This window comes from Pinus tabuliformis, chromosome X (assembly GCF_031772625.1).
Source record: "Pinus tabuliformis cultivar Carrire ecotype Pingquan chromosome X, CPIR1, whole genome shotgun sequence".
Taxonomy (NCBI): Eukaryota; Viridiplantae; Streptophyta; class Pinopsida; order Pinales; family Pinaceae; genus Pinus; species Pinus tabuliformis.
The window spans coordinates 1,260,546,056-1,260,690,234 of NC_142308.1; the positions used below are offsets into that span (position 1 = coordinate 1,260,546,056).

The window sequence follows — 144,179 nt, forward strand, 5'->3', positions numbered from 1 at the left end:
TGACTTTTCATTCTAATGAGTTACATGAAAAAACCTTCATTTATATTAATCTTGATATCTAATTTTACTTATAATTTCTATATCATCATTGAAAACAATTTTTAAAAAATCTTTAAATCTTTGAATATCAAATATTTATTTTATTTTATTTTATTTTTTATTTTTATTTTCTTTTTCAGTACAAAAAAACATGATTTTGTATTAATATTTGATGAGGTGCAAAATTTACGTATATTCTGGTGGAGATATACCAGAAACAAAAACATAGACTTAACAAGTATATAAAAAGCCACCATAAAACATTACCTCCTATAAACAGTACAAGGAGGGAAAACAAAGATATGTGATAAAACATAGGATATATGTATGAAATCAATATACAAACCAAAAAGTTAGGCAAAAGTGAGATAAATCCCTATTAATATAGGAACATCACCTGCAAAAGATGAAAAACTTGCTTTGCAAAGGACATTGTGAGAGACCCAGTGGCCAGAAACAAAAATGAAAAACAAAAAATAGGGAGAGAAAGAAACGAATACAGATTATGTTCCAGGGAGGGAAAAATCCTCTATCTGGTAAGTAATATTACCTAGAAGAATGTCCATTTTCCATTTACCCAGTTGTATTAGTAGCCCTTTCTTTGACAAACTGTCTGCTTGTACATTTTGTGATCTGTCCACATGTTGAATAGAATAATCATTTTTTCCTTTCTAGAAAAAATCGATTATGTTCATCCATCCTGTTAGCATTTGATTTTTTATGGAAAGTTTGCCAATGACATGATCAATTATGATTTTAGAATCTCCATAGATATGAAGAGCCGGGATGTTTAGGAAAGTACTGAGATATAGGAGACCTGAAAGTGCCATTGCTTCAGCTTTGTTATTTGTGCCTTTTCCACCATTCCAGTGAATGGAAAAATTCTGATGTTCATTCATAGAAATGAAAATACCATAGGCACATATCCCGTTTTGCGCTGCCCCATCGAAAAAAGCCCTAGGGAATTTCAATTGAGAAATTTTTTGTTTCCTGATTTTGTTTTTATATTGTATGATCTGAGGTGAAAGAGAGTTATAGAGAGAGATGATCTTGTAGAAAACTAGCTGAAAATCTTCCTGTTTGTTTTGAAACAGATACTTGTTTCTCCACTTCCAGATTGTCCAAAAAACAATTTGTGGAATGGATCTCCAGGATGTTTTCTGTGCACTCCACCATTCAAGTGACTCTTTAAGAGAAGAATGTAATATAAAACTGAAGCCAAAGTAAGACGATAGGTTCCTCCATACCTGAAGGGTGATGCTGCAGTTAAGGAACATATGATAATTATTTTCCCCGTCAGCTTTACAGATTGAGCATAAACCCGGTCCTGTCTAATGTCTCTTTTGTAGATTTTCCCATGTGAGGTTTTTATTATGGTAGACAAGCCAAGAGAAAATAATAATTTTGTTGGGGACACCTGTTTTCCATAACGGATAAGGAAATAGACGATCTGAGAGAGAAAGTTGGCTTTTGGTTAAGAATAAATAGAATTCCTCAACATTTATGTTTTCCTTTCCCCTTTTCCCCTCCGGGTGAGGAAGTCACATGTTTCGGTGCCGCAAAAACCGATATTCTTCATGATCATCATAGTCTTGTTCCATTGGAGAGCCAAATTTCCTTGTAGGCCCAACTCTTTGGCTTCTTTCCATATGGGAGAAGGTCCCTGCCAGCCTGCGATGACCTGACTCCAAACAAAAATCCTCGAACGATGGAAGGAATTTTTAATTTGAGGTGGTATAATGAGATCTTTCCCTGCTCCAGAAATGGGATCAAAGTCAATATACACACTATTTCCATTCTGTAAGCTCCAAGAGAGATTTTGAAAGAAAAAAGACTTGATTTTACGAAAACTCTGCCAAATAGCAGAGCCATGTGAGGATCCTATAGTACCTTTCCTGTACCAGAAAGAGAAATCTTTATTGCCCATGTACTTTCTTCTTATGGATCTACTCCATAAGCCATCTTCGAATATACTCCTCCATAGAGATTTACATAACAAGGCCATCCCAAATTTACGAAGATCCATGATCCCCCAACCTCCTAGATCCTTAGGAAGAGTAATATTTGAAAGTTTTGTCAGATGAAATTTTCTTTTTTCTTTGCATCCACCCCAGATGAAATTTGTTGTCAGTCTATTCAGCAATTTTATAATACTAACCTATAAAACAGGTGGGCCCAATACACAGTCAGTTGTGCTAGCACAGATTGTGCTAAAACCTCTCTTCTTGCCATGGACAAACACTTATTTTCCCAGCCTGATATCCTTTTGAAGTAATGGTTAGAGATCCATTGCCAGTCTGCTCTAGTATAGCAAGAGGGTTTAAGGTGATATCCGAGGTATTTCATGCCGTCCTTTATGACCCTTGCTTTTATGTTATACAAATCTACCAAGTAATCAATGATTTCCTTATCACATTCCCCATGATAGAAGATGGATTTACTTTCATTTATTTGAAGGCCAGTAGCTTTTTCAAAATTCTTCAGGATGTTATAAATACATATCCAAGTGAGACGACAAAGCATTCCGAAAATCAGAATATCATCCACAAATAGGCTGTGAGAAATGTAATTTCTTTTACTGATCATCATAGGATGGCAATGCTCCTCGGAGACAACTCTTTTAATATGCAAACTTAGGGAATCCATTGCCAGGATGAAAAGAAGTGGGGAGAGGGAGCATCCTTGTCTCAAACCTCTAGCAGCAGGGAAGAAAAAAGAAGGATATCCATTGATAAGGATAGCAAAATTAACATTTTCAACACAAGCCATGATCCAATTTGAACAAGAGTGATTAAGGCCGATTTTGGAGAGTAAACATCTTAAAAAACCCCAATCAAGATAGTCATAGGCCTTCTTGAGATCAATTTGTAAAATTGCAGCATCAAGCTTTTTTGTATGTAAAGAGTGCAAACTTTCCTGAGTGTTTGCAACTACATCATGGATGTTCCTGTCTTGAAGGAAACCATGTTGTTCCTGTGAAATGAATTTGGACAGGGTACCTCGGATTCTGCCAGCAATGATCTTTGAGATAATTTTATAAATTGCATTGCACAAAGAAATTGGTCTGAAATCCAAGAAGGAGGTGGCATTTTTCTTTTTTGGAATGAGGGCAATGTAAGTTGATGATATGTACTGGTGAATTTTTCCTGACATTCTTGATTCTTCAACCATACTTAGAATGTCCATCTTAACTAGATCAAAAAAGTGGATGAAAAATTCTATAGTCCATCCATCTGGGCCTGGACATTTATCTTTCTTAAAGGATTTCATTACAGATAAAAGTTCATCCTCTGAGACAGGCTGAAAGAGATAATCATTTTGTTCCTCATCGAACATGGTAGGAAAAGGATCAATACCCCAGAAAATGTCTTCAGCCATGCAGTTCTCATTTCTTTTGTAGGAATTTTGGAAATAACTTACAGCCGCCTTTGAAATATCTTCCTGAGAATGTAAAATGTTACCTTCCTCATCCTTTATCTCCCATATAGTATTAATGTCATGCCTCTTGTTAGCATATCTATGAAAAATTTTAGTATTTTTGTCACCTTCCTTTAACCATATGGCTCGACTTTTTAATCTCCATGAGGCTTCTTCTATGGAAAGTAGACTGTGTTTCTTGAATTCGAGCTTCTTTATACGATAGCATAACTTTAAAGGAAGACAATTGTCAGACATTCTAGAAGCAATCCTGTCCAGTTCCTTCTGAATATCTTCTAGAGCTTTCCTATTAGATTTTAGCTTGTTGATTTGCCAGGATTTAACTATGTTCCTGAGGGAAGCTAGATTATCAAGAAGATTCTGAGAAGGAGATGAGCAATCTAGAGGAGAGCAACGGATCCATGAACTCTGAACGAGGTCATTAAACTCAGGGTCATCCAACCAGATTCTATTGAATTTGAAAGGAAGGCCCTTCCGGATACCATGATTTTTCCACTGCAGAGTGATTGGCCTATGATCAGAGATAAAACAATTGACAATATCCGAAGCTGAAGAGCCCAGACGTTCCAGTAACTTGTCATGAAGCAAAAAATGATCAAGTCTTTTGGCTAGATAAGAGGGGCCAGATCTTCCATTATCCCATGTTGGGGCTATTTTAGGAGGACAAACATCAACAAAATTATGATGGAGAATGACATCTTGAATAAGTCCAGCCAATGGGTCGGCCTTCCTACCCCTTCCCCAAACTTCATCACCACTCAGGGTACAATTTAAATCTCCAGCTATCAGCAATGAGTCTATCTCCATAATTTCAGATGAAAGAAAACAATTCTAGAAAGAGAAACGGTCCTTATAAGGTGCATAAACATTTAGAATATGGATGGGACCGGGAATGCCATGAAAATTTGCTAGTAGCAAGATACCAGCAAAACATCTGAAAGCTTTAGCCGATACCCATGTAGGATCCCATAAAACAACAAGCTCTCCTGATAGGCCATTAGACTATATGGCTACAATGTGCCAAGATGGGAACATTCTCCTGAAATAAGAAACAGTTTCAGATCGTCCATGCATTGTCTCCTGGATGAGAAATATATTGGAGTGAGATGTAAGGAACAAGTCCTTAAGGGCTAAAAATTTTGGGTCCGCCCCCAAACCCCTGATATTCATGGACATTATTCGGGTCATGAAGAAAGGTCAATAGGCTATCTTGCTCTAAGAGGCCCATGGGAAGAGAGATCAGTTATGGGAATGTCTATGAGGAAACGATCCATACTTGAGTTTAGAGGGCAATTCTTTCTTTCTATGGAAGTGTCTGCTTCCCCTATTTTGCTTCCTTCTGACGGTGATGTTTCCAGCCGAGGTTGGGCTAATGTGAGGGGAAACAGGCAAGAAAGGTTTATGAATGGTGAGGGGTTGTAGATCAAGAGACTTTTTTCTGAGGAGAAAATCCAGGTCACTTCCCACAGAGTTTGAAGGTGAGGAGATGGGGGAATTTGGGGGGGTAACAGTGAGGCAAGGTTCTTTTCCTTTTGATAGGTGAGATGCTCTGACTGGGGAGGGTGAGGGGGAGGGAACATAAGTGATGTGAGATGAAGACGGGGCATTGTAGAGAGGGTGTGGAATAGGTAAAGGGGGAGGGACTTCCTGACAAGGAAAAGGTTCAGAAGGGGGAGGAGAGATGGGATGAGCAGGATCCCTCACCGGTGGTGATCCTGATTTTCTGGGAAAATAGGATGTAGAGGGAGCAATAATCGGAGAAATTCCTCTTGAATTTTGAGTAGGAGACGACTGAGGGGAAGAGTATTTTGAAGGAAAGCTGACTTCCGAACAGATTCCTTTCTTAAACTTTCAACCTCCAACTGTTTTTTGCCTGAAAAATTTGTATTAGATTTATCCTAAAACTTCCTTCCATGTAGCCAACCACCCGGACGAAAAGGGAAATGCTCTTTAATATGACCAGTTCTGTGACAGGTCGAACAATGGAAAGGGACCCCCCAAAAATCCAACCTCTGCTGCAAATTGATATCACCCCAGTGAAGGTCTATATGTTCAGGAAAACCACCACGGTATTCCTTTTCAATGAGGATCCAGGCCACTCTTTTATCCTTTGCCCCAAGGCATTTCGGGTCCACATAGACAAATTTCCTGATAGCATTCCCAATATCTATTAATGTCTCCTTTGTCCATAATTCAATTGGGAGGCCAGGTAACTTAATCCATATGATTTTATTGGAAGGGGTGTTATGCAGAGGATTATATCCAATATACCAGTGATGAAGAGCCAGGAAGCTCTTACCATGAACCCATGGTAAAGTTCGAATTGTCTCAAGGTCCTCCATACTCAGAAAGTGGAAGCTATACCAATTTTTCATAAGTCTGACAATCGTAGGAATATATCCTAGTAAATATTTCCATTTGGATCCAAGCCAATTCCTCATCTGGGGGTCGTCCATATTGGGGAAATACCAGCGTCCAACTAGAGCACGTTTCTGAAGGCTGGAAATTCTATCAGTAAGGGTCACACTGTCGAGGTTGATGGCAGGGGGCGGGATGGTCTTTATAGGACGCTGCTTGTGTTTACGTCGTGGTAATTCATATTCGCCACCCTGATAATCACGTGCCAGAATGGTTGATGGGGAAATAATTAATTCAGCTAGCGTAGTCTACTAATCACCCGGGATACATGATCCACTGTGGAGCGTTTCCGCTTCAATGGTTGCACGTACCAGCGTGGATGAGGCAGACACATCATACAATATTTCCATCAGGGCCGAGAAAGGAAACCAAGGCGTCAGCAACCCTGACAGATGATGTAAAAGATCCAAATGTGTGGGATCAAGTGCAGTCAGATGTTGGTTGCAGGGATAAAAAGAGAAAAGGACACATCCCATATTATGAGGGGAATGTTCGAGTGAGGTGAAATATTTCCCGTTAGAAGAATGCTGACAAAATCTAGGAAAACATCATGAAATATCGGCTAGAAAAGGATAAGAACGACTACTAAAGTACTTTCTTGCTGACATAACCTTGGGAAAAAATGTGTGGAGTCAGAAAAAGGAAGGGAATGTGAACCTGCTGACGTTAATGGGAGATATCGGTGGTGGGGAAATAGGCTTCATAACATTCATCCAGCCAGCTGTCCCTTTACGGTCAACATGCATCCACCCACACGCCATAAAACAGGAAAGAAATCACCGAATATTTTTTCCGTTATCGGAAAAACCAGACAGAAAGGCCATGTTCACAATGAGTTTGATCTTAGTATCCAGACAAAAAGATAAGGAAAAAAGCCAGAATGGGAATAGGATTCAAAAAATTTAAACATTTATGACTTCGAGAAACTACAGAGGCCAAAAGGACTTCCCTGTGAGTGCAGACAGCGAAAAAACTCTCTAAAAATGCTAATTAAAATACTAAGCAGCAACAGTAGCAACTTTTACATTTACACCACCATTTCCCAATTCTACAACCAAAACCTAAACAAGGCCGAGAAACAATACAGGCATTTGACATCCAAAACCACACATGCTGGCAGAAAGAGAGCTCATAAAATATGGTTTTTAGACGGAGAAAAATCTTGTTATTAAAACAAATAGACATGCAGTCCCAATTCCAGTGGATAAAGAGATTTACAGAGAAAAAACTTTTTCGATTCTTTGCTATTTTGTTCAGATATCATCAATGGAGGGACTGCATACCTTGTTGAAACGATACTCCTGTTAAAAACCAAAAACGAGCCTCGAATTGTAGTCATTTGTAAGCTAGCATTTTCTTCTCAATTGAGATGAGCAGTGTGGCACTAAATCTGTCTCTATTGTACAATTTCTAAAGCATCCTTTTTTGCACCCAATTTTGTATCTTTTTTTCAACAAATTTTGCATCATATTTTTCACCAAGATTTGCATTTGGCTTTACAACAGATATTGCTTCTAGTTTTGTGCCATATTCTTACATCATTTTTTGCTACCTGTTTTGTGCCATTATTTGCTTCTAGTTTTGTGTCGTAATTTCCATCTAGTTTTACACCATCTTTTGCGTCTGATTTAGTGCCTTTTTTTGCATCCAGTTTGTGTTAGTTTTTGCATCTATTCGTATGCCATTTTTTGCTTCTAATTTTGTACTTATTTTTACATTTATTTTTGTGCCAATTTTTCTATCTTTTTTAACACCATATTTTGCATCATATGTTGAACTTGATTTAGTGCCAAATTTTGCATGCATTTTTGCACCATTAGTTTCATCCACTTTTTCATTTTATTTGTCTCCTTTTTTTGCATCCTATTTTGCATCTAATTCTGCATCATTTGTTTCATCCAATTTAGCATCATTTTTAACACCATTTCTTGCATCCTTTTGAGCATCTAAATTTCATCTTATGTTGAAGCATGTGTTTTGTCCACCTTTTCATCCCATTTTGTGTCTAATGTTACGTTCAATTTTGAGCCATCTTTTTGGTCTACTTTTCCATTTGTTTTTGCACCAAGTTTTGAATCATTTGTTGCACATCATTTTGCATGTCAATTTGCATCCAAATTTGAGCCATTTTTATGCCCATTTTTGCACCAATTTTTTCTATTTTTTTGTCCAATTTTGCATCATTTTTTATGTCCAATTTTGCATCCTTTTTTGTGTCTATTTTTGCATCCTTTTGGGCATCCAAATTTGCATCCTACTTTTACACCATTCTTTGCATCCTCATTTTGGTGTCCATTTTTTGCATCATTGTTTGCGCCCAATTTTGTATCCTTTTGTATGCCCTATTTTGTTCCTTTCTTTGTGTCCAGCATTGCACCTTTTTCTAATTCTACTTTAAAACACTTTTGTGTCATTTTTTGCATCTTGTTTTGATTGCTAGTTTAACATCCAATTCTACTCCCAATTTTTCATCCATGGTTACGTCCACTTTTGGCTTCTTGTTTAGAGTTTTATTTTTATTTCTATTTATGACCCCCTCTATGGGTTCATTTTATTAATTTCAATTACATAGTGAAATATATTACAATTTCTAAATATCATTTTGCTGTAGGATTTAATGCACGGTTAGATGAACATAAAAACCTCTTAGTTTATCCCAGAAACATAGGAGAGGTTGATTAAGAGAAAGGTTGTTTTAAGGCTCAGGATTCTTAGTATATCAAGGTGTAGCGTATAGATTAAGAAAAACATAAGGAATTCTTCTGAGTCCTCGTATGAAGGTCTTTTTGGAGTTTTTAGTGTAGCTAGGAAGCGCTCCTAGCTAGCTCCAAAGCTTGGTCCTACACATAAGAGAGAGAACAAAGAAACCTTGACAACATAATATCTTGATAATCGAAACTATTAGAAACATATAAATATTACTGAATAAATAAATATAAACCAAAATTCCATACATTCATTAGTTAAATAGAATAAGTAAAGAATCAATAGCAGCATATGGAAGGAAGAACAATCGATCTATATTAATAAAGGAGTTGGAGGAAAACTACAACCATCGGATGCAGTTGCAACAACACCTCCCCCAACTCCTAGCTCCAAAACTCTCCCTCTCAAGATAGGTCTCAGCAGCGTGACAATACAAGAATTCCCATCATTTTCTCAATGGCCAAGCCTTCAATATATAGGAAAGTGAAGGATATGAATATTTCCCAAATTTTTCATTATTTCAATTTGGTCAAAATCTTTTGGGTGAATAATGTTTCCTCATATAAAAATGGTCTTTTTAGATGCTTTTGTGCTTAGGAAAAGGCTTCCCCATGCTTTATGGCTCTTTCCCGCTTTTGTATGCTTTTTTTTAGGAAAAAGCTAAAGATGAGGATAAAGAGATCACATTCCACCACATGAGTTTCCGAAAGTGAACAAGAGTGTCAAATTCTAGTTAACTCGAGTTTTTTTCCTCGTGACTGAGTGATAATTTTGGTAACAAAATTTAGATGAAGGGGACAACTTGTTATAGACTAGGATAATGTGGTCCTCATGGTACATAACTTGTATTACAGTCTTATATAGTCTAGGAGAAAAGGGTATTTCAACCAACAACATAGTATTCTCCTCCAAGATGATGAGGTATTTTCATGTATAACACATTTAAGAAGCTATCACAATTCAAATTGATAACTTAATATTTGTAATCAAATTTAAGGGTAATTGAAAACATTCATTAAAAATATAGCAGTATCCTCATATGTAACAATTCTACATCAAAAAGTCATTGACAATTTTCAATATACATATATGACTACTAAATCAACACTTATCACAGATATCATTATTCCAAGGTAAATTCACAAATTACATCCAAAAATAGTAATATCATCATACATAATGATTCTCCATCAAAAAGCATTGACAGTGTTCAACACATTATAAATTAACAAGATAATACTAATAATATCCTCATCATCTTTAATCAAATCAACTAAGATTCAAATGTGTGATTATCATATCAAAATCTTTCGTGAACACCACTATTCTAAGGTAAATAACAATGTAAACTTTGAAACGGGAACTATAAACTCAAAACGGGAACTCTGGCCCAAAAACCCCAAAAAAACATCAAAAATAGTGCTAAAAACGAAAAGTGTGTATACTGGAACGATGTTTTTTATTTTTTAGGCGTAAATTTTGAACATGTTTTAAAAATGGCAGTGAATACGAAATTTACTATGAAATTTATGTGCAAATAATAGCTTCAAAATGAAAGTAATGATACTGGAACAATGATTTTTTTTTTAGGGTCAATTTTCGAAATTTTTAAAAAATGCTAATAAAACCAAATTTTTATGTCTCAAACAAATTTATTTATGAGGAAAAAACACATTAATGTTTTTGGTAGAATATCATTTTTCTTTCCTAAGTATAAATTTAACATGTTTTCAACCATAACATGCTAGATACAAAAGAAATTGAAAATTTTTCAACTATAAAATTAAGAAACCATGACATTATGAAAAAATTACATCACTAAATGAATTCAAAAGTCTTTATTTGTATACTAAATAAAACATACATTATATCTCTAATTTGATATTGCATTGTAGATATTTAAACAATAAAATTTATCATACTTAAGACATATAATCCAACAACATAAAAATGATTCATAACTTCTCATTTAACACCATATGGAAAACATTAATTTTATTTGAAGATACGATGCATACATCAGTTATATAAACTGTCTTAAACAATTATTCAAAATCACTCATATTTTCTTGCACACCATCAGAATTCACATCTTCAGATGAGTGACTGGATGCTGACGAAGATGTTCCATATTCTTCTCTTTCATCAACTAGTGCCCCATCCGAGTCCACATGCATGCCAAACATTCCAGGTTTCAAATTTCTTCTAGATCTACGACTGGTTTCAGCAGACTCCCATGTCAATATTGTTCCTTCTGGTAAAAACCTTTTCAGAATCTCTATCGTCTTGAAGCGAAGAGTTCCTCTCTTTGTTAAATTGAAGTCATAAACAAGTATGTCAACATCCTCCAATTGTAATATGTCTGTGCGGCGACGATTTATATTTGTACCCTTTCTTTTTCTTTTTCCGCCATTTTTTTGTCAGCTACCATCTCTGGCTTATACACACCATTGAATGGGTGTGTATTTGTGGCATACCAATGTACTTCAACACCTGTAACATCCTCATTTTCTGTAAAGACCTTTATAACTTTAGCAACCCAAAATGGATAGCCATTGGGATCTCCATCTGCTAGCACTCCAATCATGCAACCCTCCTTAATATCCTGTACTGAACCCCTGTAAAGGTCATCCATGGCTTCACGTTGTGCACGAGATCTTCTGGAACCAATATACATCTCTCTTTCCATTGCCTGTGAAGAATTAATAATACCTTGACTTTGTTGATGTTCAACAATGTTTACTTCCTCATGTTCATTCGACACATTTTGTGGCCAACTAAATGGATTTTTCAAAGGTATATCTTCATTTGTTGTTGCTGAAATGATATCACTTTGATTATTGAAAAATAATTCCCACCAAACTGAATCAGCAATGTCAAAGTACTCATATCTATATCTAATACATTTTTTAATTTCTTCCAGGCAATCAGAATAATTTATATGTCTATTCTGTCTGCGTGCATTCTGAACTTCACCAACTGATTGTAATAACAATATTTTTGATGCAAATATTGGACGATCTGGAATGAACTTCAAAAATTGCAAACCTGATGACGGTGCCCATTCTGTAGTAGTTGAAAACTTCTTGCCCCATATTAGTGTTTTCCCATCAATTTTTTTGATACGAAATTGATGTTGGAAGCTAATGTCATTAAGTTGTTCAATGCATTTCCCCTCACCATATGATCCCAGAATAAACCTTCGCATGTCAACAGTTTCTTCCAACACATCAAACGTAGGCTCTGGCATGTATGATTTCTTAATACATTCAATTAGTGATGGCAAGCTCCCAACTTCCTTCCTCCTCAATGTGACTGAAAAACGACTGAACATCTGATCAATATGGTCATGAGTGTGCCCAACAAGAAGGAAACCAACCTTTACCTTTTGAAAAATTCTCAATTCAACAAGCATGTTTAGATATCCAAAAACAACCTGATTTTTGTTTTCATGGCAAGTGTTGTCCAATTGTAGATACAAAACTTCAGGAAGATTACCAGACCAATGAGAAATCACATCATGAATTATGGTTATGGTCAGATTTAAATCATTATGAATATTTGGAGCTGTGAAGTACACCCTTGGCAACATTTTCCCATTGAAGACCATACAACCGACCAAGTGAAACTGAATAAAATTTTCCTCTTGTAAATTTTTGGGTGTGCGAACAAAATGTGGTAAAAGTGTTTTCTTCTGGTCCATACCATCAATTATCAAACCCAAATATTTATTCGGATTATCATAACACTTATTTCGATGCTTGTACAACTTCTTCCTTTCATTTGTTTGTTGTTCGCGATGCTCCTGAAGTTCTTTGACAATTAAATCTACACAACATAAAAGAAATTCATTAAGAAATATGTTTTCATAGTTGATGACTATACAATTTTAAAAGTTAAAGTTATGAACGCTTACCTCTTTCTGAGCCTTCACATTTGTCCCTTTTTCATTTAAGAGAAGCACATGTACTGCAAATCCCCATCCTTGTCTTCTTAGGAATATGGACATTATTGAATTCTTTCTTCCATATCTTCACAAAATATTGATATGTAATACATTTGCCATGTCCCTCAGCACCTTCTGCATATTCTTTGTATAAGTTGTAGATTTCTCGTCTTGAAAAATTATCTGGAATATGTATTGTCTCTCTATTTGGCATACACTCTCCATGATTTGAAAAGAAATCTTTCATCCATGACATTGCAGTGTTTGATAATGGCCCAAACTGTCTTTTATGACGTACTTCTGAATAAAATGTGGGATCCTTTTCCAAATTTTCTTGAATTCTCGAGAGACGAAAATTCCCAATCGAATGAAACATTTTGAAAGCTTTTCTACACAATAATAAATTCCTAATATGATAATCATAACCTGACAATGTAGATTGCATGCATCCAACTAAATATGAATTTTGCATGCTTTTATTCATTGACAAATATCTCTTCCTGCTTTCTAATGCAAATGTGAAATCCATATGTTTCAAGCAATTTTTTTGGCAACATTCACTTGAAATGAGAGCACTGATAGAACTTCTTCTCGTCAGATATTCTGCTCTACCCCTTGTATAACTAGAACAGCTTGCATTTATACGAAAAGGTCTGCTCCTACTCCTCGATACAATATTTCTGGGCAACATCTCCATCATTGGATCATCATTTTTATAAGGATTTTCATCATCATTAAGAGGAATGTTATCCACACTATCATCAGCTCTGCTTTTCAGATATTGACTTAGAGGATACTCTTCATCTTCCCCTTCTTCAGTGCCACTGTCATAGTCTTTAGAATTCGGACTGAATGGAAAATTTGACTCAATGTTTAATGGATATTCTTCCTCATGTGCATTGTCAGTGCTACTCTCATAGTCCATAGAATTAGGACTACGTTGAAAATGAGACTGTTTACTTATTGAAGATGCTACATCCTGTCCTTTGTCACAGCTACCTTTATAATCATTAGAATTAGGACTAACTGCATGATCCTGTCCTTCATCACTGTTGCTCTCATAGTTCTTAGAATTAGGACTAAGAGGACACTATGACACTCCAATCTTTTGAAATTCATCATCCCGCGCTTCATCACTGCTGCTCTCATAGTCCTTCGAATTAGGACTAAGTGGACACTTTGACACTCCATACTTTTGAAATTCATCACCACGCTCTTCATCACTGTTGTTCTCATAGTCCTCAGAGTTAGGACTAAGTGGACCCTTTGACACTCCATTCTTTTGAAATTCATCACCACGCTCTTCATCACTGCTGCTCTCATAGTCCTCAGAATTAGGACTAAGTGGACACTTTGACACTCCATTCTTTTGAAATTCATCACCACGATCTTCATCACTGCTGCTCTCATAGTCCTCTGAATTAGGACTAAGTGGACACTTTGACACTCCATTCTTTTGAAATTCATCACCATGCTCTTCATCACTGCTGCTCTCATAGTCCTCTGAATTAGGACTAAGTGGACACTTTGACACTCCATTCTTTTGAAATTCATCACCACGCTCTTCATCACTGCTGCTCTCATAGTCCTCAGAATTAGGACTAAGTGGACACTTTGACACTCCATTCTTTTGAAATTCATCACCACGCTCTTCATCACTGCTGCTCTCATAGTCCTCAGAATTAGGACTAAGTGGACACTTTGACACTCCATTCTTTTGAAATTCATCACCACGCTCTTCATTAGTGCTGCTCTCATAGTCCTCAGAATTAGGACTAAGTGGACACCATGACACTCCATTATTTTGAAATTCGCCATCATGCACTTCAAAACTGCTGCTCTCATAGTCCTCAGAATTAGGACTAAGTGGACACCGTGACACTCCATCCTTTTGAAATTCACCATCATGCTTTTCAAAACTGCTACTCTCATAGTCCTCAGAATTAGGACTAAGTGGACATCGTGACACTCCATTCATTTGAACTTCACCATCATGCTCTTCATCGCCGCTGCTTTCATAGTCCTTAGAATTAGGACTAAGTGGAATCTGTGACTCTTTATTAATTTGAAATTATCCATCCCCTCTTTCATCAGTGCTGCTCTCATAGTCTTTAGAATGGGGACTAAGTGGAAGAATTGACTTTCTATTCATAGTAGAAGAATGCCCGCTATATTCATCAATATGAATAGAATTGTTACGCAATGAAGATGTTGATGGTGTATAAATCGAAACTTCACTATCAGAACAATCCATCCCTTTGAAATAGGAGATGTTGAATGATACAAATGGAGTCTCCTAAGGATATTATATAGCTTAAAGAATGAAATATTCCCTCCAAAATTATTCCCTCCAAAAAGTTTCGCGAAAATATTTCCCTCCAAAAATTTTTGCGAAATAATTTCCCTCCAAAAGTTTATTAGATTTATTTACCTTCATTAATTTATTCTACAATTTATTGAAAAATGCAAACTAAATTTTTTTATGAAATAAATCACTAAAATTAAAATTGTAAACTATAACTTGTACATTAATTATTGTAATAGTTAAAGTATATAATATTTACTAACAACTGAATTTTTTTTAAATTTTTATAATATATTCTAAAACAAATTAATCCCACATTCAATCCGCTGGAAAACAATTCTACAATATTCGCTTTATAATATTTTAAAACAAATTATCCCACATTAATCGTACGGAAAAACATCTTCGTAATTTCACTTATATATTAAATTTCATTATCACTATTACTCACGTCACATCCAGGTTTTCTGAGGTTCGTTGAAAGACTCGTGAATTTGTGGAGCATCTATATTGTTATCAAAAACATATTGAACAAAGAATTCTCGCAATTGAAAGGTAAGTTCAATTTTTTTCCTTCAAAATTTTCATATTAAATTAATTTAATGAAGAAGATTTTTTTTTTAAATTAATAATTTTTTTGAGCATGGTGGGCCCGATCAAACTCAATCACCCAATAACCGTGGGTAGGCCATCATCGTGCCCCCCATGTCCCACGCCACCCTCCCTCAACCCATGCGCCCCCCCCTCACCTCTCAGCCTCCACCCAACCCATTACCGACCTCGCCCCCTCACCCATGCCCTCTTCACCTACCTACCCAACCCATGCGCCCCCCTCCTCAACTCCCCTCGCCCACCTCCCCCACCCCCTAACTCCCACGCGCCCCGCCCAACCCAATCCCCAGCCCACGCTCCCCTAACACCCCATCCTCCCGCCCCCCGCCACCCCGACACCCCCTAAAACCCCCCTAACCTAACTCCCCTACACACCCCACAGCATCCCACCCCTAACCCCCCCCCTCCCCCTAACCCCTACCTCGTGCCCCCCCTTAACCCCCCTACCCCTACCCGACCCGACCCACCCCCTAACCCCCCTACCCCGTGCCCCCCCTTAACCCCCCTACCCCTACCCGTGCCCCTCACCCCACCCGACCCGACCCCTAACCTCCCTACCTCGTGCCCCCCTAACCCCTCTACGCCTACCCGTGGCCCCTACCCCACCCCACCCCACCTAACCCACCCCCTAACCCCCCTACCCCTACCCGTGCCCCCCCTTAACCCCGTGCCCCCCCCACCCACTCCCCCTAACCCCCCTACCCGTGCCCCCCCCACCCACTCCCCCTAACCCCTACCCGTGCGCCCCCCCCCTCCCCCTTCCCACCCCCTTAACCCCCCCCGCCACCCCCTAACACCCCTACCCCTACCCGTGCCCCCCCTTAACCCCCTCACCCCACCCGACCCACCCCCTAACCCCCCTACCCCGTGCCCCCCGACCCACTCCCCCTAACCCCTACCCGTGCGCGCCCCCCCCCCTCCCCTCTCCCTAACCCCTACCCGTGTGCCCCCACCTCCCCTCCCCTCCCCTCCCTCCCCCCCAGCCCACGGCCCCCCCTCACCCCTCCCCCTCCCCTCCCCTCCCCCCCGGCCCACAGCCCCCCCTCCCCATCCCCCTCGGCGCGGCCCTCCGACCCGCCCGACCGGCGGCGGTCGATTCCGGGAATCGACGGCCGCGGTCGGGCGGGGCGGAGGGCCTTGCGGGTGGCGCGGCCGTAGCCAGCGCCACCGCGCGACCCTCCGGCCCGCCCGACCAGCGGGCGGTCGATTCCGGGAATCGATCGCCGCCGGTCGGGCGGGGCGGAGGGCCGCACCGAGGGAGATGGGGAGCGGCGGGGAGAGGGCGAGGGGACCGTGGGCCGGGGGGGAGGGGAGGGGAGGGGGCGGGGGGAGGGGAGGGGAGGGGGCACGGGTAGGGGTTAGGGGGTGGGTGGGGAGGGAGGTGGGTGGGGGGGTAGGGGGGCACGGGTAGGGGTTAGGGGGTGGGTGAGGGGGCGTAGGGGGTTAGGGGGTGGGGGGGTAGGGGGGGCACGGGTAGGGGTTACGGGGTGGGTGGGGGGGCGTAGGGGGCTAGGGGGTGGGGGAAGGGGGGTCACAGGTAGGGGTTAGGGGGTGAGGGGGTTAAGGGGGTAGCGGGGGGGTTAGGGGGTGGGGGAAGGGGGGGCACGGGGTAGGGGGTTAGGGGGTGGGGGGTTAAGGGGGTAGCGGGGGGGTGGGGTTGCACGGGTTAGGGGGTGCGGGAAGGGGGGGCACGGGGTAGGGTGTTAGGGGGTGGGGGGGTTAAGGGGGTAGCGGGGGGGGTGGGGTTGGGTGGGGTAGTGGGGTAGGGGTTGGGGGGGTGGGGGGAAGGGGGGGCACGGGGTAGGGGGTTAGGGAGTGGGGGGGTTAAGGGGGTAACAGGGGGGGTGGGGTTGGGTTGGGTAGCGGGGTAGGGGTTGGGGGGGGTGGGGGTAGGGGGGGGGGGGGGGGGGGGGTAGGGGGGGCGTGGGTAGGGGTTGCGGGGAGTGGGGGGAGGGGGGGCACGGGTAGGGGTTAGGGGGTGGGGGGGTTAAGGGGGTAGCGGGGGGGCTCGGGGGGGTAGCGGGGGGGGTTGGGGGTGGTGGGGGAGTTAAGGGGGTTGGGGGTGGTGAAGGGGTGGGCACGGGGTAGGGGTTAGGGGGGTGTGTAGAGGAGTTAGGTGGGAGGGCCGGAGGAGGGGGGGAGTTAGGGGGCCGTGGGGGGGAGACTGGGTAGGGGGACAGGTCGGTTGGGTAGGGTGTTGTGGGGGGCACATGGGTAGGGGGTAGGCGGCTCGCCCTCACTTGCCCGGCAGTCCACTTAGCTTCGTCGTCCCTGACCCGAGCTCTCGCCCGCCCATCGACCCGCCCGCCCACCCGTTAGAGGTGGCTGGGCCATTTTGATTATACAAATAACAAATTTATGGTATATTTTTGTTGTTAATTTAAGTTGATATGCTTTTTTTTATTTACTAATTTATGTGTTTTTATTTTTTAGGAAAATGGCATCAAGGAAAATTTCTGTGAATCTTTCTGGACCAAAGACTCTTAGAGGTGCATCTTCGAAAAATATTGGTGAACGAACTCCACCTGAGCTCATGGCTACAAATCATTCAAGTGCCTTAAGTGATAAGAAGATAATTTCAGACTGGAAAACTTCAAAAGAGCTTAAATTTTCATCAAGGGCCTGGTATGTGAAAGAAAGAGAGAGCTCAAATGTGAATATATATCTATATATTGATACACCCCATAATAATGAAAATTTGGAGGTGATGGGAAGAGTCATAGATATGTGTTCGGTACCGAACACTGAAGTTGTTTACGTACTTACAAAAGCTCCCAAGTCACATGAAAGGATTAAATACCGACTATCATATTCATTATATGACACGAGAGAGGTATCTACAAAGTTGTGTAAACAAATCGTAAACGATATGACACAAAACATCGTAAGTATTGTTATTTGTATTTTTATTTTGCGTTCTTGAAAGTGTCTCGCTATATTTTTTTAATTTTGTTTTTATTGACATATGATATTTTGTTTGGCAGAATTTTGTTGAAAGTTGTTCAATTATGTTGGGAGGCATTCATTTCATAGAGCATGATATCATGAAAGTTGTCAGCCATTTTTACTCAGTGTCAGAAGAAGATATGGAAAACATGGAAAATGTAGTAATTGATGATGCTACAAAACTACATCCAAAGAATCAAAAAAAGGTCTATGGTGGATAAATCTAGCAAGGGTAAACAAGTTACTTTTGAGGACAATGAAGTTGAAATTGACAATGAAACATATGTTGCCATTACTGAAGATGACATTGGAACTGAGAAAAGTCGTAAAAGACCAAAAGTAACAATGCCCAAGAATAAATCTGTTGAGAATGTTATGACGAAGAAAAGTAGAGTTGAAGATCTTGAAGTAGTCATTACCAGCAGTCAAGAACCTAGTGAAACTTCAAAAGAAAGTAGAGAAATCATTACACTAGGAGCTGATTTAGATGATGGCATTATCAAAACAAAACAAAATGCCATTCGACAGAACTTGACAAAAAGAAACTTAATTGATGGTGGTCGTACATTTCAGCTAAATGTCAGACAAACCTATAAGGCAAGTGAAGGACAATGCCAATATCAAGTCAAAAAGCCACATCATCTGCATGTTCACAACTTGAAGACATTGATGAGGTACAATCCATATGCTCATGTGGTTAGTTATGTGCTTCTTGTTGATCCACTTCAAGTTCCCAACAAAGAAGCATTTGATAAGTCAAAATGTTTTGAATACAATTATTATGTGCTTGGGGGGAACCATTCTGTAGAAGCTCAAAAATAATTGATGGAGGAATATCATAATAACCCACGTTTTGAAACAATGAAATGTATCATTTATGCTGGTTTAAATGAAACAGAAGCAAAGTTAGTAGCACGGGACCATAATTCAGATAATGAATATAGGATGTCTATGACTTTCATCCAAAGGGTTAGATTTATTCATAGTGAATTTCAAGAAAAATGTGGTGGGGATAGGATACATGTTACTGTAGATTTCCGAAAGGAATGTTGTATGGAAATAGGCTATCAAATTGAAGAGAAAACCAATTCAAAAGGTGGAAAAGACAACAGACATAGTGATTTATTCAGAGGTGTTGATAACATTTTCCAATTGGCATTTAGAACTGGAGATGTTTGGAAGTTGATTGATGAGATTTTTACCATGTGGGAATACATTGGCAATAAAAACCAGAGGGTCAAAAAATCTAAGCCATTGATATGTAGCAACAGTAAATCAGCTCCTGAACTGAAGCAACTTCCAGACGATATGACCATCACGCCTTGGAGGGCAATGCAAGGAGTGAAAGATGAAAAAATTGTCAAAACAATATTATCTCGTGTGAGGTCAGGGGAATTATCATTGGAAGAAATGTCTGGAGAATTTCAAAAGTAAGTTTGCTGAATTATTTTTATTTATTTCTAGGATTATAGTTATCTTTTAAATAAAACATGTTGTTCTTGGTACTATTTGTTATACATATCATTATATTAACTTTTTGTTACTTTATCTATGCAGTCACAAAGTTTACATGAAAATTCAGGAACAAATGATTAGATTGTTGAATGAAGATAGTTGGGATGATGTTGTACGCAACTATCCAGATTCAAGTTCTACATCAACATTAAAACCTTTTTATCTTGCATTTAAAAAGGTATCTTGATTTATACATTCAGTTTTATTCATCTGTGTACTATTTTTAATTTAAAACTTACACATATATTTGTTTATTTGATAAAAGATGAGGAAGGAAGATAATGGAGCACCAGACAGTTTCAAGACTTTTATTGAAAAAATAAAGATTGAAAGACTGAGGAAGCAACGTATTAAGAATGTTGAACTTGATCCAACTCTTAATCATTTCATTTGGAATGGGCTACACACTATTCAATATCAAGTAATCCAAGGCGACTGTGAAGACATTGCTAAACTCATACCAAAAAGGGATTATGCCCTAGTTACTGCAGATATTCCCCATGGTTTCAATATTCCAAACATTTACTATGATAGTGACCCTTATACTTATCAAGCTTTTAATAAAGTGGTTGCGGGATTTGTAGAAGTGACGTCATCACCATTATGGAGATTTGTGACATTTCATTCGGACACACAATTGGCAATGATATTGTCAAGCTTCAAGGGGAAAACAAATTCAAGGATGCAGCTTACATGGTAAGACGTTTAATAGGTATGTTTGATTAATGTTGAAAAATTCATTTATGTACAAGTTAACTGAACTTTTACTATTTCATGTTACAGGCAAAAGTCAAATCTTCTTAACAATGAAGATCAACAATTTATAAATGACTATGAGTTCATTCATATTGATAGTTGGGCAAAAGATGATAGCCATATGTCTATGATTTTTAATCGGGTGGACGGAAATAGTCATAGCCAAATACTGACTTATGATGCTGTTGTGAGAAAACTAACATATGAAGACAAAGAAACGAAAGGAGAGATAGTTAACATTTATCAAAAACCACAATTATTGATTAACTATCTTATAGACATATGTTCAAATGAAGGAGATTGGGTTCTGGATTTATTTTCTGGCTCAGGTAGGTTTTGCTATATGGAATTGAATTTCAATATGTTCTTTTTTTAATTAATATGTCACTGTACTAATTTACTTCATTATTTTTTTTGTGCTTGATAATTAGGTACAACACTAGCATGCTGCCTTCAAAAGGAAGAAATTGCATTGCAATTGAGAAAGATCCATTACAATGCAATTTCATTCAGCAAAGAATTAATGCTCTTCAATTTCTTCCAGATGCAATGCAAGAAATTGGGTTGAAGAAAGGGGACTTTAGTGAATCACGTGTGGCAAAAAAGGCAAAGGAACCCCAACCACTATTACATGGTATGTTTGGAAAGACATACATTGGGAGATTCGCAGACATCAAAGACCCATTAGAAGAGGAAAATGCGCAAAATGAAGCAGAAAATATTATGGAAGAAGACAATGATGAAAATCTAGAGGACGAAGAGTTTGGATTACGTGACATTGTTGATTAAATTTAAGTTATTCTTGGAAATCAAGTTTTGCAATGTTTTGACTCTGACATTTTATGAAAAGAATAATCAATCAATTAAAGTTGTTATGTGTTCAATATTTGTAATTTGTGATTTTCGCATTGATTTTTAAGTTAATTATTATTTTTTGAAAAAAAAGTGATTATTGTTATTCTTTTGACATGAAATTCATTAAAAAAACTATTATTTGACCATTTTTAGTTAAAATTTTTGTATAAAAATTGTGATTTTGACATGTTAATTCTAGCAAAAAATTATCAAAACGTGTATTTTTTTGTTATTTTTATGTTAAAAATAGTTATTTTTATGTCCATTGTTAAAAAATATTGTTTTTTAGAAACAATTATTTCATGTGGATTGAAAAATTAATTAAGGATGTATAAATATGTAGATTATGTAAAATTCAAACTATCGACTTTCTAATTTAAAAATTCAAAACAATAAAAACCCCACTACAAAAAAAACTAAAATTAAAATAGAAAACAAGAAAATATGAAGAAAACAACCACTTCAAAAACTATCAAATTTAGAAAATAATTATTTACATTTCATACACTAGAAAATTTAAAGTCAAAAAATAGGTCTTTTAAAAAAAGGGTGTGATGCAGAATACTCAATTTTTTAAATCAACATGAAAATCACTACCATTCTAAAATGTAATGCACATGAAAAAAATTAAAGTTCCAAAACCTATGCTCTAAAAAAACCATGTGTGTTCTGCATCACCCCTTTTCAAAATCAGGTCATTTTTTTGCTTATCTCTACGAAACGGGTAACAGTATCAGTTCTCGTTTCAAAGTTTACATTGTTAAATTCACAACATCCATCAAAAGATAGTAATATCATCATACCTAATAATTCTCCATCAAAATAATGTTGATAATTTTCAATATATACATAAAATAACAAGATAAAAATGACAATATCATCATCATATTTAAACAAATCAACTAAAAGTCAATATATGATTACCAAATAAAAATGTTTCATAGATATCATTATTCTAAGGTAAATTCACAACATCCATAAAAAAATAGGAATCTCAACATACACAATAATTGTTCATAAAAAAAAAAAAAAAAAAAAAAAAAAAAAAAAAAAAAAATGTAAACAATTTTCAACATATTCATAAGGTAAGAAGATAGTACCGATAGTATCATTATCATTATTCGATTTAACTAAAATTCAAATGTATAATTACCATATTAAGACATCCCAACTAAATATAAAAAATAATGCATGACTAGCTAGAACCACAAAAATCATAGTCAAGATCATCCTCATGATCATCATCCTGACCATCCTAGTAATATCATCTACATAATCATCACCAACGCCATCGGCATCCTCATCATCATCGTCTCTGATATATGATTTAATCTAAACATAGTCTGTATCATCATCTTCATGGTCATTACCTGTAGCGTTCTAGAAAAAAAAATCAATATTACATGTTAGTACTAATTCTATAGCACAATGCATATTTTTATTACAATGCTAACCATAAAATTAGGTAGGACATAATAAAATTTAATAGTACTAAAAAATAAAATGAAAATATGGTTTGAGATATATTGGAGATCCAACTAAGATTACACTTGTAATTCACATTAAGTCATAAAAGCATTTTTTAATGCATATGAAGTAGGTACCCATTTGTTCTTCATATTATATTATGAATGTTTCTTATGATTTCCATGCATGATTGGTAAATTAAGAGTTACTGAAAGCTTTATTTCAAATTACAATTGTAATTCAAATTAGAAATAAAAGAAATTTTAACAAAAAAGGAATGCCACATGAAAAAGTAAATTGTTTTTAATGAAAAATAAGTCCCATACAATATGAATGTCACATGAAATATTGAGTTTTTTTTCTTGCATGTACTTTTCTTTATGATAAAATGGATCCTAATGTTCATTCAAGAATAAATGTTGACAAATAATTACTTCATTTTATCCATTATCACACTTAATCCATTATACCTAGTGACGACAATGATTACATTCAAATTGCCTTGAACTCCCTAAAGATAATGTAAAAGAGAAAACTCCATGATCACGAACATGAGGCAATGAACTTGGAGTTATGACCACGATAGCAACCCCTCCCTATCCTCGTGTCCACCATCATAGGCATTGAACTTGGAATTAAGACTACTCATGTTTTATTTGTTGTAATTAATCTCCAAGGAATCAAAACTTGATCAATATATCAACAAATCTCAATAGGATTTGCCAAAAAAGCGTGAAATAAAACTTATCTCTGTTTTATGAAATAACTCGAGTGAGTGGAACGAATGGTGGAAAACACTTACCAGGGAAAGGAAGATTTTTGGTCCGTCCTTATTTATGTTATTCTTTTTGCTTGTTAGAATGAAGGGAAGTGTTTAAAAAAATTCTAAAAATTATTTTAAATTATATATATAGATATTTGCTTATGTTCTAGTTTTTTTTTAATATATATTTAGTTTTAGTATTTTTTTATTTTCTAAAAAAATATTTTTTTTTTGGTATTTTTTTTATAACAAAAATTATATTTTGTTTTTATAAAAATGGATTTTAAACATTCTATTCATGGTAAATTTGTGATTTTATGATAAAAGTTTAATTAATATATAAAAAGTGACTAACTGCCATGTGTTTGTCTCTGAGACGGGTATTATACATCTCTTCCTTGCTAAGTTATAAAATGTGCTTAGGTTTTCTTAATGCAATAAAATTAATCCTTATCTTCATTATATCTTGAGATGTTCAACTTGCACCTAATAAAACAATAAATTTAAAATAGGTTTTCCTTTATCCTTTGTAGATATTTTTCCCCATTAATCTTGATCTTAATAGATTAATTGTCTTATGGTGGCCTTGAGTGGTCACTCCCATTAGTTGCATGCTTTTTAGTTTTTTGTTAGTGACATTTCTTATGCTTGATAACATGTTATTTAATTTCAGAAAGCGTGTTATTGTCCATATTATCGTTAAATATTAATACTAATTATGTTGGTTTTGAAAATGGTTTAGCAAAAAGTTCCCAAAAGGTTTATAAATTGTATTTTATAATGTAATGATTCATTGCTTGATGAAATTGTTTTGGATTTTTTTTTAACGATTCATTGGTTGATGAAATTTTTGTGGATATATTTTTTAGTATATTAACTTATATGTGATAAAGTCAAAAGTCACTTCTTTTTGAGATTTTCATTGGTCAATTTCCCTTATGGTCATCAAGTTCACCATTCAGTCCCAGGTTAAGGAAATATAGGAGTCATGAAGTGGCATTGTCCAAGCACTTAAATCTTGAAACATGTTTTTTTAAGTCACATTATACCTCCCTTCTGTGTAAATTCTCCATGAAAATAGCCTCATGGAACATGAGGGGCCTCAATAATAAAGGAAAACAAAGATTCCTAAAATAAAAATGGTACGCAAAACACCCATCGATAATGTTGATATAAGAAACAAACATATTAAGTGAGGTTCTACCTCATATAATTAACAATCGGGGGAGGAACTGCAAAGTAGTAGTGATTGATGCTTAAAGATACTTGGGTGGAATGACTATTATTTGGAATGATCGGGACATCAAGGTTAGCAATATGTTTACCTCGTTTTGCATTATGACAATACAATTTTAGTTAATTGACATCAAGGACTACTACCATGTCTCCAATGTCTATGAATCCAATATGCAAATGGAAAACCTCTATTTCTCAATTCTGTTTCCATCACAAGTAATTTATACTCCCCATCTCCATGGATTTTTGGGAGTGACTTCAATATTATCAAGTGTCTCGAGGAAAAAAAAGGATGAATCACAATGTTTACCAAGAGATTTTGTAAGTTATACCATCAAAGACCTAAAGTGGTCTCCCTTAAAGTTCTCAAGAAATGAGTCTCCAACCCACACATGTGGCTCAATGAGATGCAATACGTGTGTTTGGTGACTAACTTAATACACTATTCTAATAACTCCATAAACTTAATTATTTCACTCTGTCACATAAATTGACCATAGTGTGACATAAGTAAACCAAGAGTAGACATGAAACCCTCAAGCAACAAACATTCCCTAGATCCTCAATTAGGTGCTTAAATGATCAAGTGAAAATGCAAGGGGGAAAGATCACTTCATGATTTAACCATCACAAACATGTGATCAAGTGTGACTAGGAGTGTATATATTCATATGTTTTCCAAAGAGGGAGTGAATACATGAATTACCATTCATTGGGCCTTATTTTTCTTTATTTTGCTTTTTCTTATATATAGGACTTAGGGAATAAGGTTTCCATAAGTTTGGCACATCTCATAGATATAACATTTACATGAATTTTCACTTCAACTTTAGAGTTTAGACTTATATAAATCATTATAGTGTATCTTTAATGATTTTGGCTTTCACTTTTTTTATTTTCTTTCATCACAAATGACAAAAGGGGAAGTATTTTGCCACAAATTTATGAATGCTTAATCATAAAGGCGTCATGCTATGAAAACAAATTAATGATGGTATTCTCTATGAAAATGATGGGTATTCTTGAGAAAATCTTATGCTTGTGGATGTCTTCTCCCTGGTTGAGAGGGAGTGAGGATCGACACCATATTATCCATGTGTCATGTACTATGACTAGGACTAATAGTCGCAAGCCTAGTAAAGACACCAATATGGAGAATGGTGGATTGGATAAACATCTAGGACTAGTATTCTTTGAGAATTTTTAATTTCACTAGGACTAACCGTCATAAGTCATGTACATTAATCCAATATAAGAATAGTCATGAGGATCAACATTTACTGGTGTCAAATATTATGACAGCAGATTAGGAAATGATCATGTGATGACATACCTAGTGAACATCTTGGTGGGGTAAGTGCCTAGAGAGGTAGTGGTGTCTAAATTTATGCCTCCCAATATTGTGCTCTGATCTAATGGAGAGATAGAACTTGTTAGTCAAGGCTTTGCTATTTTCAAAATGTTGGTTATGATGATGTAAATCAACATTGATGCATATCAATCCATATCCCTTCTTATATGAATATTTCAACTTGAGAGTACGTTTTTGTCTCATTATGAGTACCTCCTTAGTTTAGAGAGAGTGTCATCATCTTCATTATCTTCATCATTGCCACCATCACCGTCATCATTATTGTCATCATCTCATTATTTTCATAACCACCATTCATGTTGTCATCATCATCATGATTATGGACATTGTCATCAATTTTTCATAATTATAGGTGTCGTAAGAGATATCATCAACCCAAAAAATGTTACGAGTCTTCGAAAAGGGTTGTTAGGACACATGATATATGTAAGAGAAATAGCAACTTTATTTTTGAGAGATGATCATCATCACTACCATTATCATCTTCATTATAATTTTCATCATCCCTTTCATCATAATTAATGTAATTTATATCATCATTGTTGTCATCTTCATCATGAAAACCATAATCATCATTCATGCCATTATTGTTGTTGATGATGAACAAGATGAAAATAATGATAATGATAATTAGATGACGAGGAATTGAAAGACGACGCCAAAGATAATGATTATGATTATGACCATGACAACATTTAAAAATTGGGAAGATTGGCCAGATTCCTTAGCATCATCATCATCATTTTCATTATAACTTCCATCGTCTTTATCATCGTTGTCATTATCATAACAATCACAATTCATATCATCTTCATTATCATCATCATTATAATTATTGACATTGTCATCAGTTGTTCATAATTGTCAATGTCATAAGAAATATCATCAATGCAACAAATATAATGAGTGTTGGAAAAGAGATGCAAAAGTGAACAAAAAAAATGGGGGAAACAATAGACATAAAATTGGATGAAGAGTGGACAAACATAAGTAGATGCAAAACAAGATAGCAAAAATGACATAAAAGTGGATGAAAAATTAGATGCAATAGTTGATACAAACTTGGACACAAAATAGGATGCAAACATGGATGAAAAAGTGGAATAAAACATGGGTAAAATAGTAGGCATAAAACTTAGCATGAATTGTGGTGAAACAAATGTGGATACAACAATGAACGCAAAAAAAAAAAAAAAAAAAACATAAACTTGGATGCAAAAAGGAGGCAAAAGGGATGTAAAAATGGATGAAAAACACAGGTGCAATAATGGACACAAAATTAGATGCAAAATTGGACGCATCATAAGTGGATGTAAAAGTAGATGCAAAATGGGATGCAAAAAACATAACCAATATTTGATGTAAACTTAGACACAAAAAAGGATGCAAATGTAGACAAAAGTGGAAGAAAATATGGGTTGCAATGATAGGCACAATATATGGCACAAAAAAAGTGGATGTAATAACAGACACAAGAAAAGATGCAAACTTAGATGCAATAAGAGATGTAAAAGTGGATGCAAACATGGGTGCAATAGTAGAAACATGATTGGATGGAAAATATGGATGCAATGGAAGTAGACGCAAGACCCAACACAAAAGTGGATGCAAAAATAGATTCAATATTTGATGCGAAAGAAGATGCGAAGTTGGAAGCAAACGTGGGTACAATATTAAGTGAAAAATATGGCTCAAATTGTGTCAAAACAAAAGTGGATGTAATGATAATTGCAAGAAAAGAAGCAAATGAAAATGAAAATGAAAAATAAGATGCAAAAAGGGATGAAAAAGTGGACGTAAAAGTGGGTACAACAATGGATGCAAAATATGACACAAAAGTTGACGCAACAAAATTCAATACAAAAGTAGATACAATATGAGATACAAAACTTGATGCAAATCTTGACGCAAAAGTGGATACAAAAAGAGATGCGAAAATACATGTAAAAGTCGATGAAAACCTAGATGTATATGACGATGCAATCGTGGATGCAAATTTAGAAGGAAAAATGGGCACAAAAGGAGGTGCCAAACTAAGAGCAAATTATGGCACAAGAAAATTGAATGCAATAGTGGACACAATAATAGATGAAAAAGAGAATGTAAATATGGATGAAAAGCAAGAAGTAAAAGTGGATGCAACAAAAGTAGTTGTAAAATTAAATTCAAAACTAGACACAAACCTCGATACAAAACTTGGCGCAAATGGGATGCAAAAAATGATGCAAAAGAGGATGCAAGAGATGAAGCAAAAGTTGATGCAAGTGTAGGCACAAAAATTAGATGCAATAGAGGACGAAAAAGTTGGTGAAACAAAATTAGGTGCCAAACTTGATGCGAAACATGGTGCAAAGGATGACAAAAAACTTGGCATAAAACCTTGTGTAAAATCTGGTGCAAAACCTATTACAATACCTGGTGCTAAACATGGTGCAAACTTTGCATCACATTTTGCACCATATTTTATAAATTGACACAAATAGCACCAAAAATGAGCTCTAGACACAAAAAAGGACGCTAATCACAGGGTTTTGCTGTAGATTCAATGGCTTTTCTCCTAGAAGGGTTCCACTTAAATTTTGTGTGCATTGTTCTTTCTATGTGTTGAAGGTTCTTCATTTTTTAATGCATTAAAAATTAACAAATACTAATTGTAATACTAAATATTGATTAACCTCCCCTCTCAATATTTCCAACAGGTAGTTGATTTGGATGTCAGCGTGACGGAACTATGGTAACTTCTTATATCTGTGTTTTGTAGCTCTTATCAATGAGTTTCTTTAATCTATGTTTCAACTAAGTGATAAATGGTTAACATCTAACTTTGCAATGACTCTTTTTGCAGGTCTTTAACGGAAATATTCCAACCCTTAAGGATTTTTGGGAAATAGCATTTGGCCTCTCCCTGTTATGGCCTTTTGTCTTGTTTGGATCAAATTTCCCATGGTGAGATTGGTTACCTTCTCCGCTGCATAGGGAACGAAATTCCCTATTTTTGGATTATATGGTTAAAGTCTTATGGCTAAACTTCCCAATTACCCTTTTCCTCTAATGTCAATTCTCTGTTCCTTGTACAATTTGAGCGACTAGTGCAATTATTAGCCCTTGGGCAAGGATTTCAACTTCATATGTCTGGTCGAGGGCTTTGGTCTTTCTAATGGTAAGTTTGACTCCCCTACTAGATATCAGTGCTCCGACATGAATATTTGGTTTTTTTATCTCTCTCTTTCTCTTTCTCTATTATTATGTTTACTAATCCCGGAGAACTATCTGGACAAAGGTTTCTCTATGGTCCTCCTATGCTGGTCCTTTGGCTAACATGGCGTTGAGGGTGTTCATTTCAGGTAAAATGTTTCAGGATTTTATGCGTCGTTGATTATGATAACTCTCATATTTTAGTATTTAACATCCATATGGCATCTAACCAAATTTATTTGGTTATGCCCCAAGTAGAGCTTGACCCCTACCTCTTCTAGACCACTAGTGTTATAGGCCATTTTGTCGCATCGGTCAATAGGCCTGCAAACTGGATCAATCCACATCGATGAACATGTCGTCAACATCCCGACACAAAGCCCTAAGCATGACCTTTCCAAATCTATGAGTTTTTGGGTCTAACTACTAAAAATCAATGCTTTTAAGCCCCATTGCACCCTACTCCTTTAGCCACCTACGTTCAGCATTTATTGCTCCTTTATACACCCACACCAATCAACACTAGTTTCTCCTTGTTGTGGGTGCGTTGATTCTAGAATCGAGAAAATTAAAAATATTTTTGAAGCTTCCTCTTCCAAAAGCTTCCAAAGGTTGGTTTAGCCATTTACTATGTATAAGAAACTTAAGTCCTATCTGATCCTACCATGGAGATTTCACCTATTATCCATTGAGCTCATCCAACCATCGTAAGTGTATCTCAAGCTTATTATGGTAAATCCAACAATATTATCCCTCTCCTATAAATTTATTGCCATCCATAAAATTAGGGTTGGATTTTGGAGACTCGTCGTGCCCTCATGTTGCTACCTTGAACCTAAGAGAGCCGTCATCTTCATGCATTAAAATGACATTGAGGTGTGCTTTGTGACAAGGGAAGGAAAATCAGCTTGGAGAGATCTCTACAAGATCAACGACTATTCTTGGTTGTAAACTCTCTCCTTTTTTTCCTATATGTATTGTGTTACATTTACATTCATGTATTTCAATGCCTTGTTGATTCATTGAATAGAGTAATTGAATTATTATGCGTAGATGTTATGGATTCTTGGTTGGTTTTGGTTGTATGTGCTGGTTCTAATTATATCATTTGGATTTACGATTGGAGCTTACAAGAAAAAGAAGAAAGTAAAGCTTGCAATGGATTCCAAGTATGCCTCTTTCCCATTCTTCAATTTATCCAAGGGAAACTCTATATTTTTTTCTTTCTATTGTTCTATACCAATCCACTAGGTCTAGGGAAGAAACTTTTGTCTCCAATCGTAAATTTTGTATAACAACTAGCAAGTATATACTATCTTGCTATTTTTTTTCAACTTGTTCCTATTATATCAATAGAGTAATAACATCCTTTAGTTCTCTAATAAGCTTTCATATATTTATTCTATGTAGGTGCTACCCAAATTCTTTGGCTCCTTTTTCTTGCAACCTTCTCTTCCAATCTCTAGCACAAGACCCTGACTTTGTCTTTGCTCACTTATTACCCTAGGTCAAATACGTTGTGACCCCTCCGAGGTTTAAAAGACAACCCAATTGTTTGCCCTTAGTTTCAAGGACTCAATTATTCATTTTATAGGTAGACAAGAGACAATCATTTGTGGATATTGTTTTAAATACTTCACGTGTAATGTTTACATTGTTTTGAGCGGGAAATTTTTTACCGTCGCATCTAGTTTTTACTGTAATGACATTATATATATATATATATATATATATATATATATATATATATATATATATATATATATATATATATATACATACATATATATATACATATATATATATATATATATAGATATACATATATATATATATATATATATATATATATACATATATACATATATATATATATATATATATATATATATATATATATATATATATATATTTTAGCACATATAGTTCTTTGTCTTTAACGTAATGATTTCATGTGTTTTTCTAAATTTCTTGTTATCTTTTCTTAACTCATAGTGTTAGAATACACATTATTCAATTTATATTTTGGGATCAGCTTTCCCATCTTGGAGTCAAATTCCCAGTACTTTCCCACTATTATATCTGATGTGAATTTGATGTGCATAATGTTTTATGAATTGTGTACATGCTATTTGATTATTTCCAATTTTGAATTGTTTTGAATTCTACTTCGCATAGTTCTTTGTCTTTAACGTAATGATTTCATGTGTTTTTCTAAATTTCTTGTTATCTTTTCTTAACTCATAGTGTTAGAATACACATTATTCAATTTATATTTTGGGATCAGCTTTCCCATCTTGGAGTCAAATTCCCAGTACTTTCCCACTATTATATCTGATGTGAATTTGATGTGCATAATGTTTTATGAATTGTGTACATGCTATTTGATTATTTCCAATTTTGAATTGTTTTGAATTCTACTTCGCATAGTAGTTTTCTTTGTGTACATATAATATGTCACTAATTAGCATTTGTACTTTAAGAAAACGTACCTCTATGACTAGATTAGCACATCATACAATGTAATAATAAAAGTTATTACTTTTAACTTATTTCATTCAAACTTCGCTACATTCTCAATCTATATTAACACAAATTAAAGAACTAAGCAAAGAAATAATAATTATTTAATTTTATATATTTTAAATTTAGTAAACGAAAAATAATAAATAGCATTTATTCTTGATTTACATATAATTATTTTGTTTTCTAATTTTTATTTATCTTTATGCATAGTAATGCTTAAAATATTATTTTTTATAAAAATAAATAAATTTTAATTAAATTATATATATATATCTTATTATGTCAAATATGTGTGTGCGCGATAAATTTAAAGAAAAAGTATACATTTTTCTTATTAAATTTAAAGAAAATGTATACATTTTTCTTATTTAAACAATTACTAAATACAATTGAACTAACAATCACTAAATACAATTTAAATCATAAAAAAAATAATGTTTACCAATGATAATGTCAATGGGGGAAGACATTGTTTTTTTTTTTCAAATTTGTTAAATATCTATATGGCCACGTGGTTTCCCTCTCAACATCTTATCATCAAGTGTTAGTTAACCATAAATCAAAATATATCATCAAGTGTTAGTTAACCATAAATCAAAATATATGTAACTATATAAAAAAAAATCAAGACATTAATTATTAATAGATTTTAGATATAATTAAAAAGAAATCAATATATATATAAAAGAAATCAAAACACATCCACCATTGATGGTTCAGTGTGAAGTTAGAGACATCAGTCATTGATTATTCAAGTACAAACTATGATTGTCTTTTAGTAATACTTAAAATAATATTAATGTCTAGTAAAAAAAAATGAATTTTAACAAGTTATATATATATATATATATATATATATATATATATATAAAATTATAATTTTTTTCCAATAAATTGTATAAATTATATTTATTTTTTATTGTGTGTGAAATCTTAACTTCATTAAAAAAATATATACCTAAACAATCAACAAACAATATTTAAGTCATAAATAAATAATGTGAATCAATGATAAATTAATGTGCAAGGCATAAGTTCTCTCTCCATTTTGTGAAACATTTCTATTTAAGTCATAAATAAATAATGTGAATCAATGGTAAATTAATGTGCAAAACATAAGTTCTCTCTCCATTTTGTGAAACATTTCTACGGTTGAAATGTTTCTCTCAACATCCCATAGTTAGGTATTAATTAACAATATATATATATATATGAGAAAGATATCAAAAGACATTAATCTCGAAGTTGGATGTAATTAACCAGAAATCAGAATATACACAAATATATAAAAGAAATCAAAACACATAAAATCTTATATGCAACAAAACTTTTTCAGCTGACAAAATTTTAATAAAAGTGCAATAGAAATTTTGGTTATGCTAATATTTTGCCCAAATTCTAAACCAACCTATATTGAAATGCCAAGTAAAGAACTAAGGTTTTAGTCATGGACTATTCAACTAGATGTTATGCTAATATTTAAATACAAGTTAATGTAATAGGAAATAAACCATTTAAATACAAATTAATTTAATAGGAAATAAACCTAAGGACCACTAAACAAAATTTAAATCATAAATAAATAATGTGAACCAATGTGCAAGACAAGTTCTCTCCCCATTTTGTGAAACATCTATATGATTGAAATGTTTCTCTCAATATCCCATAATTAGGTGTTAATTAATAATAAATTTTTAATAAATATATATATATAAGAAAGAAATCAAAAGACATTAATCTGGAGGTTGGATGTAATTAACAAGAAATCAAAATATACACAAATATATAAAAAGAAATCAAAACTCATAAACCTTAATAGGCAACAAAACTTTTTCTGGTGACAAATTTTTAATAAGAATGCAATAGAAATTTTGGTTATGCTAATATTTTGCCCAAATTCTAAACCAACTTATATTGAAATGCCAACTAAAGTTTTAGTCATTGATCATTCAACTACATGTTATGCTAACATTTAAATACGCTAACATTTAAATATAAGTTAATCTTACATACAAGTTAATCTTACAGGAAATAAACCTTTTCCTAGTGACAAATTTTTAATAAAAATGCAGTGAATGTCAAGAAATAAACCTTTTCCTAGTGACAAATTTTTAATAAAAATGCAGTGAATGTCAAGTAGACTGCAGGGTGGTTTAATTAAATCTTATTATGTAATAATTTATTTTAGTTCAAGCATTGTTCCCTTAAAAAATAAATGAAAAACACCTGCAAATGGTCAACATTTGTTAAATATTATTTATTTATTTATTAATGAATTAATCTAAAGAATGAAATTAAGAATATATAATATAACAAAAACAAAAACAACAGAAAAACCATTAGCAAAAAAAACAAAAAACAAAAAAATCATTTTTTTTAAATGGTAACACTAGTATTATAACACAATATCCTTTATAATCATACTACACCACAAAATAATACATTAAAACAACCTGAGAAAATAATTATAAAAAACACAATACATTTTAAAAAAAAATGGATTACTAGCAAAATTCTTTATGAAATGAAGAGATTTAATTGAAAAGAACAGCTTTGAATTAAAAAGTATTGTGGAGGAGGTTATATTGCTTTTTTTTAATCAGTAAGGCTTTTCTTCGAGGAGAAACTAACCCAGGAAAACAATAGTGTCAGTCAAAAATCTTACATTATAGTTGATAACACTATGCTATAACCCATATAGTTGATAACACTATGCTATCTGTTTGTAATGGACAAAGATTTTCCAAAAGTCCAGATTGAAGGGGAAAACATCCAGACATTCATACGGTAATGCATCCAACGTTACATCAACCGAACAGAGATTGATCTGCTAATATATATTTTATCTTCAGACGCAACCAAACAGAGATGTGGATTACCTAGATATGTTTTACCGCTATAGACAATTAGTAGGATCCTTAGCGATGGCAACAAGGCGACAGCACTTAAAACATAGATTATAGGATGGCAGACAGCCTTTTGGAGTTTCTGTATGTCACATATTTTCATTCAGATACTAAAATCTCACACATATTCTTGCTTGAGAGGAAGCACTTCCACTCTCCAAAGCTCACACATATTCTTGCTTGAGAGGAAGCACTTCCACTCTCCAAACTCAATAGCAATTTCAAAAAGGCATTTGCAGAAGAAGCTCTCCCCACGGCGGATTGTCGATTGGATAAACATGATGGTAATTCCACTTCCATTATTTCAAGAGCAGAAGCGCTCTTCAGCAACTTATCCAATATACTTATTTCCCCTTTATCAAACTTGTATATACTTACCTTCACTTTACGAAGATTACCTAGTAGAGAGATTACACATGGTAGCGTGGGATCTCTTACTAGCTCCTGCATTTACATACCATGTACAAGTTAAAATTGGTCTTCTCGTTAATACCGAACACATTACTAACACAGATTTGTGCTCAGATATTATATACACATTATACCATAGCAGCACATTAATCCATCACAACACAATAATTCATGGATACATATATTATACGATGGCAACATCGCAATACAATAATTGATATTATATACTTTATACGATAGCAACACATTAATCCATCACCAATACTTTATAAGAGAGGTGTCTTAAGACTTTTATTTAAGACAAAATGTCGATTTGGTCTTAAACACTCAACTTTAAATTTAACTGTCTTAAATTAAGACACAAAGAAAAACAAATTAGTACATTGTCTTAAATTAAGACCAGAAAAAAACAAACTGGTACAAGTCATCTCACACTCCACATGATTCATCCCATTAGCGCAGGCTCAGTTCATCTCTAGCTCCCTTCCTCTACAAGAAACGACTATGGTGGCATCATTCTTTGGTTTTGAAAATTTTAGGTGTTTGCTCTTTACGTTCAACCGAGGAACATGAGACTTGTTCTTGCCAGGCAAATAATCTGTTGATTTTGTGCCCGACACATATGGTCCTTCAAGCATTTCAATGTCCCTCTATGTTTGACCGATGAACAAGAGACTTGTTCTTGCCAGGAAAATAGTTTGTTGATTTTGTGCCTGACACAAATGATCCTTCAAGCATTTCAGTGAATTGAGAAGTGGGGGTGAATTGAGACCATGGCGCGTGGACTTAGTTTTGCTTTTGCATGGGCAGGGGTTTTGCATCTCAATGACTCGTACCAGGTATTAATAGCCTAATTGTTTATCTTCATTCATTCAAATATAAGGTCAAAGCATATTGCTGAAGTAGCAAATTGTGCAATCTACAGAGATGATTGAGAAGATATCGTCGATCCTAGGACGAGAAACAATGAAACAAATAATTTCGAAGTCCATTATTTATACCTCCATAGAAAGCAAAGATTGCATTGCCTTCTACCTGCACAACGTTTATGGTTTTCCCTCATTCCTTACACCATGGGAATTCAACCAATTGCTCAACGATGCCTTCCGCACAAAAGTTGAGTTCACTTATCCTGCAAATCTTCGTGTTCAAGGTTAAGGGTGTGTGGAAGTCAATTATTCTTTTAATTTAGGGGTTTTTTTTACAATATCAATAATAATAAGCTATGTTGCATGAGTTTCGGGTACACAGGTACCTCAGGTAAGGGGAACAAGTATCTGACATAATAATATATTTAAATTTAATATATATTAAAAATAAAAATAAAATAACTTATTTATTTCCATCTAAAACTTGTCAATCAAATTCCATCTTGCAAAGAAATAGGTAAATGATTTAACTTTGAAACCCTGCCAAAAAAATCAAAATATTAATCCATCAACGATTTGCAAATCAATTTCCTTCCGAGCAAAAAAACATGTGGAACTCCCAAAACGGAAAAAACATTGTTATTACTCTATTATTATGCGATTTCATGCAATGCTATATTATATTAAACTTCAACTTCGAAATTCAAGTTTGGAAATTTATAAGATGAGATTAACACACACACTACTCTTTCTATTTCCGACCATCACTGTAATTCATTAAAGCTTCAAGATAGGTTTCAAGAGAGTGACTTATTTGCAATTGTTGAAATTCAAGATTTGCAACAGAAGTTGCCAAAGGAATCACTGGCAAATGTCTATATTTTGCCGAAACCTTTGCTACATCTCCACGTCTTTGTCGCTTTACACAATTCATGCAGTCTAGCCCCTGACCTAGCATGTATCACTTAGAAAATAAAGAAATGGTACCTTTCCTGCTCAAAATAGGTACCCAAAACATCAAAAATAAATACCAAAATAAGTATCATAAACATCAAAATCTGTTGCAGTGAAGCTCCCAAAAAGCTCCAAAGTACCCACTGAAACTCCCGGTAATTTTGGAATGTTTCCTACCATCTCCCCAGCTCCCAAGAATGGAGGAACCATACCCTCACATGACTGGGAGCCATTCCCGTGTAACTATAATGCCCGGAAGCAATACCCGTGTAACTATGATAATAAGTGATTTTAGTCTTGTTTAGTAAAAAAATAGTTTGTGTGTATTTATGATTATGGTTGAATTGAATTGCAATTTGGGATATTTATGATTGTGCTAACATTTACATTAAGTGAACACAAGAAAGTTTGTGCGCGTGGGATTAAGGCCTCTCAGATGTGCACCACATTTCTTTGTTGGAGGTACTACACACCTAGGACCTTCATTACTGGCACATGCGAACACTTAGTTAGAGCATTCACTGACATGCAAGGCTTCAACATTGGAATTTTCACCAAATTGGCACCTTTGACTGTCCATGCATGCATGGCACTACACGCAAGATCCTTTCTGCATGATTTACTCCCTGATTTGCTCCTCCTTTCACTCCGCAACTAGCTAGTTCTCTCCAGAAATTGTTGTAGGTGTCGAGTCCTCTCATTGATCACCACTATGGCGCACTACCTTGGGATCTTCACCCAGTGATGCGTATTAGTTGACTCTCATGTAGTATATCATGAGCATTGTAACCTATTTTCTGTTAATCAATAATTCTTTTTGTTTTTTCAATTTTTTTAGTGTTTTTGCTCTGCAAAGTTGTGTGTTCAACCTTTACTAGCTAGATTCATCTGTGCAAGTTTTCTAACACATTTACATGGTATCAGAGCCCACAGGTTGCTAGATAAAATGCACACCAGTACTTTATTTTGCAGGTATAACAACGTGGAGGTCGAAGATCGACAGAAAAATGGAGTTTCCCAAAGCATCAATCCTAACACCGTACAACTATCACGAAAGGAAGGACCAAATGGCTCGATACCTTCGTTAGAAAGGGTTGTACAGGATTACCATGGCTGCAAAAGTGGAACCCACTTCAGCCATAGAGAAATCCAGGTACCTCAACCGCATGGATGAGGCCCACTGATCCATATGCATGTGCATCTCCCCAGAGTTGCAATTTCATCTATCTGCCTGTAGTACTCCCAATGAGATTTGGAAAAAGGTTGAAGAACTCTACGGGAAACAGGATGAGATGAAAGGACATCTGCTCGAAGTGGAGCTGCTCTCATTGGATCCACGGAACTATGACAGAATTCAAGACTTCTTCACCAAATATAATGATCTATTGCTGCAACTCAAGGGTTGTGGAATTGACAAATCCAAAGAGGAAAGTCGCCAAGTTCTCTCTATTATGTCAAAGCTCGGACCAGAATACTTCGTCTTTGTGTCTACATTTCATTCAGTAAGGCTCGCAACAGGTAAATCCTACACTATGCCTTCTCTCAAAGAGTACATGGAGTCCCTCACTTTTGAGCAAGATAAACTCATTGGCATGGGGAAAATCAAACCTCCAAAAGCGTATGCACTTGTTGTGCATGATGGCAGCCACAATAAAAATCATAGATCTTATTCAAATCAAAAAAATCAACAGCAAAAAGACAAGGGAAAAGCGCATTCCCATCGAAAGAAGGAAGGGTACACCAAGCCCTTCAATGACTCCTCCGGCGCCAGAAATGAGAAAGGGAAGAAAGGAGACAAATGCACCTACTGTCACCGAGAATTCCATCCGGAATCCTATTGCATGAAGAAACAAATTGACCAAATGGCAGAAATCCTTCAGGAGCACAACCTTGGGGACCACATCCCTCAGGGCACCAAGAAGAAAACTGAGGATCCGCCACACGAGAAAGGTAACACTTTTCATGCTTTAGTTGCAATTATCTCTTCCCCTGATGCATGGAATATAGATTCTGGTGCATCACATCATATGGCTGCTACAAAGGAAGTCTATTCCTCTTTGGATGCATGCAAAGGACCTCCCATCTTCACGGGAGATGACTCACCTATTGATGTCACCGAAAAAAGTAGAGTGGAACTTTTACACTGAAGCTTTGAAGATGTGCGTCATGTTCCAAAACTTTCGTAACCCTGCTTTCAGTTTATCAGATCACGCATTCCGACACCGAAAAGAGAGTGGAATTCACTCTAGATGCAGTGAACATATATGACCTACATAGCAGCTCCAAAATTGCAACAGGTGAGGTAAACAATGGAGCTAGATTGTATACATTTTCTGAATTTATTGAATTTGAATCCTCCTTATTACTTACACATGTTGATGATAGTAATAGGGTTTGGCACAAGAGGTTTGGTCACTTAAATTACAAGTATATGCAGCAGCTAAGCAACCATGAGATGGTGGAAAGCTTGCCAAATATCAGTTTCTCCAAAGGAGTTTGTGAAGGGTGTGTCCTTGGCAAACATCCTAGAGAAAAGTTTGACACCAGCAAGACTCACAGAGCATCCTCTCCTCTAGATCTAATCCATAGTGATCTCATGGGGCCTTTTCCTCATCCTTCCATCAACAAAGCAAGGTATGTGCTTACATTTATTGATGATTTCTCACGGTATACTTTGGTGTATCTTCTCAAGGCCAAATCTGAAGTTTTTGCGCACTTTGAAGATTTCAAAGCACTAGTTGAGACACAGTCAGAGAGAAAGATCAAAGCCCTCTATACAGACAATGGGGGGAATATGTTAACACTACACTTCAGAACCTTTGCCTTGAGTCCAGCATACAGTTGCAACACACAATTCCATACACTCGACAGCAGAACGGAGTTGCTGAGAGAAAGAATCGATCTCTCAAAGAGATGGCTTCCTGCATGCTGCATGCTAAGTCACTACCTCATAAGCTATGGGCTGAAGCACTTAATTGTGCTAACTACATCCAGAACAGATCTCCTCATAGATCTGTCAAGGATCAGACCCCCTTTGAGGCTTGGAGTGGCACTAAACCGGAGGTCACCCACTTCTGTGTTTTTGGCTCCCGAGCATGGGCCAAGATCCCCTCTGGAAAGAGGAAAGCTCTTGATCCACAGAGCATTGAGTGCATCTTTTTTGGATACCCTGATGGTGTGAAGGGATACCGACTCCTGATTTCCTCTACGGACAAGCTCATCATTAAGCGAAGTGTCCAATTTGAGGTAAGTCTCTCACATGCACCTCAATTGCCGCATGCAGACACCTTTTATCTACCTCATGACTGAGATGATGACTCAGTACACTCAAATGCAGATACAAAGCATGCAGATGTCGAGGTAGAGCATGCAAATGCAGAGACGGAGTCTTTAGATACAAATCCAGTGCATGCATATGATGATCCACATCCAAGCCCAGTTCGGGCTTCCAGTAGTGAATCAACTTCCCCTGTCGTAAATCAGAGAACAAGGAGCTTAAGTGAGATATATGCACTTGACCACCCAGCTGCTAGAAATGGTCTTGTGAAGGATAATTCTGATCCGTGGAGGACTAGCTTAGGGTTTATTGAGCCTCCTCTTGCCCTCATTGCCACTGAACCAACGCCATCCCGACATTGTCACTTGGTTCAGTCTTCTGATCCGCAGTCTTATGTTGAGGCTGTTGGGCATCCCTCTTGGGAGTCTGCCATGGAGGAGTACAACTCCCTCCTCGAGAACCAGACCTGGGATCTGGTCCCCCTTCCTTCAGGAAGGAAACTTGTCCAATACAAGTGGGTCTACAGGACCAAGAGTGCTGCAGATGGGAAAATCACCAAACAGAAAGCCAGGCTAGTGTTGAGAATGCAACAAGATGATGGAGCTTAGTGGAAAGGAGTCGCCTTCACTAAGTGGGCCCGCAGGCTATTTTTGGCGCAAAGTCTATTTTTAGACTATGTCTATTTTTAGACATATGGATCATGGTCTATGAGTTGCAGGATGCTGTTTATGGATGATTGGTCATGTTGGGAAAAATAGATGGACTTCTATTTTTCGTTCACAGCGGAGTGATCAGAGTCTATTTTTAGACTGCCAGGCTAAAAATAGAAACAGTCAAATATTATTAGCCCTTAGTAATATTTGGACTCTAAACATTATCTTATTCTCTTGGAGCACTTCAGTTCGAGCTACAAATGTGGCACATGCAGCTGACAGAAAGAATCACGCGGTTTCTTATGTGTTAGTTGAGCTATTGCATGGAGGACTTCAGTTAGAACTCATGCATGTGAGTTTTGTGGAGTTGGATGTGGAGTTGATGGAGTTGTGTTCAGTTTGACTTGGTTGAACTAGTTGTATTTAGTCTAACTGCAGAATACACTAGTGATGAGTTGTGTGAATTGATTGTTAATTAATTCACTAATTATTAACTCATAAAGCAACTAAAGAATACATCAGTTAACTCAGTGCATGGACAGTTCAACAGAGACAGGTGTTAGAGGTAAGTGAAAGGGTGAGTTGTGACTATCAGTTGTGCATGAGATTTTGCACATGCATGGATTGAGTTATGCCAATGAGCACTGCGCAGTTTGGAACAATATCAAGGCAATTGTAGCCAGTGCTAACGTGATTTTCACTTGGCATTGTGCAGTGGAGGCAGGCAAGCAGCGGAGAAGATTTGAACCTGTGACTTGTTCGGATCTAAGCTAGTTTTCTGTGTAACAGGTGGAGATAGTACTGAGTACTTGTGAGGAGTATTGTACTATGTATTGTTACATGTTCTCAATCATTATAATATACAGATAGTGTGGGGTTTTCAGCTGTATGCTTTCCCCGGGTTACATATTGTGTTAATGTGCGCATGCGATTGATGTTTCATTGTTTTTAATGCTGCTAAATTGATGATCAACGTAGAGGAGGTTATGTATTATGCATGTATTCCGCAATAGTGTATAATCGAGATAATCTCTGTGAATAAGTACTTAATTATTCAAAATTTCTACATGGTATCGGAGTTGGTTGATTTGTAGAAAAAAGTTCTACAGGATATGAAAGCGAGGATTGATCATCAGATCTATTATTCAGAAAGTGTTTACATTTTATTTCTTCAGGCAGAGTCTGTAATCGTGCCAGGTAGCTTATGGATTCATCCTTCTTTTAGAAGGTGAGATATCCGATGAATGCCCATACAATCGATCTTTGTACAAGAAATACTTTGTTCTCACGAATTTTAGATCAGAAGTGGTTGAGTTTTGAGCGAGTGGAATGGCACTCAAGGATAAACTCAGAAACATCTAAGTGTGAGAATGGAGACAGTATGCCCCAGTATCTCACGAAGTTCACCCAATGCCAGGATGAGCTGGGAAGCGTGTGGGTGACTGTCGATGATGAAAACTTGGTGAGCTTGGCTCTCCTTGGTCTTCCGAAGAGTTGGCATTCCTATCAGGACTCTGTCAATGGTCGGGAGAAATTGCCAGGATGGAAGAGACTTTGGTCAGATCTTGTGCAGGAGGAGATCAGACGGAGCACCAGAGACAGTTCATGCATGCATGATGAGGAGAACTATGCCTTAGCGAGTAAGGTGAAGAAGGGGAAGGAGAAGGTTTCTCTTTCCGAATCCAATTCTTCCAATCATGGGAAGAAGGTTGAAAAGTCGAAGGTGAGATGCTTTCGCTGTCATGAGTTGGGCCATTATGCTACTAATTGCTCGAAGAAGAAATCCAAGAAGGGATCCGGGGAAGGATCTGAAGGTGAGGCACTTGCTTCACAATTTGAGTTGGATTTCACACTCTTCGCATGCATGGTTTCATCCATGGTGGGAAGTGGTTGGTTTCTTAACAGTGGAGCTTCTTTCCACATGACTGGTGACAAGGGTTTGTTCAGTACTTTGGAGGAGAAAGATCTCCAGATACTCATAGCGATGGGTAATGATGAGAAGTATAGTGTCTCAGGTGTAGGCACGGTTATTTTTCAGAGGGAGCATGGAGCTCGCCTTACCTTGACCGATGTCAAGTATGTACCAGGACTGAAGAGAAACTTGGTGTCGATCGCGATGCTAGAAGACAGAAGCTATGATGTAGTCTTCAGTAAGGGAAAGGTTTTCCTTAGACACATCATCACTAGACAGGTGACGCAGATTGGTTCACGGGTCAAGAACCTGTATGCTCTTGAGGTTCAAGATGCATGCAAAGCCTTGAGGAGCAAGGCAACTGATGGAGACTTGGTGGTTGAGAGGGAGCGTATATTACCTCTCAACATGCAGAGCCAGAAGAAGTCTTAGACGATTATGGAGGAGCCACGATTGGTGCAGCAGCTTCAGGAGGTTGTGGAGCAGCCACAAAAAGGGAAGCTGAGAGGAGATCGAGTAGAGACATCTACTCATGCAGAGACCTCCAGTAGGGGGAAACTTCGAGCCAGGTGGGCTGAGGGATCACATGCAGCCATACCTCCAGGTAGGAGGTGTGGTGATGTGGATTGATCGTCCCAAGGAGGAGGGGCAGGATCCTTGAGGTACCCAACCTCTTGGATGAGACCTTGCTACGGAAGCCCTGATGTGGAGTAGCAGGAACTGACTGATTGGGTAGAGACAGATGCGGATGGAACGACAGAGAGAGCGACAGTGTATGGAATCCCAGGACAGCGCATAGCTAGCAGGCTGCAGCAATGCGAGAGGCACAAATGTTTTGCACAGTGCTAGGTGGCACAGAGAGGTGTGCAATGGTGCGAGATGCATGGAGATGTTGCAGTGGCGCAGATGTCAGAGAGGGAGCACTTGTCAACAGCAGGAATAGCTTCAGCATCAGAGTATGTTCCTAGCTCAACAGAGTGGTCAGTTGGGAGTGTTTTTGTTCAAGTGTTGTTGGAGCAAGTGGACCGGGCAAATGTGTTGCATGCAGAACATTCCAGAGTTGCAGGATAGGGGTTGCTGATAATCCATATCTTGTTGAGAATGCAACAAGATGATGGAGCTTAGTGGAAAGGAGTCGCCTTCACTAAATGGGCCCGCAGGCTATTTTTGGCGCAAAGTCTATTTTCAGACATATGGATCATGGTCTATGACTTGCAGGATGTTGTTTATGGATGATTGGTCATGTTGGGAAAAATTGATGGACTTCTATTTTTGGTTCACAGCGGAGTGATCAGAGTCTATTTTTAGACTGCCAGGCTAAAAATAGAAACAGTCAAATATTATTAGCCCTTAGTAATATTTGGACTCTAAACATTATCTTATTCTCTTGGAGCACTTCAGTTCGAGCTACGAATGTGGCACATGCAGTGGACAGAAGGAATCACGCGGTTTCTTATGTGTTAGTTGAGCTATTGCATGGAGGACTTTAGTTAGAACTCATGCATGTGAGTTCTGTGGAGTTGGATGTGGAGTTGATGGAGTTGTGTTCAGTTTGACTTGGTTGAACTAGTTGTATTTAGTCTAACTGCAGAATACACTAGTGATGAGTTGTGTGAATTGATTGTTAATTAATTCACTAATTATTAACTCATAAAGCAACTAAAGAATACATCAGTTAACTCAGTGCATGGACAGTTCAATGGAGACAAGTGTTAGAGGTAAGTGAAAGGGTGAGTTGTGACTATCAGTTGTGCATGAGATTTTGCACATGCATGGATTGAGTTATGCCAATGAGGACTGCGCAGTGTGGGCCAATATCAAGGCAATTGTAGCCTGTGCTCACGTGATTTTCACTTGGCATTGTGCAATGGAGGCAAGCAAGCAATGGAGAAGATTTGAACCTGTGACTTGTTCGGATCTGCGCTAGTTTTGTGTGTAACAGGTGGAGATAGTACTGAGTACTTGTGAGGAGTATTGTACTATGTATTGTTACATGTTCTCAATCATTATAATATACAGATAGTGTGGGGTTTTCAGCTGTATGCTTTCCCCGGGTTATATACTGTGTTAATGTGCGCATGCGATTGATGTTTCATTGTTTTTAATGTTGCTAAATTGATGATCAACGTAGAGGAGGTTACATATTATGCATGTATTCCGCAATAGTGTATAATCGGGATAATCTCTGTGAATAAGTACTTAATTATTCAAAATTTCTACAGCTAGTAGCCAAAGACTTCCAGCAAGTGCATGGCATTGATTATGATGAGACCTTTGCTCCAGTTGCAAAGATGGATTCCATACGCTTTGCACTTGGCATTGCGACTACCCAGGGATGGGAAGTACATCAGATGGATGTGAAGAATGCCTTTCTTCACATAGACCTATCTGAGGAGATCTACATGGAGCAGCCACATGGTTTAATTCAGGATTCATCTTTGGTCTGCAGCCTGAAGAAGTCTCTCTACGGCCTTAAGCAAGCCCCGAGAGCTTGGTATGCGAAGATGGATTCTTTTCTCTTATCACAAAACTTCGAAAGATGTAACTCTGATCCGAATGTTTACATGCTCTGGACACATGACTCTCTTCTTATCTTAGTTTTGTACATGGATGATCTCCTGATCACCAGTAGCTCGGCTTCAGCCATTGTTGCAGTCAAGAGGACCTTGCATGATAGGTTCTTGATGACGGACATGGGTCCATTACACATCTTTCTTGGTCTTGAGATCAGCCACGATGCCGCAAGCATCAAACTCTCTCAGGCTAAGTATGCACAAGATCTCCTCGAGAGATTTCACATCACTGACTGCAAGCCAGCACCAACTCCTTTTCTGTCTGGGGTCCGCCTTGAGGATGGAGGTGACACTCCATTAGTTGACAATACTCTCTACCGACAGCTAGTGGGGAGCTCACTGTACCTCACCCACTCCAGACCAGATCTCTCATATGCAGTAGAGGCAGTTTCCAGATACATGCAAGAGCCGCATGAGCTACACTGGAAAGCTGCCAAGCACATCCTCCCGATATGTGCAGGGCACCATCACCTTCGGGATTCACTATGCAACAGGCACTGCATTGAATCTCCTTGGCTTCACAGATTCTGATTGGGCGGGCGGCAGCATTGATTGCAAGTCCACCTCCAGATATTCCCTTAGTCTAGGGTCTGGCCCTATCTGTTGGTCGAGCAAGAAGCAGGCTGCTCTTGCTCTCTCTTCAGCTGAGACCGAGTACAGAGGAGTAGTCAACATCACCATTCAGGCTCTGTGGCTACAACACTTCCTCACTGAATTGGGCGTCCAGTTCCACCAGCCCACTATCATCTGGTGTGACAACTAGAGCACTCTCAAATTTTGCAGGGATCCAGTACAGGGCAGCAGACGAAGCACATAAAGATCCATATGCACTTCTGTCCTTCAGCAGAACATACCGCAGACATCTTCACCAAGACATTCACTGAGCAAAAGTTTCACTCTCTGCGCGATCGTCTTGGAGCGAAGGACATAGTTGCTTAGCAACTGTCTTTCCTTCCTCTTTTCTTTTGATTACATTATATTTTGAAGGGGGGTTTTCCCACGAGGTTTTCCCTCTTTCCTCAATTTTAGTACAAGTTTCACTATATTTTGGGTGACCTTTGGCCTTAGTTGCCAGGACCCATTTTCTATTCTTCCCCATAGTGGTGTTCAGGGGGGGTGTTGGAGGTACTACACACCTAGGACCTTCATTACTGGCATATGCAGACACTTAGTTAGAGCATTCACTGACATGCAAGGCTTCAATATTGGAATCTTCACCAAATTTGCGCCTTTGACTGTCCATGCATGCATGGGACTACATGCAAGATCCTTTCTGCATGATTTACTCCCTGATTTGCTCCTCCTTTCACTCCGCAACTGGCTAGGTCTCTCCGGAACTTGCTGTAAGTGTTGAGTACTCTCATTGATCACCACTATGGCGCATTACCTTGGGATCTTCACCCAGTGATGCATATTAGTTGACTCTCATATAGTATATCATGAGCATTGTAACCTATTTTCTGTTAATCAATAATTCTTTTTGTTATTTCGATTTGTTTTGTGTTTTTGCTCTGCAAAGCTGTGTGTTCAAACTTTACTAGCTAGATTCATCTGTGCAGGTTTTCTAACACATTTACATTCTTCTGGGAACGTAACAACACCAAAGGGAAATGCATTGAGGAAATAAATAACATAGTAATGTCATATAATTTCGCTCTCAACTACAAGTTGGATCAACTCAACAACATACTTTTAGGCTCCAGTATAATCTTCTGCAATATGTACAATGTAGGCATGGATATATTGCAGAATCCTAGTAGCTATGGTAAGAACACGAAGCCTATACATTCTATTGCATTTCTATTAATACCCTATGATAGTGTGTGTTGAAATTGTGTGATAGTGGTCTTATTCATGGATTATTAAGGTTTGAATTCATGGATTAGTTTTTTTTCTTTTTTCATTTTGCAGGTTTCAAGATTGTGAGTGATGTTTGTTGTGAGCTCAGAGAATATTTTGTACTAAAATTTGAAGGGTTTGGTGACTGTTATTTTGTACCAACCACCAATGTTCCAGTCCTATATAAATAGGGTTGGCTTCATGTAATTGGGGCCAATTACAGGTCATCAGCATATTTGGCCTGAAAATTATGCAACATGCAGAATTGGAATGTTTCAGCCATGTCGTGTGGACTATTCAGAATTCCATCCATGTTTGAACCATGCAAGAGAACCCACGAGAATATTTGAGAGAACAGTGCGGAAAATGGCGAGAAGGAAAAGTTCAAATTACGCTGCTGTGCTCTACATTTATTAGTTACTGTTGCTGTTTTTGAAATCAGTCCACGAAATCTTTTTCGGAGAGTTCTTGTAAAACAACTATATTTGGACAATGAAAGGATCATAAATTTAACGATAACCTAACTAATACACAACAGCCTTTTTCACCGGGTCAATTTATATATACAGAGCTACCCTGAGCCCACCGTTCCTCCAAATTTCCACCTCAACACTTCGGCTAACCAAAAAGATATCGACAATATTCAGCCGGCATTATTTTTAATTACTAACTTTTAATTTAATGATAACGTGCCAGCATTTCTCATGCTTAGCTACAGGGCGTCTCACTGAATTCATGAGCTTTATGCCAAACACTGAGCCTTCTTTGTTATGTATGGATTTAAGAGAGGCCTGTTATAGCCATAACCATAAATATATGACTTGTTTGAGAGAGAGAGACTGGCCGTGATAATGGTGTACAACACAGAATTAAGCTATGCTATGTCAATCGAATGTGCTTTTACCATGATCAAATCATGGACTCTTATGCAGGACCCTTATGGAATTATTACATATAGCTCTTGCTCTCAGAGACAAATAAAATGTATTCATGTTTATTCTTCTCAACAGCTGAAATCAAGTATGCAGAATAAAGAAAATTATTAAGCAAGGAATGGCAAGCAGCATAATCCTTTTGAATCTTTTAATCAATGTTGCTAGAATAATTCTAAGAAATCAAAGCTAGAGCCAGATGCGTTACACAAAAATATTAAATAGCTCCTGTATACATTCAATCAATGGCATTATGGCATTTGAGATGATAAACAGTTTGTACATACATATGTATAAACATTCTCCCTAAACTGTAGCTGAAGGGACAAAATGCAGTATTTCTATCACAAGTATATCAGGATATTATTTAACCAAAAATAAAAAAGCAGAAGCTACTAACAGTAACGATCTCATGTGCTTGGAGACCTAACGCTCCCACAAAATGCTTTTCCAGTCAACTTGGCTTGCAGATTTCTCTGCAAGTCCTCTTTGTTGTTAATACCCACTAGCAGGCCTGTCGATATTTAAACATTCCAAACCAGGACTAATTTATCAGCCCTAAAGACAGACCTTAAATTAAATTATAATATATAACCGGCTCACAGAACTTTAGCCCTGTGAATCACCAAAACCTGAGAAAATTAGGCCATGGGCTAGTTTGAGATTAGACCTTGCCTCCATCCCATTGTTATATGCCATATAATCACAGGCAGCTTTGGCAAGACCTGGAGATTGTGTTGCTGCTGGGATAAGTAGTATAAGTTATTCCTTGCAAACTGCTCTGGAGGCATTAGCATGTTTCCATAAGTCAAGGATTTCGCAGTAGGTGATCCTTCTGAATTTTCACCGAAGATGACTGCACTACGATCACTTGGATTGGTCCCCGTTAGAACATTGATAGCTAAAGCATTGGAGATACTGGTGTAAATTCCTGGAGTGGAGCTGCTAGCATTATTACTATTATTATTGACAGCAGATCCCAAGCTGATGAGGTTGTGTAGCTCATAAGTACTACCATTGGCCTGCAGATATTCTGCTGATTAACATTGGGAAATTGCATTTGGAGATCCTGATTTATAATGGCACCTTTTGCAGCAGATGTTGTACCTGTGATGGTTTGATTTCTGCCAGGGAGGTATAAGACGCAGCCACTCAGCTCTAGCTGCATTGCCAATATAGCTAGTTGCCTCTGTCTGTGAACTCAATGTACACTCCTTGTTGATACTGAGACCATTATTCACTTGTCCATCCACAGCTGACTCGGCTTCAGATTTGAGACTCTTTGCAGCTCCTATGGGCAATGTGTAGTTTTCAATAGTTTTCGAGCCATATTTATTCATGTCAAAGTTCGGGGAGATTTTGATCTTGGACCTCACTCAGATTACTCCAAAATGTCACTGATTCACCATGGTTTAAAAAAACAAAAAAGATTGGTGCACTCCACTGACTTGGTCAGGACAGTGGGTTTCCCATTGCAATTGCTTTATTGGAAGTTTCTTGTGCCTTTCCAGCAGCTCTTGTGGAATCAGACTGGTCTGTTGGCTGCTTGTTAAGCTTTCCATTCATGTCGCCAAGCTTGTGCTCAATCCCATATTAATCCCACATAAATCCTGAATTTTGTGGGTTAGATGTGGGATAAATCTTGGTCTATAAATACAGAGTGCAGGAAACAGCTGATGGAATGTTGGAGCCATGTTTACATTCTCCTATTATGCTTCTAGTCAATGATACAGTTGGTCTAGTTAACGCTCAATATCCTCAGATTTGGGCCAACCTTTGTGCCACCTTAATTATATTTGCACTTGTGTTTCATTTAAAAAGTACCGTGGTACTTTTTCAAGAGGGACAAGATAATATTTCATATGTTATCAAAGCTAGTCAACCCAAACGCAATTATTCCTCAATTCCTTCTTATTTGATATATCATATGGGTTAATTCCTCAATTCCTTCTTATTTGATATGGGTTTTACCCTCATCTGGTTTGATTTAGATTCTTTCGTCAAATTTGTTGGAAAATATGGAGATTTGATGATTATAACTTATTTTCCTTATCTTGATAATTACTTGTGATGTTAGTTGCTCTTTTATTACTGCTTCAAATCTGCTCATCAAGCAATTACCAAATACAATGAAGATCACAAAGAGACAGAGTACACAAGATATAGGCTACAAGCCAGGGCAAAACTCCTCCAAGGGAAAAACCCAGAAAAGTGATTCTCTTCTTCTTTAGAATCTGCTTACAAAAGAGACTTGCAAGACCCAAAGACCCAAGCCAACAAACCCTCCAAGCCCCAAGCCAGCCCACAGCAAAATCTTCCTTGAAACAGCTTCCAAAACTTTGATACTGCATCACTACTACTGCAACTTCGACCCCTGCAACAGCTACAGAATTTCGACCTCCTACAACTGGCAACTTCACAAACCCTAGCGAGACAAGAGAAAAGATTCCTTGGCAAATTTTGACTTTTGCTCCTCTTTTTCATCCTCCCAGCTACTCTTCTTCTCCTTCACTACTGCAGATCGAACTTGCTTGAGATGAGTGACCAAATGAGTCAAATTGCACTCCTTTATATGCCTTTCTTGAGGGTCAAATTCACTCCTTTTAGGCAGACTTGATCTGCTCCTTGGGCCGACTTAGTCTTGGGCTTATCCATGGCTTTTTCTTGATAAAATAAACATTTTTCTTTATTACAATGAGTGCAAATGGGACTATAAGTCTATAACACATGACCAAAATTATTCTTTATTAGAAAAAGACCTAGAAGACCTAAAAACACGAAGAACGTGCTTTTGACTCAAACTTGAGTATGAAACCCATACTCCAAAAATAAAATATAATTTCCTTTTCTTTCATTTTTCTTTCTTTATAAAGAATATACAATGTCATGATTACAATTACATCATAATGAAGACCTAACCTAGTTACAATTTTCAACACTCCCTCTTAACTAGGGAGGTATTCATGGTACAAGGTATCTCAATCTTGAAGCATTCTCATAAGAAGAGTCAGATTGATAAGCCATCTTTGTCAGGCATCTTTTTATACATATCATAACCAACATTGTCCCTAAAGGCCTTAACTGGAGCTCATCTGTATTCATGAGCATTATATTAGGAGGCTTTACGTGAGATGCCACACTACCTGTCAAGGTACATACCCCATCTAGATGTCTACAAGGTATGTCCTTTTAGGACTATTCTTATCTTGGATTCCCAAACCTAGATCCTCAAAGAATATCGTTCATTTTCAACTATTCTTATTTTGGATGCCCTACTTCATCCTCGAAGAGTATCGGTCATCAACTTCTTTCCCTAGATTCTCTAATCCTAGTCTAGTGCTTGACCCATAAAGACAAGAACTATCTGATATCACTCCCTCTCAATTAGGGAGGAGATATCCACCAAACCAAGTTTACCTCTCAAGTAATCAAGCTTCTTGTTTGGTAATGCTTTAGTCATTATGTTTGCTGCCTGTTCATCTGTATGTAGATAGTGCAACTCCACAACCCTATCTCGTATCAAGATTTTGATGTAGCGGTACTTATTGTTTATATGCTTAGTCTTGGTATGAAACACCAGGTCTTTTGTCAATCTTATGCAACTCTCATTATCACAATGTATCCATGTAGGGCTGAGTGGTCCTTCAAACAAATTTGATAGTAGCAACTTTCTAAACCAAACTGCTTCCCGACAAACTTCACTTGCAGTAACATATTCAACCTCGGCACTGCTTAAAGCAACTGTATCTTGCTTTCTACTCATCCACTAAACTATGGACGACCCAAGGCTGACACATCTGCCTGTTGTGCTTTTTCCATCAGTGTCACTGCCACCCCAATCTGAATTTGTATATCCCACAAGTTGGATTTCATTACCAGTATACATGAGGCAGTGATGTATAGTATCTCAGAAATATATTAGGATATGCTTTACTGCAATCCATTGATCATGTTTTGCCTCTATCTGAAACTGACTGAGGACATTTACTGCAAAATAAATGTTTGATCTCTCGTTTACCAGATACATCAAGGACCCAATCAGTGGTTTGTAGCAAGTAGGATCCACCAAACTAGATTATGAACTCCTTTAACGTCTTCAAATTGGAAATCATAAGAGTCATCATAAGCTTGCAATCCGTCATGTCAAACTTCTAAAGAATCTTGATCACATATTTTCCTTGACCAAGATATATTTCTCTCAGCTTTTGCCACACATCTAGTCCCAAGTAATAATGCATAATTCCAAGATCCTTCATATCAAACTCCGCTGCTAACTGCCTCTTGCATTCCTAAATCCGATGTTCTACATCTATGACTAGTAGATCATCCACATACAAGAGTATAATAACCGTCTTTTCCTAGACCACCTTGATGTATAGATTTGGATCTACAAAACTCTTCGTAAAACCAAGTCTTAGGAGGTATGCATCCATTCTAGCATACCAAGCCATATAGAGCTTTCTTCAACCTGCAGACACGAGTCTCCCTTTGATTTATTTCAAATCCTTCAGGCTGCTCAACGTAAACCTCTTCATCAATAGTCCCATTCAGGAAAGTTGTCTTGACGTCCATTTGATGAATGTTCCATCCCGTAGAAGCAACCAACGAAACCAATGATCTTATTTTTGTATACCTAGCTATGGGAGCAAAGGTTTCCTAGTAATCGATCCCTTCCTTTTGTGAGAAGCCCCTTCTACAAACCTTGCTTTGTATTTCCCAATGCCCCCATTTGTAGTGTGCTTTATCTTATAAATCCATTTTGAAGCGACTATAGATTTGTCACTTGGCCTATGGACAATTTCCCATACATCTTTCTTCATTATGGACTAGTATTCTTCCTGCATTGCACTCCTACACTCTTGAAGCATGGCTACATCCTCATAGGAGGAAGGTTTTGCTTCAATCATCTTTGTCATGTATGCAACATATCCAGAATACCTCTTTGGTCTTTTACTTTCTCTTGATGTCCCTGATGTTGTATGTCCTTCTGCTTCTTGAAGAGTAGTTTTCAGCGAAACGAGCCTCTTCGGATTTTCTGGAACAATTACTTGTCAAAGAGGTTCACAAGGACCATAAACATCTTCTTGACCGTCATTATTTCTAGAGATATCTTCAAACATGGATATCTCTTCTTCATCAGAGTCAACCGGAACATCCCTTGATTTCTTGTAAAATATACTTTCATCAAAGATGACATCCCTGCTAACTTCAATTCGACAATCCTCCTTAATATAGATTCTATACGATTTTGATGAAGCACTATATCCCACAAAGATGCCCTTTAAATTGGTAGGATCTAGCTTCTTTCTCTTGTCCTTGGGTATATCAATATACACAGGAAACCCACATATTCAAGATGATCCATGCTTGGCTTCTTTCCTATAAATGCTTCTTGTGGAGTAATGTTGTTGAGGATCCTGTGAGGACTTCGATTCTACAAGTAAACAACTATCATGCATGCCTCTCCCCATAGGAATTGAGGGGGATCTTGATCATGGAGCATAACTCTGACACATTATTCAATAGTACGGTTCTTCCTTTCTGCCACAACATTTTGCTCAGGATTATTAGGAACAATGAGCTCCACCTGACTCAAGCTCCAGTGATGTAGACCCAATGCCTTTCACTAGATAGTTGTTGTTGTCTCCAAGTTCGATGGAACGCGATGAATTTCCTTTACACAAGATCTGGAGTTGACTCATTCTCCCGTCATATGTCTAGAGGCTCCACTATCAATGACCCAAAAATTCTCATCTTTGAAAGTACCGGATAAAGCGGAGAACAAACTTCCTTCTTTTGCTAACCTAGAGATAATATTCAACAAGAAGCCCTTGATAGATGTGGCGAGGTTCCCAAGAAACTTGAAACCCTTCTTCATGACCCTTGTCATTGTACCAACTAAACTGTGATCTTCAGTCTCCTTGAATCTTAGCTATGATACCATGTTGGAAAATATGGAGACTTGATGGTTATGACTTATTTTCCTTATCTTGATAATTATTTGTGATGTTAGTTGGTATTTTATTACTTTAAATATGTTCATCAAGCAATTACCAAATATAATGAAGATCACAAAGAGACAGTACACAAGTTAAAGGCTCCAAGCCAGAGCAAAACCCCTCCAAAGGGAAAACCTAGAAAAATGCTTCTCTTCTTCCTTAGAATCTACTTACAAAATAGACTTCCAAGACCCAAAGACCCAAGCCAACAAATCCTCCCAGCCCCAAGCCAACCCCTAGCAAGATCTTCCTTGAAACAACTTCTAGAAATTTGAAACTGCAACTCTACTACTGCAAGTTTGACCCCTGCAACAAAATTTCGGCCCCCTGCAACAACTACAAAATTTCGACCTCTTGCAACTGTCAACATCACAAACCCTAGTGAAACAAATAAAACGATTCCTTGGCAAATTTTGAATTTTTCTCTTCTTTGTCCTCCCAGCTACTCTTCTTCTCCTTCGCTACTGCAGATTGAGGGATCATGATAGACTAGACGGAGCATCCAACTATGTCATCAAGAAGGCAAGGATGTCATTCCTTCTAGATGAGAATGCCCTCAAGACATATGTCGACAGCGTGGTGGCTATGCCTGCAAATGCAGACCCGTTGAAGAAATACCGAGCTAAAATGGCAAAGACAAAAAGAATGATCCTCGACGGAGTGAAGGATCATGTTTTCAGTCACATCGCTAGCAGAGGGACTCCTAAGGAGAAGTGGGATGCGTTGTCTACGCTATATCAGGGATCTTCCGAGCAACGGAAGATGTACTTGGAGCAGAAGCTGAGATCTACTCAGATGCAGAAGGGGGAGTGTGTGGATCCATTCCTCACGAAGCTTCAGAAGACCTGTGATGAGTTATTTGTTGTGGGGTCTACACATCAAGACTCAAAGTTGGTTAGGTTGGCCCTCAATTCTGTCTCAGATGAGTGGCAAGTCTTTGTCCAGAGTATCCTAGGCAAGGCGACTTTGCCGAATTAGGATAAGATGTGGGCAGCTCTTAAACAAGAGTGATTGAGAAGAGACTTGGTCAAGTGCAAGCTTGACGGAAGCAGCAGCAGTGGGTCAAAGCCCAAGGAGGAGGATAATGCAACCCTCACATCGAAGGGGCAGCAGGAGCAACGTAGACATAACAAGGACATCTCAAAGATAAAGTTCTCCAGGTGTCATGAGATGGATCACTACGCAACTCAGTGTCCTCTGAGAAAGAAGGACAAAGATGAGAAGCATGATCCGAAGGCTGCGCCCGCGAAGATCAAGGAAGAGGAGTTCACCATGACAACCTAGATACCTCCAGGATGGAAGTGGGTTGATTTGGAGCTTAAGTTTGAAAGAGCTACAAATGGGAAAGATCCTTGAGGAGCCCACCTCTCAGATCAATTCCTTGCTACGGGAACCCAAATCAGAAGTAAAAGGATGGACTAGTGTCGAATGGTGCTGAGAAATGTCAAAGAGACAGTTGTAGTGGCTAGGAGCGCCAGAGACTGAGCAGCGCGGAGAAAAGTTGGCAGTAGTGCAAATGGCACAGAGCAGTAGTCAACAACAGTGCATTAGATTCAGAGGGTCAACACAGAGACTAGCAGCAATCAGGTTCCAACATTCACATGGTATCATACTGAACATAGTTCAGTAATTTGGGATGTTTTTTCGTTGCTGATGGAGTTGCAGCAACAATTTTGAGCGCAGTGGCAGTGCCAACAGCAGCACGGATGCAGAATTTCAAAGGGAGTTGTAGTACAGATGTAGTGTTGACAGTGACAAGGTTAGGAACAATACAGATGCAACATTTGCGCCGTGGTTGATGGAAATTAGGTCAAACATCAACAATGCAGAGGACGATGTTATGAAGTCAGAGTGATGTTTCAGTGGGAAGCATTGCTAGAGCACATTCCTCGCTAAGAGGGAGTGATGATTTCTGGTAGCATCGGATGTTCTCTAAGTCTCAATTTTTGCAAGGAGGCTTGGGCACATGTATATTCCAAAGAACCCAGAAAACATTTTGGGAAATTCCACCCAAAAAAAAATTATTAAAATAATTAATTATTTTTAAAGGGACCCTAAGTCTAAACTTAGGAAAATAAAATAATTAAAGGGTATTAATATAAACTGTGGGTGTAACTTCTAGAAGAAGATGAGGATCAAGCAGAAATGATCTTAGCCATTGATTAGCTTCTAATCTGGGTCGTTGAATGTCAACGAGGAGATTATTTAAGGAGGCTTGAGGATCATTTGGAAAAACACACAGAGAGTTCAGAAGTTCGATTTTCTGAAGCAAAGCAGAGGAGCTATCGGGAGAATTTCAATAGTGAGATTTTGCAGTGAGGGGCAGGGATAGTTGGGTTCGAGTATTTTCTCCACAGCCCAAGATATGCAACAGAGAGACACCAGGAGATGGCAGCGCAAACCCAGGAGGGGTTGACACTGGTCAAGAAGGGCCCATGCAGAGCCAGAAGGGCTCACGCAGAAGCAGTGCAGTGTTCTAGCAAAAGTCCGAGATTTGTCAGGGAATTGACGTCTGAGCCAAGAGGGTCGATGTCAGAGCTCCAGGAGACAAGTACACCCAACACAGAGTTGACGCAGATCCTTTGAGGCTGACGCAGGGCCAGCGCAGAGATAGTCGGGGACAGTTCGTTCAGCTGTCAGATCAGTCGGGACTTGCCGAGTAGAGTGAGGTAATCTCACTAAGTTTTTCTGCCATTTTATTTCTTTGTAACTAGATTGCCAGAAGGGCCAAGAGGTCCAAATTTGTGTTTAGAAAACACTGCTTAATAATATAAAACCCTCAAAGTTGTTGCACCAGTTTTCCCGCATTGGGTTTTTCCAGGGACATTTGTCCAAAAAATATTGTGTCACTTGTGTGTATCTTTCTCTATTGTTTTGTTCTTGTTTTGGGCATATAATTTAAATGGTGTAGGCTACAATGTGTTAGCTTCAATATTTGTTGTAGGAAGAAGTAAATAATTTGTTTCAAAAATTAACAAATATGAGAAGTTTAATCAGTTGATTCAGGTGGGATTCTCAGATTTTCACACTTATCAGGTGATCCGAATTGGATCCTAAACACTCTCTAAGTTTTCATAAACTCTTTCAAATTATGCCAAAAAGATTCAGGTCTTGGAAAGATCAAGCTATCAGAAGGAATCCTCATGACAGTTGCAGTTGTGATCAGTGCGGAGCAACGAGGACCCTCGGTCGAGCGCGCAGAGCGTTGGCCCATGGTAACGCGCGCTGGCGCAAATTGGCGAAACCAAAGGCTAATTCAAGAAACGGGGGTAGTTTCTAATATCGCAAGGCGTCCCCCTCAGTGAAGGAAAGCCCTAAAGCGCCCGGACCCAAAATGACTATGAAATGCGGAAAAGTAATTACTTCGGTTCCGTAGAGCGGGATTCCACAAAACCAGCAGGATATCGGAAGGCCTCGAGGCGGTAAGCAATTTCAACTAGGTCCCGCCCGATGCCACACATGAGTGACACGTGTCCGGCAGATGAGAGAGAAAACCGCCCGCATCGGACGGGAAACATTTTGAAACTTGCCCACCCAATATGAACGACGACCGTAGGATCTGGGAGCCCAGATCAACGGCAAAGGCGCGTCCCGATAAATGACCGGATTTGGCAAAGTTATAAAGCAATATTACATGGGATTTGAAGTCCGACGTGGACGATGAGTTGGCAAAAGATTCATGTTTCGCAGGCGATCTTGGAGCAAACAGAAATAACGGCCATTCAAATACGATTCAAGGAATCTGACACACTCAATTCGTTAGGAAACAGGTGGCCACCTCCCTGCGAGGCGTTACCCAGTGATGATGACGCAGAGCAGAGGAATTCGAACGGACAAAGGCGAGAAACCAGAAAGCCGGGAAGCGAAAACGAACAGTCAAAGAACAGACTGGCTTTAAAGCCATGAACTGACAAAAGCAGAGGACAACAAGAGAGAGCAGTAAGAAAGCTAAGAGCAGAGAACAGAGAGTAGAAGCCAAGCTGACCTGAAGGCAGCATCGAGCCAGACAGAGCCAGAGAGAGTCAGAGAGTCTGTGTACTCCAGAGAAGGCTTGAGAGGTTCAAGCGAACTCCTCGACATAGGCCTGTCATACTACTGTGACCAGTAGAGGTTGAGTTTCAGTAAGGAGAGTCTGTGTACTCCAGTCCTACTGATTTATATCTGTTAAGTGAGACTCAAATTGAGCTCACTGTTGTAAAAACTCTGCTTTGAGAACATAATAGAGAGGCCACCACTGAAGGCTGGACCATGAGACGTAGCCCAGGAGCATTGGGTGAACTCCTTATTAAACTTGTTGTGTTTACATGTTTGCCTGTTATGTTTTCTCTAACTGCCTCAGTGTCTATGTATTCTGCAATCTTATCGATCCATTTGCATAAAGTAACTTAGGCACATCCATGCACATGAGTCTGTAATACCTTTAATTCTTTGTCCTGGATAAATTCCAGATCAAGTGGTATCAGAGCTCTAGGTTACTAAAGTTAGACAAGCTTGTGCTGGATTTTATTGTTGAATGCTAACTAGATCAAAGCTTAAATTAGGAGAAGGAGAGTTGGTTGAAGCTAACCCAAAAATTGGAAGCGTCTATCCTAAGAGGAAAATGTCAGAAGAAAGTCCCTTGGAATCAGACCCCCAATTCATGGATAGTTTTATGACCATGAAAGCCATGGTGGAGGAAATGTATAGGGAATTTAAGAAAGGTAGAGATGAAGATTCATCAAACTCCAAACAAGATAAAGGAGTAGAAGAATCTCTCCTCCATGACCACTCTAAAGGCAAAGGGAAAGAAGAAAAATTTCTCACACCTCCTAATAGCCCTGAAAATAAAAAGAAAACATCTTTGATTAAATTAGATGTTAAATTTGATTTGCTGATATATGATGGAGAGTTGAATGCAGAGACGCTGGATAATTGGATCAGACAAATTGATGTTTATTGCAGAGTGCAGATCATTGATTCAGACAAGAGTAAGATTCAGCTGGCCAGCCTACGCCTTGGAGGCACTGCCATGGTATGGTGGGAAGGCAGGACACAAGCTGACATGAAGAAACATGGTAAGATTCTTTGTGTCTGGAGTGAATTTGCTTCTGCAATTAAAAAGCAATTCTATCCACTAGCCTATATGCAGCAAGCCATGATGAGCTGGCAAACTCTTCGACAATTAAAAGGGCAAAGTGTACAAGTTACACCCAAGAATTTAGGAAAAGAGATTTGATTCTAGGAATTTCTTTAGACTCACCTGAAACTCTGCTGAAGTATATAAGTGGTCTACACAGACAACATTAGGCACACTATCCTCATGTTTAATCCCACTAGCATAGATGAGGTATCCGTTCAGGCTACACATCTAGAGGCTAGAGGTAAGAATGTTAACCCAAAAGTTGGGGGATCATCCAAACCCACTGCGAGCAAGAATAAGGAGAAAAGAAAACAGAAATGGAAAGAGAGGAAGACAAATACTATACAAAAGAGAAAGTCTTCATGCACTCACTGCAAGAAGGATGGGCATGATGATGAACACTGCTGGATTCTGCATCCGGAGCTGAAACCCAAGAAAAACGAGGGCAAAAAGAAGAAGATTGCTGCAGCTATTCCAAAGGATTTGGGGTCGAACTCGGGGGATGAAACAACAACCACAGCCACAGGTATAAAAGGTAAAAATTCGAAAACATCTAGTAGTAATTCTGCACAATCTACTGATAATGAAGAAAATGAGAGGAAAAGACATGAGCTTTTTCATATTCGAGTTATTTTCAATTATCAAAATATTGATACTTTGTTTGATAGTGGCTCACAAGTAAATTTAATTTCTGAAGCAAATGTAAAGAAGTTGGGATTACTAACCACACCTCACAAGAAACCATATCCATTAGCTTGGTTATGTGATAAAGCAAAGCTACAAGTGACTAGACAATGTAAACTTAAGTTTTCTTTTGGGTCGGTATTTGTAGATGAGGTTGAGTTAGATATAGTTCCTTTGGATATATGTGGAATTATTTTAGGAAGTCCTTACTTGTATGATAGAAAAGCTATTTTTTATAGAGCTGAGAACAAGTATCTACTTGTTAAAGATGGAATCGAATACATTGTAAGAGCTCATAAGCTCAAGAATAATTATACTATCATAAACTCAGGGCAGATGAAGAGAATTGTAAGTTTATGCAAACGATTTTTACTGATGGTTGTAAAGAAAAAGAAACCTGATAAAACCAATGTATTTGAGGGATGTGATGCTAAACAACAAGCTGATTTAGAAAAAGTTGTTTCAGAATATGATATATTATTTCAAGAACCTAAAGGTCTGCCACCCAAAAAGGAAATAGTACATAATATTAATTTGCAGCAAGATGCTCCATTGCCTAACATCGGAATGTACAGGTTGTCCGCTTTAGAGAATGCAGAAGTCAAGAAGCAGGTACAGGAGCTACTCAAGAAAGGGTTCATAAGACTTAGCACATCGCCATGTGGGTCTCCAATTGTCTTGGTGAGAAAGAAAGATGGCTCATGGAGAATGTGCATCGATTACTGAGCACTGAATAAAATAACGATCAAAAATCGTTATCCCCTTCCTTGCATATATGATCTGTTAGATCAGTTGAAAGAAACTGTTTATTTTTCCAAGTTGGACTTGCATAGTGGATACCATCAGGTCAGAGTTGCAGAGCAAGATGCATAGAACACTGCTTTCAAAACAAAGCAGAGATTGTATGAGTGGTTGGTTATGCCTTTTGGCTTAACTAATGCTTCTGCTACTTTCATGAGAGTAATGAATGATGTACTCGGACCTTTTATTAATGATTTTGTCATTGTATATTTGGATGACATTCTTATATTCAGCAAAACGTGGGAAGAACATTTAAAGCATGTTAAGCAGACTCTAGATGTTTTGAAAAGAGAAAATCTTTATGTTAAACTCTCAAAATGTGAATTTGGAAAAACATCTTTGAATTATTTGGGTTATATAGTAGGGGGTGGTGAACTGAAGATAGATCCCTCTAAGGTTGCAGTCATTGTAAACTGGCCTAAACCCAAATCTACTACAGAAGTTAGATGCTTCCTAGGAGCAGCACAATATTGGAGAAAGTTTATTTCTAACTTTTCCTTAATTGCAGCTCCCTTACATGCATTAACAGGATTGGACAAGGTGTTTCGGTGGGGAGGCAAACAGCAGAAAGCCTTCGACACCTTCAAAGAAAAGATTAGTACAGCACCAGTACTAGCACTGCCCGATCTTCAAAGACCATTTGAGATTGAAACAGATGCCAGTGACTATGGCATGAGAGCAGTGTTGATGCAGCTCGGTAAACCCATATGTTATCATTCTGAGACATTTAATTCTGCAGTAGTTAACTATCCCACATATGATAAAGAATTGTATGCATTAGTACAGAGTGTGAAAAAGTGGAAACATTGCTTAATGGGCAAAGAGACAGTTATACATACTGATCATCAACCACTTCAATATTTACACTCCCAAACTAAGTTGCAGCAATCAAGGCACTATAGGTGGATGGGTTTTTTACAACAGTTTCATCTTGTCATCAGATATAAAAAGGGCATACACAATAAAGTTGCAGACATGTTGTCCAGCCCAATCATAAATGCATCTACTATACTTGAGCATAATTCAGTATTGCATGAAAGCTACATTGAACAATATGCTCAAGATACAGATTTTAAAGATGTATATGCAACTTTAATTCAAGGAAAACAATTAGGAGAATTGAATTATCATGTTAATGACCAGCTCTTGTATCATTTTGGGAAGCTATGCATTCCACAAAATGAAAGAGTAACGATAATTCGAGAGGCACACACTTCTCTAATATCAGGTCACTTTGGTGTAAGTAAAACAGTTGCACAGCTGCAAAGATTTTGTTATTGGCCAAAAATGAATGAGACAGTTTCTAGGTATGTAAGAGGGTGTACCATGTGTGCTAAAAGCAAACCTAGTAATAGAAAGCTAGGCTTGTACACTCCACTACCAGTTCCTTCCCATCCTTGGGAAAGTGTTTCCATGGACTTTGTTGGAGGACTGCCTAAATCTAGGAAAGGTCATGACTATGTATATGTTGTTGTGGATAGGTTCAGCAAAATGTGTATTTTAATACCTTGTAACAAACAGATTACAGCTGAACAAACTGCAAAGTTGTTCTTTCAGCATGTATGGGTTCATTTGGATTACCCACTTCCATTATATCCGATCGAGATACCCGATTTGTGGGGAAATTTTGGTCAAGTTTGTGGGAATTGATGGACACCAGACTAAAAAAGAGCACAACTTTTCATCCGCAAACAGATGGCCAAAAGGAAGTGGTCAACAGGACAATGATCCAATTGCTCAGAGGCTATTACAGCAAGCATCCCAAGCTTTGGAATGAACATTTATGTTATGTGCAGCATGCTTACAACCGAGCTAAACATTCTTCTACACAGAGATCTCCTTTTGAGACCCGTTTTGGTTTCACACCAAGGTCTCCCTTGGATTTTGTCTTTGATAAAGACATAGCAGTTGATGGACACAGTGATGTGGACAAGGCAACCAAGTTCATTGAACAAATCCAAGAGATTCACCAGGCAGTACAAGAACAGCTGGAAAAGAGCCAAGCCAAGTACAAGGCAAGGCATGACAAACATCGGATGGAGCATAGTTTCCAAGTTGGTGATCAAGTCTGGCTGTATATCAACAAAGACAGAATGCAAGGTGAAGGTAAGAAGCTGAAGCCAATAAGGGATGGACCTTTCAAGATACTTGAGAAAATTGGTGAGAATGCTTTTCGCCTTGATCTACCAACTTACATGCACATCTACTCAGTTGTTAATGCAGACAGCTTGAGACTATTTGAACCTTCATTAATCGAAGATCCCGAAGAGCAGAGTCAGTTGTCTTCTATTGATGATCTGTTGCCTGAATACCTTAATGAGTTGCAGAAAGATACAGCTCTGGACAAGAAGGTGAGAACCACGCGCAGAGGGGATGTTGAGTACCTCAGGATTGGACTCAAAGGTTCAAAACCAAGCAGTGGGAAATGGATAGAAATTGGGCAAGAGAGGAATCTATACCCTCGATTGATGCTTAAAAACCAACTTTTGGTGGTCCAAAAGATTTTTCAGTGGGAAGGTCGTGATCCGAATTGGATCCTAAACACTCTAAGTTTTGATAAACTCTTTCAAATTATGCCAAAAAGATTCAGGTCTTAGAAAGATCAAGCTATCAGAAGGAATCCTCGTGACAGTTGCAGTTGTGATCAGCGCGGAGCAACGACGACCCTCAGTCGAGCGCGCAGACCGTTGGCCCATGGTAACGCGCGCTGGCGCAAACGGGCGAAACCAGAGGCTAATTCAAGAAACGGGGGTAGTTTCTGATATCACAGGGCGTCCCCCTCAGTGAAGGAAAGCCCCGAAGTGCCTGGACCCGAAATGATTATGAAATGCGGAAAAGTAATTACTTCGGTTCCGTAGAGTGAGATTCCACAAAACCAGCAGGATATCGGAAGGCCTCGAGGCGGTAAGCAGTTTCAACTGATTCCCGCCAGATGCCACACATTGAGTGACACACGTCCGACGGATGAGAGAGAAAACCGCCCGCGTCGGACGGGTAAATGTCTTGCAACTTGCCCTCCCGATATGAACGACGACCGTAGGATCTAGGGGGCCAAATCAACGGCAGAGGCGCATCCCGATAAATGACCGGATTTGGCAAAGTTATAAAGCAAGATTACATGGGATTTGAAGTCCGACGTGAACGATGAGTTGGCAAAAGATTTGTGTTTCGCGGGCGGTCTTGGAGCAAACAGAAATAACGGCCATTCAAATATGATTCAAGGAATCTGACACACTCAGTTCGTTAGGAAACACGTGGCCACCTCCCTGTGAGGCGTTACCCAATAATGATGACGCAGAGCAGAGGAATTCGAACGGACAGAGGCGAGAAACCAAAAAGCCGAGAAGCAAAAACGAACAGTCAAAGAACAGACGGGCTTTAAAGCCATGAACTGACAGAAGCAGAGGACAACAAGAGAGAGCAGTAAGAAAGCTAGGAGCAGAGAACAGAGAGTAGAAGCCGAGCTGACCTGAAGGCAGCATCGAGCCAGACAGAGCCGAAGAGAGTCAGAGAGTCTGTGTACTCCAAAGAAGGCTTGAGAGGTTCAAGTGAACTCCTCAGCATAGGCCTGTCATACTACTGTGACCAGTAGAGGTCGAGTTTCAGTAAGGAGAGTCTATGTACTCCAGTCCTACTGATTTATATCTGTTAAGTGAGACTTAGATTGAGCTCACTGTTGTAAAAACTCTGCTTTGAGAACATAATAGAGAGGCCACCACTAAAGGCTAGACCAGGAGACATAGCCCAGGAGCATTGGGTGAACTCCTTATTAAACTTGTTGTGTTTGCATGTTTGCCTGTTATGTTTTCTCTAACTGCCTCAGCGCCTATGTATTCTGCAATCTTATCGATCCATTGCATAAAGTAACATAGGCACATCCATGCACGAGTCTGTAATACCTTTAATTCTTTGTCCTGGATAATTTCCAGATCATCAGTAATCAGTTTTCCACTTCACTTTTGATTGAATTTTAGTTAGTAATGTTGATGTTTAACTTTCCCATAAGCTTCTTCAATGTCAGAATGGTGCCTTAAATAGAATGTTGCACCTAGAGTAGTGAGGTGCTCTATAGCCTAGTATGGAGGAGAAGTTGTCACAAGTAAACAAATGAATGAACATAAGGTTATATTAAAAAATTAAATCATACAAGTTCGTCAGCCTGATGACAGTGTATGCACTGGACAAAATAGGAAAGAGGCTTCAAATACTGATGAGGACTGGGAAAACGATATCTCAGCAAAGAAAGCTTGATCTTATCACCAGTTTTGGACTGGTAAGGGGCATGATGTGCATCCTTTTGGTTGCCTATGTCTGATCAAGATGTCTTTGACTCTATGGTTTTGTTAATTTGAGTCATTATTGTAGATTGGAAAAATTTGAGTTTTGCCACTCCGGATACATCTTGTTTAGGCATTAACAGGTCGAATTGGAATTGGCCCAATTCTTATTGACCGTAACACTTAAATATTAATATTAATTAATTGATGCACAACAGATAAATAATACACAACATAGTCTACCATTTGATAACTAAAATGAGCCTTGTTTGACTAATGGACTATAGATCTTAGGATTCTAGTGCCATAAAAGTCAACAACATTAACCTAACTTGTAGTCATGCTCCAAAATTATGACTTAAAATTTAGTTGAGAGTTTAACATGTGACTATCAAGGTAATGAACTCTGGTTTGGTTCCAAGTTGAGTTGGATCCAGACTATCTAGATCTCAAGATGGATTCAAAATAGTGATACATGGAGGTACTTATGTTATGTTGTTTAATTCAGGTTGCAGAGATTCTCGCACATTTTGGCTTTGGGATCGCTGAAGTCGGGATGTTATTACTACTTTCTCAACTGGAAATGGAGGAACAATTGAGCTTTTATATATGCAGGTGAAATGAATTGTAAGCTGAGAGGTTTTTAGCCACATAAAATTTGTCAAGTGTTCATTAGTGTCTAATTTGAATGCTACTATTAATTGCAGATGTATGCACCAACTACTTTAGCTTCTGCTCGATATTTCTGGATGGGACAATCCCATGGATCCATATTGGCAAGAGACAAGTCCATATACATCTCAGTTCTTTGCCAGAATAGAAAATTCGCTGGTAGACGTGTTCTTAGCATAGTGCACTTACTCTACTTATGGAATCATTAAAGGATGATAACATAGGTTTGAATTTCTAGGCACTTCAACTTTCATGAAATGAAGAATGGGGATTGACTACAAATATTAAGAGACCCTCTGTGATGTTTAGAAGTACCCAGGGATCGTCCATTCAAAATGACCACAAATGAACAAGCCCGACATGATGCTTAGAAGCACCTTGAATCTCCCTTTCAAAATGTATTATATTGGGCAGTTACAAAATATACATCTCAGTTCTTTTCCAGGATAGAAAATTGACTAGTAGACATGTTCTTATGATAGTGCACTTTAATTACGGAATCGTTGAAGGATGATAACAAAGGTTTGAATTTATAGGCACTTCAACTTTCATGAAATGAATAATGGAGATTGACTACAAACATTAAGAGGCCCTCCGTGATGTTTAGAAGTACCCTAGGCTTGAATCTCCCATTCAAAATGACCACAAATGAGCAAACCTTGCATGATGCTTAGAAGCACCTCGAATATCCCTTTCAAAATGTATTATATTGGGCAGTTGCAAAATAGATATGTGCAACCCATGTTTCCTTTTCCATACAGGCCAAATCCCAAGAACGCTTTCCCTTAACAAAGTTAGAAGTTTTTATGTTTTCTCTATCCTTAAGAGTCATTAATTGCTACAAGTTTGGAATGTTTTTCTAAATGAAAAATTGTAGCCTATGTAATTTTTCCAATCTTTTTCTTTTTGGGGAAGGCAATGTACAGTAACATACAACTATTCCTGTTATGATGGGGTGTTTCTTGTAACCTTTTCTACAAAAAAAATGTTTTACTTTTACAATAGTCTACTACTTCCTATGCCTCAATCTTAAAACCATTGATGGATTTGCCAAGAGGATCAATAAGAGATCCCATTAGCCCCTCTTTTCTTTAGCTGGCCTCTTGCCTTTTACTAACATACCTGAAGCATATTCTATAGAAATTCCTTGTAGATTCAAACTGTTAATTGTAATTTACTAAAACAATAGACTTGAATCTACTCTACCAACTACGGAAACAATTAACGGTCACGAAATCATGAAGCATACACGAGAAAGTCAGTTAAAAACCCCTATTATATGTATATTGCATTAGTCAAAAAATATGAAAAGAGTACAATGCTTTGCTCAAACCCGAGCAACCTCTGCACTATCTCTATCTGTCTCGCGGCTTCCTAGACAAGCCTTGGCCAATACTTAACCAATTTTTTGTTTGCCCAAGACCCTATTTTCTTGCACTGTTTCCTTTGGAATTAGCCCCTATTAATTAGGGAAATTCCTCAATTGGGATTGCGCAATCCATCATAGCCCTTCCTCTAACTGCATGCCCCACCTCTACAATTTGGATGATTATACAACTAATAGTACATTGCCCTTGAACTCAAATCTCAATTGGGTAAATCGTAGATCACACATGCATGAGAAATTTATCGTTGAATTATCAGTTAACTGGTTGAACACATGAAGTAGCACCTCACTGTTAGACCTCCTACTAGTTCCCCCAACAGTTGGAAATAGTTTAAGTTGACTTTAACTCAGTTAAATTGGATTAATTAATTACAACTCAAAATAAACTCAATCACTCTACATGACTCAACTTCTTCAGTATCTAGTTGACATACTTGCCCTAAGAGACAAATAGTTCCCCATCTCCTTGCCATACTTCCATACCGAGAAAGTAATGCATGAGCCCCAGGTCCTTCATTTTAAATTCTCTTGCAAGATCCTCTTTGCAAGATTTGACCAACTTCTCATCACCTATTAGAATTAAATCATCGACATATAATACTATAATCAATAATTTACCTTCAACCACAATATGGTAAAGGTTTGCATTTGCTTCACTTTTAGTGAAGCCTAACCTGGTGAAATAGTTGTCGATCATGGTGTACCAAGCATGGGGTGCTTGTTTCAATCCATATTGTGCTCGCTTGAGTCTGCACACATGCGCCTCTCTGTTGAAGGTCTCAAATCCTTTCGGCTGCTCAACGTACACCTCTTCCACAATCACTCGGTTGAGGAAGGTTGTCTTCACATCCATCTGATGTATCTTCCATCCCATCTGTTCTGAAAGTGCAAGAATAGATCTGATTGAATAGTACCTTGCTACTGGAGAAAAGGTATCCTCATAATCAATTCCCTCCACCTGAGAGAACCCCTTGGCCACAAATTTGGCCTTGTGTTTCTCGACAATCCCATATGCTACTTGCTTCACCTTGTAGATCCACCTAGAATATACCACTGACTTGTCCTCTGGCCTTGAGGACAATTTCCCAAGCATTGTTCCTAATAATGGAATCATATTCGTCTACCATGACATCAACCCATACTGGTTACTGCACTGCTTCCTCGAATGAGGATGGCTCAGTCTCTACACTCTCGCTCATCAGAGCCATGTAGCCAGTGTACCGATATGGTGACCTCCTCTGCGTTGTGATGTGGGTGCTCCCACATTCTCTTTAGCATCATGCATCAATCTGTCAACTTCTCTGGTGCGCTTCCTCCCATCTTTGGATGTCTCTGCATGAGTGGGCGCTTCCATCCTCTACTCCTTTGCCTGTGGCTGCTCCACATCATCCTGAGGTTCTTCCTTTGGAGCCAAAAACTCCTCATCTACATGTAACTAAAGATCCCTCTCAAAGGAAAATCTCATGGCCTTCTCTTCATCAAACTTTACATCTCTACGAACAACTATCATCCTATGAGATGGCAAGTACACTCGATAGTTGTGAGGTGTATCAACATACCCCACAAATATGCGCAACTCAGCTATCAGCTCTAGCTTTATCCTTGCATCCTTGGTAAAATGACAGTAAACTGATGAACCAAAGATCTTGAAGTGTGACACATCTGGTTTTTTCCCTGAAAAAGCTTCTTCTAGTGTAGTCATCCCGAGATTACAATGAGGACTCATGTTTTGCACATATACAATTGTGTTGCATGCTTCAGCCCACAAGTGCAACAGTAGGCCCGGATCATATAACATTGCCTATACAACTCCCACAATACTTTTGCTCTTCCTCTCAGCAACCCCATTCTGTTGTGGGTTATGGGGTGTTATTAACTCTTGTCGAATGCCTTCTGATGCACATAAGTTCTTGAATTCATTCGACACATTCTCCACCCTTATCGCTCCTGAGAGCCTTCACTTTCCTGCCAATGTCTTCCATTACTGCCTCCATCCTGTCCTTGACAAGCAATATAATTCGAGCTACCCTCAAGGGCATACTCGAGTCTCAATCCATAGAACAACATCCTGCTAGCTCTGAAGAATGATCCTACAAATTCGATTTACCTGCAAAGACAAACTCGTATTCTTCTCTTCTATTGTGATTCCTGCTCCGATACCATGTAGAAATTCCTTGTAGATTCAAACTGTTAATTGTAATTGACTAAAACAATAGACTTGAATCTACTTTACTAATCGCGGAAACAATTAACGATCGTGAAATCACAAAGCATACAAGAGAAAGAATTCAATCAACACATTACACAATGATTTCCTGGGGAAAGCCACAACTAAAAACCTCTGTTATTTGTATATTGCATAAGTCAGAAAATATGAAAAGATTACTATGCTTTGCTCAAGCATGATGTTGACACCTAATCATAGGGATTGGGTGAACAACTGTAATTAGTGTAAATAAATAATAGAGGAAATGGAGAGTCATCGGGAGATGAAACTGAACAGTCACTCCCTCTTGTATATAATAATGAACAACCTAGATGAATAATACAATTTCATTTGAGGAGTTACCTACTGGTCTGACATGGTATCAGAGCCAATGCCATTTTTGGCTTCCCTCTCTACTTTGTAACTCCCATTCTGCCTATTCTGCCTATGTTCTGTATCCTTTGCAGACTGACATCTCTGTCATATCCCTGCAAAATTTCATGCATTATTCAATGCACTAGAGGGAGTTCGACTGTGCAATGGAGGGTCGAGAGATCAACATTTCCATTGACTGGTCCAAATGACTCTTGGCGTTCTCTGGCCATAAGTTTCTTAGTGTGGTAGTGCCGCCTGGACTGATGTTGTGTGACTATTGTTCGAGATTCAATTGCATTTGTGTGTAAGCTCAGCATATACCACTAAACGATGACATTGAGGAACTCTGCTTCTGGCTTTTAATACCCTAATCCAGTGAGTATTGTGTTGTCAGGCATGTATACGCCTCACCTCCAAGTTGTACTAGGTTTTTATTACAATAAATTTTAAATCCACCGCCTGCATAATATATTACTTTCCATACAACTCCAGACTCCCCACCATACAACGCTCTTACAATCGACTTTGGTTTCTTGCGTAATACTCCATTGTAAACGCATACCATTACTCCACTGCAAACATATACCGTTGCTCATTATCTCTGGCCTATTACATTGATAGCATTAATACCACGCCACCGTATACCATTGTTGTCCACCATATACCATATATCAATGATGTCTGGTTTCCTTTGTAAATATGCGCGGTTGAATACACCCTCCCACCATTAATACCTTCCCGGTTGAATACGTTGCTATCACCACAAATATACGCAGCCAACAGCTCTCACCTCTGCTTACACCGTTGGCTCTCCCAATACGCAACGTTGGCTCTCCACACATATACGCAATGTTGGCTCTCCCCAGCAACGTTCACACAGTGCGGCAGTTCTCCTACGCAGTGTTTCCCTCCATCACGCCTATCTATCTTTCGCCTATGGTAATACTCCTCTCTTTGCATTCAGATTGGATGCTTTTCGTTGATTTGGTACGTTGCAGGAGTTTTCTAGCTCGAGGTTCCGTGGTTCTCTGAAGCTCTGTCCTATATATCAGAGGGCAATTGTTTTTTAAAATAATTTGCACCAAAACTGTATTTTTCTCCACCATAAGTACAATTTTATACATTTGCAGCAGAAGTATTTTTTTTTACAGTATATAGATTTTTAAAATGCATTCATTAATATCTATTGTGGGAGTGGTTCTCACCGGCAAGGAAAATTATCCCGAGTGGTCTCGAAAAATCAAACACACTCTCATTTTTAATGAGATGTGGAAAGGAGTGTGTGTTGGAGACGGAGAGACAGAGCCAGAACAACCTACCTCAGACAAGGAATTCGCCATTTGAGAAAATAACAACAACAAGGCGTATGCATTGATTACAGCATCAGTAAATGAAGAGGTGAGTCGCCATATTTCACCATTTTCAAATGATTTCTAAGCCTTACAAAAACTGAAGGAACTGTATGACTCACACTCTGCACTTGAAGTTGTTCAACTCATGATTAAATTGTTCACCCTTGAATTACAAAATGATGATCCTCTTGCTCTTGCATCGGAAGTAAAATCTATTATACATGATATCAAAGTCACTAATGTTGAACTAGACATTCCTCTAATAGCTTTTCTCAAGGCACTTTATCCCACTTACTCAAATTATCTTGAGTCATTGCAAGCAAATGGAAACCTCAAAGATATTACCTTTGACTCCCTTGTGAAAAAATTTGTTGAAAGAGAGAAAGCTTTTGGGAAGAAGACAGCTCCTGAAGAGGCTGTGCGTCTTGCACATAGAGAGAAGAATCTTGCTCAAGATTCTTCCAAAGGAAGAGGTGGTCGAAAAGGAAGAGGAAGAAATTTCAGAGGCAGGGGGAGCAGACACTTTCAAGGAGAAAAGTCAAATTTGCATTGCATACGCTGCAAAAGAGATGGATCACATGATGCATCCACATGCAAGTTGCCTTGGGACAGAATTGAGCAAGAAAGAAACCAACCCAAAGGTAAAACTAATGATAAAGAGAAAGGTAAAGCACCTGAATCCGCTCACTATGTTGTGGCACACTGTAATATTGGAGTAAATGAAGACTTATTTAATGCTTCACTTGCTTCTTGTAAAAATGATTGGTTGCTTGATTAAGGAGCAACTCGCCACATGACTTTTAGATGAGATTTTTTTGAAGAATTTACTGACAATGTTGATGGAGAAATATACTTTGCAGACAAATCAAAACTCAAGCCATCAGGGCTTGGCACAATCAGGCTTAAATTGCCTAGTCTTCCAGACTTTCTTCTACATCATGTTTCATATCTCCCACAGCTGAGGAGAAACTTGCTTTCCTTGGTCCACATCCGCTAGCAAGGACACTCCATTCATATGTTTGATGGAAAGCTTGATGTGAGAAAAGCATCAGACCCCTCACTTGTCATGACGGGGATAGAAGAATAAAGGCTTCTCGAGCTACGAGGTACCTCTACTCGTGCACAAAATTTCTCATACAATTCTCATTATGAAGAAGGTACATTGCCATCAAGTTTATTATGGCATGCTAGATTTGGACACTTGAACTATGACAACCTCCACTTGTTGAAGAAAAATGGTGTGTTACTAGTTTGCCTACAATTCCTAGGAAACTTAAGCAATGTGATGTTTGCATTCTAGGAAAGCATAGCAAACAGTCTTTTCATGATTCACATTCCAGAGCACATAGAAAACTTTAACTCATTCATTCAGATTTATGTGGTCCAGTGCATGTTCCTTCTGCAAATAGAAATAAATATATGATGACATTTATTGATGACTACACCAAAATGTGTTGGGTTTATTTATTGAAGAACAAATCTAATGTTTTTCAAACATTCAAGAACTTTCATACATGGATTGAAAATGATGCACAATCTCATATTGGCTCTATTCGCACTAATAATGGAAAATAATACACTTCAAATGAATTTGAAAACTATCTTCGCCAACATGGGATCAAACATCAAACAATTGTGCCTTGTAATCCCCAACAGAACGGAGTAGCTGAAAGAATGAATAGGAACATCTTAAATATGGTGCGCTCCATGATGTTTTTCAAAAATGTAAAATTGATGTTTTGGGCAAATGCAGTTCTATGTGTTGTATATGTAAAGAATTGATGTCCATCTAATGCTATTAGAAACAAGACTCCTTATGAAATGTGGTATGGACACATTCCTTTGATAAAGCATCTCAGGGTCTTTGGTTGCACATGTTATGCCTTGATACCAAAGGTACATAGAAACAAACTTAGTGCAAGAAGTTGTAAGTGTATCTTCCTCGGGTATTCAAACACCTCCAAAGCATACCGTCTCTATGATGAAGTCAATAAAAAGTTTGTTGTATCTAGAGATGTAATCTTTCTTGAATCATCCAAAACTGACAATGTTGTTGAGTGGCAACTTGATCGCTTGGATAGATTCGCAAATGCAAAATCATTTCAAGAATTTGATAATCAAATTCCACATCTTGAAAGGGGGATTCCTATACTACATCAACTTGTGGAATCTTCTTCTGAAGCACTCTCTCCTCCGCATGAAACTCCAACAACGGATAACTCTTTGTGTGATGTGATTAACAGAATTGGGAGACTCAATCTTGATTCAATCCCAACTCAATCAATGGAGCAACCCGAACCATCTCAGAAAGGTTCCCCAAAGTGGCTGACAAAGACACTTGAAAGTGTTCATCCTGATGAGGTTGGAAAGACAGGAACTAGAAATTCAACCCGACAAAATGGAGGTGATGTAGATGACTCTGATTCACCTGTTGATATGGATGTTTCTTATGATTGTGAATTGAATTTGTCTACAGATTTTGAACCAACTTCCTTCAAAGAAGTTGCTTCTCATGATGAATGGAAAGAAGCAATGCAAAAGGAGTATGATGCCTTGATAAAGAATGGCACTTGGAAGCTGGTTGATCCTCCATTGGGAACCAAACCAATTGGCTGCAAGTGGGTCTACAAGAACAAGTATAAAGCTGATGGCTCACTTGACAAGCACAAAGCCAGGCTTGTGGCAAAAGGTTTTGCACAGAAGGAAGGGGTCGATTATGAGGAGACTTTTGCCCCCACAACAAAATGGGCTACCATCCGGACACTCTTTGCCCTAGCAAATTAGAACAGTTGGAAAGTTCTTCAAATGGATGTAAAAACTGTTTTCTTGAATGAGATCTAAAAGAGAATTTTTTATGTCCCAACCTGAAGGATTTGTTGTGAAAGGACATGAACATAAAGTATGAAAACTTGTGAAATCCTTGCATGGCCTCAAACAAGCACCGCAATCCTGGTATGAAAAACTAACTGAGCATCTTCTGAAACTCAATTTCAAACATTATGATCTTGATGATGCAACTTTATTTGTCAAGAAGGTTGGAAAAACAATTGTATATCTTGTGGTATATGTAGATGATCTTTTGATGACAGGGAACAATGAGAGCTACATTGCATCCATAAAGAAGGAATTGAGGAAAGGTTTTAAAATGACTGATTTGGACTATGTTCATTACTATCTTGGTATTGAAGTAACTCAACATCCAAAGTCCATATTCCTTTCTCAAAAGAAGTACATTGGAGATCTATTGAACATGTTTGGCATGACTGAATGCAATCCTCTGACTACTCCAATGGAACAAAACTTAAAGCTCACATCCAGTGAAGGAAAAGAATTTGAGGATGCAACAAAGTATAGACAGCTTGTAGGAAGTCTCAACTACCTAACTACTACCAGACCAGACATTTCGTTTGTTGTTGGAATCCTATCCAGGTTTATGCAAAAGCCTTGTGAGGGACATTGGTCTACTGCAAAAAGAGTTCTAAAGTACTTGAAGGGAACTCAAGACTTTGGACTCAAGTATACATAGGTGGGAGACTTCAGCTTGATTGGATACTCTGATTCAGACTTCAATGGAGACAAAGAAACTGGGGTATCTACTTCGGGTTATGTTATGAGTTTTGGATCAGGGGCTGTCTCCTGGAGATCACGCAAACAATCATTTCCAGCAGATTCCACAGCAGAGGCAAAATATTTGGCAGCAGTTGAGACAACAAAAGCAATTGTGTGGCTCAGGAAAATTTTGGAAGATTTGCAGGTAAAACAAGTACAATCAACTCTACTCATGATTTACAATACCTCGACAATAAAGTTGGCCAAGAACCCAAAGTTCCATGATCGAACGAAGCACATCAATACAAAATATCATCTAACTTGACATCATGTTGAGGCCAAAACAATCAATCTTCGCCATTGTTCCACTAATGAGCAGATTGCAGACATCTTCACCAAAGCGCTTGCTTGGAAGAGAAAAGCTTGAAAGATTCAGAACAATGCTTGGACTCACCAACATCCCTTCAAATTAAGGGGGGAATGTTGACACCTAATCATAGGGATTGGGTGAACAACTGTAATTAGTGTAAATAAATAATAGAGGAAATGGAGAGTCATCAGGAGATGAAACTGAACAGTCACTCCCTCTTGTATATAATAATGAACAACCTAAATGAATAATAAAATTTCATTTGAGGAGTTACCTCATGAACTGACACCTGAGCAACCTCTGCACTATCTCTATCCGTCTCACAACTTCCTAGACAAGCCTTCGCCAATTCTTAACCATTTTTTGATTGCCCAAGTCCCTATTTCCTTGCGTTGTTTCCTTGGGAATTAGCCCCTATTAATTAGGGAAATTCCTCAATTAGAATTGCGCTATCCATCATAGACCTTCTTCTGACTGCATGCACCACCTCTACAGTTTGGATGATTATACAACTAATAGTAAATTGCCTTGAACTCCAATCTCAACTGGGTAACTCGTAGATCACACATGCATGAGTTATTTATGGTTGAATTATCAATGCACTAGTTGAAAACATAAAGCAACACCCCACTGTTATACCTCCTACTAGTTCCTCCAGCAGTTGGAACTAGTTTAAATGACTTTAACTCAGTTACACTGAATTAATTAATAAAACTCAAAATAAACTCAACCAGGGATCCTATAAAGTAGGATCCACTCTACATGACTCAAGTTAGACCCTCAACCCGAATTAACTGAACCAAGTAAGTTACGTTAACTTAGTTAACTCGTACAAGTTGTCTTGTGATGTGTAATTACAATTTTTTTTCTCCTAATTTAATTCAAGGGAAAATTAAATTAGGATTTTCTTGTTGCATTTTCAACATATTTTGTTGCTTGAAAGAGCTTACAATGGAGCTCTAACTTACGAAGTTGTATCCATCATTTATAGCCTTCAAACTCTTCTTTACCAGTGAGTTTTCTAATATTCTAACATAAATTGCCTATGACCTCCACGAAACGTTTCAACTTTCTCTTGTTGGAAAAGTAGCTACAAAGAAGGGTATTCTGTTTCTTGAAGAAACCTCCGCAAAGTCTGTAAGCTTGAAAATTTTCATGTTAGTGAACATTTTGGCTTTAAACCTAGCTGCTCTTTTGGCTTGATAAGTCATGTACATGATTTATCCAAATAATGTATGGAATAGTGTCAAATGTTCTTGGTATTTGCACAATCATTGTTGTTGAAAGCTTAATGGTTCATCTGCGTGTGTGATATGAATTGTGTGCTCTACTGCATCATGGGAATGATGACTGTGCTGTAAAAAGTTGAAACTTCCAAAAATAGAGAAAGGATAACAAGAAAGACACATTGGGGAAAATAATAATAAGATTATTACAGAACACTGCCGAAATATAATTAATAAAAGAAGATATGACAAAATGACAGGTATAGGAAGCACTTGCATTCCTAAGTAGTGAAGACATGCCCTGAAGAAATCCCTTTTGTTGGAGAAACCAAATAATAAAAGTCCAAATCACAAGTATACTGAATAAATTAGCCTCAAATGTCATCCCTCTAAACCTTCCGACAGTCAGAGAAAGCCCCACTATCTATAAGGCATTCAATGGTAGTGCCCAATATGCATAGCAATGGATACCCCTGCTTGCCAACCTGTCCCTTATAATAGGTAAATAATAAGGGAATCATGAATCAAAAGTGCCAGGCCCTTGCTTTCTGAATGTCACCTCTTCCCTTCCCATTCCATTGGTACCATTCATGGCACACCTAGAGCAGGGAGGGCACACCTAGGAACAAAATTCGTCCTCAGAAGCAAGCAGAAACACTCCAAACAAAGTAATGCTAGCCTTAATTTGTTAACATTAAATATTTACCAGTTTATCCTATCCATGCATATTCCATTGTATAGCACACTTGCTCCTACTTGCTCTGGAGCATACACTATTCTTTTACACACCTCACCCTGTCAGATATTAGTTTGTCGGAGGCTACTTTCTCTCGAGGAAAAATAATGTGTAGGTTAGTTTCTCTCGAGGCAAAATAATGTGTAGGACTATTTAGAATTTAATGCACATGGAGCTCATATCAAGGCTAGAGCTAATCCTGCTTTAGATGATATTCATGAGAAATAGGAATAATATAATGATATACAATAGCTTGCTGCAAAGGGTAAGCATATATGTAGTGATTCTCAACCTGTGTTTTCCATGCACATTGGCTGGTTTTAAGGCTTAAAATGAAAAAAAATGAGAGATATTCCTAGGAGGATGCCACTAGAAACATGGTAAATAAACTAAAATTGGGACAAGTCATGGACTCCAATGAGAATATGGTGCAAGAAAAAGTCAAATTGACAAAGAATGTCACATTTAGATTAATAAATGATAGGACTACAGTTTCACGTTTTACTTCACCATCATATCATTGAAATCAAAAACTCATCTATTAAGAATGAGAGTTTGGAATAGATTCAGCCTGCACCTTATGAAAGATCTTCATCTCCCAATGTGCAAATCCGTTTCATTCTTGTCAGTGATGACTATCTACATGATGCTATTTTTCATGTCTTCAAGCCATTCAAATTCACAATTGTATGCCTATAGTTTTGAAGAGATGGTAGTAGCCCTCACAAGATGGTTTCAATTAATTTTGTTTCCTTACGAAGGATGTTGGATTTGGCTACAAGGTATCTAGTTTTGCAAACTAGCTTGGGTAGATTTTTGGTTAAAGTTCAAGGTGAAGTTGTAGAGTCTCCTTACAGAGTTCAGCCTTTTACGGGTATAAATGCCTTCTCTAGGACTAGACTACGTGACAATATGACATTGCAAAATCCTTTTGATGGATTACTCTCTGTTGAGGAAATATCTGCGTGGATAGGAAATTCAGAAGATAGTTCAACATAATCAATAGGTGATGTCTGTAAGACATGTTGCATAGTTGACCTCTAGAATATTTCACTATTTGAATAGATTAAGGCTAAATAGCTCAAGTTTGTTGGATTTTGAATGAGATCTAAAATTCTACTTTCTCCATATGAAATCCAATGACTTCGGAACCACTCTCAAACATCTTGAGTCATTTCATGGTAATGTTAAAAATTTAACTAAAAGGATGAAAATGAAGATTAAGGAGAATGTCACTTTTACTTTAAGAATTTGACATTACCATGAATCGCATATCAATACTAGGGCCATAGGCTTGATCATTAGGCCGCCCCACTAAAAAATTATTTGTTTCTTTGAAAAAATTTGCATTTGGAATGTTACTGCAAATTTTTTTTGCAAAAAAGACTAATGCTCCTGAAAAACCAGGGAGCGATTTTTTTTGCAGAGAGCGCAATGCCAAAACGATCCCTCATCAGAAAGGATTTTGGGAGCGCACTCCCGACTAGCTCCCGACCGAAGCGCAAATTCAGAGCGAGGACATGAGGGGGGCTGGGGTGGGGGTGGCGCTCCCCCGCAACCCTACATCATACATTAGTCAATAAGGAAACATCTGCTGGGAAGGGATATGAAAGATCCTCAAGTTTCTCTTATGGAATCCTTATTAGAGGATTCACCGATCTAGAAAGGAAGCAAGTGTTTCATGAGGAATTCCAACTCATGGGATTCAAGGGATGATGGTATGATGACATAACAGTGAAGCAGGTCTAAAGGGTAAAGCTCTTTAGTTCAAAGGAAGTTGTTGCAAGAACTCTAGATGACCCAAAGGAAAGATGAGGTATGTATGCTTACATAGGTTATTATGAAAGTCATGTCATATGGTTGCAGATAATATGGATCACTATTTCCATCTTGGGAAACATGATCAAAAGAATAAGGGATCTCCTCCTCTGAAAGATTGCAGAAAGGCATAGGTCACACTAGATGAAATCAACATAATATGTTCTCATATGAAACATGAGGGAGCTAACTACAATTGAGGAACTCTGATTGGAAGCTCCTGAGAATGAAGTGTGTGAGAAAATAAAGGAAGAGATTGTGAAAAAAAATATATGCAAACAAAGGTGGAAGGCATTCAACATTCGAGAACAAGAAGAGTTGACTAGGATATCTCCCAGAAAGACATGACGACTCTGATGGAAGTTGGAAAAAGGATGGAGACCCTTGACAATGGATATCTTCAACAGATGTGTCAACATATATGCAGGATGATGATACCTACAGGATTTACTTTGTCATGTACATTGGACTGTGATTTTTTCTATTTTTAGGGCTAATTGTTGCATGCATTTACTGCTTTAAATTGTAGAATTTTGTCTCTATTATAGCATCTCTCAATGCATGGGCCATGTAATGTGAACGAAATGTTCTAGGGGTAATTCTATCAATGAATTGAACTTGATAAACTATCCTTCCAAAAAGTTCGATCTCCTAGGGTCTCCTGCTCTAGTGTCTCCTCAAGGCCTCCTCCAATTTTGAAGCCATTCCAACGGTGGAGTTGGGAGAAAATCCAAGCCCTAGCTCCGAGATCAAACTTTGACATAGCAACCCCAAGGCTAGTACCTCATAGGATCAATTCAACGCCTTCAAGTGAAAATTATTTCTTTGATCTTTTTCCCCCAACCCTAGACTAGGTCCACTTGCTCCCGTGTGGTCCCTTTCCTTTAGAAAGACAATTCTTCAAGAACCATCTAGGATACCAATTTCAACAAGGATTTCAGGGATTGAGAAACTCCTTCACAAGGCATATACCCTAAAAATAACCCTCAAATCCTCCCTTCCTTTCCCTAGAATACATTGTACCTTGCTTAGAAAGCAAGCAAGCTCCATCCTTCAAGCTCTTCTGGGAAAGGGATTATTTCGGTCACTCATATCCATTCATTGATTTATCCTTGTTCGGTGACTCCATAACATATTGGGTCTCTTCCCATCGATGAAAGTCCGTAAATAGAAGGAAGCTTTAGCTAAGGTGACAGTGGGCTAAGTCTCCATGTGTTTCCCTTGGTCTAACATTTGCCCTTTAGGGATCCCCTTTAAGTCCCCTGCTGGTTTGAGCAGTAACAAGCCTTGCTTGCTGCTTTTGTGCATCCTCTTTCAAAGTAACTAACTTCAGTCCTTAAAGGAGGACCTCAAGGGATATGACACTCAGATGTGCCCTTTACTAGTTACCAACAGCCCGACCAACAACTCTCAATAGTGCACTTTGGGTCATACTATCTGAATAACAAGTAATTCGTAAATTGTCTTCATCATCTTGTCAAACAATATCAATAGTTGTATTCAACTTCATAGCTCCCTTTGAATATCGATAAGGGCAACTTTGTCCAAAACGTAATTATCGAACTATCTTCAATCTATTATTAATTCAGCGAATTTATAGTTTCCTCTAAATCTTTGCTTCAATCATGGGTTTATTAGGAAACTTCATGTCAAATATGATCATTCAAAATTTCTTCTTCAACTAGGGAGAAGAAATCCTCCCATGAGATTATTAGTTGAATGATCCTTCAAAGCTAGATAATTCTATAAAGAGTGCTAGCTCAATGGCAAAGTACTTGCCTTATAAAGCTTATAAGTTGGAGATTGGTGGTTCGATTCCACTATTCCCTAACATGAATTAATCAATGATATTGCTTTTTTTTATTAAATACTTTTATATATTTATTTATTTCAATGGTGACACATATTTATTTGTCATTTTTTGTCTGTAAAGAGATAAAAGTGAAAAGTGATATTGTATTGTCTAAAGAGAAAAAAAATGGTAATGTATTATCTAAAGAAAGAAAAGTGATATTGTATTGTCTGAATAGAGAAACATGATATTGTATTGTCTAAAGAGAGAAAAGTGATATTGTTTTGTCTTTAAATATAATTTTTTATTGTCTAGAGAGAGAATAGTTAGGATTTGGATTTGGATTGCACTTCCATAGTGTTATCCCCTTCCTCGGATCCGCAATCGAGAAGGGATCCTTTTAACATCGACACTACATTCACCATTGGGCAGATATCTATAACAAATTTCCATGGTTCATGGGTCCTTAGAGGGGATACACCCGAAAACGGGGTTCTACCGTGACCATTATCTCCTTTAATGTCAGGGGGCTGGGAATGCCCAATAAAATATGCTCTCTTTGGGGTTTGGTTAGATCACATCAACCTTCTATGATTTCAGATCTGAAGCCAAACAATTATTATAACAAGGATTGGGATTGGCGGGTAGAGAGGTTTCATAAGAAACTTGACTGCTGGAAACACAGATGGTTAACAATGGGGGGTAGGATGATCATGTTAAAAGCAGTACTCTAAAATATAGCAATATATTGGATGCACCTTTTTCTACTTCCTAAGGAAGTTATTAAAAGGATACAATTGATCATGGGACGCTTTATCTGGGCCGGGACACTACTTTCTGGGAAGTTTCACTTGGTAAAATGGTCCCTCATTGCTAGACCTATTGAGGAATGTGGATGGGGCATCATAGATCCCACAACATTCCCACATGGCACTGATCGTTAAAAACATGTGGAGGGCAGTATCTGGTTTGGGAATATGGTCTCAAATTATCAAGGAAAAATATATGTTTGGGCAAACTTTCACACCATGGATTACTGGAGGGGCCAAGATGAAATCTATTTCATCATACATCTGGAGAAGTATGATGAAAAATATTCACTAGCTCTTGGGGTTGGTACGGTGGGAGGTAGGAGATGGCTCCAAGATCATGATCAGATTGGATGCAATCAAAGGTATGGTGGGAAACCACTCTTTATCATTTCAGATCCTTAATTTCCTTCATGAGAAAGAGATTTTTTTCCTTAAACAAATATTCTATCATAATGTACTCTGTATTGACCGACAATCATGGACAAGAGTTAGGGATATACATATGCCTGGGGAGTATATATGTGAATGGGAAGTATACATTGCAAATCTCATAAATGCATGTATATTAATTAATGATCAGGAGGACCAATAACATGGGGGGTAACCTAAAAAAAGGGGCTTCTGATGGTTAAATACATGTATATGTCATTGCAAAAGAGAAAGGAAATCAGGCACCATCCTGGGTTTAGGTCATCTGGAAAGGGAAACTACCTAACAAGATCAAATGGTTTTTCTAGTTTGCTATCCTGGACAAAACATTGACATGGAATAACCTTCAACGCAGAGGGTACTCAGGCCCAGGAATTTGTCTAATTTGTAAGAACAACACTGAGGATAATGCTCATCTTTTTCTTCACTGCTCTTACGCGAAAGCTCTTTGGGAAGGGGTCTCGGACATTTTTGGCATTGTATCTCCTCATCATCATACATCATGAGGCATTGTTTGAGAACTTGGTTCAAAACACATGACATGTAAAAATTTATCCCATTATATATTTTATGGTCCATCTGGCAAAGCCGTAATGCACTTATTTTTTATAATAAGCTTTCGGTTGTGAGGGAGGATATCATCAAAACTGTTGCATATTTTAGGAATATGCATCATATAAGAATAACAACAAACCCATAATTATCAAGTGCAAAAAGAGTTGACAAACATATCCGGTGGGAATTTTCGATGGTGCTTGCTCGAGGAGAAGATGTGGATGTGGTGCCTACATAGTCATAGAACTGGAGAAATACTTTCACTTCTGGTGGGAAGGGGGAAGGCACAAATAGTAAAGCATAGATTATTGCACTATGGGGAGTACTTATTGCTGCAAAATGGCTAGGATTGGATCACATACAAATCTAAAGTGATGCAAAGGGAAACGTAGATTGGGTGAAAGGATATAATAATTTCAATCCTCCCATATTAACCAATTGGATGAAACACATCATGACGTTGGTAAGCACATATCATCATATAAATTCTCACATTTACAGAACTAGACAGCAGACTTGCTATCAAAGAGAGGTATGATGCCCTCTAGTTTTTTTTGGATAATGCGAGGAATTACAAGGCAATGGAATGAGGAGAACACTCTTGACATTTTGTAAGTTAAAAAATAGTTTTTTTGTATTTTGGACATTATAAGGAAATAGGTAAGATCCATAGGATTAATCTCTTTGATGGCCTGTAGTTTTTTTTGGATAATGCGAGGAATTACAAGGCAATGGAATGAGGAGAACACTCTTGACATTTTGTAAGTTAAAAAATAGTTTTTTTGTATTTTGGACATTATAAGGAAATAGGTAAGATCCATAGGATTAAATAGTAAAAAAAGTATTGTATTTTTGGACAAAGGTTTGAGTATAGACATAATAAAAAAACTACGTAAAATGTACTATCTATTTTTATTAATATAAATTCAAAAACATTTTTTTCCTCTTAAAAAAGAATAGAATGTCTTTATTCCCAACTATTCTCTGGAGAGAGAGAAATGAAATTGTCTCATGAGAAACAAGGAGACAATAATGTTGGAGAGAAAATTATGCTTGTGTCATATACTAAGACGCTAATTTAAAACACACGCAGTTTTTTAATGTTTGCTTCATATACACTAATTTAAAGGCTTGTGTTATATACAATGTTCCACCGAGCTTCATATACACTAATTTAAAGGCTTGTGTTATATACAATGTTCCACCGAGTTTTCAGGAGGCGAAACGTGGTAGTGGGGATACACACAAGGAGGACGTATGTAAACAACCCCAAAATTTAGGGAATTTTCTGAAAACGAGACAGTCAAAGTCATAAAAATTATAAAATTAAAAATTATTAAAAAATTAATATATAAAAATAAAATCTCATAAATATGGCAATATCTATATAGAAAATCTTATTAATTATGAAATGTACATCTAAAGACTAAATATTATCATCATTACATATTAGATTATTATCATTTATGAATTATCAATGATCATTTGACATTTTTGCATTGTAAATTTAAAAGTAAATTACTAAATTGAATCCATCATTTGGCATTATGCAATTTTCCATCTAAATTCATCATTTGGCATGATGCAAGGTACATCTAAATTAAATTAAAAAATTCATTATTGACAATTGAAATTATGCAACGCACATCAAATTTTCAAAAATGATAAAAAGTAAATTCATCATATGAAAATGACAATGACATTATGTTGAAGTCTAAAATAGCCATAGAATACTAAACTAAAAGTAAACATAGAAAGCAGTGAGCAATGAAATACTAGTAAATTTCTCAAAAAATACTAAATAATATTAACAAATATTAAATTTTAAGTTTTAATATATTTTTTCGTTATTGTTTTTAATTTTTTTTAGTTTTAAATTTTAATATAATAAAAAAAATAATTCAAATTTTGACAAATTTTAAGTTTTAATACAGTTTCATTTTTTTTATTTTGTTTTTTTCCATATATTTAAATTTGTAATTTGTATTTTTATTTTTTAGACATCCCCGTCTCCTTTGCGTCCACCGGACGTCCCTCGGTCCCCTTCGGACCCACCCAACATCCCGTTGCGTCCCCTCAACGTCCCCCTGCAAGGGAGTAGCTTTTCGTCACTAGAAAAACGTTTCCCCGAGTTTCCCCAAAGAGGGATATGTCCCTCGGTCCCCTTCGGACCCACCCAACATCCCGTTGCGTCCCCTCAACGTCCCCCTGCAAGGGAGTAGCTTTTCGTCACTAGAAAAACGTTTCCCCGAGTTTCCCCAAAGAGGGATATGGAAACATTTCTTCTTGGAGCATGGGGATATGGAAACATTTCTCCTTGGAGCATGGGGGAGTTCTCTTGGCGTCCCCATATATTAAGACACTAATTTAAGATTTTGGATAACAATGGATGGTTCAAAACACAAAATTCTGATGACCTGATTTTTACAGAATATTTTTTTTATTTTTCACACAAACAATTTTTAAGACAATAATTTGAGACATTGCCTAAAGACAATATTTAAAAAAATAAATAAAATTTTCACATTTACCTACTACTTTTCACACAATTTTTAAAACAATAATTTGAGACATTGCATAAAGACAATATTTAAGAAAATAAATAAAATTTTCACATTTACCTACTACCATTGTTAAATTGCTATATAAATTATTAATATAACAAATGACTTCCTATAAATCGACATTTTACCTTATTTTTACATTTACCTAATTTTAGCTTATTTTTACATTTACCTTATTTTTACAATTACCTAATACAATTAGAAATTACCCTAGAAAGAACCAAAAAATGACATCACATACCAAGCTGTATAGAAAGCACAGAAGCAATAGAAAGAACCAAAAAATGACATCACATACCAAGCTGTATAGAAAGCACAGAAGCAATTCTCAGTTTTCCCGCAATTAGATTTGTCAGTAAACACAGCGCAAGCCACTACGCTGCGGTTAGGCCACTGATATAGTGGCGGAAGGCAAAAAGCATAACCATTGAAACATGCAGCGCAAATAATCAGGAGCGTAAAATTGGCCTTACCAGACAAAACATGCTGCTCACTAGTAGTCGCACTAGTCCAGGAAGCCTCTCGAGCAGATTATCAACGAGAACAACCATCTGGTTTTGGAGTCCCCACCCGTCAGTGATGTCGAGCTTCTTCAATGTTTTGAAATCCCCCATTATCTCAAGAACTCTCTCTACTGAAACTTGAAGTGTCGCCGCACAACCAAAATCCAACCACAATTCAGCAACATTGCTCCCACCCTGCATTTTAATTTTAGAGACTATATATGAAAGTTCGTGAAACGACACTCCATTTATTCTCAGACGACGTATCATCTCCACCTCCATATCCAGAGTTGTAAGCTTCGGACAGTTTAACGTTAAAACCTCTACATCCACACAAAAGGCTTCGTTATACATAGATAAATGTGTAAGATTGGGAGCGGAGATAACAGGCTTCCTTAGGCCAACGTATTGTAATAAGCTAAGATTCTCAAGGAACGGGGTATGAGAGATAAAGCCGGCGAGAGAATCATCTGTGAACTCCATCTCTATGAAGGAGCATGTAATGAGATGGTTGAATCCAGAGAAATGGGACGGAAGATGCGTAAGGTTGTAGTTCGAAAGCTTGAGAGTAATGAGACGAGTGCATGAAAAAAAGGCAGGCGGGATTTGCCTATCGGCACTGGAATCATAGGAATCGTTAGGATAATGGAAATAGTCACTGTCATTAGGGTAAATCCAGAGAGTCAGGTGTTGGACATTCCTACAGGCTGCGTATCTCACCCATTGCCATACGCTTTCCTGAGTAAACTGCAGAGAGTCATTATTTGTAATGTTTTGGAACAAATGAAAAGCCTCAATATCTGGCGAATGCAACAGAAGGAGGTTGGAGATTATTTTCTCCACCCTTGCAACAGAGAGTGGATCTGGATCTGGGTTAATATTGGGCAGAAGAAGAATGGGAGAGAGAGTGAGTTGGGGAATTTGGGTGTAGAGGAATCGCCATCTCTTCGACAGAACGGAGCATCCGACGGCTTCTCTGATTGGAATTTTAGAAAGGATGAGACCAAGAAATGGCTCTGGAAGGGTTGAAAGTATATCTGCAGCTGGCGGCATGATTGCAATTGACAAACCTAAGAGCAAGTAGAAATGAAGGGATTTCATGAACAGGTAAGAGGAAGTAGAAATGAAGTTGCAGAAGGACAGAAGGAAACGTGTCGTTTACTGTTAATGCATGCATTCGATTTTCTGAAAAAGGAAGAAGGATGACCTAATCAATTTGCAAATGCTTACACGCTATGAAGATGTCAAATCAACGTATACGATACGATATACGATGTTGATTGCTAAACAATACAATACTGTATGCATTAATGTCCGGTTCATTTGAGCTCAACGTTTGAGTTTTTGGTAAATCCGCCCAGTGGAGTTAGTAGATGTATTTTGAATTTTTGGAGGGAAAGATATAATTAATAAGAAAGCAAGTTTTATCAGGGTTTTGATCTTTGGAATAGATTTACAAAGGTTTTGGTGTTTGGAATAGATTTACAAAATTTTTACTAAATATTATTCATGTATATGTTTTTGTAAATTTTAATATAAAGTTTTTTGTTTTTTTAATAAACAAATTTATAATTAAAGTTTTTTGTTTTTTCTTAATAAATAAATTTCTTTTTTTTTAATTTAAGAGATATATATATAGTATAACATATTTCATATTTCAAGATAATGTCATTGAGGCTTGAGCCTAACTAGGACTTTATCATTAAACCCTCCAATCATTTGGAATACACTCAATTGACCTTTCTCCATGTTTTTTAAGTCAATATGATGGGGAAGGTGAATATGTGATTAGTTATTTAACATTGAAAATTTGAAAATTAAAGCTAGCATACCTTTAAGTGGGGAGAACATACAAGATAAGATAATAGAAGTTTGATATGTTATAAAAGAATAATAAGGCATTTTTTTGGATAGTATATTGTGGTTTATTATATGTTATAAAATAATAATAAGGTATTTTTTTGGATAGTATCTTGTGGTTTATTATATTTCATTGATAATTTAGGGTTTAATTATGTTTTATAAATGTTTTGGAGTTTAAATCTTTCATGGATGTACCTTTTATTTATAGTTTTTTAATTTAACTAATTTCTTCACTTTAATATTTCTTTCTGGTTATAGTTATTAGTAGAGTAGAGGAAGAGAGAATACAAGAGAACCATTGAGATTTAAGTAGTTCCATGTAGCTCCATGTATGTGCAACTTGCAACCTTACAACAAAGTAATGTCACTGGTTCTTCCTTCTACTATCATGTATAAAGTAATGTTTGAAACTTAAAAGAAAAGACATTAATGATCCCACCTTATTATAACTAGATGTTTTTCACGTTGGGGTGTATGTCATTGAATCAAAACTAACTTTGGATCCAACATATAAGGATATGCAAAAAAAATTAATACTATACAGTAAGATGTTTATTACTTACTAATTAATAACCTAATATGTCAATTATAAGAAAATATTAACCTAATTTACAAGAAAACACTGACACACATTTTGCTTCCCAGTTAGACTAAAATTATGTTTTTATAAGAAAAACGATAATTAGGTTTAAGTATTATATATTGAACTAATATCTGCAGCTTTGAAATTAGTGGATACCTTAGAACCTGTTTTTTCAAAGGAACTTAGATATAAAAAGAGGTTGAATTTATGCATTAGTATTTACATGAGATGTATGCATTTGAGTGATCACTCTTCCCTTTAGCCATATGCTTTCTTCAAGCAATAATTTGTCTTAAAATATCCACAAAATTAAGTATCCCTACTCATATATCATATTATTTAACTTGCAAAAGTCTATCACATGGTTGTTTATATGTTTATGAAAATATAATTTGAAGTTGTATGGTTTTTACCATTTTCAACTAATTTCTAATAAATAAGATAGAAAAATAACTTTTAATAAATTAGATAAATAAATAAAATAAATAAAGAATTCAATAAATGATAATTATATTAAAAAATAAAAACACTTATTATTATTTAATAAAAAATGATAAAATATAATTTAAAATTATATGATTTATATTAGTTTTAACTAAAATATAATAATAAATGAGATATAAAATAAAAAATAATTAAAAACCAAACAAAACAAATTTAAAGATTTAGAAAATATTACATCAATACCAAAAGAGCAAAAATAAATGTAGTTTCAAACTTGCATCATTATTAGTGATGAAATTACATAACTTTAAACTAAACTTCATCATATTGAAAATATGGTTATGGATAATATTAATCTTGTATATATATATATGTGAGAAAACAACTCCATGATATATGAGTGAGTAGTATAAAAATTTGGAAAATGTGATGGCTAAAATTTTTAAATTTAAATAATAAAAAAAATTAATAGTGAAATAAATAAAAATTTAATAAAATTTAATGATTTAAAATTTTAAGTTTTTTTTTTTTTTTTTCTTATTTTATTTTTCATAAATAATTTTAATGTAAAAAAATTCTTTACATTTTATATTTCATTTTCAAACTTCAATTTTTATGCTCAAAATTAATAAATTTATATTAATGGCCTTAATGTGAAAAGCCCTTTACTCTTTTATTTCACTTTCAAAGTCAATTTGTTTTCCCAATTCTATCGTTCAAAGAATAGTGGGTTTACATTAAAATGCATATTTCTCAACAACTTTATGCACCTAGTAATTGATGTCATTGTTCAATAAAATGAAAATATGGTAATGCTAGCATGTTCTTTTGAGTAGGTAAAGGTTGAGTTACCAAATAGTATAGTATAGTTTATTGAATTTTTTCGTATTTAAATTAATTTAGTAAAAAAAAAATGGAGATAGATATTAATCAAACTTATATGTGAATTTTTGATAAAAAGACGATAGAGTGGAGTCAGATAGGATGTTGTTTTGTAATTAAATAGTTGTAGAAATTATGTATTATATTCCTTTCATCAAAGTCCCCTGCAACCTTGGAGGTGTGAGTCTCTCTAATTAGTTGTAGTTGTTAACCTTTAGGAATGTGTAACTTATCTAGCCTAGATAAACCATCTTGGAGATGGTAGTTAACTTTGTTGTCACCATCATGCACATGATTATGGCTCTACAACCATTGAAACACCCCCTTGAATTCTTCATCCTCTAGATATGCCCCTCTGTATGCATCATGCACGAATGAATCCATGTGCATCAGAGTTCCTAAATTTATGATATATGATGTGGATGGCCTTGAAAGAATTTTGACCAACATGCTTGTATTTCCCTTCTTGTATTTGATCACTAAATGAGACTATTTAGAAACCTCATCCACTTGTAATGTTTGCTTTGCTATAGCTTACTATGGGCTTATAGGTACTATAGTGGCTAGTGATCTATGTGGATTATTGTGTCCTTTCTCATCAGATAGTCTTTTCACTTCTTCATAGCTTGCACCAAGGCATAAAGCTCCTTGTTGTAGGTAAGGTAGTTGAGCACTGCACCATGAATCACTTTAGAATGGTAGCATATAGGTCTTCCTCCTTTCATCAAGACCACTCCCATATCATACCCACTCACATCTTTCTCCACTTTGAAGGGCTATTGCAAGTTCAGTAATACCGGAACTAGTGCTTGACTGCTCTTCTTCTTAACTCCTCAAAATCCTTCTGTTAACCCTTTCCCCGCTAGAAACTCTTGCCACCCAATATTATGGCTTGGAGTGGTGTCGCAACCGCTAAAAACAAGGCTATAAATTTCCTTAGGTATTTTGCTACCCCAATGAAATTCCTATCCTCAAAATCATTACTAGGCACCAACCACTTCATGATGGCCTCCATCTTGGTGGCATTTATATTCAACTATCTTCCACTTATCACATACCTCATATACACCAAAGTCTACTATGCAAACTCACACTTCTTGATATTTTCTAGAAGCCAGTGCCTCTTTAATGCCTCTAGGACCTACCCCAGATGTGAGATGTAGTCCTCCCAGGTAGCAATGTATACGGGTATCATCTATGAAATTTTTGTAACGCCTCACCCCATATCTACCCACTTTTACAAGCTCTCTAGGGTAAACATGAGATAAGTGTCACTGTGATATGAATTGACTTCTAAGTTCCAGTTATGGAAGTGGGCCCTACAAACCATAAAATTATTTATATCCCACAGAGACTACAAATCACCCAGGAGCTTGACAACCACTCCAGGTGATCAATCCCTAAGCTGGAACTCTTTCTCACTGACTTAGGTCTAACCCCGCACCATTAACACATTGTTCATGTAGTTATGAGGCTCCAACCGCACACACAATTCTGCCTACCAATGGTTATGACCCAAATCCCTGAGTTTTGTGCCATCAATTGTGACATATGTGCAACTATTTCAGGCTAGCTTCAAGACCCTTGCCCATAATTGCTTATAACTTTCCAGAATAATAATTAAGATGATAACAATGCAAAACAATAAAAACTTGAGCAAGGTTTTGACCTAGACATGCCCAATACATGATAGACATTTCGTCAAACATATGGTAAACGTGAAGGCTACATGTCATGAATGCATATCTGATCATAAACTTTTGAACTTCATCTGAGAACCACCAAGAAGGCTTAATTCCCTCTCAATCTAGCTGTAACAATACTTGTTATCCCATACATTCATCAACCATTGATAACCCATCAAATATTGAACAAGATTCATAGTGATAACGCCTCATATATCCATGCATATAACCATAATAGAAACCATGAAAAATCAACCATAATATCAATATAATAACTATTACATGTGATCATACATCACAATAGGGAAAATAACTCATATTAACATATGCAAATGCCAACCAAGTCAAGGACTTCCTCATACCACTTGACCATAAATTGGGCTTAACCAAATCTCTCTTTCAGCCAATCGCCCCTACACCATATTCCACGCATGAATGTAGAATCATATGGGTTAAACCAAAATATAACCAACAAGGGCTTCCAGAGGCCAAACCACTTCAACCCTCAAGCAAAGTGATTTCACCTAAGTGGTCCAAAAATCACTAATACCAACCAGATTTGTCTCTTCCCAAGTTGTCCAGGGATTTAGGGACTCTTATCTCAACCCATAGCCTTTAGGGACCCAAGTTGTTACAGGGCTCCAAAGAACTACCTTCCCAACCCATAACCTCCAGGGACCCAAGTTGTTTTAGGGCTCCAAAGATTCTATCCCAACCCACAGCAATAAGGAACCTGATAACCAACCAAAAATCCAAATGGGAAACCGACTACATCATGGCTATCCAGGAAATGGCAAGGCAAGGTTGAAACCACTGTCAATTCAAGCAAATATACATGCCAATGAAAACACATAACCACAGAACCACAAGCATGCACCATGCATCCAAAAATCGTCAAGGAAATCACACATGCAACGTCTTACCTACAAATTATCCTTTGTTGTAGCTATTGATCCAAGCTTCTCTTCGACTACCCACTAATTCCTTGTTTGTCCTTGTTTGCTTTCTTCCAATTCAAGTGAATGCTAGAATGCTCTAAGTGTGCAAGAGTGTAAGAGTGTCTAAGGAGAGAACCAAAACTGAACTAAAAAAAGTTGTGAATTATTTCTCTAATGCCTTTTTATCATTGAGATCCCATTTTCTTTCATTTTCCTTCATTTTTTTTTCTCTAATTCCCTTGCACACATATTTGTGTCTCTTCACCTTCCTTTTCTCCTATTTTGCTTTATTTCTCATCATTAAATGCCAATTATTGTCTCTTTTTCTTTTCCAATGCCTTTTCCAATTTCCATAGTCATTAATAAACCACAAGTATGCCCATTATAATGTTTACCTGACATTCAACTTGGAATATGTGTCCCATGACCTTAGTTTTATTTTATTTACATAGAAAATCAATTAGTTTTTATTACAAACCCTTCCCCATTGGGGGAACATATTCCTCGGTGTTTTATGATGCTTATAACCAGCAAAATTGTGTTTCCCATGGAGCTTTATAACACAACTAGATGCAACATTTACAACATACCAACTGCTGAGAAATCATGACCATCATATTACTTATTGGAGCTTTATAACACAATTCATTGCAATATTTACAACATACTAATTATTGGAGCTTTATAACACAACTCATTGCAGTATTTACAATACACACATGCACACACACACATATCTATATATAAAATACATATATCAAACACAATTTCTCAACCAGCAGACAAGAAATCATACAAGGACTGCATCTAATCAACCATCTCCCATGTAGCTTCATCGGGCCCAAAGTGCTTCCACTACACTTTAACTTGCTCTATTACTTGATTCTAGAGCGTGAGTTGTTTTTGCTACAAAATGAACTGAGTTTATGGCTAGAACTCTCCCTCTCGTGCCACCTACAATATAGACCAATCAATCACATGATCAACATCCTACACATGTATCTGAAGCAATGAAACATGGAAAACATCATGGACTTTCATTGTTGGCGGCAATGCAATTATGTGGGCCACTGATCCAATCCTCTCAAGGATCTTAAAAGTCCCATAATACCGAGGTGTCAGTTTGTCACATGATCCAATCCTCAAGGAGCTCCTCTTGGGCTTGATGCGCAAGTACACATGCTCCTCAACTTGAAACTCCTTGAATTCTCTATGTTGATCTGCATAAATCTTCTACCTGTCCCGAGTTGCCTTTAAATTCCTTTTAGTAACCTACATTTCTTGCTCCATCTCAATCAACATGTATGATCCAATCAACACCATGTATATAGTTCATTCCAGTTGATGGGAGTATTACAACTTTGCCCGTAAAGAGCCTCAAATGGACTCATCTGCAAGGATTCCTCATACCCATTATTATCTGCAAAGTCTACCAGTGGAATATACTCCTCTCACTTCCTCTGATGGTGCATGACATACATCCTCAACATATCCTCAAGAATAACGCTCTTAATAATCCAAGCCCCTTCAAAATATGCTCAAAAATCGAAGTGCTCAAATTCTCCCAAAACTAGTGCCAAATCATAGATATTATCGTTCTAATTCCAATGACGCTTAAATCATAGATATCATTCTCTCAAGTTTTTGACAAATAGTAAAAAAGTCAACTTGTAGGTTTGACTTGGTAGGGACGAATGCCATGTGAAATTTCGTACGCTGACATGGTGCTGACATTAACAGGGTGACTGTGCAGTATGGTTCTCAAACAAGCCAATCCCGTGAGGACAAATTTTCTATTGGTTGGTGGTGATTGGGGTTGGGCCAACCACAAGCCACCACATGGCTGAATTAAGGGTTTCCACATGGCCCTATGGAAGGTCACAATGTGGCTTAGTTTTTGGCTTCAAATTTTTTTCTTATGGACTAACCGACCTCCCCGAGGTTTAACCCTGTGACCTCCGGTAACACAAACCTTCGTTCCACCACTACACCATGTGTTGGTTCTTGTTATACACAGGATAACATTTTTATTTAAAGTTATATGTTGTCATTGTTGGGAGGGGGAGGGGCAGGGGGGCAGTGTGTCGCCATCCCAGCCCCGAGTCTTATGGCATATCACACGACCATGGAAAAAGGAGAGAGGGGTGGGGCGCAAAGCCCTAGCCCCGGGTTCCCTTGACTAACATGTAACCAACAACAGCAGGTGTAGAGATGTCCGCGTTGAACTCGCAATCTCATTAACTATCATATGACCTACAACGGGGATCGACGGGGTGTGTGGCCTCTGGCTCGTGCTCCCCAACACATGGTTGCCATACGACCAACCCAGGGGCAAAAAAATGGGGGGTGTGACCCTATTGGTGCAACTAATCATCCGATAATTTGCACCATAATCGGTGGGTTTCGTGGCTGATCCCACCACCTTGTTTTGTGAAATTGTCGTTATGCAAGGCCGCCAAAGTCCATATTCATTGCCAATTTTGACAAAAGGTTGATTTTGCAAAACAATTAGCAGAGAAATGAAGGAGACCTAACTTGGTCAGTTTTTCAACCTTTTTGAGCCCAAGAAGAACCTACATATGGGTTTTTGGATGTTTTGGATACATTAGCAGTGTTATTTTTGCAATTTGACCATTGTATGTTGATGTGATTTGAGATTTGAGCATACAATTTAAGGAGCCAACACTGGAAGATGGACCCTGAGATGTAGCCTAGGAGGGGTGAACTTCATCATCAAATTGTTGTTTTGTGATGTTGCTTGTTGTTTATTTTTCACTATTTAAATCTGCAAAACTTAACTTAGTTTATATGCTTTTGCAATATTGATCCATTGCCCATAAGACATAAATTAGCTTGCAAAACTTTACAAGAAACCTTCAATTTTAATTTTAGACCAGTTTAGTATTAGAGCATGGTTGTTTTGAAGGTTTGACAGTTTTTGAAGAGTTTTCTTGAATGATTACAAGGTCTAAATTGAGAACGGGAGAAGGAGTGCTTGAAGAACCAAACCCTCAAATTGGTTCAAGGAGGTCACAAACTCGACAAACTCCACTAGTCATGACACATGAAGAAGGATAGGAGCTTATGCCTAAGGATGAGAGAGCTTTTAGAAAGGCTTTCTATGATATGTCTGAGATGGTGAAAGTCTTGTACAATGAGAGGACAACAAGGTTGCAAGGAGAAAGTTCTAATCATCTAAAAGGTAATGGTGGTGATGGGAGAAAGCTTCCACCTCAACCTCCTCCTTCACCTCCATCTACACCTCCTTCTTCACCTCCTTCATCTCATATAACTACTCCTCCTCCATCTCCAAAAGGACATAATAAGTCACCTTTGACTAAGTTTGATGTCAAGTTTGAATTGTCTATGTACAATGGGGAAGTAAATGCTGATAAGTTGGATAATTGGTTTCATCAAATTGAAGTCTATTATAGGATTTAAAAAATTGGTTATGATGTTACAAAGATCTAGATTAATTCTCTTCACTTGGAAAGTGCAACCCTCATTTGAAGGGAGGCCATAACTCAAGAAGATTTGAATAAAAGCGGTAAAATTATCTCTTCTTGGAATGATTTTATAGCTACATTAAGAAGGCAATTTTATCCATTAGCTTACTTGCAAAAAGCAATTATGGATTAGAAAAATTTTAGACAAGCTAAAGGTCAGAGTGTCCAAATCTACACACAAGAATTTAGAAGAAGAGCTTTAATCTTGGGTGTTGATTTGTCTTCACAATATACTCTCTTTAGATACATAGATGGATTTCATAGTTATTTTAGACATACTCTACTTATGTTTAAGCCCACCAATCTAGATGAAGTATGTGTTCAAACAACTCATTTAGAATCAAGAGGCAAGACTGTTCCTCAAGAGACTAGCAAGAAACCTTCTAAATCTGGAGACAAAGGAAAGGGGAAGTTTAAAGGCAAAGGAAAAAAGAATGCTACAATCAAGAAAGAGGGAGATAAACTTACCTATAAACATTGTTCAAAAGAAGGCCATGATGAAGACCATTGTTGAAAATTACATCTAGAAATGAGACCAAAGAAGTTCAATAACAAGGGGAAACAAAATACTGCTATTACAAACTCAACAAGATCTAGGGTTTGATTTATGTGATGAAACCAAAATCACAACCATGGGAATGAAAGATATAACTTCTAATGTAAGTACTAGTTCTTCTAGTAAGCCTATTGAATCTCAAAATGATAAAGAAAGAAGTGAGCTTTTTCATATCAGGGTCATTACAAAACATACAAAAGTTGATACATTGTTTGATAGTGGATCCCAAGACAATCTTATCTTTGAAGCACTTGTCAAGAAACTTAATCTAGAAACTACACCTCATACTAAAACCTACCCTTTGGGTTGGGTATGTAATGATGCCAAATCACAAGTGACTAGAAAGTGTAAACTCAAATTTGCAATCACTACAAATTTTATAGATGAGGTAGAGCTTTATGTTGTACCACCTGATATTTGCGGGATTGTTTTAGGGAGTCCATACTTGTATGACCAAAAAGCCATATTCTATCATCATGAGAAAAAATATCATCTTTTTAAAGATGGAGTTGAGCATATTGTTAGAGCACATCGCAAGAAGATGAATTATCTGTTGTTAGTGTTGGTAAGATGAAAAGGCTTATAAATGATAGTAAGAATTTGTGTTGTTGATGATTAAAGCTAAAGATATTGTTGAATCTAAAGCTTTCACAAGATGTGATTCTAAACTCAAGCATGAATTGGTTGAAGTTGTTAACACTTATGACAAAATGTTTCAGGAACCTGAAGGGTTGCCTCCAAAAAGAGGAATCCAACATGAGATTCACTTGCAGTAGGATGCACCACTTCCAAATATTGGCATGTATAGAATGTCAACTTTAGAGAATGCAGAGATCAAGAAGCAAATTATAGAGTTGATTAACAAAGGGGTCATCAAGCCTAGCACATCTCCTTGTGGGTCTCTTATTTTCTTGATTCCAAAGAAATATGGTATATGACACATGTGTGTGGATTTCCGAGCTTTGAACAAGATCACGATAAAGAATCACTATCCTCTTCCTTACATTGATGATTTTATAGACCAGTTAAAGGAAGTTGTTTACTTCACTAACTTATATTTGAGAACCGGTTAACATCAGACAAAGATTGCTGAAGATGATATTTGGAAAATTGCTTTCAAGACAAAACAAGGTTTGTTTCAGGGAAAATTTTAAGAACCCCCCCTAAATTTATAAATATAATAAATGGGCGAATCTCTAGGAAAAATGGAAGGCGATTTTATCAATAATATAATATGTATATATATTTTTTTGCGATTTTATCAATAATATAATATGTATATATATTTTTTTGGCGAATCTCTCACCAGACATGGCGAATATTTTACTCAATTATAAAATCTTAAATATTCTCAATTATAAAATCTTGTAAGATCTTGGCGAGTCTTTCACTAAATAATAAAACTTTGTAAAGTCCTAGTGAATCTTAGCATAGGCTACATGCTAGTTTAATTCCCCCATTTAAATATGCTACATTCCAGGGGAATACCATGGGTCAATACCATGTGCCATTTTGGTGAATACCATGGGTCAATACCATGTGCCATTTTTATTTTTATTAATTCTAATATTAGGGTTAATAATGGTTTTTTGCATGGTATTAATAACAATCTAGTCCATGGTATTTGTCCCATAGTATTTTGGCCATAAGTTTCACCTAAATATAACCCATTTTTTGAGTGTTCGTAAATATAAGGTGACTTATGGAGTAAATATAGAAAATGTTTTATTTGTTTACCATACCTCTCGTTTATTTATATTTTTATTAATTTACCATACATCTTTTAGAAATATGGTATTTGGCCCATAGGATTCACTTAAATAAAACCTCTTTCTTGAGCCTTCATAAATAGAACGAGGGTTATGGACTAAATATAAAAAGAGGTTTTATTTATTTACGATACGTCTAGTTTATTTATATTTTTATTTATTTACCATACCTTTTGAGTAAGTATAAGAAGACGTTTTATTTATTTACCATACCTCCACTTTACTTATATTTTTATTTGTTTACACCCTTACATGTATATAAGGTGACTTATGGGGTAAATATAAAAAATGTTTTATTTATTTACCATACCTCTCATTTATTTATATTTTTATTAATTTACCATACCTCTTTTATAAATATGGTATTTGGCCCATAGGATTCACTTAAATAAAACCTATTCTTGAAAATGGGCGAATGGAAGGTTGTAAGTCCTAATTTCAAGGGCTAAATTTACCTTTTTTACCCTCTCCCTTAAAATAAGGTGGGCTATTTGAGGTGATTTGTAAAAATGTACTATGATACAAAATATTCGCCCACTAAAAATTTAAAACCCCTTAATTTCGCCAAAGGGCGAACATTCGCCCCTAAAATTATCCTTGGTTTGTTTAAATGGTTAGTTATGTCGTTTGGTCTTTGCAATGCACCTGCAACATTCATGAGAGTTATGAATGATGTGTTGCAACCAATCCTTGATGATTTTGTCATAGTTTACTTATACGATATTCTGATTTTCAGTAAGACTCGTGAAGAGCATGTCAAACATGTGAAACAAATTTTAGATGTCTTGAAAAAGGAAAATTTGTATTTGAAGATGTCTACATGTGAATTTGGGAAAACCTCTTTGGTTTATTTGGGTCATATTGTAGGAGGGGGTGAATTGAAGATTGATCCCTCAAAACTAGATGTCATTGTGAATTAGCCTAAACCCAACAACACAACAAAAGTTAGGAGCTTTTTGGGAGCAACCCAATATTGGAGAAAAAATATCGCTAACTTCTCACTCATTGCAACACCATTACATGCTTTGACAAGTGTGAAACATGTCTTTCAATGGGGAGGCAAGCAACAAAAAGCCTTCGATATTTTAAAGAGAAAATCAGTACAACACCAGTTCTAGCACTTCCAGATCTTAAGAAGCCATTTGAGATTCAAACTGATGCAAACGATTATGCTATGGGAGTAGTTTTGATTCAGCATAGTAAGCCAAATTATTATCATTATGAAGCCTTTACCAATGTAGTAATTAACTATCTAACTTATGATAAAGAGTTGTATGCTTTGGTACAAACCGTGAAGAAATGGAAGCATTATTTGATGGGTATTTAAATGGTTATTCATACTGACCATCAACGTTTGCAATATTTACAATTGCAGACTAAGCTACAACAAGCTAGACATTTCAGATGTGTGGGATTCCTACAGCAGTTTCATTTGGTAATTAGGTGTAAGAAAGGTATATACAACAAAGTTGTACATATGTTGTCAAGGAATATTGTTGATGCATTTGTTACTCTTCAGCATACTCAATCATGCATGAAGGTTATATTGAATAGTATGATCAAGATGAAGATTTTAAAGATGGTTATGCAACTTTGAGTCAAGGCAATCATGTTGAAGAGTTGGATTATCATGTTCATAACAAGTTGTTGTATCATCTTGGCAAGTTATATGTTCCACATGGTGAAAGAATCAATGTCATAAGGGAAGCCCACATTTCTCTTATTGCTAGTCACTTTGGTGTAGTCAAAACAGTTGCTCAAATTCAAAGGTATTGTTATTGGTCTCACATGAATGAAACTGTTTCAAAATATGCGAGAGGATATTCCATGTGTGCTACTAGCAAGACAAGTAATAGGAAATTTGGTTTGTACACTCCACTTCCTATTCTTTCTCATCTTTGGGAAAGTATTTCAATGGATTTTGTTGGGAGACTACCAATGTCTAGGAAAGGTCACGATTATCTATATGTTGTTGTGGATCATTTCAACAAAATGTGTGTTGATACCATGTAAGAAATAAGTTACAACTGAACAAACCACAAAGATGTTCTTCCAAAATGTATGGGTTCACTTTGGGTTACCCACTGATATTATTTTTTATCGAGATTCTCGATTTTTCAGGAAGTTTTGGTTAAGTTTATGGAAACTCATGGACACAAATTTCAAGAAGAGCACCACATTTCATCCACCGAAGTAGAATAGTTAGATACCTCTATTATGGTGCCTTTTAAAAAACATGTTATGTTTCTATATCTCTAAAAGCTGGCTAGGTTTTTGGACTTACCGGGATTTGATCACCAATCGATGTTGATCCTCTTCTTCGTCCTTGTGACGTTCTGTTCTATTTAGGATTATAGTTTTGTGATTATAGTTTAGTAAGCTCAACCTACACGAAGAATGGAGAACGGAGAATCGGTTTGGAGAATAGTTTAGTAAGCTCGACGTGTAGGGAGAACGGAGAATCGGTTTGGAAGCAACAACAATGGTTTGCAGGTCGAAGGTGGACGAGAATGGTTTTTTCCTTCATGGGTTCGCAGTAATTCACCCACACACCACCCACTCCATTAATGTGTAGCCAACAGGTGGAGATGAACGTCATATCAATTCTCGGGTGGAATCCCTAGATACTACCATATGAAACTTGATGGTTGCATATGACCAAGAATTTTGATGTTGTGATTACCGGTGGTTAGAGTCGGAAGTTTTTCCAGATGGGAGACATTCCCGGACAACTTTGTCGCTTCGGTGGGCTGCTCCTTATAGCCCACATTAACCTTTTTTTGTTATTAATATTTTTGAAATGTGATATATCAACTCCATGTTAAGAATGGAATAAATTACATATCTCCCTCACAATAAGATAGAAATTGAAAATATAATAACATTTTTAATGTAAACAACCTAATTTTTCTACATAAAGTTGATACATAATTATCTTCTGTATACCACACTTGTTGGTTCTAAATGCATCCCTCAAAAATTTCTTTTCTTTTATATGATTTCTACGAAAGACTTTACTTAATACATAATTATCTTATTTAATATGAATATTGAAACATTTTATTTATAAATAACACTAAAATATTTTTTTGTTTTAAATATTGCATGTCTATTAAATATCATATAATATCAATAATGTTATTTTAACATTTATTTTTTTCCTGGTAGGTAAGCACCCACAAGATTTGAATCAGTGACCTATCGCAAGGAGTGCCTTAACAATGCACGCATTCACCGTCAATCCAAAACGCCATGAGCATTTTAACATATTAATTAACTAATAAAATATATAAAACTCTTATAATAAAAGATAATTTAATTTTTTTTTTTTTTTTTTTTTAAATTAAAGTAGAAAAATATAAAAATCTAATGTTATTAGAACTAGGACTAGCATATCTAAATTGAACTTGTGAGGTTCCAAAAAGGAATTAAATAAATAAATATGTATCCTCGTTGTTTCGGTTGGAATTAGTAATATTTATGTCAATTCAATATCTGAGCATCGCTTTCAGTGCAGCAGCATTATGAAGAGCTATGTTGAACTAGTTGTTTAATATCGCAAAGGGATGTTACTCTCATGTGGAAGGTTACTTAGGTTTGGTCTGTACAAATGACCTATGAAAAATTGATGTAAACTTAAAATGAAAATCGAAAATTTTATTTATAATTAACATTGATTTTTATTTTTTTTTATTTATTTTTAATGTAAGTGTCATTAATTATTTTTAAATAGAATATTATATGATAATATTATAGTTGTTTTTTGATTGTTTTTAAAAAATTAGGAGAAATTTATTGAAATTAACTTTTTTTCACATTCAAAATATTTTAAGAGTTTTTTAAGTGTTTAATCTATTTTTTTTCAGAGAGAAATCCATATATATGGCCGAAGCCCTCAGATTACAATATGGCCTAAGCCAATCAGATTACGGCCCAAGCCATATTACAATATGGCCGAAACCAATCAAAATACGGCCGAAGCCAGCTGTTAAATGTTTAATCTATATATACTATAAAAAAACCAATTTAAATAACACAAATCAAAATAAATTTAAGTAGATTTTCAAATTTAAACTTTGAATTCAAATGAGCATGCCATAAATCGTACGTTATTGTTTAGAAATCCATATCATATGGGTACATTCGCATGGCTATTAATAACAGGTGGTGATGGCGGGATGAATGGCCATTTGATGAACATCCGATTTTATTGGTATGGTGGGTGATTATTAATTTGCCTTAGAATTTAGAAAAGTTAGGTCAGAAAAATTTATTGATTTAAAAAAAGAAATTAATATTATAAATATTTATAATTTTAATAATACATTGAATACTATTTATTAGATTTAATTGAGTATAAAATCTAATAATTGAAAGATACTACCTGCTCCATTACTCCACGAATATTGATTGCCATCGATATAAGGAGTGCGTGGCGGCGGGATGAAGATATAAATGGAAATCTCAAGAGAAGTACGTCTATTTAGTGTGGACGGTTCTTGAAACATCAACATCACGTAAGTGGAGGTGCGCGCTGAGGGTTTGCCCCCCTCTGCCATTTCACAACGCATTCTGACAGACTCGTTCAAGTTGGAGTACGAATGACAAAGTTCGAGTTTGAAGCCATAACGTTTTACCACGTGTCATGATTTTGCAACCTAGGAAAAAGATTCGAAACATCACAAAATCAAAGATTATATTTGAAAACATGGCCAACTAGCCGCTTGGTAGTTGATCCCAAGGTTATAAATGAATGGGATAACAATAAAATATCAATTATTTACCATAACCAGCTGGAGCTCGTCAGGCCCCTTTTCTCTCATGTCCTTAGGTTAGTGAGTGATCTTTTATTCCCCTCTCTATAAATTTCAACATCACTACATATACACACACAATAATCTTTTTACTTAAAATTTTTCTTTCAGCTTTCCTTTTTAGCATTGTACCTTTTATCACCCTCTTATATATATACCAGTATACATATGGACATATTAATATGTCCATATATGCCTATATATATACTAACATACTATGTTCATAGTCCTTTATATATATAGTCAGTCAATATGTCAATTCATATAGTCCGTGGCCCATAATTTTTTTTTTGTTAGTTATGAATGATAAGGATATTAAAACTTTTAAGGATCAGGGCTACCAACACTCCAATTAAGATTTAAGCAATAGTATTTTAATATGACGATGGATTAGTAATTTTAATGGTTAAAGGTTTATAATGTTTGGTTATTAGCAATTAGATATTTTGGAAGATAAGGGATAAAATTATTATGCTTAAGTATTTTAGAAGAATAGTTTTTTAATACGATGATGGATTAGTAATTTTAATGGTCAAAGGTTTATAGTGATTGGTTTTTTTTTTCAATTACATGGTGAATTGGTAACTGCCAATCCTAATCTATGGGAGACTCAGGATCAATCCTCGTAGCTGTCTCTATAACACCAGGAGTACATCCAACCAATACGGGATTGGGGAATCTGCCCCTTTAGCTTCCACCACAGCAAGCCAGTGTACTCAATGAGATTTGAACTTTGGTCTCCTAGGCTTCGCCCAAGTGACTTACTGCTAAACCACACATCACTATACTTATAGTGATTGGTTATTAACAATGGGATACTCTCGAAAATAAGGGATAAAATCATTATGCTCAAGAATTTTAGAAGAATGAGAGATTTTATAGTTGTCCTCTGATAATTAAGGGTTATATTATTTTGGATATAAAAGTTAGAGTTATAAAGATTAAGATTTATGTTATAGATTATGAGGTTTATTAGATTGAGGTCAAGAATTATATAAGTTATTATTATTTAGGGGATAGATGTAAGCGATAAAGTGTTAGAGGGTGATATGCATAATCGATTAAGACAAAAAAGTTGTGATCATATTTAAGGGTAAAAAGATTAAGATAAGTATATTTGTTCGTGTATATATATATATATATATATATATATATATATATATATATATATATAGAATATATACCAATATTTTATACTAGTATATATTGTATATACCGAAAGATTATGTAAGTATACATATATCATGATATCATGTTGGGATATATACTAATATATGTTTTATATATTGACATATTATGTTGGTACATGTGTATATATATATTGAATATATTTGATGTCAGATCTTATATATATATATATATATATATATATATATATATATATATATGATGTCACATCTTAGATTTTTGTGATACATATTGCAAATGAGAATGTTGTTCGGATTAATCACATCATTAGGATTTGGTCGATGTTTCAAACCAACTAATGTGGCTCATCCTCACGACAAAGGTGAAAAAAATCAACCAATCCTACATAATAAATAGCAAGGATACATCAGGGTCCGTAATTAGCCATTAGGAATTAACATATAAATTTAATTCAAATATATATATGAGAATTAAATCAATAATAGTATAAGGGGTTAAATTGTATAGAAAATGTTAGAACTAGAGAGTCATAATAAGAATATTCATTGGAATAAGTTTAATATTCTTTTAAATGTTAAAACAAATTAATTCATCAATTTAAAAAAATATATTAATAATTTAGAATAAGAAAATGGATTGAAATAAGTTAATATTCTTATTGAAATTGAATTAAAATAAAATAAATAAATAAATTTAAATTTAAAATTAGGTTAATAATTTATGAATTATATATATATATATATATATATATATATATATATATATATATAAAGAGGAGGGGAACAAGGAAGAATTAAGAAGAGATGGTCAGAATCCAGCTTCTACTTAATTTCCAACCATCATCCCTATTGAGATTGATTACATGCTTCTCAATCTAAATAGCCTCTCTTAGCTTCCCATGGTGGAAGTGATCAACCCTAGCGATGACTCTAGAATCCTCAATGTAGACATGGTGCTTGGATTTCTCCGACATTTCTCCGCATGTTCAACTAGAGCCGATGAGTTGGAACGATTGTGCTTAATGTCTTTTGTGTGCTCTTGGATTCTCTGGTTAATGGACCGACCAGTTTCTCCAATGTAGGGGATCCCACAGGAACAATGGATCAAGTAGACTCCTTTCACGTCTTTATGGTCTACAAAGTCCTTAACTAATTTAAAAGAATTTCTAATGGTATTAAGGGGTTTGAACGAAGCAAAAAAAAATGTTCTTTTTAAGAATATGAGAAATCCTGTCAGTCTGAATCTTAATTGAACAAGATTGGAAAATGACAAAACAAAAATTAATCATAATTCAATTAATAGGTAAATGGAACCATAAGTTTGAAGCATTTCACATGTTTTGAAAATAAACGTGTAGTTGACAAATTAAAATAAATTTATATTAAGTACTTGTTTTCTCCTACCTTCAAAACATGTGAAATGCTTAAGAATTAATGTGTACATTTTCCTCTTAATTTACTTAGGAATAATACAATTTTCAGGATGGCCCAATGATGACCCACACTAATATATTGACATGTAAAAAGCATATGTTGGTATTTATACAAATATATATAGCCACGTAATATGTTAGTATATATATTTAGTGTATACTTATATAATATGTTTGCATATATATTAGTATATCTTTTGGTATATGCAATAACACATAAACCCCCCCCCCCCCCCACACGCACACATATATATATTATGTTGGTATATATTTTATTTTCCAATTTGTCTGCACGAGGAAAATCCCCTAGTACTTCCCCTCATTTTGACGATGGTACCCATGGTGAATCATAGAATCTTTAACACAGAAGGTCGATCATTAATAAGGATTGAAACCATTAACATAATGTTACTACTTGCTAAGAGCTTAACAAGTCACTTATGGGAAATTGAAATTTAGTGATGGGAATAACAATGCTCCTTCCAACCACTCGAATAAGGGTGGTATATATACAAGCATATATACCAACATAATATGTTGGGGGTGATAGCATGGAGTTGGGTTATACTTTTTGGCAAGATTGGGCGCATTTAGGTGGAAAAAAAGAGGGCTCAATTAAGCAATTTAAGTGCTTGATCGAGCCATTATTAAGCGCTCAATTGAGCTCCTTGAGAGCTTAAAAAAGCAACTCGATCGAGGGTTAAAAACAAACCCTCCATAGAGCTCTAGTGCTCGATCAAGCATTATTGCTCGATTGAGCCTTTATTATTATTATTATTAAAATGCTTGCATGCGGTTTGCACATACCATATGAAAAATAACATCTCGAATGAGCATATTTGACTGGCCTCGCAAACCCCGATGGCCTCCCATGGCAGAAGAAAAGAAAGACGAGGGAGTAGGAGATCCTTTGAAAATACTACTGGAAGAAGCCATCGAGTGAAAAAGGAACATGATGATGAAGAACTTTGCCCAAATCCTTCAGCGGATGCCCAAATGCGATGCATATTCATCTGGCAACCACTCTAGAGGCACCACTCCATTCAAGGTACAAGTTAACTTTGACATTCCCATATTTGAAGGTCAGATAGATGCATTCGTCGTAGATAGATGGTTAAATCTGTTGGAAGGATATTTTTCAGTTCATGTTTTTTCTAATAGGGAAAATATTACTTTTGCACTCCTCAAAGCTGCCCCCCACATCAAGGACTAGTGGGAAACCTACTGTGAGTAGAGGGATGAGAGGGAACCCTCACTATTTTCAGTCGCACCAACTTGGAACTCTTTCCGAGATGCCATCAAAGAGCAGTATTACCCTGTCAGGAGCTATGAAGATAAGTACATAAAGTGGACCACGCTACAACAGGGAAGGGAGCAAGACGTGTCAGAGTTCACAAATATTTTTCACACCCTTAGCACAAAGTTGGGTATTAAGGATTCTAAGTAGCATCTGGTACTCAAGTACCGTGGTTGTCTACACAAATACATCCAAGAAGAGATGGAGTTCCCAGACATCTCTACTGATATGCTGTCAAGATTGAGCAGAAGTTTAAACAAAAGAAGCGAGACTTTGGATTTGAGAATTTGAAGCAAGGGAAAGGTGCCCCCAAACCTAAGAACAAAGGACAAAGCTAAGGCAGGGTGACCCAGGACAACCCATCGAAGCCGCAAGCAAAGAAAAACACCATGAAAATAAAGAAGGACACAGGAAAGTGGTGTCAGTTCCATAGGAGTCCCACTCACAACATAAGTGAGTGTTGAATCAAACATTCACTGGTGGCTAAGCTGAAGGCTTCAAAATATACCACATCTTTCTGTTTACAGTACTTTCTTTCTCCATGTTTTGGGAACCAAAGAAGCTTGCTCCTTCTAAGATGTTTGCCGCAACTTACTCCTGCATTAAGAATCTTTATGACTGAAGTTGTTACAAATAGAGCATTCTATTTCATTTTCAAGAGCAGAAAAGTTATTGTAGGTCCTTTTCATGATCCCAGTCACATTCCCTTGATTTCGTGCTTCTCTAGTCATGATGGTCTTGTAAGCAACGCATTGAGCAGCTTTGTGTCCAAAGTTAAGACATGAAAAACATTGGTCGTTAAAGAAATTCCAGTGATTATCGAATCTACTGACTTGATGATTGTAGTTTCCATTTACATTCATTCTTGAAGCTAATTGAGAATGATTTACCTGTGGTTGGTTATAGCTTCTGTTCATCCTTGAAGTAGATTGAACCCGATTTACCTGGTGATCCGCTTTATGCCTTCGCTAACGATTGTCAACTTGTTCACTTCTCCTTGCTGCATCAAGATAACTTTTGGAGGTGGATGGCTTTTGTGCTTGAGATGCTTCTTTAGTATATCCAAGACCTGTCTTTATTAGAGGAGAATGCTACACTTTGATAATCTCATCTAAAGTTTTAGATCCTTTAGCAAATCTAAGATTAAGAGCTTTTGTTTTCTCAATATCTTTTCTAAGTCCCACAATTTCACATTCTAACTTTTCATTGTGTTTTTCCCTTTTAGTAAGTTGGAATGTCAAAGTAACTATAATCGTACTCTTTTCTTCTAAAAAAAATTTAAGTTTAGAAATTTCTTCATAGAGATCATCTACATCTATAACATCCAAGAAATTATCATCTTCAAAAACCATCAAAAGTCTATAATCATTACCATGTTCATCTTCATCACTATTTGAAAGTACATCGTTGTTTTCATGTGTATAATAACTCTTCTTACCTACGCTCTGTTTTCTATTCCATTTAACTGTTCCTTACCTTTATCAAGCTTATCTTTATGAGGACATTTGGCTGCATAGTGACCGACTCTTCCACAAGCAAAGAATTTGAAAGGTAACTTACCTCTGAATCTTCCAGAACCCCATTGAAGGTTCTTGACAAAATTTGATTCTTCCTCTCCTTCTGACGAATGTTCTAACTCATTGTATTCTCCTTTTCCTGAAGCTTTGAATGCGACTTCTTCCATGTCTGATGGACCCCCTTTTCTCATTTCGAAAGCAGTTAGGATTCCCTACAGCTGTGACATAGTAATACTATGAAGATTCTGCTTTTCTTCTATGGCAGAAACTTTTGATTCAAACTTAGAAGACAAGGATCTTAGAACCTTTTCAACTAAAGTAACTTCTTTTATCTCTTCACCCAGATTTTTCATGTGAATAACAATCTCATCTATACGTAGGAATAATTAGCTACACTTTCATCATTGTGCATTTTGAGAGTTTCATATTGAATTCTGAGAGATTGTAGTTTTGCATGTTTTACCTGATCGTCTCCTTCATAGCTTAGAACGATCTTGTCCCATATTTCTTTGGCGGTTTTGAGCTGCATAACCTTGATGAATTCTGATTGTGATAGACTCCCCAATAGAGTATTGACAACTTATGCATTTGTTTCATACTGCTTTTTACCTACCGTATATGTAGGAGTTGTTGCTAGAAATGTGTATCCTCCTTTTACGATTTCCCAAACTTCTGTTCCAAGAGATTGAAGATAGACTGTGATTCTTACCTTCCAATAGACGAAGTTGCTCCCATCAAAAATTGGTGGCCTGATGGATGCCTCTTTTTCGTAGTTTCTCATGATGATAGATCTTCCTTCAAGTGATCAAGCTTCTTCTGAAGGACCGGCTCTAATAATGATTGTTGGAGATAGTAGTTGGGGGGGAGGGGGTGAATCAGTGTTATATATTTAACAATTTTTCATTTCCATAAATAGATTGATATACGCTACTTCTGTTAATTCAACCTGCATATATACACAACTGTGTTTAGAGAAAACCGTGTATATCTTACAGACTTATAATTTAGTTAGTTGATCTTAATCTGTGTATCAGAACCATAAAACAGTAATCAAGTGCAGTAAACAATATAGGCAATCACACACATGAACACAACATATAAGGTGGAAACCCAATGTGGGCGAAAACCACCTGCTGCAATTCGTCTCTATCTTCTGTTAATAAGAAACTTCTTTTTACAATATTTCTGTACTGGTGTAGTCTTATACCAGTACACATGCTTCTACCTGCAGAACGCTACAACCTTCTCTCGTTCTCCAGCTTCTCCTAGAAGGGAGCTATAACTCCCTTAGCTCTTGTACTAGTTGATGTACTAGTACGTAGGTGCTGACCTATAGAAGGCTACAACCTTCTCTTTTCTTCCAGGGACCACATTTCATAAATTTTCAGACTGGATCCATCAATAACATCAATCAAACATTAAATATATCTGCATCAACCAATCTTCTTTGCACCAACCAAAAACTGAATCAAACAATCACTTCTCTGAATGTTGTAGCCAGAATATAGTAACAGTAACCAGAAACCAATCCTGAACCCAGAACATTGCAACAATAAATAGAAGTAGCTAAAACATATTTTATGAGACGTACGCTACTTCAATATGTAGAACCTGCATGCATACACTGCTATATTAAGGCAAACCTGCGTATACACTGTTTTGAATTACCGAACCAACGTGTATACATGCCTTTGCTATGCTGAACCTGCATACAGATCTGTAAAAGATAATTTACCCTTTTCAACTATTCAGACATCAATTATACCCAGATCATCAGAGTTATAGATCAAGTCATGCGCCAAATATAAAAAATCAAAATCACACAAAGATACTTCTCTTCAAGCCTTAAGATCTTGACCCATCAATAGAACTTATCCTTCTTCTAGTGCTCAGGTTCCTTCTTGATTCAGATCCAGCTATGCACCATAACCCAATGACCAGTATTGTAGATCTTTGCTCTTCATAAGATATTCAATCCTTGAGTATCTTTGCCTAATGATCTCCTCCTCCTTTTATAGTCTTAGGCCTTACTCAATACCATGGTCCAAAACCACTTAGAACCAATACCTGGGTTCAACACTTCAGACAAGATACCATGGTCCAAAACCATAGGTCCAAATACTAAGGACCAAAAACCAAGTTTTCCAAACTGTACGCGCGTTTCTGTGCATGAAAGTGCGTGTATATACGCGCCTTTTGGTTCGAGAATCCACATGTATACGCGGCTTGGTTCATGGGAACCTATGTATACCTCCTTTTCCTTTCTTCTGAGAGCCTGTGAGCCTGAATTGTCATCTAAGTAATTTGCCAAGATAGTTGCCATCAAGGACAATACCTGTGCCATAGTGCCAAGCCTGTGTCATAATGCCAACACTTTCTTGCATGGGGACTTACATGAAGAAATCTATATGGAATAACCTCATGGCTTTATGCAAAAAGACTCTAGCCTTGTATTTCAGCTTAAGAAATCCATTTATGGTCTCAAGCAAGCCCCTAGGGCTTGGTATGCAAAAATGGATAGCTTTCTTTTAGATACTGGCTTTTCTAGGTGTCATTCTGACAATACTGTCTACACCAAGAAAGTGGGTAGTCTCTTATCATTCTTGTTCTTTATGTTGATGATCCTATCCTTACTTGTAGTGATCCCAACCTTATAAACCATGTGAAGTCCAGCCTTAAAAAGAAATTTGAAATGATAGACTTAGGACACTTGCATTATTTTCTTAGTCTTCAAGTCTTGTAATCCAAGGAAGGTATTTCTCTTTCCCAGTCCAAGTATGTTTGTGATCTTCTATGCCACTTTCTCATGGAAGACTGTGAGCCAGCCCCTTCTCCCTTTCAATCTGGAGTCAAAATTTCAGTCACTTGTACTTCCCCTGAAGATGATGCTACCTTATACCATCAACTTGTAGGAAAACTTTTGTATCTGACCCATACCGGTCCTGACCTTTCCTTTGCAATTGGCCTTATTGCTCGGTTTATGCAAAACCCACATGAAAGTCATTGGAAAAAAACGAAAAGCATACTTCGTTATGTTCGAGGTACAATTTAGTTTGGAATTCATTACAGCTCAGAAGCATCTCCTCTGTTGGTTGGTTTCACTGATTCCGATTGGGTTGGTGACCTTGATGATCATAGGTCTACTGTAGGTTGTGTGTTCACTCTTGGTTCTAGACCTATTACATGTGCTTGTAAGAAATAAAGTGCCATTTCCCTTTCTTCAGCAGAAGCAAAGTATCATGGCATCATAGAAGCTAGTAAGGAATCCCTGTGGCTTCGTCAGATCCTGTTAGAGTTTGTCTTTCAACAGCAATATTCGACTACACTTTGGTGTGATAATCAAAGTGCCATTCAACTATGCAAATATCCAATCCAAAATCAGTGCAGCAAACAAATTGAACTTCACATGCACTTCATCAGAAAGCTCATTCAAGACCATGTTCTTGAAGTACAATATTGTTCAACCGATGATCAAGTTGCAAACATCTTTACAAAGGCTCTCACAGAGGTGAAGTTTACTAAACTTTGATTTATGGTTGGATTTCAGGAAGTTGTCACTAAGGGGGGATAGGCTCTAATGCCTCCTTCCTTCTCCTATTGTGTCATATTTGTACATCCTTCAATCCTACCCCAAGTTGTTCTTAAGGGGGTATGTTAGAATATTCAGACACATAGGAAATAGTTAAGTATAACATGGTCTAGTGTAGAGTTAGGTAAAGTGTGTTTCTTTACTATGTAATTTTGTAACTTACAATCTGATGGTCACGATATTTTCTAGACATTAAGTGATCTGATGGTTCATTATCTCCTCGGTATTATCGACACTTGATCCATGGCTTAACACCCGATTGGTCCATGATCTCTATTTAAAGAGCATGGAGGGTCATTTGTAGGGTGACCGTTCATGAGAGAGGCTTATGTAAATTTTCTTTATTTTATTAATAAATTGCCTGAAGTGGCCGCATTAGCTTAGGCCATGGAATTTTTCCCTCTTTGATGGTTTTAACCAAGTCAAGAATACTGGTGTATTGATCTGTGATCTGTTTGTGAGTGGTGTCATTTGGTGTTCTATCTGATGAACTTACCCTGTAAATTCCTACAATTCTTACATAGATCTCAAATTATCATACATTAGAGATTTTACTTCGACTAAGGTTTAACTCTAAAACCCTAGAATTCCATTTTCATAATCTTAATAATCATTAAATGATCAGATTGTTATATCACACATACTAGACAATTTAACTATCACTAGGGTTTAGCAACAAAACCCTAGATTTCCAAGCATCATCATCGTAGAATCTCCTACAAGGATTTATATTAAGTCCTAAGACATATGACCATTAATAACTAGGTCAACACATATATCTAGGAATTCATAATTATTCATAAGCATATCATATGTCCGAGTACATTAATACATCCGACCTAGACCAAGCTAGGGTTTCAACCAAAAAGGACATATCTATAGATGCCTAGATTTCATCATCATGCACATACATTTCATATCATGTGTTAGTCAAACCCAACTTCATAGAAAATATCAAATAAGAGTTAGACATACAAGCTTGATTAGACAAACACACCCGTACTAAGGAAATCATTTCTAAGACATTGAAAGGATCTTTCTCACTCATTCCACCAAACCCTAATGAGTTAGGGTTTCAATGTAGAACCATAACGAACCCAACATTTACCAAGACTTCAAAGGTTTGGGAATTGAGACCTTATCATTCAACCCTAAGATAGGTTTTCCTAATCCTATCAAAATTCCAAACATGACATCATCAATAAAACTTCAAATAACATTTCACAATATCGCTAAACAGTTTAGGGTTTTCAGATATTCACACTAACATACCCTTCAATTAGGGTTTTCCAGGACCTATCTAGGTTTCTACATAATCAATTAAGACTATGAGTGGGGTGGGTAAATTTATCAAGAGATGAATCAACCAAAACAAGAATCATCATGATTCAATATAGCTAAACATAATAATGTTAGTATTAGATTATCAAATGAATAATCCTTTCAATATCAATGTATTTAAAGCATACCTTAGTTCCTTGACCAACCTTATCTTGAGAGATCCTCCTTCATACTCCTTGCATATGTTTTTCCTAATCAAGAAAATAGAGGGAGAATGGTGATTAGTATTTAATATAATCAAAACTAAATGAATACATGAAACCAAAAATGAAAGGAAATGAGATACTTATCTTAGGGAGTTATTGGGGGATCCCTTCAAAGCTTGAGGGATACCTACAGAATTATCAATAAAAATGTCTTTTCCAAAATATTTAAAAACATATAAAACACGATATATAAAGCTTCAAGTAAAGGACTTAGTAGTTTAAGTCACTAATGTCAGATTCTTCAGAGTTGACTTTCTTTGAATCTCCTTCTTCAACAAAGTTGACCTAATCCCTTCCTCTATTCTTATTCTTTGGACTGTCAGGGCAATTACTCTTGTAGTGACCCTCCTTGGTAATTTTGATCTCTTTCCTTTATTTTTAGAAACATAAGCATTCAATACTCCTTCATGATTGGAAACCATTGATATCCTTAGTTCTTCTTGACTACAGGAAGTTCATAGTTCTTCAAAGGTGGGAGCTACCTTTCAACTGTTGAGACCTGCAACAAATGCACCCAAGAGGGTGAAAATCCTAATAGAGCAGTGATCACGGGTTCTTTGTCCGGAAAAATTTCATAAATATCCAAGAGATCATCCCTAAGTCTTGCTATCTTCACAAATAAGGTTGCCACAATCCCTTATTTAGTCATGTTCATGTTCCTTAACTCATTCTTCAAACTAGCTACTTGACCAATGTTCTTAACAGTAAATAACTTCGACAAGACTTCCTACATTTCTCGAGCATGATCGATGTTAGATATGAATGGGACACGTTTTTCCTTTATTACTTATACCATTAGTCATGGCCACCAATTCCAATTCCCTGCATTTCACTTTTTCAGCATCACTAGAATCCTCTGTAGGCTACTTTACTTTTCCTCTTACCAAGTCCAGTACCTTGTTCTTTTCAACTATTAGATAAATCCTCTTCTTCTAGGACATGGAGTTAGAGGCCCTTTCAAGTTTGTTCTCTCCCTTGATTGTGTTAGACATATTCCTTGAATATAGTAGATTCCTTCCCTAAGATAGTCCCTTTGAATGGTTCCTTGATCAAGTGCTTGAGATTTCCTTTTTATTCCTTCTTCACCAAAGCTTTGATACCATGTTAAAAAATCAGAGAGGTAAAAAGATATTATTGTTCTTGATAATTACTTGTGATGTTTTTTATTATTATGATTATTTATATCTTCTTTCTTTTAGTTCATCAAACAATTACCAAAGCAACAACACATAAAACAATAAACACCATATGTAGGCACTATGCTAAGGAAAAACCTCCCTCGAGGGGAAAACTCAGTCAAGAAATTCTTCCTTTCAATAGTATTCTTTGAGACTCTTCACCCTAGACCAAGACAAGGTATTCCCTCCACAACAAGTCAACCTCCCAGAATTTCGACCCCTTTCCAGCAACTTCGACTATGCAGCAACTTACGGGCAACTGACAGCTTCTGGCAACAGACAATCTTGGAAGAATTTGATATCCCAATCAAGAGCATGAAACAGAGAAAGAGAACCACACAAATTTCGATTTTCCTTTTCTCCTTAGACCTCCCCAAACTCACATTCACATTGGCTTCTCGAAAATAGACTTTGCACCTTTTCGCAGCTACAAGAGAACTTCACAATTCTTCCCAGCTACAAGATATTTTCGCACTTCTTCCCAACTACAAGAGAATTTCAAACTTCTTCCAAACTACAATAGAAATATAACTTGTGTGTGAGAATGATGCTCCAAATGAATTCAATAAGCTTGGTTTTATAGGCTCCATGTGAGGTCGAATAGGGTCCTTAGGCCAACTTGATTGTCTTCTAGGCCGACATGGTTTGGAGGTTACATAAATAATATTTGACTGAATACTTAAACTTTTTACATGATTCAAAAGCCCAAAAAGGGTCCCTTTAAAATTACAATGAATTTGTTGAATCAAAATAAATCCTAGAAGTCCTCAATGGGGACTTTGACCTAAAACATGGTGACCCAAGCATGAAACCCATGCTTTAATAAGTCACAATAATAATAATAATAATTCTTTTCTTTAATATTTTGAAAAGTACATTATATGATGACTCAAGTACATTAATGAAGATCGAACATAGTTACATTTTCAAATAGAATACAGTCTCATAGGTCAAAAACGAATCACAGATGAAAGCTTTAGAATAGGATTAATTGCACTATATTAGATTCATAAATGTCTAATACTACAAGCTAAAACTTGATTTAGAATTTGTCCCTTTAAAGTGAACTAAAAAACCTTTATCCTTCGCTATTATTTAAACACAAAGATGATATAAGTGTGATTCCTTACTGAGTTTTTGGTTGTGGAGACAAGGATTTGAACTATTGTACTGCTCATAAAACCACATAGAACTTTGGATGAATCCTACCATCAAGTATTAGATCGAGCCAACAATAATCATGTGCCCAAGAAAATACCAAATCAGGTATAACGAAACCCTACCCTTCTTTAGATTTTCAACGCCTTCATAAGGGTAAAAAAATTTAGAGATAGATCACCAAAGATTTTTCATTTCATTTTTACATTCGTTTAAGGACAGGTGGCATATTTATAAACTATGTGAGGGATTTTATGACACATAAAACTCCTAGATTTAGGGTAACAAATATCATAGGTTAGGGAGACATTTTAGTTTAATTTCAATAGGATTGATATCTTTTATACTTTTGATAACATTTTGGAGGTCTAAAAAATAATGGTAACCCGTTATTTTTAATAATGTTTCTTTTTAACCATTTTATACTTTAATTAATTAATTATTTACTTTCCCTTTTAGTTTTAATTTTAATTAAACTTCATTTGATTTGATTTCCCTTTAGTGTTTTTCCATGGATAAATTATGCCTTAGGCCAATCTCTAATTCCATGCATCATCATCACGGTGTTGGGGTTTTATCCCACAGGAAGAGTCCTTCATCTTCAAGTAGGCATATCTCACAAATTGTGAGGCCTTTCGTGGTGTACTACATACCACCAGAAACATACTAATGAGGAGAATCCATCAAGGATGATTTCTAAGGCAAATACATTGATATGATTCTTCAAAAACCATCAATAAGAGCGGGGTATGTCCTTATTCCAGGGAACCAATACCCTAGAGTTAGGGTTTATGGCCATCCTTTTAGTGGAGCTTCAAACTTGATGTAATTCAGACAAATATTAAGAGCATTCATTAACAAATGTTGACATCAATGACAAGACCATTCAACAAAATCTTCATCACTCAGTTTCTTTCTCTTGGTGCCATCTACTTTGGTATCCTTCTACATTATCTTGTGGATTTAATTTGAACCCTTACCATGACTATCATTAGTAATCTCTTTCTCCTTCTCTATGAGATTTTCCATTCTCACTATGAGCTGTGAATGAGCCTCCACAAAACCTTACAATGCTTCACTCTCCTGGTCTTGGCCTTTTGGTATCCCAGGTTCACCTCCTCTGGAGCCTCTTGAGCTTCCTTTTCTCTTCTTGACTGTTTCACTCTACTCACCTCCTGAGAATCTCACTATTTCTCTTCACCTCTCTTGAGGACTTCATTTATCCTCTACTTCCTTCCAACGTCAGCTGGAACACTTTTAATGAAACCTCTTTGCTGCAAGGGTTCTTTACCATGATCTTGAGAACATTACTCATTCCCTGTTACAAATATCCTAGTTTTTGGTTGATTTGTAAACTTCCATGGATATTCCACTAGGAATTTAGTCAAAACATATCTGATGAAATTATATTCAAAATATGAAATTCTACACTATTACAATTTTATTAGATTTCTGGATTTGCAGATTTGTTGTTAATAGTGCATGCATGTGAAGTTAAAATTATGAAAAAAATAGAGAACAATAAAATAAAATATCACACACACATTTGTCACAATATATGATATGGGAAACCATTTTAAGACAAAAACCTAGGTGGAAGGTGAGGCCGCTCCACTCTCTTTCTTTGAATGGAAATGTTAGTTTTTGGATATTATGGTAGCGTCAGACATGTGTTCTAGTCTATAAGGTTTCAGAGAGACTAAGGAACATGAAATATCAAATACCCATAAATGGTTTCATGAGACATGACTTTGAAACACGTTAATTAAATTAATTAGCCATCATTTACATAATTCTGAAGTTTAACTTAGGAAAGCTAGTTAATTAAAGTGTATTAATTAAGGAAATCTACTTTTTCTCTAAAGACTTATGAAAAGTAATTTGATGAAGTCCAAGATTATCTGAGCCATTGATCATGATGAGATATTGGCTGTTGGTGCTATAGCGAGAGAATTATAAGAGAAAGTTGATGGGGTTTGGAGAAGATGCATTGAAGGAGCAAGAGAGCAGGGCAGTGAGAATTTCTTAGTGTGTATTATTCAATGAGGGAAGCGTTTGAGCCAACAGAGCATCAGTGAGAGGGTTTAACATAAATTGGAGAGAGATTTCCTAGGGATATTTTCACATATTTCAAGAGTCATAGGGAAGGCCGATTTCTTCTATAGGAAGGTCATACCAGTGGGTGTGAGTTCTCTAATGCGTCAATTTGAGTAGTAGATAGTATTCCTAGTTGTTGGGGATCAAATCTGAAGGATAGTGAGAGTTTCCTATTACAAGTGCAGGATCACTAAAGGAGTGGAGGATTAGTAGAATCTCAGTTTTGACTTAGTGCATATTTCTCGCAACAATGTTTTTTGTGTGCATTTACTTGAGGAGGCTGAGTTTGATTTTGCAAGGGAAACAAATGGTTTCCATGTCGATCTACTAGTTGGAGTGGTGCATAAAATATTTTGTAGCTTTACCAGTGTTTGGTAAGCAGATCTATGTACTCTCTAATCTGTTGAAGATAATAAAATATAAACCCTCATCTATTGCACCAATTTTCCCTTTGAGGTTTTTCTGGGGACGTTAGTCCAAATATTTGTGTCATTTTATGTATGTGCTTCTATTTTTTAGTTCCTGATTTATTTTCCAAAATGTTTATTTTTAATTTTGAAGATTGAAGTTGTGAGCTATTCGTTATTTGTTGTTAATTAAATAACAAAAGGTAAATAAATTGCATCATTTAGAAGAATAATTTTTACTTTATTGCAATCGTGTATTTTTCACATGGTATCAGAGTAATGTTGATAAGATATGAGGCTCAGATGTGGAGCAAGTAAGATTTTGCAATTTCAGAGGGAGAGTTGAAACATAAGATCTAAATTTTCATAGACCAAGCCAGGGTTTGATTTGCAGAGGAGTAGAAAATCGATTTTCAGATCCAGGAGGAGAAAAAATTCGATTTTGCTTCAGATTTGTGGCAACAAGCGATGGTATTGTTGGGAAGTAATTCCAGTGATCAAATTAGTTAGTTCAAAGAGTATATTTGGGTGTAGAAAATTACAATGGGGGTTTGCAGTAGCATATCTACAAAAGGAAGGAAGAGGAATGCACACATGGAGAATTTCACAGAGGGTTTCCAATTTTTCTAGCTAGGGAAAGGAGATCTAAATTCCAACAATATAAGGCCATATAGACTTTCTAGTTTATCCAATGTGAGTTTCAGGGCCAATAATGTGAGTTTCCGAAAAGGAAATTGCAGGCAATGTGACTTTTGCGAAGGTCACCTGAGGCTAGTGTAGGAACAAATATGTTAGTGAAGATCTTATCTGCACATTCTAGGGGGAGTGTGTATAACAGAGGAAGGCCGAGTTAGTTTTTCAAAAGGAGAAGGTGATTTCTATAATATTTATCCAGTATTCTTAGAGTCAGAGAAGGCATAAATCATTCTGCAAAGAAAGGTGAAGCAAGCAACAAAATAGCCATTTTTCCTAGTTTTCATATCTAAAGTAGTAATTCCATTTCCAATTGTCATAAGACTTGTCAAAGGAGGTGCAAGTAGCTTCATAGGACAAAGGGAGGTAGTGTATTCACTGGAACAATTTTTTGGCAACATTCTCAGTTTCCAGGATGATTTGCAATATCTATTGTGAGCTACAAGATTCAGTGTGAATTGCAAGAAGTGTGTGTAAGTTTGTAGAAGGAGGCTAAGTTGGTTTTTGCAGAGGAAACTTATTGTTTCCAAATTGATTTTCTAGTTGGAGTGAGATCTAAGATTTGTATTCTAGGATGGAGGATGGTTTCACGATGTTTGCAACATTATCCTCAGATGGAAGAGGTGTATGACACTCTAGTATGCCAAGATTGGGCAGGATCCTAAGGAGGAGCAACAAGAGGTATATATATAACCAAGTAGATCATATATAGTTGTTGTGTATTCCTCATATGGATCAATACATTTTCTAAGGTGTCCCACATTATTTAGTAGTAGGAGGATCAATGTCAGTAGAGCTATTTGTAGTCACTACTTGAGAGACAATGCAAAGATAGTTGCAGTAGAACAGGAAATGTGAATTACTCAGTTGCAGGGTGAAGATGCAATTCTTGCTAGAGTGATTTCCCACTGGGAGATCTAGACTCAAAAGGAGTCTAGCTTTAGAGGGATCATCCCTATGGAAGCTTCCAACTTCATAATTTGAAGAGATCAGTACACATTGTAGAGATGGCAGCAACACATATACAGTAGCAACAATAGTGCAGAGGCATCAACAATGTGAGATCAAAGTATGCACAATAGTTGATGGACAATTTTAGGGTGTTGGTTTCTTCACAATGATTTCCAGTGATAGGGAGTCAGATTAGTGCCATGTGAATAAAGAAGTTGTAACAAATGTTAGACACCAACAACATGATTAGTCTGACTAAAGTATGTAGAGTTGATTGATGGAGATAAGAGAACACCTTCCTCGGTAAGAGGGAGTGTTAGTTTTTGGATATTATGGTAGCATTAGACAATTGTTCTAACCTCTTAGGTGTCATAGAGACTAAGGAACATGAGATATCCAATACCCAAAAATGTTTTCGTGAGATATGATTTTGAAACACCTTAATTAAATTAATTAGCCATCATTTAAATATTTCCTAAGTTTCACTTAGGAAAACTAGTTAATTATAGTGTATTAATTAAGGAAATTGACTTTCACTCTAGAGACTTCTCAAAACTAATTTGACAGAGTCTAAGACGATTTGAGCCATAAATCATGATGAGATCTTGGCCATTGGTGCTCTAGTGAGATAATTATAGGAGCAAGTCAATGGGGCTTGGGGAAGACACATCGAAGGAGCAAGAGAGAAGGGCAGTGTGAATTTCCAAGTGTCTAGTATTTATCGAGGGAAGATTTTGAGTTAGTATAGAATTAGTGAGAGGGTTCAATAGAAATTGGAGAGAGATTTCGAAGGAAGATTTCCATAGATTTCAAGAGTCAAAGGGAAGGATTTCCATATATTTCAAGAGTCAAAGGGAAGGATTTCCATATATTTCAAGAGTCAAAGGGAAGGATGATTTATTTTGCAGGAAGGTTGTACCAGTGGGTGTGAGTTCTCCAGTGCACAGATCTGGGCAACAGATCGTATTTCCATTTGCCGGGGATCAAATCCGGAGGATAGTGAAAGTTTCATAGTGTGAGTGTAGGATCATCAAAGGAGTGCATGATCAATAGAATATTAGTTTCTAACTAGTGCGTATCTTGCACAACAACATTTTTTGTATACATTTACTTGAGGAGATCAAGTTTGATTTTACAAGGGAAACAGGGGGTTTATAGGTCAATCTACCAGTTGGAGTGGTGGAGAAAATTTTTCCAAGCTTTGTCAGTGTTTAAAAGAAGATCTATGTACACTCTAATTGATTGAAGATAATAAAATACAAACCCTCATCTATTGCACCGGTTTTACCTTCGGGATTTTTCTGGGGACGTTAGTCCAAATATTGGTGTCATTTTATGTGTGTGCTTCTATTTCTTAGTTCCTGATTTATTTTCCGTAACATTTATTTTTAATTGTGAAGATTGCAGTAGTGAGATATTCATTATTTGTTGTTAATTAAATAACATAAGACAAATAAATTGCATCAGTTAGAAGAATAGTTTCCAATTTATTGCAAACATGGGTTTTTCAAAGGAAATATGGTTATGAGTACAAAGAAGTATGGTTTGTGGCCCATGGGTTGCTAAAATGCAAAAATCCTCTTTGTCTTCTATACCTCCTATCCCTCTTAGCTATTTTTTATCATCTATGGAACAAATGGACTCGAAAGAATGGAACCCCTTTTTCTCCTAGTGGTCTGGTTATAACACAACACGATAGCCTACTAGTGGTTAGGTTTGACTACCTCAACTGTTATCTAAAGTTAAAATATAGAATCTTCTAGAGTCTTCTATATCATAATCACATGGCTAGCCCCTTTTATCATGAATAATGGGGGCTGACATGGCATCCTCTCGAACTATGGTGGTGAAAATAGGAACGCCAACTTCTAAGTGGCATAACTTTTACATAATGACTTCGATTGATGTGATTCTTGTGCTGTTGAAAGGTTTGTGTGTGTAAAAAACAAAAAAATGTGTGGCACTAGAGTGGAAAATTTTTTCCCTTAAAAATGTTGTTTGATGCCTCAAAACGCTCTCGGAAGGTTTCTAACGTTATTTTTCCAAACTAGGCCCCATTGATAAAAAAGGTCCCATGAGATGATTCCTCCACTTTTTCCACTCTGAAAGCATTGAGATGGATGAGAAACAATATAATGATGCAACCCATATCACACCTTCCCATTTTGGGAGGCTTTTGTTCCCCAAAATCTTCTATTGAATGAGGTGAGGAAAAGTTTCCTCCACCTTCTCTATGATGTACGATTTTGCTTTGTCTGGAAGTTTCCCTTTCAACCTAATTTGCCAAAGGTCATGCTGCCCCTGTCTTGTAGTTTTGGACCTCTTCTCTAAAAATATATCTTTTTCAACCCTGCCTGAGAATCTAGTGCCAAATCCTCCACATAAGGTAGGACCTATTCCTCTTCTTGATCTAGCATGCAGGAAGGTAATCCAAAATCTTTGATTTATTGACAGTATCCAAGATCTTTTCTTCAATTGATGTTATCATAATTGCATGAAAGAGCATGCAAAAACAATGTATGCAAACACTTAAAGAAGAAGAAACATAAAGGAGACCATAAATTAAATGCACATAAAAGTTTGATAATAGAGGTCATCCAGTGTGGACTACATCTCTAGGCTCAAGAATCCATGAACCACTTCATTCTCTTCTTCAAAGATGCTCTCCTTTACAAAGGGATGAATTCCCACATCATCAAGTGGCAGTAGAACCCCCACAACATTGGCGACTTTGAAGAGATGCTCTCATACACAACACCGAGAGTTGATTCTCACAAGTAAGTGGCGATATCTCTCCTACAAAGACATGATATCCTCTTAATGGGATGATATCTCACAAGCTTGTAGCATAAAATGGGTTCTCTCACAAGAAGTGGCAACATATCCCCTTGAATCCACTATTCAGATTAAAATTATACTCATCATCATCATACTAGTCTTGCAATTATGATGCCAATGAATACAAACATGACTACTTTCCAATGAAGTGTCAAAATGGTCTTTTCTCAGCACCACACCACCTCAGTTTGTATGCAAAGGATCAATGATGAATTCCATGCAATGATTCTGATCTTGCTAGCTTGCTGCTTCATACAAAGATCACCAAAACCTACAACATACATTCATCCCTTCACAATATCCAAAAAGAGACAAAAACCATAAATGCATAAAGCTTACATCAATTCTCATGCCAAGGCAATCATAGTGTTGCTCAAAACATGGCTAACACATCCCCATCACATTCATCTCATCATTCTGTGAATTTTGACTATAAAGTCGACCACTTTCTGAGGAGTGTAACCTTGCCTCATAAAGCGTGCTATACAATCACTGTCAAATGTGAGATCTAACCATGAGATCTGAATTATGCTACTCAAACTATAACATACTCCATATCAACATCTTCATCTTGAAATTTTGCAACTTTAGAGTATAAACATGATCACCTTCTGACATGTGAAAGGATGCCTCGAAGTTCATGCCAAACATTAATGACAAACATTGGCTTCTGTCATAGGCCCTCAGATCTATTGCTGAGATCACCATTCTGAATGCAACATTGAATTCCTTGTGAAATTCTAAGTAAAATGAGTATAAACTCAACGGTATTCTGACACTTTCAATTATGGGCTCCTCGGGAATATTTAAGATGCCATAAGAATCTTTTAGGAATATTCCCCTAAAATATTCCCTAAAAATATTCTCTAAGAATATACCTCGAAAAACATGCTTACCTGGGGGCAGTTCCAATGTTTCCTAGTTCCTCCATGTGTTTCTCTGACTCTCCGACCCTCCATGGTTCCACCACCCACGTTGAATGCAATATCCTTGTTTAAATAATATTGGGTCAGCGGAGTTACCAAAGCTTGTAGCTAGGGTGCACTAGTTGTAATAATAAAAGTAAGGTGTTGGTTGGGTGGAGGTCCCAGGGTCAAGCCCATGGGCCTTCCCCAATGTGTTTTATATTCATTGAATGGTTATATATTAACATATACGTATAACCAACCATTCAAACTTTTAATTGCCATGTCAATCAAACTATTCAAAATGTTGACTAGTCACATAAACTATTCAACACTTTTAACCATGCAGGATTTTGTGTAGGTCTTGTGGTGCCCTTCGATTGGGCCACGTGGCACCCTTCGATTGGGCCATGTGGCATCCATTCATTAGTTCATGCCATTGTCAATGTGTCATCTACCACTTGTGCGCCCAATTAGTGCCACACATGTTGCCATGTCTATTGCTTGTGGTCCACCTAGTCTGCTGATTGGGCTACCACGTGGAAGCCTATGGGAGTTCCACGTGGCACCCTCTGGTTGAATTTTGACTTTTTTTTTGTTTGGTCCAAAGTTAAAATTTAATAAATTTCTCACAAAAACTCAGATTGAGGAGTTGTTTGTGTTGTTGGAAAGATTGCGATGAGCTTTTCGATCTAGTTTTGGGTCCATTATGATCCGAAATATTTGATTTTTGGGCTATTAGGGATCTACCTATATCAAAAGGATCATAGATTTTCAGATTCTCTACATTCACAATTGAGTAAGTGTGCATATATGGTGGTAAAACAAGTCGATATGCATTATCAGCCATGCTTTCTAGCATCTAGAAGGGACCATACCTTAGAAGCTTGATTGTCTTACTAGGTGCTGTCCTTTGAGATAACCTAAGGTCAATTGGCTATGCCAAAGCATCTAAAATGTTTTGTTGATTTTAATGGTTGGATGACCAATGAACTATTTATAAACATGTGTTGGGGGGAAAAGTATCTAATGCAGAATGCCTCTATCCCACTCTGAAGGTGATAGTACTTCAACAACAACTGAATGCAAAGCTATTCAAAGTTTCTTCTTTATGAGATGAGAGAGGGAAGAAAAGGATGATCTACTAACCGTTATCTTGCGCTAATAGTTGATCCAGTCTTCACTCCCTGCCGCTTGCTCCTAGCTCCTTGCCCTTTTACCGGCCCAGCTACACACAGATCCTGTAAAAGCACAAGAAAAGGAAACTACAAGAAGCATACATCCATAATCGATTATAGGATTAGCATAAATCAAATATACAAGCATCTATTCATCATAAAGACACATGCATATAGAAGAACCTCAAATACTTTATTGATACTAGAAGTAAAGTTCTGAGAGAGTTACAACCACAGTGGGTCCAATCCAGCAACACCTCCCAGCTGAAAGAAATCTCCTCTTCACCTCCTTCAAGCAAAACACCCAATAGCTCTATACTAAAACCAACAACACTTCCTTACTTGCACAAAATTCCAGCCTCCCTAGACCTCATGAGAGAGATCTATATATAGGGTTTTGGAGAAAGGATGAGTCATCTTGAGACTGGCATAAAGCTGACTAGTGTCCTCTCCCACTTTAGTTAATCTTCAGTTCTTGAGTCCACTTGGAGAATCTTGCTTCCACTTGGAGATCAAGACCCTCTTACTCATCACTAGGCGAATTCCTTGACCCAAGTGTCAGTTTGGAAGCTTCCTGGGCAGTTGACACCTTGCAGAATGACTGTGCCACTTGGCCAATCTCGCCCAGCGCAGGTAGCCTTCATTAGTTTTGACCTTCAGCGCAGGTACAAGGAGGAGCAGTTGACATTCAGCGCAGATGCTCAGTGGAGCAGCTGACATGATCCAGAAATAGCCTGTTTTTGAGTGTTTTTAGGTGGAGAACTGATTTTCAGTGCTGTGGTTTGCAGACCTTGTTCCTCTAAGGGTAAGAACAACATGTTTAGGGATTTTGGATCCCTCAGATTATTGACATTTCATGCTCCATGCTGTTAGGCACAAAAATGTCTATAACAGTTGCCCCCTAAAGTATGAGGTCGTTTATCGGGTGAAATGCTTTATTAGGAGGATCCGAAGTTCATTCAATCGCTGAGAGGTGCCCTGCAATAAAATACAATACAATACATTATTTTTCATTCTGCTTTCATGATCTAGCTGAGGCGGGCATTCCCATGCTCAGCTTTATAAATTCATTTTGGTACACATAACAGACGACCGTCTGATGATTCTCTACTGAAATTATCATCCTTTGAGTAGGATGATCATCTGCTGCAATAATGTACATATCAAATGTCTTTATATTTCCTGAATATATATCGCAGCCCGGATGGATGAAACTAGATCCGGGGTCTTCAATCTCGTTCGATCTTCACTCTAAGTACAAGTCGATCCATGTGAGAATTGCGCTGAAGTCGAACATGGAAAGACATCGCTTGATTACCGGTCAATAATGTAAACCGTTAACAAGCGCGAGAGGAATCGCCAATAATGACAATGACCCTCAAGGTACTACAGTACAATTCACGTGGTGTGAATAAAGTACTTGGCGTCGAACACCACGCAAAATCTTCTGGTCGAAGGTCATTGATATATACCTGTCGCCGGAAGTGAGAAACTTGCCATTGAGGCATGCAAGCTTCAAAGTACTGGGGGGTGTTCCTAGATCAACTTCTTGGATAATGAGCTGAAGTTGACAAGAAGCGATCCGTCAAAGGAGGGCCTTAATGAATCCCACATCAGTGACACGGAATGGAGCTAATGACTTTAGAGGAGGTGAAAACAATCTGTGAGATATGATTCAGGGTGGCGATCATGGGTGGATGAAGGATAATGTATGGCAGTGGATGGGACACGGTTGACTCTTTCTGAACACATCTCTTGAGCATATAACGACACTAATGTGATGGATCAGCAGCATTACCCCAAATACGGATGGTTTGGCGAGGACCATGGTGATGAGACCAGTGAATGAAACAACCCAACCCGATGTGGTACGGAGGACAAAGTGTCATGTTCAAGAGCGACTTGCTACCATCAAAGCTTTGAGGTTCTCCCAATTTTTCCCCAGTCATTTCTGACCAGTACCTCTTTATTTTTGTCAAGCTTGAGGAGGATAACATATGCTTGTTCTATAAGATGCCCTTCGGGCAAGCCCATCGCTATGTTTTAACGAGCCTAGCGATAGGGAAACTCGTTCTCGTCTAAAGACAAGTTTGTCGCTATTTAATCATTTTAACGAGTCTAGCGACAAAGACAACTCGGTCCTTTTCATTTTTAGAGAGTCTGAAAAGGTACAGAAAGTTAACTCCAACATTCCATTTTCGTCATCTAATCCCTTAAGTCCGAAAAAGTATAAAACAATACAGAAGGGATGAGTTTTCGATTACTTTAACGAGCCGAATAAAACAAGCGCTCGACCTTTTTGTGCAATAATCCCTCAAGTCCAAAAAAGATTAAAATCTAGAGGAGGGATAGCTCTTCCAGTCACTTTAACGAGCTGGAAGGCCAAAACTCGGCAAACTTTTCATGTTTTACGAGTCAGGAGAAAAGAGCTCAAAGAAGACTCGTCTTTTGAGGAACGAGTGATAAACAGGGATAGCAGCAGATTCCAGGTACAGGTTGGAATTTTCCAATCACGGCAGTGTCACAAGGATGGCTAAGTGAAATCACTCTTCGCAGCTATTCTTCAAAATGGGTAAACAATCATATGGGGGTGAATGATCGGCCAAATGGAATGGAGGTGGCAGGTGTAAACACGACAAAGGCTTTTATGGCTAATAAATTTACGATCACAATGGTTATTTACCGGGATAGGTTCATTTTTTAATGAGCTTGAACTCTGGTGGAACCCTTGCTCACGCTTTTCTATTTTTTAACGAGCATAAATTCCACGGTAAAACTGCTCGAACTTGCGTTTATTTTTTAACGAGCATGAACTTTATGCTAAAACTGCTCGATATACCAGTCATAAGATAAGAATGTCTCCTGAAAGATCCCATTTTTTATAGAGCTTGCGCCTTACCAAAGCTATGATCCCTCTCATCCTTTCTTTATGTAAGTTAGGAAACGATCAATGACCGCTCTTTGCTTACACTCCAAAAGGTTTGCATGCCCCCAGGTATAAGGTAAAATTTCAAGGCTGCCCCTACTTATCCTTCAAAACATTTGTTTTGATGGGTGAGGCTTGCCTCTTCCAGGTTATCCAAAAAATGGTTTTATTTGCTGCCGCAAATGAAACTCTTTCTTCGGCGATGTCTATCATTAGGTTACTCAAAGATGGTTACTACTTGTTGCAGCAAAGGAATCCCTTTCTTTGGAGGCTGCCCCTACTTACCCTCTAAAACATTAGTTTTAATGGGTGAGGCTTGCCTTTTACCCAAAGATGGTTGCCATTTGCTGCCGCAATAGAATCTCTTTCTTTGGTAGCCTACCTGTTTAGACACAGGTGAATGACCTTTGTCAGACAAATAACTTTGACAAAAGAATCCTGTTCCAGAACAACCCCTCTTCCTTCTTTCGGACGGGGTACAGACTAGTCATATTCTTCCGCGGAAATTCTACTTTATACCCAAGGTTTCCTATGCCCGAAGCAGACCAGGATGCATGCCCCCTGGGTTCCAGTCCCATCTTTCTGAATCACTCGCCTTCATCGGGAAGGAGGACTGGGGGTGGAGACATTTCTTGGGTGAATAGACCATTGAGGGTTGGTATTTGACTATTTGCGATGCGTGATCCCGGAAATGAAAGTTGGTATACGAGCTTGACCATTCTTCCTTCGTGTGGAAAACACATTACTCTAAAGAGTGAGGAGACTATAGCTTCCATGCAATATATATAGTCACGTCCAAGGAGTAGGTTATAATCCAAGGGTCCTTGAACGACCATCACGTTCATATTAACGGTCTTCCCTTTCAATGTAACAGGCACATTGGGGAGGATCCCTAATGGTCGACTGGTTCCTTTATCAAAGCCCGAGAGATTTCTTATCTCAGGCAAAAGCGTCGGGGAACCCAGTGCTTTCCAAGCAACAGAGGAAAGGATACTCACAGATGCCCCTTCATCAATGATAGTTCCAGCCATCACCATTCTATAAATTTGGACTATGATTCTGAATGGTATACTGGCTGGTAACCGGGGTCTGCCCAGTTGGTTCCAATCAAAGGACACAACCAGGTTGCTTGGTGGTGGGACCGAATACACGGCCGGATACGATCCTGACGATGTTCCTTCCTGCGATAAAGGAATGGGCGCATTGCCCTGACGCTCATCAGAATCTGTGCTGATGAAAAGAATCTGGATGGTGTCATCCTTATTCTCTTCCGTGAGGGTGTCATTTGAAGATGAATCTTCAGTGACGGTGTCATTTGAGGATGAAACCTCTGAAGGAAGAACCGGGTCAACTGCCGTATCGACCTTTAGACTTTCGTCTGGTCTGGATTCAGTAGGTTCACTTTCAATGACTGACGCCTCAGCTGACCACTTGAGCGGGCCAGCTGTATTTTCAACCAACGAAGGACTTGGCACGAGTTTTTTGTATCCAGGAGGAAGTACTACCGGGGAAACCGGACGATCTTCCAAAACTCTCTTCGCTTCGTCTAAGAAGGGACAACGGTGGATGGCGTGACCGCCTTCACACAGTCTGCAGGGGGATCTTGCTCCCCCTCTTTGTCTTGATCCTTCACTTTCGCTGGTTGACGGTAAGCAATCAACATGGCTATCAGAGGTTGATGCTCCCGAATTGTGCAGACGAGGGGACCAGTCCCTTAGTATCCGGGGAATACAGGGACAATCTCTATGGAAGTGGTCTCCTCTACATATGACACATGGCGATTTAGGCCCGGTCTGTGCTGTGTGTGGGTTTTTGTCAGATGTCTTTTGCTTGCCCCCAGTCGCCTTAGGCTCCTTCTTCTTCTTTTCTTTCTTCTTCTTTTCCTTCTTCTCCGTGGGAGCTTGGCTTTTGCCGGCTCCACCTTTTGAAGATGAAGGATTGGAGGAAGGGTTAGAGGAAGTAGAAGGCTGGTGGGAGGCTCTAGACTCGTCTAACTGTTGACTCGACTGCTCAGGAACCATGGTGTTCTGAACTACACTAGTTGAGAATAGCCAAACAGGCAGGCCAATCGTCAGTCCTGGAAGCGACAATGTGGCCATGTGGGGCGCACCAACTTCTCCCCAAGAGGAGAAAGGACCAGGATTTCCATCATGTGGAGTTCCTTGGTTGGGGCGTTCCATGTTCTCAACTTAAAGATCAACGCGGGAATAGGAGGTGATTATGTTCCGTTTAAAATAAATTTTATAACGACGCTTAGACACAACTTGCTTTTTCACTTTTTAAGAGTCGAGAAAAAGCTAAAGATGACTCTAGTCTCCTTCGATGTTTTAACGAGCCCGAAGTGACAAATGCTCGGATGGACTTTTTCAGTTATAGAGTTTGAAAAAGGCCAAAAGAAACTGCTATGGAGTTCTAGGCAGAGGGTGTGCCAAACCTTTCCCAAAACCACAGAATACGTTTTACGGTACGAGTGGTCGATCTTCGTGAATGCTGTGTTCACTACATTGCGATCAGTAGGGTGGCCGACACGGTTTCCTATGGATAAAGGCTTTGATCCTATAGGGGTCTCCCAATATATACGCGACGGTACGTGGGAGCACAAGTCCGTATTGATACTTATCGCTTCATCGTGGAGGAATCACCCAACCACTCAGCGCTAAGATATCACGTTTAACGATGCCGGAACACGTCTCTAGCTTAGACCTCTAGATGTTTGCGTTATGTTTCAATGCGTTGTTATGTAAATTCAATTTATTTTAAGGTTGATCTTGTTTAGCAGTTTGCCTTTATGGATCACCACGAGATGTATAGAAACACTCCTGAATGCAATCTAAGATGATAAGCAAGCTTTTCAATCTTTCAACTTTGAAAACCTTAACTACTGAGGGAGAAGGAAGATAACACCTTTTCACACAGATCATAGAGCACACACTAATGCACTTTCCTAAATCAACATGCAAACTGTCATAATGCACATGCACAATGCAAGTATTTCTTTTCTCTTTCTTAATGTTGATGAAATGCAAAAAGAAAGCTGTTGTATAACTTTGAATTCAATTTCAAGCGAAAGCAAACAAGTTTGTCCAAAATCGAAAGACACCTTACGATTCACTTGTTTCGACACTTAGAAATATATAAATTCAAACCATATAACGAAAGCGACAAACTCAATCAACTATGAACAACAAATAAACTAACTCTTAAGATCAGAACGACACCTAATCACAGGTCTAGATCTAAGAGGTCAATGCAAGACAGGTTCAGTTTCGTTATGGGAAACTGTAAATGACACAAGAAATACAAAAGAACAAATACAGTTTCTTTATACAACTGAGGCGGAATAATGACAAAGGAAGATGGTTTCAGATAGGCCCACTGACTGGCAACAAACAACAAAAACAAGAGTGAAAACAAGGCAAGACACAGCAGGAAACCCCAGTAGCTCAAGCCAAGACTGGTCCAGCGCAGGTGTAACACTGCCTGTTTGACCTTCAACGCAGGTAGCCCCTTCGGGAACTGCGCTGAAATGCAGACAGCCTTTGTACAGCCTGCAATGAAGAACGAGACTTTCGTCCGTCTTGGTTTCCGGGTCACAGATTGCTAAAAAATTCACAGTTTTTGCTCAAATCAGAAGCTATCAGTCAAGGACACACTAAGGGATGTAAAGGAGGATGAAAAGCTATCACTAAGAGCTTATTAGAGTCCTTGTGTATCAGCTCTTCAAATCATAAACTTGCCCAGAAACTGAGCTAGAGTAGCTGCCCTCTACTTTGTGTTTGATGGATTCAAACACAGTTCGATTCGGTACTCCCTTTGTTTGTGAAATGAATAGCAAAAACCACAAATAACCAACAAGATATGCTCCCCAGCGGAGTCGCCAATTTGTTGGGGGGAAAAGTATCTAATGCAGAATGCCTCTATCCCACTCTGAAGGTGATAGTACTTCAGCAACAACTGAATGCAAAGCTATTCAAAGTTTCTTCTTTATGAGATGAGAGAGGGAAGAAAAGGATGATCTACTAACCGTTATCTTGCGCTAATAGTTGATCCAGTCTTCACTCCCTGCCGCTTGCTCCTAGCTCCTTGCCCTTTTACCGGCCCAGCTACACACAGATCCTGTAAAAGCACAAGAAAAGGAAACTACAAGAAGCATACATCCATAATCGATTATAGGATTACCATAAATCAAATATACAAGCATCTATTCATCATAAAGACACATGCATATAGAAGAACCTCAAATACTTTATTGATAATAAAATTAAAATTCTGAGAGAGTTACAACCACAGTGGGTCCAATCCAGCAACACCTCCCAGCTGAAAGAAATCTCCTCTTCACCTCCTTCAAGCAAAAAACCCAATAGCTCTATACTAAAACCAACAACACTTCCTTACTTGCACAAAATTCCAGCCTCCCTAGACCTCATGAGAGAGATCTATATATAGGATTTTGGAGAAAGGATGAGTCATCTTGAGACTGGCATAAAGCTGACTAGTGTCCTCTCCCACTTTAGTTAATCTTCAGTTCTTGAGTCCACTTGGAGAATCTTGCTTCCACTTGGAGATCAAGACCCTCTTACTCATCACTAGGCGAATTCCTTGACCCAAGTGTCAGTTTGGAAGCTTCCTGGGCAGTTGACACCTTGCAGAATGACTGTGCCACTTGGCCAATCTCGCCCAGCGCAGGTAGCCTTCATTAGTTTTGACCTTCAGCGCAGGTACAAGGAGGAGCAGTTGACATTCAGCGCAGATGCTCAGTGGAGCAGCTGACATGATCCAGAAATAGCCTGTTTTTGAGTGTTTTTAGGTGGAGAACTGATTTTCAGTGCTGTGGTTTGCAGACCTTGTTCCTCTAAGGGTAAGAACAACATGTTTAGGGATTTTGGATCCCTCAGATTATTGACATTTCATGCTCCATGCTGTTAGGCACAAAAATGTCTATAACAACATGTTCTTTAAACTTAGAAAGATATTTAATAAAACAAAAGGTCGTGCTTTAAATACATATGGTTATTTTTATTTAAGTGGGATGGATATGTACAATATAGAGAAGTATAAGTGATTTAATATTTAGATTGGGTATTTAACCATTTATAAGTAGAAATCAAGAAAACATTGTTTCCTAGATCAACAGAATATAATTAAACTATTACAGAAATCTAGTGCAATTTAAGTTCAAAGACGAATTTACAATAACGGATAGTTCTGCAAATTAATCTCTTATTTAAATGCAACTTCACAGCGGATTCAAAATGAAATTGAGATTCAATTAAATTTTCAATCGGATGACTGTACAAGAATTAAATTATATGAGGAATACATAATGAAAAACATGATGAAAAAAATCACTGAGAGACAAGCCATATGAAGTAAATCCAAAATATTATATTATATAAAAATGCTCCAGCTTAGTACAAATTTGTGTGATAACTAGTTCAAGGGTGCAACCCCCAATACTTCGACAGACTGAAGTATTTAAACAAAATTACAAAATATTACAATAAATGCCAGAGTGACATGATTATTACTTAAAACTAACAGAAACAAAAGTAATTCGATCAAAAGGAATGAATGTAAACATCTGGCCCAGTTTTGAAGGAAAGCTATTGATGAGTGGCCATTATTTGGGTGTTGCGTTGGTGAAGATGACGTGTCCTTTAATCCTAAAACTCACACAACTTATCCCACCTTTCTTCCTCCAGAATGGCTATCTTGGTTACCTTGTGGTAGATTTCATCTACCTCAGTATACCGAACAAAAGTGGGTTTTATAGTGAAAATATGTTTTATCTCATGTTGAATAAAACTGATGTTGTTGATGGATTCGTAAAATGCTATGCGTGTCATAGAAACTTTAATACGGGAGGACTTAGATGTGTCCCTGGGGATGTCATGAAGCTTCTTCAGATAGTCTTCCTTGGTCATTAATTTATCATTAATTACAAATAGTGAAGGCAGACCCTTCTTGTTCAATGCATCAATCCTTGTGAAAAACCTGTTGACTCCTACCTCTAGAGTGTGACACTTGGGCTGGGGAACTTGTGCTTGTAGGAACACCATTTGCATTTTCCCCTTTTCTGAGTGAAAGGTTGAGAGAAGCCTACTTTGGGCACCAGAAGTCTGTTTCCAGAACTAGTTGTAGGTGTTAATCTTCAAGTCTTCATTTCTGACTTTTATATCTTTGAAGATGTCCATTATGCTCTTCTCTGACTAGCTTGAAGTAGATGTACCTGTATGCATTATTTGTTGTTGCTCTTGTGAAGTTGTGGAGGTAGTAGGAGACTGTGTGGACTAATCACCCACTAATGAGGAAACAAGTGGCTCATTAGTGGTGATAATGTTCTTCTTCTCTGAATCTTTGCTAAGGCTTAGTTTGGAACTAAGCTTGGCCTTCTCTCTGTACATTATCTTGAATCCCTCACTGAAAATGTTAGTCCCTAAAGGGGACTCTTCCTCTCTACTTATCTTGGCTGTCTTCTCCTGCATGGTAGGAGTCTGCACTATGGATGATGATACCTGCTATTCTTCTGCCTCTTGAAGGGTATTTTCAACCCATTCTAACTGATTCTTGTATTTCTCTATCTCTAGCTTCGATGTGTGAAAGTAAGGAGTAGACTTGGTTTCTACCCTTAATTTAGAAATGATCCCTAATGGATCATATGACCAGGTAAAGCTTAGGTTGAACTACATTTCTTTCAAGAGCTCATCTGCTTCTTCCCCTGCTGCCCTGCTTTTGCAAATGAAAGGGCCAACCTGTGTTTTGATTTTAAACTGAGACTTTTTCTTGGTAGCAACAAAGTGGATTTTATCCATGTTGATCATCTTCCTTATGTATTCCAAAGAAAAAATCATCATTGGGAGGAATTTTGGCAGCTTGTAAGGTGGGAGTTCACATCCAAATATTCTTATTTATGTATAGTTCTTATAAAGGTACCGTCTCTTGTCTGAACTTGATTTGACAACTACAACACCCTTCTGATTTCCTCACTGATCGTTGGTTCTATCCTGCCGCTTAGGAGACCTATTGCTGGATGAAAAAAAATCTTTGTAAACTGTTTATAAGTGTACTCCTTCTGTTCCTTCATGACCAGAGTAGTCCAAAAGATGACTGACGTCTGGTTGCCTTTTTCATCTAGATTTTGCAAAGCAAGGTTGATGTTGTCCCCCCGAAAGTATAGGAACATGTAGACTAATACAAAGGCATACTTGAATACCTCCTCAATAGGAAATTTGATAACCTGTTGATGAATTGACTTTGCAAGAAATTGGCTGAAATTGAACACAATGGAGGGTTTAGAATCAGCAGAGAAGATGGACAAAAATTATATTATGGCCTCATCTACCCATTTATCAAAGTATTAGCCAAGGAGGTAGGAAACAATTGTAATAATCTGCTTGGCTCTCTCAGGGAAAATGGGGGAGGGATAAGGAGGATTTTTCTTTGGTAATGAAGCATCTTGTGTCAAGAACAACTTAAGAGTTTGGGCTCTCTTGGCAAAGTCTAGTTTCTGGTATAGTTCAATTTGTGATTCATAGGAAAATGAGGTAGCATTATCTACTAAGGGGGCTTGCATCATCTGATCAATGGCCTGAGGAGTTATGGTAAAAAAAAATTCTCCAGTGGGGGTGATTATGGCCCTTTGGCTTGGAAAATAGGATGCATGACATTTTCTAATAAAAAATGGGGTGCTATGGGTATGAAGAAATATGTAGTGAGGTAAATTTGACTCCCACAGCTGGATGTCATTAGACTTGTCAATGTATTTTTCCTCGAGCCAACAATACATCTTGAAGAGGTCAAGTTCACAGAGTGTCTCATGGATTTTGTAGTCTCTATCAGCCATAGGGACGTGGTGAAGATCTATGGGAGGAAAGATCAGAGGATTGACAGGTTCCTCTAGTTCTTTATCCTTTGGAGGCATATTGGCTATGGATAAGAACACGAGTGAAAATGACTAGAGTTTTTAATGTACAAAGAGGGATCAGATTTAGAGCCAAAGCAGAGGTAACAGGATGAAAATGATCGAACATAGAGTGTTGCTGGCGGTTGAAGATGACGGGATTGAGTCCAACAACCTGTAACAAATCAATTAACAATGATAATGCAAGAGTTCAATAACCTATTCTCAAATGGGAAGGAGGTTTATATAACAAATTTGGTTTTCCATTGAAGGTGGCGCGGGTCTGTTGAATTAAAAGCTAAGCCAATTGAATGCTTAACTAGTTAACTGTGGAGGGAATGATTTGATGGAGTTAACGGATGGATGAGGTGGCAAAAGGTGAATGACGGGAACGTAATGGGTAGGAGAGTGGTACCGGGAGTGATGAAATCAACGTTTCGGGGGGGGGAGTGTTTAGTGGTTTCACTCGTGGGGGTCCGAAATGCTGAGGAGCTGACACGTAGGCACGGGCATGGTTTGGTATACCTCCCATTTCGGACCCCCCTGACGGTAAAGCTCAGATGGTGAGGGGGGGCTGAAATATGATGCGGGCTGTCAGATGTGGGAAGATGGGCAGAGATGGAGTGTGATATGGTGGGGAGTTAAATCATGACATGACGAGACTATTTTGTGGGGTAGGGAGTTGATTTAATGCAATGTTGGGGAATGTGTGATATAAGAGGGTGTTAAAACTTAGGGATATGAAGGTGGAGAGAAATGTGAGCGGAGGGGAATAATGATTTGGGATTTTATACTTAGGGATAGGATTAATATCAAATAATTGATATATAAACCTTAGAGTAAAGCTTTTACTCCTCTGCCTTTTGTTCTGCACATGAAAACACATTTGATGTTTGTTTGTGGCGCATTTAGACTAGTAGCCTGTGCATTTATAAAAACATGAAACAAAGCCTTTCTTTTCTTTTTGCTTCCTTAGCATTTTATTTTCCTTTTGCCTTCTTTATTTAGGGCAGCTAACACCTAACATTTTATTGATATGGATGCCTATAAAACATTAAATTTTCCAAACATTTTAACTTTTCTTTCTTTGGCATCCATATCCTAACTTAACATTTTTGAATTATTTTGACTAATATGCTAACTTATCAAAACCAAATAATGTTACAACATCGGCTCCAGTTGGGGATTGCTCCCCCTGTGGGATGCAGAGAACAAGCAGATCCAAGTGCCTTCTCCTCGGGCTATGGAGTCTTTGCTGAAATATATACTCACTTGCAATTTTTTCAGAAATTAAATAAACTCTTCGTATATTTACAGATGATAAATGAATGGAAAATCAATACTGAATGTAATGTTTCAAGTACCTCCTATTGAATGGCAATGAGGAATACTCTCCTTCCAGATTCTGCAAGATGAATGTATTGTTCCCTTTGAACTTCTGCAATGTTGAATGGACCAAACCAGAGGTTGTCAAATTTTGCATGCTTGCCTTTGTCTTCTCTCCTTGTATCCCATCTAAGCACTAGGACACCCTTCTTGGAATTCCTTTCTCTAGCCTTTTTGTTAAATAGTTCTTTCATATTATTTTGGTATTTCCTTGGCTTGTACTGAATTTCATCCCTGTCTTCATTCAACTCAATAATTTGATTAATCCTTCTTGAGAAATCATCTTTTTCTTCATAGGATTCCTGAAGAAATCTCATAACAGGTAAAGCTAAATGAGTAGGAAAAACAACTTCCTTTCCATAAATTAACTGGAAAGGAGACTTTCCTGTTGATCTCTTAGGAGAAACTCTGTTTGCCAAAATTTCATGGATTATATGGCTACCCCAACTCTTTTTATGGTCTTCAAGAGTCTTCTTAATGACCTTGACTAAACTCTTGTTGGAGGACTCTGCTAGCCCATTGTCCTGTGGATAGTATGGTGTAGAATGGTGTAAAAGGATTGAATACTTTTGACATAATTCAATCATTTTAACACTGCTGAAAGTTGCTGCATTATCTATAACAATTTGTTGAGGAAATCCAAATCTTGATAGGATGTTTTCTTCAAAAAAAATAATCACAACGGTATCAGTTGCATTTTTATTAGGTATGGCTTCTACCCACTTGGTGAAATATTATCTAGCAGTTAAAATCCATCTGTGTCGATTACTGGAATGTGGATGAATTTCCCCTATAAAATCCAACCCCCATTGTAGAAAAGGAGCATGGATAGATACTGGGACCAAAGGAAGTGCTGACAGTTTCTGTTTTCATACAAATAATTGGCATGGTTTGCAACTTCTTACTCTTGCTCCAAGTTCTTTAAAAAGTGTGGGCCAATAGAAACCTACTTTTAAAATTTTGTAGGCTATTTGTCTCGAGGCATAGTGTCCACCAAAAAACCCTACATGGAATTGATCTATAATTCCCTCTATTTCATTTTCAGTTAAGCACAAAAGAAGGATATTAAGAGTGTATTTCCAGTATACATTAGCATTTATAATGTAGTATTTTACTGCTTTAAGCTTGACGGCTTTGCACTGTTTCAAATTAAGATCAGCTCGACATTGAAAATCTCTAAGAAATTGCACAATATCAGAATACCAATCAGGGAGTAGATATTTTTGATCTATGTGAACAAGAATGGCTTGATCTGAAGAAAGAGGCTCTTGTGGATTCTCCCCTTTTGTAAGAGGAGGAGGTTCTTGTGGATTCTCCCCAGATATTAAGGAAGGTTCTTGTGGATTCTCCCTAGATATTAAGGAAGGTTCTTATCGATTCTCCCCAGATAGCATTTCAAAAACCATACTAATCCCCGATACTTTGTATTTGGATTCAACCAACAATTTGGCTAGGCCTTGGCCTTTTACTAGCTTTTTGGTTTTAATTTCAAGGTCAAATTCAAGGATTTTAGCAATCCACCTCCCTCTTCTTCCATCAATATCTGGCTGAGTCAAAAAAGTTTTTGACAACATGATTAGGGACATAAGCTGTAATGTGTGAATGTAGGATATAGGTTTTAAAGGCTTTGAGGGCATGAATTAAGGAATAAGTTTGTTTTTCAATAATATCATACCTAAGTTCAACATCCCTCATAACTTTGGAAAAGAAGGCTATAGGCTGGTCATCACCATTTGTATTTTTTTGTAAAAGTACAACATCTAAGGTTGTTTCGGATGCAAAAGAAAATATGCTAAAAGGTGAAGAATAATTAGGGATAGCTAGTGTAGGGGCCTCAGATATGGCCTTTTTGATCTGATCAAAAGCATATCTAGCAGGGACTATCCATTTCACTTCATTATTTTTCTTAAGCATTTCTCTTATATCTGTAACTATCTCATCATAATTTGGGATAAACCTTCTAAGAAAATTGACCTTTCCAAGGAAGGTTTGTATCTCTTTCTTATTCCTCAGTAGAGATAGGGTCTAAATAACTGAAACTCTGTTTCGATCAATTATAACTCCCTCCTTGGAGATTATATGACCTAGTAACTTCCCTTCCTTCACAACAAACAAATATTTCTTTGGATTGATGGATATGCCAAATTTCCTGCACCTGTCAAAAACCTTGCTCAAGTGTTTTAAATGATTTTCATCAGAGTCAAAGAAAAAAATTAAATCATCCAACTAAATGATAGTAAATTAAGATGTTTTACCTACAATTGCTAGGTCCATGGCTCTCTGGAAAGTGGCTCTGGCATTGGTTAACCCAAATGGCATTCTAGCATACATGAATGTACCCCAAGGAGTGGTGAAGGCAGTTTTATCGTTGTCAGCTTCACTTACCATGATCTAGTTATAACCAGAAAATCCATTTAAAATATAAATCCCATTGGCACCTGAAACTTTCTGAAGTAGATGGTCCATTTTAGGCAATGGATAGTTATCTTTTAAAGATGATTTGTTCAGATTTCGAAAGTCTATACATAGCCTAATCTCACCATTTTTCTTTCTGATAGGAACTAGGTTGACTACCCTATTAGAATACCTTAAGGGCACAATGATATGAGCATCAAGCAGGTTTTTAAGTTCTTTCTCAATGGTTGGTAGTAGTATGGGATTAATTCTTCTTAGCTTTTGCTGAAAGGGTTTTGCTTCTGGTTTCAAAGGAATCTTATGCTCAATCAAAGATGTATCATAAGTTTTTAACTCATTATAAGACCAGGCAAAAACATCTTTGTAGTTTTAAGAAGATTCAAGTATTTGGTTTTTACATCCAAAGGTAAGGTTGATGACAATTTGATATTTCTCACATCATCCATAGTCCCAATATTGCATTCTTCGATTTCTTCTTCAGGTGAGTGAAACAAGGGATTTTTAGAGACATCATTATTATCAAATAATTTTTCCAATGAGATTAATCCTTTAGGAATAAAATTATTATATAATTGGATAATATCATGATCAAGAATTTTAGGACCGAATGAAGTTTCTGGATTTTGGTGATTTAATTCTGGAATATCGTTTTGATCTCCTTCACTTTGCATATTTCAGAATTCATCAATAACTTGAAGGAAAGAATTCAACTGTTCATCATCTTCAAAAATCTGCCAGTGTTTAAGGTTATCAGGAATTGATGGACGATACTTGACTTGGATTTTGTATTCTAATGATACTGGCTCAGGGATTTTGAAAGAGCTTGCTGAGATAGCTAGTGAATCAACATGCATGTTTCCATCTCTGGGAATAACAATTATGTTAAAACCTTGGAATAATTTTCAATTGTGTCCCAAGCTTAATTTCTGTAGGACCTAAGCCTTGGGTGTTTAGTTTGACACAAATTTCTACCCTGGTTCACTATAAGCTTAGAATAAAAAAATACACTCAAGTTTTGAACCTTTCAGCTCCTAGCTAGATGAAGACCAAGAAGAAAAGCCTCATACCCAGCCACATTATTGGTGACCTCAAATTCAAGTTTACATGACTAGGTTATGTTTTCCTTATTTGGAGATATTAAAACAATTCCTATTCCTGCTCCTTCTTTTCAACAAGATCCATCAAAATAAAGTTTCCAGACCTCTGATTCTATAACTTTATATTGGGAAATGATATTTTCAATGGATAGTTGAGTATTTGATGAATTTTATGAAGACAAGTGAAAGAAACCAAAATCCTGATCTATTGCATAGATAGGGTGGTTTTTTGCTTGATCAGACCTACAAACAATATGAAGGAATTTGACTTCCGTATATAACCTTAAATGCTCACCTCCATAAACTGGGATAGTAGCAAAAGACATGTCCATCTGAAGTGATCCTCTAAGTTTATCACAACATGATCTAGATAGAAGCTTGCCAAACTTGGCAGGAATATCAGTGACAAATATGTCTAAAACTATACTTTTGACAGGTATTTGAGTTAAGGTCACAACTAGGTCTTTGATCAATCCTAGGCATGGTACTTTCTTTGAATCAAAGGTGTAAAGGTCATGATAGGAACAAGTGACTTGTAATTGAAGCTGGTCCATAATTACCTTTGGCATAAGGTTATGAGAGGCTCCAAAGTCCAACATGTAGTTATACAAAAGAAAATCATGAGCTTTTAATTTTACATAAAATGGTGGAACAATTTCATCGATCATATCAGAACTAGGGCAAAATAAAACCGAGGGATTTTCATCCTGTAGACTAATAACATCTCCCTTAATATCTACACTAGAAGAATGCATTCATTTAGACACTTGATTCTTGTAACTAGTATTTTTGGAAAGTTAAGCTAAAAGTATAGGAATCTTGACCCTTTCCAATTCCTTTTCAATATTAAAAGTGGTCAACACAGTCTTGTCAGATGAAGGGGTTTCCGTGGATGACTCTGTAGTCTGAGGTGTTGGAGTTTGTGTTTGAATGGTTTTCATTGCAGGTCCAATTATGGTGGTAGGTTTTGGAGGTCTACTAGGACCTGATCTAGGCCTTACATCATATCTTTTTTTCAATTATGTAATTAAAAATTCAGAGAATGCTAAGTATTTTGAAAGTCCAGCATCTCCTGGTTCTTGTTCAAAAGATTGAGGTGAGGATGAGGGGACTATGGCCATTTGTACTGTTGAAGAATCAATATTATTGATATCTTTAGTGATTAAAGGGCCTGTATCCTATGATTGTTGATCATCAATCATCAAAGGTGGTTGAATGTTTTGGTTAGAACCTGGTATCTGAAGAATTTTCATTTGAGGAGTTCTTCTGAATTGAGTTTGAGCTTGAGGTCTGATAGTAATTTGTTGAATAGTTCTAGGTTGTGTTTAAATTTTGGAAATCTGATGAGCCTCATAAATGGGTAATTATATGGGTTCATTTTAACTCCTAACCTAGTAAAATCAACCATTCTCTTAGCTTATTGTATGATTTTCTGATTATATTTATGCTTATAGGGTGAGTTGAGTTAGTTATTATGCCATGTGGTCTAACATGTATTTAATGCAGATTATTGATGGATTTTGAGGTCAAATTCAAGGATCTAGTGGTCAAACTGTAGCAATAACTTGAAGTAGACAAAGGAGAGGCCTTATAGGAGGGAATCCCCCTCATTTATTGCTCCTCACATCGAATTCCCCTTCATTCAACTCAAAGTACAAGTAGCCTGGAAGAAGATTGATAGTTATCTCGAGTTTTGGGAGCCAAGCCTCCTTGATTTTAAGGAAGATGTTGGTAGCTTCAGATGTATAAGTAGAGAGGCCTAGGGTCTCACTAGGGTCGACTTTTTTTTGCTTGTGTAAACTCTGCTCAAACTTCGAGCTTACTATTTTATGACAGTTTTATGTAATCTTGTTATTTTTTGATAATGAGGATGGAATCCTTTTGAGCTAGCACTGAGTTACCTCAAAGGGCTGAAGCTCTTGGGTTAGGGCCCAATCCAAGTAGCCCTACTTCTCTTTACTTGTATTTTTATGCTTTACTTCAGTTTGTATATTAGTTTGTTGTTAGATGTATTTCTCTTTTGGTTAAGAATATGTTGCTTTTGATGATTTAGTAGCTTTCTTCCATTTGCGATTTATGTAGTAGGCTAATCAGTGATCAGAGAAGATTCAAAAGGCTAGCAATAGTTCCTTGGATTCTCTTCCTCCCTCTGGACCATGATTTGAGGCAAAGACTCTCTTGCAGCCCCAAAAACATAGATTTTCCTCATTCCTAGGACTTCTAGTGTTTGCAACTCTCTAGTAGGTTGATAGTCCAGTTTTGCTTTGCTTTAGATCTTCTTTATCATGTTCACTTCCTAATTTTCAATATTCCTTTTTCATGCTTTCCTTTATTACAACATTTCCCAGCGTTTCTTTCTATACATCATAGTTTAGGCCATTTTAATGCAAAAAATCTGTTTTTCCTAGGATGCACTCATTAAATTGGTTGCTTGATTTTCTTGATTCACTATCAGTTTCCATGTAGCATATCTCTTCCAGTAGTAGGCCAGCTTACCAGCAATCACACCCTCCATCTGATCCATGCCCTTTTGGTCTCCCAAACCTCACCTCAATTCTACCCTAGTTTCATTCATTTTTCATAGAACTTCTTCCTCTCTCCTTGAGCAAACCCAATCATCTTTCTCTCTCCTGGTGATTCATGGTAGACCTTAGGTGCCCTAAAACCTCATTCCAACCTTCATCCACCTTTTCCACCCTCTCTCACACACTCAAGACAATGAAAATTTCTCTCGGCCTCCTCCTGTAGGCCTCCTATAGTTTCCCCATTTTCCTCCTGTAGTTTTCCTATGTCCTCCTGTAGTTTTTCCTGTAGGCTTTCTTTTGAAGGTCGAGTATGGGAAAAGCCTCCAGAAGGCCACCTAAGACCTCCTAGGACCCATCCACACCATCCTACATCCTACCAAGCTCCAAAACCATCCTCTAACGCCAGTTGTTCGCTGCTACACTCACACACAATAAATTAGATGCATGTCAAATTCACATAAAAACACATAAAAATCCAAATATATTTTTTTTGCTTATTTACTTCCAGAAATAGCATGGTTAGATGTTGTTTACTTCCTGTAGTAGGTAATGGAATTTCTTTCATGGTTTTCATAGTGTTTTTGGCATAAGTAGAATTAAATTGTTAATTAGGGTTTACTAGGTTTTGCTTTACATTCCAGTCTTTCTCCTTTCTGCAGTTAGAATAACATCTGTAGAGTAATATTTCTTTCCTTTCATCATACATAGAGCTTCTTATGAAATCTATAGAAGTTGGCTTAAGCTCCTAGTGATTTTGCATCGGCTAACCAAGTGACAACCTGTAGTGAGAACTAGTACTTGTGCATATAGCATCGATGCTTCCAAGTTTGTTACGAACTATCGGGTTGATAAAAGTAAAGTTGGTAGCCCAGGAGTTACAGCATTCTTGCTGCAATACTGGAACTCACCAAAATCCTATTAGAAATGTTGCTGAGCAAAGATGTAATTTCATCGATTTTATGATCTTCAAGTTTAGATTTGGAAGAGGATGAGTCATCAATCTTAACTTTCAGTTTTCTTTCTTCTTTTTCTGCCTTAGCTTTGAGTTTACCAGAAGTTGAACTATTGGCTTCTACCTCTATAACATTTGTCTACATGTCTTCTAATTTATTAGAACCCCTTTCCCTTAGCATGACTGCAATGTCATCATAAAATGCTTTGGAAAATCTGACCTTTGCAGCTGTTACTTGTGGTTTACAACCAACAAGCATTTTATGATAGAGTTTGTTAAATCTTTTGATGAATTCAGCAACTGGTTCACCATGATTTCTTTTTAATTCCTCAAATTTAGTGAGAAAATAAACATG

At 37.2% G+C, this 144,179-nt stretch overlaps 1 protein-coding gene across 1 annotated transcript; it reads right to left on the reverse strand.

Moving 5' to 3' along the window:
- Positions 1 to 34,874: 34,874 nt before the first annotated feature.
- On the reverse strand, positions 34,875 to 86,703 carry LOC149144571 (FBD-associated F-box protein At2g26860-like). The gene is made up of 2 exons (XM_089449614.1): positions 85,618 to 86,703; positions 34,875 to 35,445 (listed from the first exon to the last, which is right to left on the reverse strand). The coding sequence occupies exons 1-2, from the start codon at positions 86,698 to 86,700 to the stop codon at positions 35,101 to 35,103; spliced, it is 1,428 nt and encodes a 475-aa protein (XP_089305740.1). The 5' UTR covers positions 86,701 to 86,703; the 3' UTR covers positions 34,875 to 35,100.
- Between the last annotated feature and the right edge of the window lie 57,476 nt (positions 86,704 to 144,179).

What these genes read in the sequence shown, in the direction of transcription:
- LOC149144571 (XM_089449614.1), bottom strand. Translation starts at nt 86,700, where the DNA reads ATGCCGCCAGCTGCAGATATACTTTCAACCCTTCCAGAGCCATTTCTT. An exon ending in TGAGCAGCATGTTTTGTCTG is followed by an intron (nt 35,446 to 85,617) that starts GTAAGGCCAATT and finishes ATGTAAATGCAG; the next exon opens with GAGCTAGTAAGAGATCCCAC.